This window comes from Dipodomys merriami, unplaced genomic scaffold, assembly GCF_024711535.1.
Source record: "Dipodomys merriami isolate MVZ:Mamm:240054 unplaced genomic scaffold, mDipMer1.0.p SCAF_1, whole genome shotgun sequence".
NCBI lineage: Eukaryota > Metazoa > Chordata > Mammalia > Rodentia > Heteromyidae > Dipodomys > Dipodomys merriami.
The window spans coordinates 20,333,524-20,477,702 of NW_027202270.1; the positions used below are offsets into that span (position 1 = coordinate 20,333,524).

At 37.3% G+C, this 144,179-nt stretch overlaps 1 protein-coding gene and 1 non-coding gene across 2 annotated transcripts; both read left to right on the plus strand.

The window, feature by feature from the left end:
• The first annotated feature begins 14,038 nt into the window (after positions 1 to 14,038).
• On the plus strand, positions 14,039 to 88,036 carry Bard1 (BRCA1 associated RING domain 1). Its single transcript, XM_070017767.1, has 11 exons — positions 14,039 to 14,283; positions 24,984 to 25,040; positions 28,504 to 28,652; positions 36,475 to 37,421; positions 45,654 to 45,734; positions 46,920 to 47,092; positions 60,096 to 60,204; positions 65,001 to 65,133; positions 65,723 to 65,815; positions 83,964 to 84,061; positions 85,541 to 88,036. The coding sequence occupies exons 1-11, from the start codon at positions 14,138 to 14,140 to the stop codon at positions 85,871 to 85,873; spliced, it is 2,319 nt and encodes a 772-aa protein (XP_069873868.1). The 5' UTR covers positions 14,039 to 14,137; the 3' UTR covers positions 85,874 to 88,036.
• A 12,108-nt stretch (positions 88,037 to 100,144) lies between these two features.
• LOC138834931 (U6 spliceosomal RNA) lies at positions 100,145 to 100,251 on the plus strand. The gene has a single exon (XR_011374300.1). It is a non-coding gene; the product is annotated as a U6 spliceosomal RNA (small nuclear RNA).
• The last annotated feature ends 43,928 nt before the right edge of the window (positions 100,252 to 144,179 follow it).

The window sequence follows — 144,179 nt, forward strand, 5'->3', positions numbered from 1 at the left end:
GAGAAACAAGACCTATTGGTCCATTTCTTTACAGTACATTCTAATGAACTATATGAAGTTAGTATTTGATATCACTCCTCATTTGAGTATAAGAAAAATAAGTATTGAGCATAAATTTTAGGTAAAGTTCTAGTTTCTTTTTATGTGTCAGTCCTGGTGCTTGCTCAGGGCCTGGGTGCTATTCCTGAGCTTATTTTGTTCAAGGCCAGTACTGTTTCACTTGTGCCACAGATCTACTTCCAGATTTTTCATTGTTTATTGGAGACAAGGGTCTCATATACTTTCCTGCCTGGGCTGGCTTCTAACTGAGATCCTCAGATCTCAGCCTCCTGAGTAGCTAGGATTACAAGCATGAGCTACCCACACCCTGCTAGAGTTTCATCTTAAAGGCAATCTATATTTGCAAATCATATTCTTCCAATAGTACAATTGATCTCAATAGACTATTTTCAAATAAGTCTTTCTAATAATAAGGCTTCAAACATAAAATATGAAATGATTGTTCTTTACACAAATATGCTTCAAAGACTTGTTTATATTTCAATGAAATAATTATTAGGTAAATTATAGCTCATCATTTGTGATTATGATCATCTTGACAAATTGTTCATGATACTGTTAATATCACTAAGGTAGAACATGAGTAATATATTGTAGACAAAAATTGTTTTCCCTTGCAAAGTCCTGTTGAAATTAATTTTTAAAGTTTAGTGTTATTTTTAAAACAATTTCATTTCTATGAGTTAAAATGTTGCTTTTCATTAATATTTTTAACTTTTACTATATTAAAAATGTACCAACCTTTAAGAAATACTGAACATGATATTTTTATTCAAAATTTCTTCTAGGTATCTTAGTAAATATAGGTGAACGAAGAACAAAATATAGAAGGACAAAATAACGTATTCAAAGTACAACTTACTTGGAACAAGATAGCATTTCCCTTATTTTCCAAAAAGTATGGCTACACTCTTCATCTTCAGATTTTCCTAGGAAGAACCACTGCTCTCTTAGTAAGGTGAGGGGTTTTGCTGCCTTGATGGAATATGGAAGTCTTAATTCGTTTTTACATAGAACTAAGCTTTCAAAGTATATCATACTAGTACTGAAACTATTTTACTGGCTTTCTGTCATGTTACAAATTGACTTTAAAATATGTTTGCCTTATAAAGATAAATTGTGCATTACCTGTAGTTAAACAGTTCATAAACCACACTTAGTGTTCTGGTTTTCCTTCATGCTAGAAATGGATCACAGTGTTTGTATTTCAGAATGCCCAATTGTTTTTTAGTAATTTACTGTGGAAAAACAAAACAAAACACTCCTGGATTTATAGTATATTTAACTTTTTATATATAACTTTTTATGTTTATAGTATATTTAACTCTTTATGAACTTAAGAATAATGAGTCACCCAGTGGCCAATGGCTTACACCTATAGTCCTAGGTACTCAGAAGACTGAGATTTGATGATTGTGGTTCTAAACTAGCCTGACAGGAAAAATCTATTAGACTGTTATCTCCAATTCAGCACCAAAAACATGTAAGCAGAGCTGTTGCTTAAATATTTAATTGCTTTCTAGCCTTGAGCAAAAACTAGGGGCAGCATCCAGACCCTGAGCTCAAGCCTTCCCCCCACCCCCCTACACAGAATAATGAATCCATCCATCTCAAAATACATTTGGATTTGGATGTTGGTACTATTATATATACATTTATTTTTTATTTTGTTGAACTCAGGGCCTCATACTTGCTAGGCAGGTGTTCTATTACTTGAGCCATGATTCCAGCTATTACCACTTCTGAAAAATCAAAAGCCTAGGAGTTTTTAAATTTTAATTTTCTATTCTCTCATTCAGCAATAAATGCAGAAGACTTCTGTGTTTTCCAATTGCCAAGAAGTGTATAAGAATTTCTCTTTACCAGGAACCAAGCAGTCAGTCCTGCAGTGGACGCCAGCCAGTGTGCCCCAAATCAATTCAATTTGATCTGAACACCTTCTACCTGGCACCTGATCCTGCCACATTAAGAACTCAGTTCCACAAGACTGCTTGCCCTTACTTCAGTTATCAACTGCACAATCCCTCCATGGGTTTGATTGATTGCCTAGCGTGGATCATAGAACTCAGAGAAATATGTACCCATCCATATTTACTGTTTTATTATAATGGATATTACAGAAGATACAGAAGAAGAGATGGCAAGTGGGGTTCAGGGTTGCCATGTCTTCTCTAGGCTCTACACACTCCAGGACTCCTCATCGAGTCAAACCTTCCATTATCTGGAAGCTCTTAGATCCCTACCACTCTGGGTTCTTCTAGAGGTTTCATTCTGTGAGTATGGTTGATCAAATCATTGTCTATTAGTGATCAACTTAAACTTCAGCCTTCCTCTCCCTTCCTCAGTAGTTGTAGGTGCTTCTTGGTTGGTTTAGCTGGCATGCTCCCCACATCTTATGACTATCTTAGGACTTATCTTAACTTATTAACGTAAACTCAGCTGTAGGTGCAAACATCCAGTACATATCACAAGGCTGTCTTTCTCACCTTTTGGGCTGTTCCGGAGACGTTTCAGAAACTGAGGACAAAAGACAAATTTAACAAGAGGTACTTAATGCTCTATTCATTTAAAAATTTACCAGGGCTATAAAGGAGCTATGAGCCAAGAGCTAACATCAACAAACACACATCACATCATACTACTATGTCTAACTTGATATGCTTACCAACAAATAATCATTTATATAAAATACATTCTTATTTTAAGTAATGCTTAATAAATTTTGAATAATTTTAGAACATTTAGCAGAGCTAAGCTTATCAAGACTGCCTGATCTGTAAGCCTGTAAGTACTCTATTTTTATTGAAAGAGAAATGGTATATAAATAAGAATAGAGGTAGATGTAGGATTAATTCTGTTTGATTCAAAATTACATTTATTTTCTGAGTGAGCAGATTAAATGACTATTTTAATTCAATATTAAAAATATTGTTAGGTATGGATTTTTCACTCTTTTGTACCAAAGATGCATAATAAAAAATTACTGAATGTCTGAGAATATCACTATTTAAATTACAAGTTTTTTTTCTCCCCTTGTCTGCAGTTCACCTAGCAGGACAGAAATAGCTAGATACTGTGATGCTTGTTCAATGCTTCAACTATTTATTCTGGCACCCTATAATTCAAGAAAGGAAATTTAATTCCTACTTGGAAATGAAATGTAGAAGAAAAATTTCAAAGCAAGCCACATCAGCTATTGATCACAATGGAAGGTGCATAAACCTTCATAGGTTTTTAAGGTTTTTTTTTCTAAAGGCAATTGTGCTCTGACAATAGAAGATAATAACTTTGTTTTTAATTTTAACAAATGTGGGGTTGTCTGAGTATTTCTTATATCAAGTCTGAACAAAAGGAGGTATAATGATAATCTTTCACATGTATGGTTTACAAACTGCTTTTACATGAGCTATTCTCATTTGATCTTCTTCACAGCCACATTACAAAAAGGCAATTATTATTTTCCTTCTCTTAGAATTAATAAAAGGTATACACAGGTCGTAAACTCTTCGAAGACACCATTGGGTCCTTCATTCACCCTTGTAGTTCCAGCACCTAATTTTGTGATTGGCATATGAAAAACTCTCCAAACCTATTTGATGCATAAGAATAATTGGAAAGATGAACAATCACTATGTGGATTAACAAGGCTAAAAAATAGCCTATAGAGATTGAGGAGATGAACACATTGTCATGCATATCCAAGAGTGCAGCCCTAGGGTTTTCCTTTCCTATTTCACTGGTAGTTATCTCTTCCCTTCTCTTTCCGATTCCTTTATCCACCAACCTCATCGACACTGATGAATTCTCTTATTATATATTTGAAAATGCATTTTCCCCTTTAGTTTGAAATACTCTTTATCATCAAAAAAGAGCTGGAAAACAAAGAAAGGAACTTTTCCTTTTTATAATCTTTCTTGGGTTGATCATTATTGCTATCACAACATCCACATTCACCTAAAGCAATACACCAGAAAGATGTGAAAATCTTTGACATGAAGTCACTGGGTGTGAAAATAGAACTCTATTGAGTAGAGAACATGATCAGAAAAAAAAATACCTCCCTTAATTTACTTCACCCACAAGGACTGTCGTTTCTTCCCTCTGGCAAGACGAGCTTACATTTTAAGAGTTGGTGGAAGAGATTCTTAAGAGTGGGAAAATAGAAATTTGAAATAACTAGCTCAAGAGCCTTTGCCTGTCTTTCCCTGCAAGGTGGTTCCCATTGGGAGGTAGGAAATATTGTTTTCATATTTAAAACACAGAGAAAGAAGACGAAAGGAAGAAGGAGGAAGAGGGGTAGAGGCAGAAAGTAGCCTTTCTTACACAGCTCTTCTGTGTAAGATTGGATTTTAAACCAGTCTCTCCTCCTCTTGCCATCCCTTTTCTTTGCTTCTATTCTCCCCTTCCTCCCACTCTCCCTCCTTTGCTCACATTGTAATGGTTTATAGTCTGTTAAGTTACTTTTGCTTGCATGAAAGGACTTACTGGGACCTGAAATTTGTTCTTCCTTATACTCAGGTACATAGTTTACATAGTATTTTCTAGGGAGGTGGGTTCCGTATTATCCACAGATTTTATATTTGTTTCCATAGTGATCTTATATACTGTTAAAGCATATATGATATAATAGGATATGATAAATATATGTCATAGCATATATTGCTTTTATATACACTTTTAGCTTTTGAATATTTATCTTGATAAATGTTGGTGTATCTGATGATTGTTTGTGCTTGTATTGGACTTTTTTTTCCCTAGAGCTGGGGACTGAACCCAGGGCTTTATGTATGTCAGGCAAGCAGTCTACTGAGCTATATTCCTACCTGTAATCACATACTTTAAAGTCTTATCCATATTATTGATATTTCCTCCATCAATGTCTAGAATAAACAACCACCAAAACTATGTATTAATCCCTAATTGTAGCATTGGCTCACATCCATGGTGTAAATGCTTTTATCATAGCTGGTTCAAGATACCATAGTGATGTCACTGCACAAAGGGTGAGAGATGGGTCAGAATGTCCTTTCAGATACTACAGTATTTCTGCCACAAAGATTAAAAAAAAGAATATATATAAGTATATAAATATATATATATATACATATAATATATAACATCAAGAGCCTAGGTAATTAAGAAAATATAGTAAAATATTTTGGAAGTACTGAATTTTAAATATTTATTGCCTCTGCATTTAAAATCATTGATTTAATTCTGTTTACATGTGATTTAAGTTATTATTATTTTTAACATAGAATGCATAAAATTTTTCAGGACTTAGTAAACCATTCTGGTGAACCTATACCATGTCAGGCACCATGCAGGTGAGCCATATATACTTGAATAGTTATTAATCATGTGGTAATATTTATTCCCTAGTTCAAGTTGCCCAGAAAAAAGCAACTATAAAAACATATCTTAGCTCTTTAATTTTATTTACTTTGATTGAGCCAGAGATATCTCTCTGAATATGTGAGCATGATATTTACAAATCCCTCTTGGTATGATATGAAGATAGTTGTTCAGCCATTGTTCCTTTATTCCTGTTAGCCTTTCTCTCTAAATGTGACTTTTTACTGACTTCTCCCCAAATTTAGCAGTTCTTCCCTGCATTCAGATCATTATAATCACTGATATTTAGTGATTGGGTGATTATGATTAGGATGTTATATAGCATATTAGGTTGAGCCAAAGGAAATTGCCACTTTCTGACAATTTTTATCCTACCAAAAGAGCAATTTCAGTCAGACGTGGTGGTTTGAGCTTTTAATCCTAGCAACTTTGGAGGCAAAGATCAGGGGAATCATGATTTGAAGCCAGCCCAGGAATAAATTTTCATGAGTCCCCATCTCAACCAATGGCTGAGTATGGGGGTACATGCCTTGGATCATAGCCCAGGCCTTTCTGGGCATAAAGCAAGACTTGACTTCAAAAATAATCAACACAAAAAAAGTGGCACGGCTTACATGGTATGAAACCTGCCCAGCAAAGCACAAAACCATGAGATCAGTTTCAGGGCTTTTTCATTATTAAAAATAAATTTAAAAGGGGGAATTTCACATGCTTCTAGCTAACATCATTGCTCTCTAATTAAGTTGGAGCTAATATGTTTCTGTCATTTGTGTGAGGTGTTTTCTAGGATGTTGTCTATCTGAAATAATCCTCCTCCCTTCTCCTACTTCAAACCTCTCTCTTTCCTCCCACTTCCACTCTTTCCACAAAGCTATCTATCACCACTTTTATCTTCATTAAGCAATTTAAGCATTCTTTTGCTTGACCTTTTGTGATACTTATAAGTCTACCACATAATGGGGACACAATTATAATCTGTCTTACAATGTTTGCATAGTTTTTGGGTCTAGTCTTGTTAGTCACTAGGCAGTAAATGCTCTGAAAGAAGGGACTATGACTTAAAACTTCTATCCTAACTTACAATGCACCAATATACTAAAAAGCAGGGTGCACTTTGGCATTTCAATCAACTTTGTTAAACAATGTCCTTTGAAGCTGAACTTAATTAAAACTAGGTATGTAGGTACTGAAAGTCTGGGCTTTGAAGTCAGCCAGACCTGGATCTATTTCCTTGCTCTGCTCTTTGTAAGTTGTATCCTCCAGGAACTCACTTAACAACTCAGAAACGCTTTTCTTTTTCAATCACTGGGTCATTGGTAGGATTGTACTGTATCACACAGACCCTTTTCTAGAAATTAAAACCAATGGAATATGTATGTGTGAAAGACTATTAAGGGTTACTAATAAATACTAATAAAACAAGTCTAGTGCAAACCAGGCATAACTTCAGAAATACTATATATGGGTGGTCAAAAAATGAAGGTAAAATACAGTTTGTAGCTAATCAAAACTTTTATAGATAATGATACATAATCATTCATTTCCTTATTCTCGTGTTTATTGAACATAATGTGTACAACATGTACCTAAAACTATTGGTTACTTCTCATACATCTTTTGAAAAAATTTAAATTATTGCATGAGTTTGATTAAACTGATTACAAAATTTTGAAGCACAATGGTGCCCAAACTCGGTCCAGTGATCATTTCCTAAACGAACATTTTATGTGTAAACAAACAGCTGCTGGAATCCAACAGAATTTAAAACAAGCTGTTTGTAAATTTTACTGACAGCTGTTTTTGGTGATTTTTTTGTCAACAGAATTTTCCTGCTTTGCATCGCCACATTCTTTTATTACAGTGTCCCCTCAAAGAATAACTTGCTTGCTTTAATCACGTTTACAGAGATTTATGACTTGATGCTTATTCAGTGATGCAGCTTCTCAACACAAAATGTCAGCGAGCCCGTTATAAATTGCTTCTGGCATTCCTACTCTATCTTTTATTTGGCTGGGAGTATTTCCACCTGAAAGTGATAAATTCCTGCTATAACTGTTTTATGTGCTTCAGTAATTACACTGTACAGAAAAAGGGGGTATCTACTGAGGTGTCTCCTTAAAAATAGCAAGCAATAAAAGGCACTGGAATGGGTTGAACGCTGAAGTCTATTGAACAAAAAACAATGACCAGTGAAATATCTGTGCTGGACCAAATTTGATAAATTATCACAGTAGTACAAAAGACACCAGGAAAGAAAAAATAAAACTTTGAAACTGTTAAGAGGGGACATATTAATGTTAACTATATCTTTAGACTAGTTTCTGCTGATCCTGTGACAGAAATTTGGCACATACACACAAGAATCTAGCTAACATCTTTCTCCCAGAACACCTAGTAGAGATGTCTGTAAAGCCTTGGATAACCTTTTACTGATTGCTCAGGTCTATGTGACATTGAGACTGAATCTCTATGTGCACATCAGTAAAAGGGTGGAAAGTGAGAACAGTCCATTACAGCCAATCTCATGGACCATACATACAGGCATAACTGAACGAATCAGGATTATTTTGACCCTACTCTGTATGTGTTTCACAAAATCTGTCTATAATACAGGAGACTAAATAACTCTGTGTGTGTGTGTGTGTGTGTGTGTGTGTGTGTGTGTGTGTGTGTGTGTGTGTGTGTGTGTGTGTGCACATGCACGGTAATTAAAGTAACTTTTCAATTGCTGAAGCTTTTTCCTTTTCCTCTTTTAGAGTTATAAAATGATGTAAATAAAGATCATAAAGTTGGGCTGGGAAGGTGGTTCAGTGGTAGAGCGCTTGACTTGCATGCATGAGGCCCTGGGTTCGATTCCTCAGCACCACGTAAGCAAAAAGAAAAAAGCCAGAAGTGGCGCTGTGGCTCAAGTGGTAGAGTGCTAGCCTTGAGCTGAAGAGCTGAGGGACAGCGCCTAGGCCCAGAGTTCAGGCCCCATGACTGGACCCCCCCCAAAAATCATCAAGTTATGCAAAAATGTTATAAAGATTTTCATTGTCCTAATGCCAGGTATTAGGAATCCAGTTGATGCTTTGCTTAAGATGATGCTGAAAGAGACCTTGATCATTAAATAGGATTTAAACTTCCTTTCAGGGTTATTGTATCATTTTGTAAAGGAATCAGCAGCAAGCATCTCCATCCTAATAGCTACAGAATGAGAAATTACTAGTTGCGTGGAATACACATTCTTTCACAAGAGAATTTTAGAGCCCATATAACCGGTTTAGTTCAAGTCAATAATGACAATACCAGTCCTAAAGTGGGAAAAATATATTGAGGACTTAATGGGAGCTAAGCTTTAATATATGGGCTAAGGTACAAAATAGTATATTGTGAAGCATTTCCATGGGCTATTTACTGCACTACTTCATTCAAGACAATTTCATAATCCCCAATACCGTTCTCACAACTACCTTAGTAGTATGATATTGAGAGACATTTTCCCTTTCTTCCGTTTTTTTCCTTCCTTCCTTGCTTCTTTCCTTGCTTCCTTCCTTCCTTCCTTTTCTCTTCTTTCTTCTTCTCTCCCTCCCTTCCTTACTCCCTCACTTTCTCTCTTCCTTTCTCCATCCCTCTTTTCTTTTCCTTCCCCTGTTCCTCCATTTTCTTCTTCCTCTCGCTTTTTCCCTTTCTTTTGCTTTCTTCTTTTGGTACTAGGTACAGAACCTAGGAAGGGTTATATATTTGCAAAGCATGCACTCTACCAATGAGGTGCAATGACAGTCCTAAGATTGGTTATATATTAAACTAAATTTATGTATGTTGTGGGGCTTGAACTCTGTGCCTGGGCACTGTCCCTGAGCTCATCAGCTCAAGGTGAGTTCTATACCACTTGAGCCATAGCACCACTTCCCATTTTTTGGTGTTTAATTGGAAATAAGAGTCTTAGGAACTTTCCTGCCTAGGCTGGTTTTGAACCGTGATGCTCTGATCTCAGACTCCTGAATAGCTAGGATTACAAGCATGAGCCACCAGCACCTGGCTGTTAACATTAACTTTACAGACAATGAGACTAAGTTCTACATTTCTTTGAACAATGGGCTTAAGAACATAATCCTAGAAAATAGCAGTAGTTGGCTTATAACCCAGTTTTTTGTCTCTAAACTGTGCATTTAATCATCATGCCACATTGGATTTCCTCACACACATCAAAATATAATAAAACATATTGCTTTGTGTGTGTGGTTGGGGCAGTCCTGGGGCTTGACGTTGGAGCCTGCACACTGTACCTGAGCCTGTTTTGCTCAAGGCTAAGTCTTTACTACTTGAGCTCCACTCTCTACCACACACAGCTCCACTTCTGGCTTTTTCATGTTTGATTGGAGAGAAGAGTTCACAGACCTTCTTGGCTAGGCTGGCTTTGAACCACAATCCCCAGATCTCAGGCTCCATAATAGCTAGGATTACAGGTATAAGTCATTAGCTCCTGGCTTCAGTGTATCACTTTTACATAAGGTAATAGTGTTCCAATAGGAAGGTCAGTCCTAGATATTGTGGTAGTTTGTTCCATTCTATTAATTAATGTATTTGATAGTATTGTAATGTGAATTATCCCAGAAGCCACATTTTAAAATATAGAATATTGGAGTCTTTATTGTAGAGTTAACAGGCTGCAGGCCGCCAATTGTTAGAAAGGCCTGCAGCATGCAAATACACATAACACAGCTAGGAAACATGCTAAAGAGGAAAGAAATAAAAACAATACCAACAAGTCAATTCAGCTCCAATGGAGCTGAAGATGACTGGAGATAAGCCAGGAGACAGGACACAAGACACAGTCACAGAGACACACGTGGCACGGTGTCCTGGCGGCTGGGCTGGTCCAGGCCTCAATAGGGTTGGCACAAGGGGGTAGATCCACAGGAAATTCCCAGTCCTAGGCACTGGACTGACAGATTCAGTAACCTATCAGCCAAGTGCCCACCCCTGTTTCCAGGGATTGGGCACCTGAGAGGCAGGTGATGGGCAGGGGCATTTCCTTCCCCCAGCATGAAGACAAGATGCTAGACCCTACCACCTACCATGTGGCCAATATGGCACCGGCCAGACCTGACCTCCTTACTTCAATAGCTCTTAGTCAATTGCCTTGAACTGAATTCTGGGGAAGTGGAGGAAAATCAGTTCGTAAAAGTCTTTACAGGCAAATTTGTATCTGACAAAGAAAACGCAATTGAGAGGGTCAAAACAGTAGCACCTACCACATAGTTCCACAGTAAATAACCAGAAAGGAATTAAAGAATGGGATTTGTAAAGTATCTTCATACTCCATGGGAAGAGAGTCTGGGTATGATGGATATTCTGTTTTTCATGCTATATAGGCTTATCCAAGTGACTATGAGAAAGATTTGTTACTTGTAAAAACCTTTATAATGGGAAAACCCCGACAACATTATGCTGAAAAGGTTTTCCATAAACTTCTTACTGAACATGAGTATTAGGGAACATAAAACACCTAGGCTGAGATTCCTTGGTACATAAGGAGAGCTACAGAAGTAACTGAAGCACTGGAGTGACACATAATGGAGAGTATGGAAAGAAGACAGGGAGGTAGCCTAATACAAATTCATCTTTATGACTCAGAATTCTCCATGACCAGACTGTTATTCTGGAGGAGGATGAATAATTTTGAAGGCCTAAGATGCTTGTGTTGTGCCAGGCCACAGACCCCCAAAGACCACCAAGGAGCCTAATCCGATGCAAGTACATAAGCGCCATTTATTGCAAGCTGGAGCCTGGACTCAGAATCGTCACCAACTCAGTGGGTCAGAGTTGAGAGTCCCAGCCACAAGTTCAGCAGGGTTTTTATAGGGTTTCCAGCAAGAGGAGGGGGTTTCCATCCTAGCAGTTACATGATTGGCTTAAGGTTTGCGGGCTTCTACATAATTGGTCAGCATTTCATGGGCAAGTTTCAGGGTAGGCTCATTGGTTAGGGGCATAATCATTTCCAGTAAGGGTAGGGGCTTTCCAAGTTAGTGATTACAGGATTGGTTAAATCATACATAGCAAGCAGATCACTGGTTGGGATACATAAGACTAACCATAGGAATGCAGGCGACAATATATTTTTTAACTGTTTATGACCCTAAAGCTGCTTTTTCTAGGAATTTGACCACCCTGTCTATTTTCCAGCAACTGGGGTACTGTTTCTCAACCCGTTGTCTAACTGGCAGTTGCTAGGGGTATAATCGCAGCTCGATTGTGCATTTTCTGAGAACTTTTCCAAAAACTGTTTTTTTCCGACTGTTTGTCTTGTGTTCTTCCTCAACACTTGGGAATACTGCTCAGAATACTGTAGAGTAGATGAGAAAGAAAAGGAGCAATGTGTTGAAACCTTCAGGACAAAGGTGGTCCTAGTAGAGAAACTCTATAGGGGAACGAAGATTCTTCTTAGACCTTTGTAAAGTGAGAAAAGGTTATTGTTAGTGCTGTAGGGCAAGGCTTTACTAAGACGTTGTTCTTGGGCTGGATTTCCTTGAAGAATTTCACTTTTTTATTTTTATTTTTTAACTTGCTGGGGATTAAATCCTTGTGCATGTGCTCTACTCCTGAGCTGCCTCCCAGCCCAAGAATTCCAGAATTTTAAATATCATTGGTGTCCATCACCCTAGAATGGATGCCCATTTCTCTCCCCCCTTCCCCCCCCGCCCCCCCCCCTCTCTCTCACACACACGCACACACATACACACACACACAGACATGGGAGAAAGAACAGACACATTCTTCCCTTTCTAAAGATACCAACTGGGCTGGGAAGGTGGCTCAGTGTTAGAGCGCTTGCCTTGTATGCATGAGGCCCTGGGTTCGATTCCTCAGCACCACGTAAACAGAAAAAAAAAACCGGAAGTGGCGCTGTGGCTCAAGTGGTATAGTGCTAGCCTTGAGCTGAAGAGCTGAGGGACAGTGCCCAGGCCCAGAGTTCAGGCCCTATGACCGGACCCCCTCCCCCCAAAAAATATACCAACCCCATTAGGGTGGCTTTACTCTCAACACAGCATCTGAACCTAATTATTTCCCAAAGGCATCAACTTCAAATACCATTACACTGGTAGTTAGGGGCTCAACACATGAACCCAAATATCCAGTCTTATTTCACAGTGTTCCCAAGAGGCTTAAAGCAGGCAATATGGGGCATGACTTACACTAGTCAAATGACTCAAATCTTGAGCATCTACTTAGAGCCACATAGTACATATGTCACATGCTGACATTTTAATAGGGAACAAACCAGATAGGCTCTGGTCTGAGTGGTAAACACACATGCTCACACATGTGTAGCTGTAGTAGAATGAAACATCTATGAACATATAGATGGGAGGACCTGGAGAACCTTTCAAGGCCTGGCACTGGAGCTGAGAGCTGCAGATGGAGTCCAGGTCAATCTGAGGAAGAGGACAATTCTAGGTTCCATAGTGAATCTTCGTATAGAATTCCTGAGTCAGTTAGGCATAGGGGCTTTCCAGGGCTGAAGTCAGGTACTGTGGGAAGGGGGACAGTGACTTGGGCATGTTTTCATAAGGCTAGAATAGGTTACATTAATCATACCAGCAAAATACCTTTGGTGTGTAGTTAAGGTGGTGGCTAGATGACTTCTGTGTTTGGAAATGCTATAGATGACAGTAGTATTTTCTCAAAGTAGTATTCTCTCAAAAGGACCTGGGTGTAAAGTTATAGTGCAAGCCATGTGCCAATGCCAGGTGAGGACAGAGGCAGGTTGGGGACAAGTGGATACAGAGAAAGGAGGAGCCAAACACAAAGGTTTGGTAATGGGCTTGGACTGGGGTGGGGAGCAGCAGAGAGGTGCTCCTTAGTGCTATCTATGAAACACTGAGATCCTTCAGTGGAGGGTGGACACATTAACAATACTGTTTTCTGAGAGTTTATTCATCACATTAAAAAAAAAGTAAACCAGAATTTATTTTTGGTAAGGGTAGCTGGGGCTTGAACTCAGGGTCTGGGCACTATAGCTGCATTCCCGGCTTTTTAACATTGGAGATTAGGGAGTCCGGTGCTTTCTGGAAAACCCGGTTGGCAAGGGCTTCAGTGAAACTCAGATCTCAGCTTCCTGTGGAGCTAGGATTACAGGGGTAGATCAGAACTTTTTAAACAGGCGTCGGAACAGATACTGGCAGCCAGGTAAAATTAGATCTAACTGTTATATCCCATATTGGCGGGGGGGGGGGGGGAGGGGAGAGGAGGGAACAAAAGACAAAATTACTTCTATGTGAAAGAGTACCTTCGGTGTCCTGGGCAAAGCTTTTCCAAGTTGAAAAGCAGGGACAACAACACTCCGTGTAGATAAAATGCTCCACTAAAAGTTGTGTGTGTGTGTGTTTCCACTCAGCTGCGGAACCTCCAATCAGCTTCCCTGAGGCTGGAAGCCTGGGCTCCCTAAGGTCACAGACCTTTCCCCCAGCCAACTTCGGGCGTCTGGAGGCCGGGCTCCGCCCCGCCAGTCCGAGGCCACGCCCACCAGCCCGGGCGTGCCCACAGGCCCCGCCCCCTGGAAAGCGCGCGCAGCGGCTCTTTTAGCGCGTTCCGGCCGCCCCGCCCCTCTGGAGTCCCGGTGGCCCGGACGCGGGGACGACCCGGCCCGGTGGGGCGGCTTCGTCAGAGTGGGTCTCACGGTGCCTAAGTCCGCCGACCTTCTCGGGTTCCTCTCGGCTTTCTTCGTGACAGCGAGACGATGCCGGGGAGCCGGCAGCCCAGGGTCCGTTCGGGGAACGAACCCGATCCCGCGCCCGCCATGGAGTCGGAGGTTGGCGGCGGGGCCTGGGCCCACAGCCGCGCCGCGCTCGCCCGCCTGGAGAAGCTGCTGCTCTGCTCGCGATGGTGAGGATCGAGCCTGGCGGGCCGGCCGCGGGGCGCGGGCAGGCCGCGGGCCGTGCGGGGTGGGGGGCCGCGGGGCGGCCGGGCCGGGTCCGACAGGCCGCCCCGCTCTTCCACTCGGGTCCCTCCGGGACCTGCCCGGAGGCCGGTGTCCCCCTTCCCGCCGCCGTCCGCGGCTCCCGCTCCGGCCCGTCCCTGCCCGCGGTGGCCGCGAACGGCAGTTCTTAAATTTAGCGCGCTGGAGAACCGCCGGGAGGTGTGGCTAAACCCTGGGCCCCCTGGCTCCGCCCCCCGGGCTGTGAATCCGGGCTTCTGGGCGGGGGGGGGGGGGGGCGCTTTTCACCGGGCCTGGGCCTGGATCTGTGTGGGCCCCAAGTCATCCTCTCCTGGACTGGCCTCTTCCAGGTTGCTCCTATAGCGAGCGGCCTTTGGGGATGGAGTGTACGAGCATCCTTGTTTGGGGGTGGCGTGAAGTCGGCCGTGTGAGGGTGGGCGTAGCCGTTCCATTTCTCATTCCTTTGGTTTGGTCAAAAGATGATGGACGGGATTGATTGCCAGCGCTCTAAGCTAAGCTAGCACCCAATTCCTTTGAAGGGATTGTTTGCAGGAGTGGTTACTTACTAATTGCTGCCTTCCCCCCATACCCTCGCCCCCCCCCCAAAAAAAAAAGCCCAAACAAAAGAACAAGTTCTCTGTAGTATAGAAAGAAACTTTGGAAAACTCAAGAAGTGCAGTTTTTACTTTCATTTATTCACAGAACGAGTATTGAGCATCTCGAGTTCATTTTTAATGCTTATTTTTTTTTTATGTCCGTACTGGGGCTTGAATCCCGTGCCTGGGTGTTGTCCCTTACTTTTTCTTCAAGCCTGGCACTCTGCCACTTGACCCACATCTCTGCTTCTGGCTTGTTAGTGGTTAATAGGAGATGAGTTTCATGGACTTTCTTGCTTGGGCTGGCTTCAAACGGATCCTTAGATTTCAACCATAGAGTCTCTAGAATTGTGGGTTCCTGTTAAGATTCTTTTTGCTGGAATCTTTTCTGCTTGTGTCTGTGACAACCATATTTTCTTTTTCATACTTTGATTTATTTTATTTTGTTTTATTTTTTGGGTGTCACTCTCAACTTGCAGAATCCAGTTAATGCTTTTACTTACCCAACAGCTTTTTCTTTAAACACAAAATAGATAAATGTCATAAAATTTTTGCTTTACAAAGCCTTTATCTGACAAAATCCTATCATTTACACTCCTTAGTTTTGCTGGAAATGAGTACATGAACACAGTTGGAGTGGGTGTGTATAGCATACGGTTTGCCAGAGAATAAGATTTAAAACTGGCACTTTTAGTTGTGATAACAGAAGCCACTATATTTGATGCCTGGAATAGTTCAACAAAAGTAGGACAGAACACAGAATTTTACTCAAACTGTAGAGTCAGACTTCCTGGGTTAGGTCCCAGCTTGGACACTATTGATTGGGCAAAGTTATTCACTCTCTCTGTATCTCAGTCATAATGAGCTCATTTTCCTTCTAGGATTTAATAATAATAAGCTATTTCACACCTATGAAATGCCTATAAACTATTGTGTTGTTGAGAATTCATTAGTTAACAAAGCAGACTTTAATAGACTTTATTTTATGGGAGATGAGAAACTAAATGAAATTATATATAAAATTATTGGTGATTGTCATAGAGTAAATGATTACTAATAGATATTATAAAAATATGAAAAGATGTGGTCTGTGCTTGCTGGATGATTGTAAGCAAATAGGCAGGATATATGAAAACTTTATAGATTGTCTTAAAATCTAATAAAGCTAATTTCATTTTTTTTTTTAGTGTCTCTTTAGTTTTCCAGGTTCTAAACAGATGCTAAAGGACTGAAAGTAGACTATGGTAACAAAGCCCAGACCCATTGTATATCTCATCCAGTTGACCAGAGAGTAGTGGGTTCCAATGATTTTCTTTAAAAATGTTCTATGAATTTCTAACAGGATGACTAAATTTTAATTATTTTTTGTATGTTTTCACATAGGGCTTTGAATTTTTTTTTTCTATGAGTGTCAACTAGTAAATAGGTTTTTCAGGCCATGAGCTTCTATTCTTTTTTTCTCGTCTATCTATCTTTTTGTTTTTTTCCCCCATTACTTAAAAGGTAAAAACCTTTTTGGTCATGAGCTATGGGGCAGTAGCGTAAATGATTTAGCCTGCAGGTAATAGCTTGCCAAACTCAGGGTTTTTTGTTGTTGTTGTTGTTTATGTTTTTTTGTTTTGGCAGTACTGGGGTTTGAACTCAGAACCTTGAGCTTGCTTGGCTGATTTGGCATATACACTAACACCTGAAACACATATCCAGTCTAGCATTTTCCGTAACTAATTTGTCATGGAGTTTTGGGAACTCTTCTCCATAGGTTGACTTTTAATCTTGTTCCTGCACATCTCAGCCTCCTGAATAGTTAGGATTACAGGCATGAGCCACTGGTGCTTGAGTCAAACTCCTCTTTAATAGGAAAAATATCGTAGATTAAAAAGTTCTTTTGATGTACAGTTTCATATCCCAGGGGATTTAATGCTTAGAAATGATTTTGCTTTCCTTTTTTGCTGTGTCTCTGCAAGTTTACCACTTACCTGTTGTGAGCCTGGCCAGTTGCATCTTATTGCAGATAAGTTCCTTCTTCCCTCTCCCATTACCCTGAGAGATGCTGGAAAGGAGCTACTCAGGATGTTCTGCCTCTTGCTTTTCTGCACACCCTTCAAAGCAGTGTCATGTTGTTTTGAAATTGTGTCAATGTGTCCTTTTACAGAGTTTTGGAGTTCCACTCAGTGGACTAGTGATTACCCCCATTACCCTCACATTCAGCTTGCAGCTGTCATCTGTCTGGTATCCCCAGCTGTCACCTGTCTTGTGTAGCACATTGGCTGTGTTTTTCAGCAAGCATTGGTTTCTGGTGAAGTTGGATTGGCTGCATTACAGGGCATCCTTTTCTTGGCCTTTACCATGAGTACAGTTTCAAGGTGAAACTGAGAAATGTGTTCAAAAGGCCAGATGTAACATTTGTGTTAGGGCCAAATCTCACAACCAGCTAGAAACTAAAGATTTGAAAAAAAAACGAAGTAGGAAGACCATATCATTTGAGAGTCTGTCAGGAAATGATAATGGGAGCTGCCTTGTGAAAGGCCCAGCTGTCATGTTATGTTTTATTGTGAAATAATCAGATACTTCTTAGAATAGTTTTAAAGATTGGGCATGTACATCTATGACAATTGTATTTTGACAGTTGTGTTTTAAAGTCACTCACTTGTAGTGAAGAGTAAAGAAGAAACAGTTTTTAGGATAGGTAATCTTTCTTCTTGAATGTTGCCATTTGAAAAGCAATAAAATTAATTTTGTTGAGTGCATGGATTCTGGAGTCACACACCCTAGCTTAATTCCTGGCTCAGTTATTTGGGGATATGCTATTTGATCTTTGTAGCTTTCATTTATCTCCATTTGTAAGATGAGCTAGTCATAGGTTCTACTTTACGAGGTTGTTTTGGGAATTAAAGGGACTTAATATTCACAAGATTGTTAATAGTATTGCCTGTTACTTACTGAGTGCTCTGTGATGTTCTCAAGATAAAGGATAGAGCCAGTATTCACCTTTTTGCCATCTTCTGAAAGTGTTTTGGACGATCAGAGGCACTCTTACAAGCCAGTGATCCTTAATAGCATGATTGCTCTCTCTGAGTTGTTCTGGAGCTGGTTGCTCATTAGAACAAGAAGAAATTACTGTGACACTAAGATAGTAGTGATATGGTGATACATCTTCTACCTTTAAGGCTTCTGCGCTTAATTTTAAGGGATAATATGCACATACTGTTCAGGATACCTTATGATGAGGGCCAAGGGGATGTCGAGAAGTATGTGGGTCGGTCTAGTGAAGGAAAGCATCATGGGCTTTGGATTGGACATTGAGGTACAGACAGATTTTTTTATAAGTGGCCTTACTGATGGATTAGGAGTGATGGGTGACAGTGTTGTCAGACACCTGGTACTCATATACTGTTTTGTAGAATAGGAACTTCTTTGTACAACTACTTAAGGATATAATAAGAAAAAAATGTAAAAAAAACCCAACCCAAATGGCCTTACTACTGATAATAGTATGGGAAGGTATATAAACAGATGGCAATACCTTAAAAAGGATGAAGATAAACAGGGAGTGGGTCAGGTCAACAGGGACTTAAGATCAACCAGAGTAGTCTTAACAACCAGATGTTTAATTGGTTCACACATTTAGCTTCCTGTGAAGAACTGTTCATGTAGCTTTCCTGGGATTCTGGTGTTCTTATCTCTAAAATGAGAAAAGTGGGTTAGTTGAGTTTTAAAGTTGCCTCCCAATGTACAGATTTCATAATTATTAGTGTGCATTAGATATAATATATTGTATAAAAATTTCTAGCAAAGTTCAACATTCATGCAGAAAGGAGCACAGATTATTAGTATTCAGCTTGCATCATAGCCTCCAAATTAGAATTCATTTATTTGTGGAATTTATTTATTTCTCTAACATTCTGGCTATTTGATGTCTGTATAACTTCCTACACATTTCTCATAAAGACAGAGCCACAGAGTTCACTGCAGTGCTAGACATATAGTTTCTTAGTGTTTGTTAAATGAATGTATGAGATAGAATTTAGGTCAAATGGATCCCAGTTCATGGGATCCTAGGGTACATTCACTTGAATAGCAGGAATCCTTTCTAGGTCTCTGGGATTAACTACTTAAAGTGACTGCAGTGGAAATCTTACAGATACCTGATTATCGATGATAGTTGAACCCTATTTCTGGAGGTGGGGAGGGAAGAGAGTGAGGTGTGAGTCTTGATAGTAATTCTGCATTTGGATTTCAGATGAAAGGTGACCCTTTAAAGGTCAGGAAGTCCCAAACTTACTTTCTGATTTACTTTGGAGGAAATGAAATAGATGATGAATAACCATCATGATTTGAGTCAGATGTACATGGTTTTCTCTGGGGTTTTTATTACAGATTCTCCTGTACTGGGTTCCATTATAATTAGTCATTAATAGAATTCTGTTTGACTTTTGGGATATTTGACTCACTCATTCAACATTTACTGACACTAAACAATTAGGTATGAATTTAAATTTTTTCATGTGTTTTTTTCTTGAGTCTGGTTTACAAAATAGCCACATGGAACAGGATGCTTTCGTGGCATTATCCATTTACCCCAGTAAAGACTATCTTTAATAAGTAGAGTAATATAGCATATGGTTTAATTGGGTTGGAGAGCTTGTGCATTTTCATATTAAATACATATGTCTGCAACTTAAAAATACCTGAAGATTCCCTAAAATATAAGAGCCCTGTGGTCATTGTCCTCACTAATACTAATAGCAGTTGATAGTTCATGGGTGCTTAAGGGAGCTATTTGGTTAAGAAATACTTATGGGGCTGGGAATTTTGCTTAGTGGTAGAGTGCTTGCCTAGCATGCATGAAGCCCTGGGTTCGATTCCTCAGTACCATGTATTTCTCACTACCATATACAGAAAAAGCCAGAAATGGGGCTTGGCTCAAGTGGTAGAGTGCTGGCCTTGAGCAAAGAACCAGGGATAGTGCCCAGGCCCTGAGTTCAAGCCCCAGGACTGACAAAAAGAGAAAAGAGGAATACTTATATTTCAGGACTACAGTTAAAACTGTTTTCTTTTTCCTTTTATGAGGAAATGTACATATACATATGTACATATATATATGTACACATATGTATACATACATATATACTTTTTTTTTCTTTTCTACTATTGGAGTTTGAATTTGGTTTCCTGCATGGTAAGTAGATACTCTTTACTTAAGTTATGACTCCAGTCTTTTTTTTTTTTTTTTTTTTTTTGGTTTAGTTATTTTTAAATTAAGCTTCCCATTTACATCTAAGCTGGTCTGTACTGGCCTGGACCCTGATCCTCCTATTTACACTTATTGCTGTGGCTGGGATGATGATAGGTGCATACCACTATATCCAGCTTTTTTGGTTCATACGCCGTCTTTCAACTTTTTGTTTTGCCTAAGGTAGCTTAGAACTATGATCATCCTAGCTTCCTTCATAGCTGAGATGAAGGCACATGCCACTGTACCCAGCTATCTATGTATTTTTAATTTCACTAGTCTTTTCCTAAGTTAAAATCCACACTTTGCTGGTCTTTTCAAACCAACTACCTATAAAGTTGGAGACCAGTGGCTGCAGTTGGGGAACAAGCAGTGGAGCTGAATTTAGAACATCAGAAATTGTGTTACCATGCAAATGTGTTACTCATCTGGATTTTTTTTCTTCCTAATATACCAAACAAAATAGAATAATGATAAAATGGAATTGTTAGCACAAGTGCATTTTTGTATGTACTCTTCCATTAGGTTTATTCACGAAAGATGTATTGAAATCTTGCTCTCATCTAGCAATATGTTGGGCAGGTAATTGAATGAGGAGCTCAGAAAAAATGAAAGTGAAGATCTCTTGTCTGAAAGGCTACAGTCTATTTGGAGATAAGGAAAACAGAGAATTGGGTAGTGAAAATAAAATGTAAAAAACAACAACAAAAAGACCAATTTAGCTTTCAACATTAAATTCCAGAGCCTCAATTAGATGTCATCTTTCTTCTTTAGAACTTCAGAATATTTTATACTTCTTTGAAGTCCATACATGAATCTGGTATTTTATAATTACTCAACTAGATTGCTTGCCTCTTAGGAAAGAATGGCTTTTTTTGTGCTGTGGATTTTTTTGCTCAGATGGTGCCCTGGAGACTAAATCTGTAAATTCCTGTGTTGGTTTACTGTCATTTTTATTATACCATTTTTATTTTATTAGAGTACTTGTGTAGTGTGTTGGATTTAAATAGTTGATGGAGAAAAGGAATAATATTCTGGGCTTGGAGAATAGCCAAGCAAAGTTGGGGGTTGGAATTGGATATACAATATTTGAAAGTTGTTGCAGATATTTTCCTGACCAGAGTAGAGTTTTTGTTGAGAAGCAAAGAGAGGAAAGGTAAGTTCTTTCCATCCCTCCCTCCCTCCACTCAGATGCTCAGGCTTCCTAGTCATAAGTGAGGCCTCCTACTTGATTTTTGGCTTTTTAAGTTTTTAGATAGGTCCTTGTGCTTTTTGTCTTGCCTCGTTTTGGACTGCAGTTCTCCTGTTTCCACCTCTCAAGTAGCTGAGATTCTTGATATGTTCCACCGTACTTGCTCCTTTTGGATAAGCTCTTTATAACATTTTTGAGGGAGGAGACTGGGCTGACTTCAAATTGCCATCCTTCTATCTCTGCCTCCCAAGTAGCTGGGATTACAGGCCACTTGATGTTTTCTGTTTTAGATACTATGTATTTACTTCCTTACTTCCTGCTGCCAAAGATGAGTTTTCTTCCTAGCTATATGATACAGTATTCATACAGTGATTTTTTTTTTGTTTTTGTTTCTGTTTTGTCAGTTGTGGGGGCTGAACTCTGGGCTTGGGCACTGTCCCTCAGCTCTTCAGCTCAAGGCTAGCATCCTATCACTTGAGCCACATCACCACTTCTGGCTTTTTCTGCATGTGTATGATACAGTATTCAAGATAAAAGCAACTTGCTATTATTGGAGGCCTCATAACACTGTTCTGTCTCATCTCTTGCTACTCTTCAGTAGTACTGCTTTCTGTTTTAAGTAGTATATATAGCACTTTGAATTATTTCTTACTCTCTGGAAGCTTTTAGAATTGATCTGCATAGCTTTGGTGCTTGGTAATTTCATTATTTTAAAGTACTTATACCTGAAGGATAAATTTCTGTTAGAAGAATAGTTGCGTTAAAGTCTGATGCATATAAACTCTTAGTCAGTTTCTTCTAGTTGTAAGAAAATTCTTTTAGTCTGGAGTTTCTCCTAAACTATATTGTAGCCATTCTCTTCAGTCCATTATTGGCACAGACTAGTGTCACCTCTGTTCAATGTCTGCCTCAGAGCTTTTCTAGGAGTATCTTTTGAAGTTGGCACCATCTCTTCACTTGGATGTCACACTCCTCTATGCACATGCACATACACACATGCAAATTTCTCATTCATGTTGCCCATGCCTTCCTTCATCTATTAACACCCTCAAAAACATAGTCTGGCTCACTAATTAGGATAATTAGTTCTACTGATCAATTATTCATAGATATTTTGTCACTGCTAATTATGTGATAACATCTTACTGCTAGACTGAAGGGTAAGAATTCAGATAAAGGTTTCAGAGTCTTTGGAAGGAAATTCAGAAGTTAGAACGAGACTGAAGGCATTGAGTAAGTAAAACCAGACCAGGCCAGGAGGCTGTGTACCGCCTCCAGGGGGTGTGCCAACATCAGTGGTAGGAAAGAACAATTGAGGCAATGCTGAAATGGGCAGATAAAGGTGCCATGAGAACATTAAAGCTTATTGGAAGGAAAGAAGATTATAAGATGATTGTAACTTCACAGGGATGAAGGAGACTTGGGTGCTCTGGAGAATAGTTTCAGAAGGTCCAGAGTGAGACAGAGATTACAAAGAGATGGAGTTTGAGTGGATGTAGAGAACAATTAATTCCGAGCTTTTATTTGAGACCGGGTAGCTGGGTGTGAAGGTAGAATGTGAGGCTGGATCAAAAGGAGGTATGAGTTTTTGGGGGGTGAAGGACTGCCTGAGCATGTTTAGATGTGAATGATTGAACGAAGGTGACTAATGATGAGAATCAAGCACTGCAGAAAATGGGAAGATTTGGAGGGAGAGAGGATAAAAAGGAAGGCTAGAGAATGGAGGGGAAAGAGGAGACAAGAAAGAGACAAGAGAGAAAAATTCCCTCAAAAGGAAAGGAGCCCTTCCTCTGAAAACTGAGTGAGGTTACGATGAACAGCTAGCCATGGATATAGTTTTCCTCTTCCTGTTCCTCCTCTTTCTTATCCCATCCTCTCCCCCACCCCCACCCCCCATGCCAGCCACTAGAATATCTACAGGATCCTTGTTATGTAGCTGAGGCTGGCCTCAAACCCCCTATGTAACCCCAGACTGGGCCTCAGAACTGTCCATCTTCCTGAACCATGGTTGGCCATCTTGCTGTTTTTATTGTGGTATTACTAGTTTGGAAGGTAAGGAGAAAGTGTGCCCTAAGTAGTAGTATAGACTGATACTCAACTGTCTATGTGGTCAGCAGAATTAGGGTAGTGGCATGATTCTCTCAGTAGGTAAGCCTGTGACCTGGGCTGAATAGGCAATCCAGGTCACTACAAGGTGAAAGCAGCATTTTCTCTAGGTAGAAAGTGATCAGGTTTTGTCAGGAAGATGGGACAAATGATACAGGAAGGATATTGTGATAGAAGGAAGTCTGATAACACCACTTTGGGGAAGTTATGGGTAGAGCTTTCAATGAAGTAGAATTCAGTCCACTTGATTGGGAAGGAAGAGCTTTTATTTGGTAATGAGCAAAAATTATAGGAGCAGTGTGAACATTATAAAAGAGATCATCATAACTGTCAGAATCACAGAAGTCCTGTTTTTACCAGGATGTTCTGTGTAGTCTTGAAATCAGATATTGTAAGTTTGTAAAAAGTAATGGGTTTTATAATGTCAGTGAGCAACATTTTCAGAAGGTTGCAGAATCACATGGTTGTGTACTCTGTTCTTCGTGCCTTTTTCTGGGAGCGCAATTTTGCTTTAATGGTTCTATCTATTAAAATGTGCAGTGTGATACTTTTGATCTTTCAAGAAATGCAGAAAACTGTTTATTGATACGTAGTTTGTGTGCAGATGTAATTGGATAGCAATGGTGTAAATACCTAAAGGTCTAGGGGTTAGTGTAATAAACCAAGCAAGAAAATGTTTATCTTTTAAAGGCTTTTCTTCTCTGATGTGCTCTTGTGTCTGCTGAGGGGAATGACTTCAAGTATGTTTAATAGTGCCAGTACCTTCCTAGGACTATCTGAGGTAGCAGGGATTTTGATGGGCAGTATGGGGAATATTTTCTTTTCTCTTTTGGTGCAGTGAATCTTGTACGTCTGCTACAGTCTGCTACCTTGATGATTTCCATTTGCAGTTGCTTAAAGAACAACACAATCAACTTGCCATGAGCTAAAAGAATGATTATCCTTTTACAGGACAGCTGTGAAAAATAGATGGCTACTTTATAGCAAGAAATACACCTTTTCTTATTGGAAGCCAGCCTATATTTTTATGGCTAAGATGACCCAATATCCTATTTTCTTATGGCAATCCTGATTGTAACAATTGTTCCAACATCTTGTCAGTTAAGACCTTCACTCTCAGAAATGTTCTCATTTGGACAGTATATTATGAGGTCATTCTTAATTGCAGGTCATATTTTGAGACTCATGGTCTTTACTTTGAGTCATTTGTACCTTAGCAATTGAAAGAAGAAAGTGGTTTTGTTTTTTTTTTTCCCCCGCAATTAGAGGTACTTGAACAAAATTGTCCCTTTCTATAACTTCCCAGTAAGTAATTAAAATGTCTTATAACTTGGCATTGAGTTTGGTAGGCACCACTGTGTTAATGAGAGTATGTCATCAGGAGTATAGCAATTTTTTGTTAGTATTTCCTGTGTTGAGAAATAAATATAGTAGTGTTGGGTCTTGGATTTATGAAATATTGGTGATAAACTTTATCTAATAGTGACTGAAGCCTTGACTATTTTCCTTATTTTCAAACAGCACTAATATTCTGACAGACCCTGTGTGCCTAGGAGGCTGTGAACACATCTTCTGTAGGTAAGTAATTATGGCTGATGGATGTACTGTAACTCTCTTTTTTTTTAGATGGCAGTCATGTAATCATATTGACTATTATTATCTCATTTTGATCCTTACAGATCTCATTATTTTCAAGTAAGAACATAAAGCTCAGAGAAAGCTATTTACTAAACTCTTTAACTAGGATGAGTTATTCAAATACTTTTTATCTTTCAGTTTTTTATTAGTACTTTCAAAATTATGAGAGTATAGCTCCTACAGCTATTATATTAGTTTCCTGGAGCTTCTGTAACAAATTCCAAGAACCAGGTTGTTCAGAACACTAGACCTTTGTGTGTTGTGTGTGTTTATGTATGCTGGACCCTCAGTCTGGGTAATGCCCCTTAGCTTTTGTATTCAAGGATAGCATGCTGTCACTTGAATCAAAGTTCTATTTCCAGCTTTTTGGTGGTTAATTGGAGATAAGAGTCGCAGACTTTCCTGTCCCAGGCTGGCTTCAAACTTTGATCCTCAGATCTTGGCTAGGCTTATCCGCATAAACTGCTGGTGCCTGGCTGGCTTTAGAACGATAGGAATTTATTGTCTAATAGTTCTGGGGCCACAAAGTTAAGTTGGAGGAGCCAGCAAATTTTATTCCTTCTCAAGGCTATGAGAGAGAGTTTGTTCATACCTCTCCTAGCCTGTAGGTTGCTATTGAGGTGCTGTGACAAAATACCTGACATAAACAACTGAAGGGGTGAAACTATGTTAGCTATGGTTTCAGTTTAAAGCCCTTGGCTCTGTTGATTATAGGCCTGTGGTGAGACAGAACATCATTAACAGTGTCAGTGTGAAGGACAAGGCTGTTCACCTCATGATGGACAGGAAGTAGAGAGGAAGGAACCAAAGACCAGGTATACCCTACAAAGGTTACACTTCCTCTAGCTAGGCCTCTCCTAGTTTCTACTTCCACAATCTTTTACGTAGCATTATTTTATGATATATACAGTCGTCCCTTGCAATATCGTGGTTCACTTATTGTGGCTTCACTGTATCCCAGATTTTAAAAAAATAGATAAATAGCGATCTCACACCTATCACAGGAGTTACATGCCAGAGGTTTCCATGATAGGTGAAAATCTGCAAAGTAGCAATTAGTGAGCTGCGATATAGCAAGAGACAACTGTATAATGTTGCTATTTTGTGGATTTTCACCTAGTGCCGGAGTCTCTGGAATGTAACTCCCATGATAGGTGAGGGATCACTGTAATGACTTAAAAAAATACTAGCTCACTGAGTTATATAGGTCTACCTAATGATATAATTTCCAGAATGCAAGATTAATGTCTATATAGTAATTTAGGTATAATTTAAAAAAGAAATTCAAGTTGAACATCCTGCCTGAGGTTAAAACTCTGAAGCCAAAACTATCCAAAAAGTTCAGGTTTTCGGATTGATGATGCTCAACAGATAAAAGTGTATGTAAATACTCCCAAATCTCCAAAAATCTGAAATAATTTGGATAAAGGAAACTCAACCTGTATATAAAATAGACAGATGTAGGTATTAGTGGAATATTGAGTAAATGACTTAACTAATGATCATTTTCTTCAGCTGAAAATGAATGGTGGTCCTGGAGGAGTGGATTTCAAATTGTATTTTACTGGTATTGTTCAAATAATTAAGTATTGCATGAAAATTTATTTAAGTTGCTTGATTGATGTGTGTGTGTGTGTGTGTGTGTGTGTGTGTGTTTGTGTGAGTCTAAGTTAGTGTTCTTTTCCTTGTGTGTGTGTGAGTGTGTGTATTCTGCTTTGAGACAGGGTCTTGCTATATTGCCCAAATTGATCTTGAGCTGCTGGGATGAAGTGATCTACCTCATTTCCTGGCTCAAGTTAGAACTCTTAACTACAAGGGAACAGATTCACAAAAGTTTCTTTTTTTTTGCCAGTACTGGTGCTTGAACTCAGGGCCTGGGCACTGTCCTTGAGCTGCTTCTGCTCAAGGCTAGCACGCTACCACTTGAGTCACAGTGCCACTCCTCGCTTTTTCTGTTTATGTGGTACTGAGGAAATGAACCCAGGGCTTCACGAATGCTAGGCAAGCACTCTACCACTAAGCCATATTCCCAGCCCCAAAATCTTCCTCTTTTTTTTTGGTCATGGGGCCTGAACTCTCTGGGTCTGGGCACCGTCTCTCAGCAATTCAACTCAAGGCTAGTGCTCTATCATTGAGCCCACAGCACCACTTCTGGCTTTTTCTGCTTATGTAGTGTTGAGGACAAACTCACAAAAGTTTCTTTGCTACAGAGTGTGGGTATTTATTGAACTAGATACTCATATCTCCTGGCTGCAGTGTGGATTACAAATTTATTTTCAACTTTCTGAGTAGTTTTATTTTAGCAATCATGCTAAATGGCAAGAATACAAAATTAGAAAAACCACAGGGTTAGTCAGGATAGTTCATATTATACAAATTTTGTACCTACAAATGAGTGGGTTAAGTCTTGTTTGGGGGAGATGTGTTTTTTTAGTATGTTTAGTAAGACTATGGAAGGAGTCGATATATTGGCCCTCCAGAATTCACAGGTGGGCTTCAGGGGATATTGTGAACTATCTCCCCCACGTTTAAAGAATAGTAGTATGTATATATTTTCGTTAAATTGATGATGCGTTTCTAACTTCTAACTGAGACTGTAACAGTAGAACATTTAAACCGATAACCTGAGATAATGGAGTCTGTGGTTATAAAACGATGTGAAAAAGCCAGATATCTTTTCAGAAAACCACTTTAAAGCCTTTAGACACTTGGCCAAACACAAACATAGTTCCAGTCTATTTGTACTAACTGCATTATTTCCATGAAGTAGAGTGGTAAGTAGTGTGAAGTTTTACACTAAGAGATGTTGAGATGTATAGATTAGGTAGATACTGATTTATGTTTCTATCTGTACCCTCACCCTTTAGAAACTAGCTTTATTTTTTAAAAAATTTTATTTTTATATTTTTGGTAAGTCATGGGGCTTGAACTCTGGGCTTGGGCGCTATCCCTCAGCTCTTCAGCTCAAGGTGAGTGCTCTACTGCGTGAGCCACAATGCCACTTCCCGTTTTCTAGTGGTTTATTGGAGATCAGAGTCTCACAGAGTTTCCTGCCCGGGCTGGCTTTGAACTTCCATCCTCAGATCTCAACCTCCTGAGTAGCTAGGATTACAGCCGTGAGCTACCAGCGCTTGGCGTAACTAGCTTTATTTAAAGGAGAAGTTACATAGACTGATGCCAGGTTAAGTAAAGTTTCATCACAGCATATTATATGGCAACTTTAGGTTTCTATTTTGTGTCTATGTCATACTCTACAATGAACTATTTTAATCTTGTTAAAACTGTAATTCACAATTGACCATTAATGTGTTAAAACAACTGCTTCATTTACTTCTCATACTCTGGCTAATATTTATTTCTTGAAGTTCAGATTTTGCTCAATTGTTTTTTAATTCTTTTGAAGTGATTGTGTAAGTGACTGCATTGGAACAGGATGTCCCGTGTGTTGCACTCCAGCCTGGGTACTAGATGTCAAGATAAACAGACAGTTGGACAGCATGATCCACCTTTGTAGTAAGCTTCGAAATCTCCTCCATGACAATGAGCTTTCAGGTGAGAAATGCCCCGTCTCTCTATTAGTTAAGTAGCTGATGATTTGTATCAGTCACACATAAAGTAAAAGATCGATCTGGAATTCTGAATGACATATTCGATATTACGATCTATAGTGTTTATTTTAAAATCATTTTCAGATATGATAGAAAACATATTTAGATCTAACTCCCTTATTTTATAAATGAGATGCAAGGTCCAGAAAGGTTAAGTGGTCTTGACTGCAGTCACATTTTATCAAAAGTAAGCAGGGAAAGCAAGCCAGTTTCTTTTCTATTTGTCCTTTTTTTTTTGAGAGGTGGCAACACGTGTATGTATACTGGAGCTTAGACTTGGATCCTTGCTTTGAATTCTTGTCTGGCTTTTTTGCTTAAGGCTGGTGCTCTCCCATTTGAGCCACAGCTTCACTTGTAGCTTTTTTGCTGGTTAATTGGAGATAAGAATCTCATGGGCTTTTCTGCCCCAGCTGACTTCAAACTGTGATCATCAGATCTTAGCCTCTTGAATATGGATGATTCCAGGTATAAGCCTGCCACTGGCACCCAGCTCCATTTCTTACTTGTCAGTCCAGAGCCCTTTTCACTGTTTTACACTGGCTGGTCTTTTCAGTTATGATAATGATGTTTAACTCACTTAAATATACTTTTGCAAGATAGACTGCAGCATTTTTCCATGGATCACTTTTCTAGACTGTATTAATTCAATAAGCATGTTGTGAAAGAGCAAAAATCTAATACTCAATTACTTAAATGGGGGTTAATGCTTTTCAAATTGTTCTTAGTCTCTGTGTCTTAACTATATATCTTCCCATTGTGCTTTCTGCTGAGAACTAATTAGCTGTGAAAAGAAAGTAAAAGTGTTTTGAATCTTCATAATTGGATATTGGAGCTGTCTTTTATTGACCAGATTATATCATTTTAGTATGTGTTTATAGGAGAACCTATTCTTGCCTGATAAGATACTATGAATGCTTGATCATACTAATATAAAATTGTGGGACTTCTGTTCTTAAATATTTTGTATTTTGAGCATAACATAGTACTATTATTTTCAGCTACCAAGGATAAAAGAAGAAAACAAGGCAAATACTTTGTCTTATTGACCAGAGTTTCATTTTCTTAGAAGTGGTTTAATTCATAACCTGTCTGTGAAAAGTTTCCATTTGGAAAATTGTACTAGACTGTGTGTGTGTGTGTGTGTGTGCGCGTGTGCCAATATTGTTGCCTGAATTTAGGGCTGGGCACAGTCCATTAGCTTTTTTGCTCAAGGCTAGTGCTCTACTATTTGAGCCACAGCTCTACTTTTTGCTGGTTAATTGGAGAAAAAACTCTCATAGACTTTTCTCATTGGACTGGCTTCCAACTCCAGTATTATAACCTCAGCCTTTATAGCTAGGATTATAGGAGTGGGCCCTGGCTTCCAGGTGTAGACTCCATTTTTAATGATACAATATGCTGTGGCAGTTGTTTTACTATTTGCAGATATATACATTTTTAAAAGTTCCCACTTTAAAAAGATAGTAAGAACATAGTGAAATAGTGAGACTTTTTTTTATTAATCATTAGTTCAGTTCAACTTGTCTTAAAGATAATGTTTCTTGATTTTCTAGTTAAAAAGTATGGTGTATGATCTGGCTCCATCATCTCTCATAGACTTCTTGGATTGGATTAATGCAAGGATCTTTGGCAGTGCTCTGAGTTGTCAGTGTAGAAGGACCAGGACTTCCTGGGTTAATTGTACATTTTGAACATGAACACAGAAGTGTTTTTTGCTGTATTCTAATGGTATATAATTCATTAGGATTAGTAACCATACATTGAAATTTGGATGCCACCTGGAAACCATCATGATATTTTGACTCTTCTCCATTTACTAGAGATGTTGTAATAAATTAGCTAAGTGACTTAAATAAGAGAAATTTATTGTCTCCAGCTTTGGAGCTAGAAGTCTAAGATCAAGCTGAATACAGGGTTAGTTCTCTTTGAGGTCTGTCTTGGGCCTCTCTTCTTGGCTTATATCTAAGTGACTATCTTATTTTTATCTTATTTTTTTTTACAAGAGTGTTTATAATCAAATTTTTCTTTTTTATAAGGATTCCAGTCCTTTTATTTCCTTTCAATAAAGCTTATTTGAACTAATTACATCTAATGACCCATTTTTTCTAACGAGTTTAGTGCTTCAAAGTCAACTGAAGAGACAGAAGGAAAAACAAAGTTTAATCCATTGAAGAAACTTGTTATTTTTACTTATGTTAAAAAGGGGGGATAGTGGCGCTGTAGCTTAAGTGGTAGAGCGCTCGTCTTGAGCTGAAGAGCTGAGGGACAGTGCCCAGACCCAGAGTTCATGCCCCAAGACCGACAAAAAAATAAATAAATAAAAAAATAGGGGGAGTTTTAAAATAACTTTTGTAGATTAACTGTCATCCATTATTACATACTATGGTACTAGCTTTATTGGTGGACAAAGAGGAATAAAACAGATTTCTAGAAATTTCACTGTAGTGGACAACTTTTAAATCATTTGTATAATTTTCTTACTTTATTTACAATGAAATATTAAATGCCTTGATGAATCATCATTGAAGAAACTATTTAGGAAAACCAAGTTTTAAACAAGGTTCTAGGTATGGCTAGGCTTTTTAATATATTTTCTTTCTCATGTAAGTAGAAATAGTCTTGGGGAGAATTATGGTAATTTTTTTCCCTAAACACTGAATTGTGCTATTTTCCACATTATAAGAGTAGAATGAAGATAAGAAGGTGATCTTGCTGTGACATCTGTCACTTTACTGATGAGCAAGACTGATTCAGCTGATCTGGCTGACTAGGTGGGTGCTCCTTTCTTCTTTTGATCCATATGCCCCTCCCAGTTTGCATGGAAGAGGAGCGTCATTCTTCGGTCAAGAATTTAGGAGTACCTACCTGTACGCCTTTCCTAGAACCTTCAAACAAGCTCTCAAGAGTAAAATGAGGACTTTGAGTTTTAACTGTCCTACCACCCACCCATACCCCAAAAAGAGTAATAACTAAGTATTAGTTCTTACTAGATTTTAGCACTATTACCTTTAATGTCCTTACATTAGATGAATGGAAATTTCTTCTTCTAGATAACATGTAATCAGAATTTTAGGAGTTATGAGGTCATCTTTTTTTTTGGTCAGTCGTGGGGCTTGAACTCTGGGCTTGGGTGCTGTCCCTGCACTCTTCAGCTCAAGGCGAGTGCTCTACCGCTTGAGCCACAGCGCTACTTCCGGTTTTCTAGTGGTTTATTGGAGATAAGAGTCTCACAGATTTTCCTGCCTGGGCTGGCTTTGAACCTCGATCCTCAGATCTGAGCCTCCTGAGTAGCTAGGATTACAGGTGTGAGCCACCTGCGCCCGGCTTATGAGACCATCTTTGTTCCTGGTTCTGTAGAGAAGATTAAGGGCCAAGGTTGCTCAGAACCATCATGTTTGACATTTCCTGCTTATTAGTTTTCCGTTTAGAATAGCTGGTTTTTTGGGTTTTGGGTTTTGGGTTTTTTTTGGTTGGAAGTAAAGATTATGTGTGTTGAGTTGTATAAAAATTATATTTTAGAGACTAAACTCAATTAATTTTTAAAAAAGTTTTCTGATTTCGGGTTACATAATTCCCTTTATAATGGTGACATGCTCCTCTGTTTTACCTTGATAGAAAGTGACAATAAACTAAAGTATAAACATACTGAAACATATCCACCGAGGCACATTACTTTCCATGGAGCAGAACTTTTCCTACTTCAGTGTAAATTTTATTGTCACCAACTTTTCCCTTCACAGCACTCCATATTAAACCAGTTTGTGAGGGTATTTGGGATTGTTTATCTGGAACATTTTCCTTTGCTTCTTTATAGTTATATATAATTTTTGTACATTTAATGTAGTCCCTTTCTTTGGAAAGTAATTACTAGATAAACTAACGTGGCATAAAGTAAATTATATAGTAAATAGAAGAAACCAATAATTGGAAACAATTATAGTTGGTCTTCATAATGAGATTGGAAAATGATCTCATTATAAGATAAAGATATTAGATTAAGTGATACCTAAAGTCTGGCTTCTATATTATATAACCCTATTATGTGATCACATGTTGAAGATGATGAATTAAGTGGAATAGGTGGACATCTCTCACATTTTCTCTTTTTAAAAAACTCTGTAGTTCATTCTTCAAATGAACCTTGTTACTTGCATTTACTATAATCTATAATTACTATAATTAAGGTAGGCAATTATAACTTGTCAAATCATGGATAGTATATGTTATACTGGAGATAAAGAAGCCTGATTTATAGTATGTGTACTAAAATGAGTTTGTAAGTACTTCAACAGATTTTTTTTCCTAAGGGAAGAGATTGTTAATTTTTTTCTGATGGCCATTTATGAATAATTTTATCTTACTCTTTATAACATAGTCTACTTTCTACTAATAAGAATTATTTAAAAGTTTTCATTTTTCTCTTTAACTTAACTATTAAATTAGACCTTGCAAGGTGCTGGTTAAGTTCTGTAGTACATGCCAGTATTGGTGACATTTAAAAACCTACTTTGATTATGCTTTCATTGGGTCACAATTTTTTTTTATGCTTTCTGGTTTAGATAGAAATGCTACCTTTCTGAAGTGACTACATACACAGTGTTTCATATATGCTGTGCTGTGTCTTTTTATCATAGTGAACATGAGTGTTTGAATTGTGGTGTTTTTTTAAAGGAGACAAATATTCTTTACTCACAAAATAATTATTCTTCAATAAAAGCATTAATGTTACACAGATGGTAAGCAAAATACTTTTCTTTGATTTTTTAAAATAAGAGACTAGTTAATCAAAGAGATTTCTCTATGTTATGAAACTTATAATAGAGAATAATTTGAAAGGCACACAATGTACATCATTATGATCCTTTGATGTAGATTAATGATGGTGAACTCATTTTCTAATTGCTTCTCTTTTATAGTTTATTATTAAATATTAAGAAAAAACTTGGCTCAGTAGCTCCTTAGTAACACATGTATCTCTGGTCCTCAATACTTCGTAGGAATCTTTTAAATGTCATTATTAAGAAATTTACTATCCACGGGAAAAAATACTAACCTTTTTTTTCATAACATGAATATGATAATTTATCAGTTTAGAAGCATTCACCCATAAAAATGGTTGTTGCTGTTAATAATTTGATTTATGTGCAGGCAGTTTTGTATTTTACCTTCTTAAATTTTTTTTTTACAGTTTTATCTTACATTTGCTGTATAAAATTTGGAATACAGAGACATATTTGTGGTTCTTGCTTAGTTATACCAAGTGAAATAATTAAAATCTTCTTAAGCAAAGTTATTATTACATAATAGCCAGTAAAATGGTGTATATTTACAAAATACATAAGTATGTACTCTGAAATCATCACTTACTCCTCTATAAGTTAAGAAACATATACACCTGAGTATGTAATTTGTTCTTTTTAGACTTAGGAGTTGTAGTCACTTAAATATGGTTAACACTGCTTAGAAACTATAGCATTTTGTAAGAATTACAAACATTGGGAACCTCCAGATCTGACCTGTTTTTAATTGAAAATGTCATCATCTCTGCTTAAAATATCAAACAGGACTACCTGAGGATTAACCTTTAAGTCTTTGTAATCCTGAGTCTTTCTTAAAAGATAATCCTGGCAGCATTTCATTTTGACCTTTCCTCTAGTTTTGAGATTATATCAGAAATGGTTTAGTTTTGAAATCTACTTATCACTGAAAAGAAAGTCTTTGTTGAATTGAGATGTAAAGTCTCTGTGTGAATGGATATGTCATTCTGATTGTCTTGATTCTCAAGATGCTATCTCAGTAACACTTTATGGAGCAGCAGATGTACAGTTACCAATGTGAAAAAGTTGTGTGGGAGTCTGTCTCTACTCAAATACACATTGCTGCTTCCAGCTGGGTTTGTCTGCTTAATGGGCTCACTGGAGCATTCTACTTTCACAAGGTGGAAGTGATGGCTCCTTTGGAATGTAGTTGAATAGTTTTTGTTATTGTTAGCTAAGGATCACATCTGAGATTTTTTTTTTAAATTTTATTTATTTTATTTGTGAACATACTGTACTGAGGGGTTACAATTACATGGGCAGGATAATGCGTACATTTCTTACCAAGCATTGCAGCCTCCTCCTTTGTTTTGTTGCAACAGGTCCACCTGTATCCTTAAATGACTTGTTTTTCCCCATCTCCTCCACAAGTTATACTGACATCAAATATAGTGAAAGCAGGGCTTATACTGTGGGGGAGGGACATACAAAGCAACAAAGAGATAATCTTATAAATGCGTTAGAAACACATGCATGAAAGAAAAAAAACATTAAAATACATATCTAAGGGTTCATTTTCCTAACATCACATTATCTGACCTTTTATGCTTGACTCATACATATACTAGATATTGCAAATAAGGGAAACCATGGGGCCTATGTTTCTTTGGGCCTGGCTTACTTCACTTAATATAATTTTTTCCAAGTCTTTCCATTTCCTAACAAATGGGGCAATGTCATTCTTTCTGATGGAGGCATAGAATTCCATTGTGTATATATACCACATTGATCCATTCATCTACTGAGGGGCATCTGGGTTGGTTCCATATCTTAGCTATGGTAAATAATGCTGCAATAAACATAGTTGTGCTGGTAGCTTTAGTGTGGTCTTGTTTGTAAACATTTGGGTAAATGCCCAAAAGTGGGATTGCTGGGTCATAGGGGAGCTCTATGTGGAGTCTTTTGAGGAACCTCCATACTACTTTCCAAGATTTTTTTGTTAAAAAATGTACAAGTCATGTATACTTCAAAACAGGAATTGATCCTGAGAATTAAAATTTGACTGATTTTAAATTGTCAAATGATAAATTTTTTGTGAAAAAATGACTAGAAGAAGTAGAAAATAATTGGTAACTTAACTAGTATTTTGTTACATTTCACTTTTTTCCATTCAAAATTATTTTTGTGTGTGTGTGTATGAGCACGCGAGTGTGCATGCATGGGCACACACAAGTGTACGTGCTGATACTGGAGCTTGAACTCCAGGCCTGGACACTATCCCTGAGCTTATTTTTCCTAAAGGCTAGTCCCATTTGAGTCCCAGCTCTACTTCTAGTTTTCTGGTGGTTAATTGGAGATGAGTATCTCATGGACTTTCCTGCCCAGGCTGGCTTTGAACTGCAATCCTCAGATCTCAAACTCTTGAGTAGTGAGGATTATAGGCATGAGCTACCAGCACCTTGCTAATTTCCCCCTTCCCCCTTCTGCCCCCCCCAGTCCTCTCCCCCATCTATAGAACAAATTTACATGGTTTCCCTTTTTTTGTTGGCTAGTGAATTATGTTGAATGATTTACAAGTTATCTTTAAAAAATAAAGCATTAGTTATAGTTACTAGATTATACTTATTAAATCCCACATCTGTCCTTTTTCTTTGTTTTATGAATATATTCTTATTCTTAGTTTTATATATATATATATATATATATATATGTTTGTTTTATTTGTGTTTTACTATTTGCCATACTATATTCTTACTTTTCTATCTACCTTCAGTAGAATGTAAATTGCTTTGTCTTCAGTGTTTGTAACATTGTTTGGCACACATAGAAGTCAGGAAATATTTGTTGAGTGAGGTACTATCCACCTCCTCTCAAGTCATCTATAGTTTAGGAGTAGAGAAAAGGGCACCCAGATCAATTGCCACACACTTAGGATGGTTATAAACAAAATTCTTTGGTTGCTCAAGGAGGAGATGAATCCTTCTAACAGATTTCTCTTTTTTCTTTCAGATGTGAAAGAAGATAAATCTAGGACAAGGATATTTAATGATGCGGAAAACAAGAAAAACTCAATAAAAATGTGGTTTAGTCCTCGAAGTAAGAGGGTTAGATATGTTGTGAATAAAGTTTCAGTGCAAACCCAGCCTAAAAAGACAACAGATGATAAAGCTCTGCCAACTTCAATGTATGAATTCATATCTACAACTCCTCCCACAGTTGTTTCTAAGAGAGATAGAAAGGCATCTACAGCACCTGCAAAAAAACGAACAAATAGAACTTTAGCTGAAATCAACCAAGAATGGAACATAGAGTCAGAACAAGAAGGCAGTGACTTCATGTCTAAAGATGAATCTAAGGAAAGAATAGTGTCCTTCTGTAGCCAGCCATCTGTTTTATCTACTCCAGAGGAAAGTGATGGAATAGACTTAATTGAAAGTTGTTCCGTATCAGAATCTGAATGTGGAAATGTGACTGAAGTCTCTTTGCCATTGGCTGAACATACAGTGTCTCCAGACACTGAGAGTAAGAATGAAGTGACTTCTGAAAAGGTCTATAAGAACGATCATACTTCTAATACATCTTTGACATTAGGTTGTAATGGGAAACATAGATCTAGTAACAGACTTTCTCAGCCTGTACCTAAAAGGAGTAGAAGCAGGGTTCCCAGCACTCCTACAGGTTCTGTTAAACCTACAGTGTACTCAGCAAACTTAAGATTGGTTGATTGTTCATCTTCAAGCAAACTTCCAGTGGATGACACACTCAGGAGGAGAAACAGTAACACGTCAGATGACTCCATTAGCCTCTCACCACCAACACTGCCTTCTTCACTGAATAGTTCAACATATAGACGAATGATGTCCAGCCCCTCGACAACGAAGCTCTCGCCCAGTAGCCTTGTGGTTGGGAAAAGAAATCATAGAGGAGAGACTTTGCTTCATATTGCTTCTATAAAGGTAGGATACTTACTCTGGAATGAACTCTGGGAATGAGGCTATGGTGCTTTCTGTTACTGTAACAAATACCTTAGATAATCAATTTACAAGAAGAAAAGGTTTATTTTGGCTCATAGTTTGGGAGTTTCAGCCCATGACTGATAGGACTCTTGTTGTGAACTTGTGTCTTGGCAGGGCAACTAGGTTGAGCAAAGCTGTTCACCTCAGGATTACAAAGCACAAATGATAGGAAGAGGAAGAGGCTGACTTCCACTGTCTCCTTTAAGGGCATAAGCCTTCATGACTTGAATACCTTCTCTTAGGTCCTACGTCTTAAAGTTTCCCTTGGTTTTCAGTACCATCATACTGGGGACCGATTGTCCACCCCATTGGAGACCATGGAAGATCCAAACAGTAGAGACCAAACATAAAGCAGTTTCTAGGGAGTTTTGAAAATTGTCAAAAGACTACTAAGGTATTTAATTTATTACAAATGGCAGTTTTTTTCTTTGGTTAGAAAAGCAAAATTAATTAATTTACCTTAGTTAAGCAGTGGGAAACATTATTGATAGGAGAAAACTTTTTGCTTGGTTTGGCCTTGAACCACCCTCCTCCAGTTCTCAGTCTCCTTAGTTGCTGGGATTATGGTATGAACCATTGTTTTTTGCCAAGTGCTTTTTCTGCTGTCGCGTTTTTCAACTTTTCATAATTATTTACCTTTTTTTTTTTTTTTTTTTTTTTTTGAGATAGAGAGTCTCATGGAGTTTCCTTCCCTGGGTTGGCTTTGGACTACAATCCTCAGATCTCAGCCTCCTGAGTAGCTAGGATTATAGGCATGAGCCACCAGCACCTGGAACTGATTCTTTTCACGCTTTATGAATATATACCATTGCGAAGTTTCTGCTAGTAGCACATTTTTATCTAGCTAAAAAGCTAGAGACAGTGTGACACAAATAGAAGTGTTCTTGACAGCTCTAGAGGTCATTGCTAGTATCTGGGAGATTGAAGATATGATCTGAATATTTGGCTACCAGAAATAGCCCTGTAACAGCACCCTAAGGTGCTGCTCTGTCCCATAGTCAGACATTTCTTTTACTGCCCTATTAATTGAAATTAATTCCTCTTAATTATTGACCTCAGCACCTGTGATTCATTATTGTTATTTTTTTGAACCTGGTTCATTTTCTGAGCATGAGATACTCTTATACTAGCTCAGACTTATAATTGCCCATGTTTTTCATCTTAAACTTAATTGCCAATTACTATTATTATCAAATACTACTATTAGCATCACTTGGCAAATTATAATACAGTCCATTTAGAAAAATTCATTGATTTCTATTGTTTTTCAATCAGTGTTCTTTAATTTTTTTTCTATTATGATGCTAGGTATGGTTATCCATCCTTACAATCCTAACATGAGGTCAGAGGATCATGAGATGAAGGTCAGCCAAGGCTACAAAGCAAGACCCTGCCTTACCCTCACAAAAAATGATTACATGCTGAATATACACTGCCACCTAACTTTGATCTCTCATTGCTGGAGAGCAACCTCAGCACCTTAGTGTACTAAGCAAATGTTCTACAAGGTAGCTCCATTCACAGCTTCCAAGTTTGATCTTAATAAACAAATGTGTAGGAGTGGAGGGAAAGTGGATTTGTTATTATAGTTATATTTTTAGAAATAGTTTTTGTTTAATTCTTTTTTTTTTTTTTTTTGGTCGGTTGTGGGGCTTGAACTCTGGGCCTGGGAGCTGTCCCTCAGCTCTTCAGCTCAAGGCCAGCTCTCTACCACTTGAGCTACAGGGCCACATTTTTGTTTTATTCTTATTCTAATTTTCTCACTTGTAGCCAAGAGTAAATAATCTGGGTGCACTAGAAAACCAAATAGTTCATTTCAGTGTCTCGTGTGTATTGTGCCCACTTACTTTGGAAAAGGATTTGAAGGGGCTTTAGTGTTAAAGCTACTATAAAATGGAAGAAGGAGCAGGGATGGAGGAAGGAGTTACTTCTGCATAATGGATTTGGATCTGGTAACCTTTAAGGCAGCCAAAGCAAATAAGTTGAAGTACCAGATTTTGTGCTGTCAGAAGATAAGACCCCCCCCTCACGCCCCCCCATGGTGGTTGTAGCTTTTTTTCTCTAAAAAGCACATTGGCAGACCTGCAGTTTCCATAGTTGCATTTGTTCCTCTCTGGCTTTGGGAACACTCACTTGTCTGTGCAATGAGAGCAGATAGCACAGCAGTAGTTTTGCTTTTCTTTTGGGCTGGTTAGCTACCACTGTGGCAAATTAGGTTTTTCCAGGCCTCTCTAAACTTGGGAACACTATCACCTACACTGTTCACATCTTGCCCTGAACCTCTAGTTATCATCATTGATCATATATAACTTCTGTAGTTACCACACTAGCAGATGATTTTTGTTGCTTCAGTATCAGATCATCTCAAGGTTTTTCATATACTTTTTTAGATCAAAAGTTTGATGAGCCTATCAGCCAGGTTACTTTCTGCAGGCTCAATTGGAAGATCTGTTTCCCTGCTCAGTTGCATGGTTGGTAGGAATACCCTAGTTCTTGTGGCAGGATGGAGATCCCATTGTACTGGCTCCAGTCAGCTTCTTGGCTAACACAACAGCTAAGAGCAATGCCCAGGTTTTAGAGATTCACATTCCTTAGATGGTGCCTGTCTTCCTCCATCTTTCAAATCCAGCAACAGCAGGCTGAGTGTTTCTGATAAACCGAAGAAAGGACTTTTGTGATTGGATTTCAGGAAGCTGGGAATGCAAAGTTATCTCCCCATCTCAAGGTCCCAGTCTCAGAACACATGGCAGAGTTTTTTTGCACAATAAGCCACTATGTTCCAAGGTACTGGAGATTGGGCTATAGTTACTTTGAGGGCTGAAGTGATGTCCCTCTATCCTTCTTTCATCCCCCTGTTGGTATGACAGCCAGAGCAATTAGACCAAATAAAAACTTGATATTTTCCCCCCTTACATGTACCCTGTTCTGATTTGAATCTTTTTTTAAAATCCATGTTCCTATCTAATTATGTATCTAACCTGTGGTTAGAATGCTAGTGAGAATATTGTGTTAGAATTCTATGAGAAAGCATTATTCCTCAGTAGAAATGTAATATAATCATGCATAACTTTTCTTCTCATTAATAAAGAAACAAAGTACTAAGGACATACAGAAATTTTTCTAATTTTTGTTAAGCCACCATTGCTTGAGCATTTGTAAATACAATAACAAATACCAGAGACTCACCTTCCTACTACTAACTTTTCAGTGAAAGGCATAAATTCTCCATAAATTCTCTCCTGTTTTGTAGGTGGGATGGGAGAGAAAAACTGGGAGAGAAAGAGGGAAGGAATGACATTATCCAAAAAGAAATGTACTTTTTACCTGCTCCTTCACTGCTCTCCACTACGATACACTGAAATCTCTCAAATCATGAGCAAAATAAATCTTTTCTCTCTTATGTTGTTTCTATCAGATTTTAGGTCACATTAGCAAAACACACAAACAAACAAACAAAAAAACCCCCAAGCAACAACAACAACAAAACAGAAGAAAGCAAAGCAAAACAAAAATAAAACCAACCTAAAAAAGCAATGATTACTTGTAATTTATGCCCCAGCTGTGAAGGTGTGGGATACAGTGTCTTAAAGCCAACATACCATGATGTATTTATGATGCAGACATAATAGACAATATTTTGGGTCTGCTGTAAATATAACAAATGTGGTGATGATGTGTTGGGTGCAGAGAAAACCCAATGAGGGGAGTCTTATTCAAGATTTGGCTTTGTAAGCATACTTTAATGTAGCATTATATTTTGTGTACTCATGTTATTGTTACACTCAGGTTGTTTTCATGAGAAAGTAAGTAACTGACAAAAGAAAAACCTGGCTTCCAACCTTGATCCTTAGATCTTAGCCTCCGAGTAGCTAGGATTAAAGGTGTGAACCACCACTGCCTGGCAAGAACTTTTTAAAAAATTTTATTCTTAGCTGGGCACAAGTGGCTCACATCTTTAATCATAGCTACTCAGGAGGCTGAGATCTGAGGATCACAGTTCAAAGCCAGCTTGGACAGGAAAGTCCATGAGATTCTTATCTCCAGTAAACCACTGGAAAACTGGAAGTGGAGCTGTGACTCAAGTGGTAGAGCACTAGCCTCGAGCTGAAGAGCTCAGGGACAGTGTCCAAGCCCAGAGTTCAAGCCCCACAACTGACCAAAAAAATTTTTTTTTACAATTCTTATTGTAAAGGTGATATACAGAGGGGTTAGAGTTACATAAGTCAGGTAGTCAGACAGTGTCACTCCTTCCCTCTTTCTCTCCCAGTTTTTCCCTCCCATCCCACCTACAAAATATGTGAGAAGTTATAGAGAGAATCTTGCCTTTTAAAAGTTAGTAGTCAAAAAATCCAGTGGGACACATTCTCTTATTTTCAGCCTTTAAAGTATTACTTGAGAATACCAAATCCATATGAAATTTGTTAGAATTTCCTCAGATGATTTTTTTTTCTTTTTCTTGTTTTTATTTTGGCTATGGTTTCAAGAAACCTCAATTATATTTTAAAGCTGTGAGTTCTTCTCACTCAAAAAACATCCTGTTAGGGAAGAAAGTAGTTGAAAGCATTGAGAAGCAGAAGTTAATTTATCTCCTGGAAACTTTGGATTGGTTCTGCCTTCTCCAGCTACTGTGGAACCTATCCAATTATCATAATTTTATTTACGTGCATGACATTACATTTACATAAGGTAGAAAGATGAAAATACAACGGACTTTTAAGTAATAGGGTGGGGAAACAGATTGGTTATAAAAAGCAAGTGGTTAGGTAATCAGTTACACATTTAAGATAGTGGAATGTTACTAGAAGACACCCTTGATAACGTGTAGAGGTGATTTGAAAGAAAATAACAATAGTCTACCAACTTAAAATAGATCCTGCTTATTTTCCAACCCATCACTGGGATCCTCTTGGACTTTGATTCTACATTTATGTTTATAGTCAGCCCACCATATTTGTGGGTTTATTAAACAACATTTTAACAGAGCATGGTTTAAAAAAAATTAGAAAAGAAATTGCTGGGTTCTGGTAGCTCACATCTGTAATCCTATCTTCTTGGGAGCTTGAGATCTGAGGATTTTAGTTTGAATTCAGTCAACCAAGGCAGAAAAATTTCTGAAATTCTTATCTCCAGTTAACCAGCAAAAGGCTGGAAGTAGAGGTAGTATAGCTCATGTGACAGCCAAGAACAAAACACCAAGCAAGAGTACAAGTCCCTGAGTTCAAGCTCCAGTACCAAAAAAAGAAAAAAAAGGGTATTGAGTATTAGAGTAAAAAAATGAGAGGTTTCATTTGCGTATTAGAGTAAAAAAATGAGAGGTTTCATTTTTCTTTAAAAAAGCCTTTCACAAAACCAAATTGAATACAGTGTTATATATGCAATTTTTGTCATGTCTGAGTTCCATTTATTCAGTCATTTTCAGAGTAAGCTTTGATAGTTATTTTCACTTGTCTTCATCTTCATGGGCTTAGGTCTTGTCCCTCTCCCCTGTTAATCCTAAATGAACTGATTTAGTTACATTTGTTATGACTGATAATTTCATCTCAAGGAAATTTACTGTGTTCTGCATAATTGCCATTCTTTTTCTTAAAGTCCTGACATAGTCTTAAAAGGGGGCAATATATAGTTTTATTACTAGAGATTTGTTAAGGCTTGTAAGAATTGACCAGTTCACACTAGATGAGGACACTCTTAGGAGAGTAACAGAAAGGCACAATGCCTATGTGCATCTGATCATATAAAACAATATTTATTGAAATGAACTCCAGGAAATGGAAAAAAGAGGTTTTTTTTCTTTTTTGCTCTTTCTGTTTTCTTTTTTTGCCTATAGGTCTTTGGGAGTGTTAAGGGGAAGCACAGAAATAGAGGGGTAGAGGGTAAACATATATCGCAATGGTACTTATTGGACACTATGTTGAAAATGAACTATACAACTTGTAGGTGGGGATGGGAGGGAAAAACTGGGAGAGAGGAAGGGAAAGGGTGACATTGTTCAAAAGGAAATGCACTCTTTGCTTTTCTTATGTAAATAACCCCTCTGTTTTTAGCATTTTCAAATAATAAGAGTTGACCAATACCTAATAATCAAATATAAAAGATAGATATCAGATCTTTCCAAATTAGATTAGAATGAGATGAAAGGTAGCATTAAGTAGTTTGAAGACTGTTTCTCACACACAAATGAGAGCAGAGACTATTACCAGAGTCAGCTTTCCCAGACGTTTTTTTTTTTTACCAGAGTTCACTTCCTTTGGAAGTTGGCAACAGAAGCATAAGTTTCATGTGATAACATTCACTCACCTATATTATAATTTAGCTAAATAAGGATATGTATAACACAGGAAGCCAAAATTGGAAGGGGACTTTAATTTTATTCTCATTATTTTGTTTATTCAAAAAGAAGTTTTTAAAATAAAGTAACAACAATGCTTATTTTCCTCCCTTCTTCACTGCTCCAGTAAGCTGCTGTCATGAAATTATTGAATATATCTCCAGAATGTTGGAATAGGAAAACATAAAAGTTAAAAACCAGGGCTGGGAAGGTGGCTCAGTGGTAGAGTGCTTGCCTTGCATGCATGAGGCCCTGGGTTTGATTCCTTAGCACCACATAAGCAAAAAGAAAAATGCTGGAAGTGGCACTGTGGCTCAAGTGGTAGAGCGCTAGCCTTGAGCTGAAGACCTGAGGGACAGCGCCTGAAAGATTAAAAATTACAGTTACATTTTACAATTGCTAACTGCTGATTTTGCTTTTGTAAACTTGCTTGCGCTAGCACTAACACCCCCCCCCCCCCCTTTCTGGAAATAAGGAATTGAGTAAAAAGTCTCAGAGCCCAGATGCCGGCTCCTGGACAAGGTCTGTGGTCATAGATAAAGAACAAACAAGTAAATTCCCCAAGTGGTCAAATGGGACCCAAGAATGGGACCCAAGATAAGGACCACCTGGCAAGGCCAGCAAACTAGGCCCAATGTTAATCAATCACAAGCCTGTAACTATGTAAACTCCCTTCCAGGGTGACCGCTCTTCCTAGACTTGCCCCGAGCCAACTGTTTTACAAAGAGTGTTATAAACTTCCCCGCATAGTAAAAATGATTGCTGGAGTGTATAGTGACTTTTAAATGGGCCAATCCCGGGGACACCTGGTGTTATATGCTAATCTTGTGGTTTTTGCCTTTAAGAATGCCTGTAACCGGGGTTGGGGCTTTCTGGGGCACCCTCCGGTTGACGAAAGTATCCCAGGAGTCTGGGGTCTTTCAGCGCCCAGGCCCAGAGTTCAGGCCCCATGACCGGACCCCCCCCCAAAAAAAAAAAAAAAAAAAGAAAAGTTAAAAACCATTCAGCTATTTGGAAAGACTTGTAAACAGTACCCCAGATTTGATGGGCATTACATTTCCTATAGTTGTTATTTGATAATGAGTGGTGACTTTAGTCTTGAACCAGGGAATAAAAATAAAATGCTGATTTCATGAGTTGTTTTGAATTTTTTTTAATCAAAGGCAGAGATGGAATTTCATTTTTTTTTATTGTAAAGATATTGTAAGAGGGGTTACAGTTACATGAGTAAGGTATTGAGTACATTTCCTATCGAGCATTGTTACCCCCTCCTTTGTTTTCCCTTACTATCCTGAATTGGTTTTTCTTGATCCTTTTTCAGCCATTTTAAACTTAGTAACTGATTCTGCCACAGAAGTACTTTGAGCAAATTATGTAAATATAAACTCAATGAATGAAGATAGAGTACTTGTTAATAAAGCATGCGGTTATTTTGGCAGTTGTGACATTGGTTTCATTGACTAGCCTTCTAGGCTTTAAATAATTTTGTTTTTAACAATACTTAGAAACTATTTTCATGTATGCCCAAAAGGGTCTTTTTACAAATGGAGTGAAGACTTAAACTTTGTTATAATAAGATTTTTTGACCAACATTCTGTATTTAATATCTTGAAATGAACTTTGAGTATGGATTGCTAATATTTATGAATTATTTTATATTCAAGTATAGATGATATGACTGTGTATCTTCAGCTTCTTCATACATAGTTAATACATTTGAATTCACAAGCAATACATGATAGAGAAAATATTTAAGTTTACTTTATCTTCTAGAAGACAGACTGTCAGTATTTTCCTTTCATTCTTGATGTTTTTAATGTCTTTTTCTTTTTGTTGTTCTTCAGGGAGATGTACCTTCTGTTGAATACCTTTTACAAAATGGAAATGACCCAAATGTGAAAGACCATGCTGGATGGACTCCACTGGTAGTTCTTACTTGTTTATGTTTTTCAATGGTGGGGGTTGTTGGTCTCTTATTTTGCTGTGCTTATTGTTATTGTCTGCATATCATCCCTACCATCTCCATATTCAGTCTGGAGAATTCCTCTCCCCCACCCCCAGCTTTTCAGTTACCAGGAAAATAATTGACTACTGTTTTGCTACTTTTAGATTTAGAAGTCCAGTTGTGCAACATTGCTATATTTGGCTTCTGCATGAAGGAACTGCTGTAGCTGACACTAAGATCCATTGTGCAGCATTGAGTCTGATTTGGATTTCACAAAGAGAAGTCAGAAGAGGAGTAGGGAATGTGACCATCTTGTTTAGCCTCACTTATATTCTGTCTAGTTAAAAAATTGAGGCAATAGAAAGTTTTGATTACATTCAACATTTTTGAGTCTTTATTACTCTTGTACAATGTGAAGAATACTCTGGAAGTAGAACAGCAAAAATACTTGGAAATGGACTAATTTTATTGAGGCAATGAGAATGAGGCTTGATCACAGACAGGCACAGGAATATAAGCAAAGGAAATGGTTGCTTTATCCTGTAAATCAGAAGTTCAGCACAGAAATGAGGGGACTCCTTAGGCCAAATGACAAAAAGTTTAAAGGTATACAAAAAGACTGCTCTGCCAAATTCTTAAGCTATTTGCATGGTTTTGTCTGAGTTTAGTCATTTTTAGTGTTTGAACTTGAGGCTGAGAGAAATGATTAACATTTTTTCCCCTTTTAAAAAATATTTAAATATTAAAAACATTTCTAGTGCTAGAGATCAAACCTAGGGCCCTAATCCATGCTAGGCAAATGTTCTTCACTTAGTTACATTGCCAGCCTGTGAATTTTGTGTAACTAGTTGTTAAATATTATCTTACCTTCTTAATATTTTAAAATTATTGTAGAAGAATTTAGGAAATATAGCTAAGCATTTGATCTAAGGGTTTTATTTGTCCGTGATTTATACAGATCTTGATCACTGTGTATCTTACTATAGATTATTATTAGCCTGTATTTTCTGAACAGTCATGGTCTTTATGAATATTTATGTAAGAATACATTTATGACTGAGGTTTCCATTTATTTAAGGGTAAATGGCAGTGATATTGTAATATCATTTACTCTTAACCACCGTCTCTACCTTTTTTTTAATGTAAATGAAATGCTAAAAATTAGCATGAAGCCTGCAATCATGGACATCTGAAGGTTGTGGAATTGCTGCTGGAGCATAAGGCCTTGGTGAACAGCACTGGCTACCACAATGACTCCCCACTTCATGATGCAGCCCGGAATGGGCATCTTGATATAGTCAAGCTCTTACTGTCCCACGGAGCCTCTAGGAGTGTTGTGTAAGTATTGTCTACACAGTTGTTTGCAAATTGACCTGTATTCGCAAGTTAGGTATGTGTCGAAGCAAAATCTCACTACCTGAGGGTTCTTTTGCCTTCCCTTCTACAGTTGCATTTAGATGTTGCAGTGAGATGTAACCATTAGGGTCTGTATTTAAACTAAACCCTTGTACTATTTCCTTGGTGAGACTTAAGTATTTGGAGATTTGCTGTGTTGAATCCATTTTGGAAGCTTTATTTCATGGACAAATTTACTTAGTGCTTATGTTCTATATGCTGATTCATGTTTGTTAATAAAAGTCATAAATCTAATTATATTTTGTGCTACCTCATGCTTAGAATTATTTCAGAACTTTATAGCAAGAGTTAAAGTATTTGGATATTGGGCTAGTGCAGTTGAGTTATTTCCCAGATTTTTCACATTATTCAAATGAGGCTCTGAGTAAATTGTTTTGCAGTGTCAGGGCACAGAGGCCCATTAGTGAATGCTGGCGGCTGCATTTTAAAATTGCTATTGTCAAGAGTATCACAAGCAAATGCTGTATGTAGATTTTATATCTTTAATCTGTAACTTGGCTCATGTCTCCCTATATGTTATTTTTACTCTCTTTAGTTAATTAGGTAGTTGAAATGAAAATGCAAGAATTACTTCTCTGTGCCCCCATGGCTTCTATAGGTTTCAAAAGAGCACAGAAAATCAAAGTTACAGAGCATATAAGAATTACAAAATAGAACTTCTAGGTTGTGATTTTGTAGGTTAACTATTTAACATAAATGAAAAGCAAATTAGCAACGTAAGAATATACCATACCTTATGCTGTTAGTTTTAGTCAGTGTGTCCCATTTCCTGTGTTTCCTATGCAAGTTGTCAGGTAGTTGAGGAAACTTGGGATACCTACTGATCTGTTTTTTCAAAAAATTGTGTGTGTGTGTGTGTGTGTGTGTGTGTGTGTGTGTGTGTGTGTGTGTGTGTGTGTGTGTGTGTGTGTGTGTGTGTGTGTGTATGTGTGTGTATCTGTCTGTCTGTGTATACGTGTACTTGGACCTAACAGATATTTATGTCTATGAAAAGACCCAGCAGATATGGCCCTCTTTTGGGTATAGCAAACCATTTTATAAAGCAAATGGTTGCTTGGGTCAGGTGAAATGAAATAGTTTCCATTCTTGGGTCCTTAAATCAGCCATGACTACTTTAATGAATGGAGCACCAGTCAGGGTGTTAGGGAATCCAGCTTTTATTTGTGACTCCATTATTGACTTTATAGCCTCAAGCAGGTTAATTTCGGTGCCTTGATGTCCTCACCTATAAAACATGGGTGCTGCCTGCTGTTTTTCTATTTCCTCAGAGCAGAGTAAGGATTAATGAGCCAAAACCCTGGAGCCTGTCTTGTGGTTTGTACACCATGATTCTTCACTGCACTGTGAGAACTTATTAATATACAAGGAGGGGGCATGAAACAGTGATTTTTACCTTCCCACGACTCATAGAGACCAGACACCTGTTTTTTCATAGGCTTACCTGGCCAAATGGCACTCTTTAGCCCAGCACTGTCTTGTAGACCTTTCTGCCAGGTGTAATGTTTATGTCAATGCCAGATGCCAGCCATTCAGTAGTATAATCACCTTAAGCTATTGAATACTTGGATATTGTCTGTCCCTGGGAAACTAAATCTTCATATGTATTCAATGTAAATTAATTTAAATAGACATGTATTAAGTGACTATTGAACCAGTAGTTGTTCAAATAGGACTGTTGGGAAAGAGAATTTTGAAAAGAGGTTGGGGTTGATGTTGGATAAGGACAGGAGTGCAAATGAGTTTTGATCCGTAAGTATACTGGAATAGTTGCTGTTTCTAAACATTATTATTATTATTATTTGCAGACTGTTGGTTATAGTGTCTTATGTTACTGCAGTTTGCTTTATTTTGTAGTGACTATTCACCTGATTGACCTTACCAGCTTCCTGCTGCTCACTTCCTTTTCAGATTGCTTTTCTTTAATTCATTCCTCATACTGTGGACTCAGTACCTTCAATAAGTACAAGTTTGACTAAATCATGTATTTCCTCAATTGTCTTCAGTGGCTTCTTATACTATGTTTAAAATGAATTTCAAATCCAAAAACATAGTTTATGAGGCCCTGGATGGTCTAGTGCTACTGACCTCTAAACTCATCATCTTCCCACAGTTTGTCCTGACCCCTTTCTTAGAGCATTAACTTAATTAATTTATTTGCATTTGCTTAAAATGTGCCTTCTAATGTTTATATATTCTTACACTTTACTTGGAACACTTATTTATGGTAGCAGTTTCTTATTTTTTGAGTTCATCTTGATTTTTTTTTTTTTTGGATTGTCTTTCTTGATTGCTCATGTCTGTATCCATGCCTATAGAAATTAGGTGGTAGTATATTTACTTCTTGTTACCTTCTTATTGTAGTCAAGGGGTATATCAGCCCTTCTGCCACATTTATGTGTACAGAGAATAAGTTTTTCAATGAATGAAGATACTGTTTTTTTTTCCTTTTGTCAGATGAGATGAAAATAAAAATTGCCACCTTCTGGTACCACTTTGCTGTATGACAAGAATGTCTAAAACCAAATTTCCATGAGTTGTACCTCTTCTATGGTGGTAGATCTGGTTCCTTGTATTTGTCAGAATAAATGTCACATGCTTTTTTTAAATCTGCCCCACGGGTATCCATGGTATACTACTTTTTATGGGATTGTGACTACCCATAGTACTTGCTGTAGTCTTGATACTTTTTAAGACCTCTCTTGCCTAGGTGACTGCCAGTGTTCTAAACATTATTGTCCTGAGAGTATACAAAGCTCATTTCTATCCCTTCCTCCATTAGTGTTAAATTAGTGTACATTAATAATATGAGGAAGTTTCACTGTGACAATTTCATATTTACATGCAGGGCAAACTCACCCCTTCTTATATTCCCCTCACTGTTCCCTTCTTTTTCAGTGTTTTGTGGGTTTTATGCTGGAAAGTGTAAGTAACACTTTCTATGCTCTTTACTCTTCAGTGTCTTTTCCTTTTTCTTTTCCTTTTTCTCTTTTCTCTGCTTCCTGATCCCTAGCTCCCCCAGACAGTTTCCCTTTAACATTCATGTGTCATTATCATCATGAGCAGCTATTGCCATTATAATTTAGGTTAGATTCCACAAATGAGAGAAAACATGTGATAATTGGCTTTTTGAGCTTGACTAATCTCACTCAACATGTTCATCTCCAGTTCCATTCATTTTCTTGCAAATTATATAATTTCATTTTTCTTTTGGCTGAGTAAAAGATCAGGAAGTCGTCTAAGTGCCTACTTTCCTGTTAAGTTTTCACATATTCCTTCTATCACTTTTCCCTTCACCTGACTATCTCTGACTATGTGTTTACTCTAGTTAGTAAATGGACACTTTTGTAAAACAGGATGATGCATGGTTTCCTAGCATAGTCCTCAAGATTATATGAAAATCTAGAGTAGAGGTTAGAGTTTCCCTTACAAATATATAGGACTTCGTATTTGGTACTTGTTCTACTTATATTTGGAACGTGTTTGGTACTTGTTACACTTTTCCTTGGAATGGATGTTGAATTCTTAAGTGGATCACTGGAACTTCTTGCTCTAGTTAAAGTTTAAAAAAAAAACAAATCATCTACAAAAATAATTTATGTTTTGTAGCTTTAAAAGAAAGACATGTTTCTCTTTTGAGTGATTGTACATTTTCCTGCTCATAGCAAAGTGGCTTGAAAAATTAAATTTTTGCGTTTGGAATTTTGTAGCTGTTCTTAAAAGATTTCATCCATGGACTATCTTGACATGATAAGTTTATCATTAGTTAAAAATGCTCTGCAAATATTTTGCACACTGGATGATCTACGTGTGTAAGTTTGGATTTACCCACCTCCTCCCCACCTGGTACTAGCCTGTAGTACATTCACAGCTCAGCTTTAGGCAATAAATGAAAGATAGCTTGTCATTCCTATAGAGAAAAGGGGATTGAAGTGTGTTACTGTATTCTGAACTCTGCCCTTGAGGTGAAGTTGAAACATTAGACCTATCAGTTTAACCTTTTGGTAAGTGATTTCTTTTCATCAGACTTAGTGATTAGAAAGGATTCTGGTTGGGGGGCTGGGAAGATGGCTCAGTGGTAGAGTGCTTGCCTTGCATGCCTGAGGCCCTGTGGCTCAAGTGGTACAGTGCTAGCTTTCAGCTGAAGAGCTGAGGGACAGCGCCCAGGCCCAGAGTTCAGGCCCCACAACTGGACCCCCGCCCCCCCCCCAAAAAAAAAAAAAGATTAAGGATTCTGGTTGGGAAAAGGATTTGTACTCATGCAGTTCATACTTCTTTCCTTTTTTATGTTCCTGCCCTCTGGTTTTGAACTCAGGGCCAAGGCACTCTCCCTTAGCTTATTGCTCAAGGCTGGTATTCTATTCTTACTCTCAGCCACACTTCCAATTTTTTGGTGGTTAACTGGAGATAGGAGTCTCATGGACTTTGCTGTCTGGGCTGGCATTGAAGCATACTCCTCTGATCTTAGACTCCTGAGTAGTTAGGATTACAGGCATGAACCATGAGTGCCTGGGTTTGGTCCATACTCTTTATCTTTAGTTTGTACCATATCAGAAATGGAAATTTACCTTAATTACTTTAATGTTAAAAATGTTACTATATTTTTCCTTATTAAACATACTAATTATTGCAAAGTACAATAATAAGCAAACATGGAGCTGATAATGTCTGCTAAGCACTTTTGATGTATTAAATAATTTGGTCCTTGAAATAATCTTAAAATGTAGGTAATTAGCTCTATTTCATAGGTTCAGGAGTAAGTGAAGCACAGAGGTTTAAGTTATTTGTCCGAAGCCACACACATGTTTTAGGGACAGACATGTAATTTAATTCTGTAACCCCAGCTTACCAATTGTCCTCTATTGAGGCCATCTTTCTGCTTTGAGGTTTCTTGCTGCCTTAGAAGGAACTCCCTTTTTAATACCTTCTCTTTGTTCTTTCATAACTGGCCACAGATTTTACCTCTAGAACACAGAAACATTCCTTCCCAGTGCTCACTCATGTGTACATTTGTTCTTGCTTGCTTTCTTGCTCTTTCCTCTCTTTCTGTTTTCTTCACCTCTCTATTTTTGTTGTCATTGTTGTATGTAATTTGCTATACATCTTCACTTAAAGTCCTTTACATACTTTACTCTTTGCTGGGGTATTCTACCCTTTTTCTTCATTCCCTTTTCAGGTCTTGGAAGCATCACCAGATTTTAAAATTCCCACTATATTCTTTGTTTTGTTCATTGAGTTTGTGAAAATTGAAACTTTTTTTTTTTAATTTAATTTAATTTTCTTTGTGAACATACTGTACAGAGAGGTTACAATTACATGGGCAGGACAATGCGTACATTTCTTACCAAGCATTGCAGCCTCCTCCTTTGTTTACCCTTCACATCCCTTCCCAACCTCCCCCCTCCCCCCCAATCCCAATCCTTCTCCTTCCCCCCCCCCCCACACCGACTTTGTAAAGCTCGTTTTGGGCATGACAACTTGTACTTCTCATTGTTGCAACAGGTCCACCTGTATCCTTAAACAACTGGTTTTTCCCCATCTCCTCCACAAGTTATACTGACATCAAATATAGTGAAAGCAGGGGTTATACTGTGGGGGAGGGACATACAAAGCAACAAAGAGATAATCTTATAAATGCGTTAGAAACACATGCATGAAAGAAAAAAACATTAAAATACATATCTAAGGGTTCATTTTCCTGACATCACATTATCTGACCTTTTCCGCTTGACTCATACATATACTAGATATTGCAAATAAGGGAAACCATGGGACCTATGTTTCTTTGGGCCTGGCTTACTTCACTTAATATAATTTTTTCCATTTCCTAACAAATGGGGCAATGTCATTCTTTCTGATGGAGGCATAGAATTCCATTGTGTATATATACCACATTGAAACTAACTTTTATCTCATTTTTTTAAAATGCCTAAAAGAGTTGATGTTACATTAAGTATATAAAAAAAGAGTTAGTGAATGAATAAATATTTTTCAAAGTGATTATAAAGCAATCTTGACTTTTCCCCTATATGTACATACACATGTATTCATTTTGTGTGTAAAATGAGTAAGTCATTATGCTGATTCTAATATATATACATTTTATTCATGCACATACTGCTTTCTTATAGAATATTAGGGTATGTCTGTAGCAGTGATTTTTTTGGTGTTTCATATTAGCTCAAGATACAAGAAGCAGTAACTTAGGAACACTCAATCTTCTATCAGAGTTTTCAAATTTAAAGTCTCGAGTTGTTATCTTTATAGGTTTTATATGAAACGTTTTCAAAACTGATTTAAAATCACAAGGAAAAGAATAAGGCAGAAATACAGTAGAGGAAAGAATACTTAAAATCTTCTCTACTGTGTCATAAAAGAATAGAATAAAAATTATTTTTTGGTCAGTGATAAAATGTTTAAATAACGAGAAAAATAAAATTTGTAAGATTCATCGTGTAAGGTATGTTGTTGGTAAAGAATCATACGGAACTCACTGAATTACAAAAGATTTTTCCTTGATAGGGCACTAAAACTGAAGTGTTAGATGTGATATGTAGAAAAAAATTCTAAAATATTGTCATGACTCATTTATAAATTCACTTAACGTGTTGATATTTTTCTATGTAATAAAAATATCTTTAATTATATTTGTGTTGCATTGTTCCATATAGTTAATAGGTACATGTGCCTTTTAATTTTCATGCCTACAGTCCATTTCTCCTAATGTCCATTGCGTTAGATCTGCTTCATCAGTTTCTCGGATTGTATTTGACTCCTACACATGAGCACACAGTGATTGGATTCTTCAGCTTGATAGAAGACGTTCTTCTACTGCATCCATATATTTCAGCCATCATGCTGCTGCTTCTCTCCCCAGGCTCTCCATGTTCATCTCCCATATGTTAGCTACTAGTCCTGGGCTTAAGAGTACTTCATCTCACAGTGTCTGTTCTTTAACTCATGTGAAATCCCTCTCATATTTTACCTCCTAACTTATTCTTTCATTTTATCAGTTTGATACTCGTTGTTAAGTATGAACTTTTTCTCAGTAGGAGTGTAGACAAAGATAGTGGTTTTTTGTTTTGTTTTGTTTTTTTGGTCGGTCGTGGGGCTTGAACTCTGGGCTTGGGTGCTATCCGTACTCTACAGCTCAAGGCGAGCACTCTACTGCTTGAGCCACAGCACCACTTCCAGTTTTCTAGTGGTTAATTAGAGATAAGAGTCTCATGGACTTTTCTGCCCGGGCTGGCTTTGAACAGTGATCCTTAGATCTCAGCCTCCTCAGTAGCTAGGATTACAGGCATGAACCACCAGCACCCCGCTAAAGGCAATGTTTTCTAAATCCTGCATATTTCCAGACATTTAATTTCAGTGTATGGCATTAGATTTCACACTAGAAGATAGAGAATATATTTATGTTTAGAAAAACATCATTGTTGTGGAGCAGTGGCTCAAGTGGTGGAGTATTAGCCTTGAGCAAAAGAGCTCAGGGACAGTGCCCAGGCTCTGAGTTCAAGGCCCAGGACTGGCACAGAAAAAAAAGAATCATTGTGTATTCTTCCTTCATAACTGATTCTGATTTAAACAAAATAGCAACTTAACTTGTTGGTGCTTGTTTTAAGTCCAGAATGTTTGATAATTTAAAGAAATAATCTTCTTTCTACAGTGAAGAATACTTTATCCTTATTTTCCATTAGCAACCACAATTGGCAGTACCTTAGATATGTGACAACATGTTGCATTTCTTGTATATAACACCACTTTTTACAAAGGGAATACAGCAATACTCATTTTTCACCCTAAGTATCTAATTCCAGTGTGTTAGTGCCTTCAAATATTATGGAAAGAAACCAAAATTCCCTTTGGGCAATAATAAAAGAGACATCTTAGATATGTCCATATCTTCTCTTACTATATGTTTTGTAAGCTTATGCATGTAAATCTGCTTAATTATACATGTCAGTGTCCCATGACAAAGCAGAAACATGGCACACACAATACTTTAGACTCCATTTCCCATGCCTCAGGACCTGGTTCTCATATAACTTTAAGGTCATTATGTGCATATATCATGACTTCCTTAACTGATTGTTTTTCTATCTGTAGCCTTGTAATATGCCATTGTCTAGTGTGTTAGCAGTGCTGGAGGGCTATGTGTTTAATGACCTTTGCGTACACAGAATCCATCTATAATTTGAGTGGAGCGACCATGTGTTTTAAGACCATATGAAATAAGTTTTGTGTAGTAAATATCCTAAATGTAAAATAGAATCTCGCTTGTCATTTTACAAAGCACTGTTTTAAAAGTCAAGTGCATCAGGCTGTTGCTTTATTTTTGGTTTAAAGTCATAACTGATGGGATAGAATTAAGTGTTGTTTGTTGTCTATAAACATTTTTTATGTTGTCATAGTGGACTTGTATTTGTGTAAAATAACTATGTTAATGTCATCTATCACTGCACTAAAGGGTACTTGACTGGGCTCTTCTGTATTTTTTGAAGTATAAAAATTTATCCTTGTTAAGAAGCCCTATAGGTGTAGTGATATTTTTGATAGCATATTGTGTGACTTTTTTTGTTGTTCACTTTTGCACTTGGTAGTTTAAGAGCTAGAATACTGGTTCTTCGTCTCAGATTTCTGTTTTTTGATTGTCATTTATTGCCTGTGTGAGTAGGTACAGTTGGTATCTGAGCATTAAAGAATGAAATTGGGAAGTATCAAGTACCGTGGATGAGATTCCTTTTGAAATACCCTGAGATTGTCTGGCTAAATGTAAACAGTGAGTTGTGTCTCTTTGTTTTAAATCAGGAAGTAGAAGTAGAATCAATTGCATTTTACCTTGGTGGGAGAAAGATTTTCCAGAGGATGGTAAATGGTGTGGACCTGTGTGTAAAGTAGAATCTGAGAATACAAACTGTCAGTGTTTATCCAACACTGTTAGAAGAACAACAATGAACTGGATAGTTACGAATACCAGTCATCATAGAGGCATTTTCTGTGGCCCATTTCTTATCACAATCCATTACCTGTCTCCCATTACCTGTCTCCCATTTTGCCATCAAAATTTCTCTTACAAAGGACATTGATAAAATTGTCTTTAAATTCAAGAGGTTATGCATATAACCTGTTTTATCATAGATCAGTCACACTTCTTCATGCTTAATATTTTACTCTGTTTCCTTCAGGACTCTTTCCTACATATTCAGTATAAAATTGGTATTCACCATGCTGATTTTTCATATACTGTTTAACACATTGCATTTTCACATGAGTTTTTTTTTTTTTTTTTAATTCTAAGTGTTAGGAATGAAACTCATGGTTTTGCACATTCATGGCAAGTATACTACCAACCTGGCTTTCATATGAATTTTAATGATCTTTATGTACATAAGTCATGATCTTAAAAACCATAAAATATTATGAATTGCTCATTTGGAAACTCACTGCCATAGTGAAAGCACATACAAGGAATAAGAATAATAAGCAAACCCCTGTAATTTTGAAGTTATTTAAAATTGGACAATAGTGCCTGTTAGTTGAATTGAGGCAGACTAGATTGATGAGGAGATAGGAAAATTATATTGTCAAGTATTATCAAATATCAAATGGAAGTAAACTAAAAAAGCAGATGACTTCTTAGGCTACTCTCAATCTTAACATAATAAACACTAGGAAACTGGTCCTCAAAAGTTGGGGGATGATGGGGTAGGAATGTGGCTTAGTGGTAGAGTGCTTGCCTTGCATGTATGAAGCCCCGGGTTTGATTCCCCAGTACCACATAAAGCTGGAAGTGGTGCTGTGACTCCAGTGGTAGAGTGCTAGCCTTGAGCAAAAGAAGCTCAGGGACAGCGTCCAGGCCCTGAGTTCAAGTCCCCGGACTGGCACAAAACCCACAAAAAAAAACAAAAAAGTTGGGGGATGAGATCGAGCAGATTTAGATGAAGGGAGGAAGTGGGGAGGTGCATTAATAAAATTCAATCTATATTCTACAAAATTAAGAAAGTTGAGGGAAGGGTTGGGGTTAGAAGGGATGGAGGAGAATGATAACAGATGACATTGATCAAGATTCATTGTATTTATAAACTGCTTTGTTTAATTGAATGTTAACTCCTTTTTATAGCTACTAAAAGATAATAATAATAATAAAGCAGATAAGCTCCCTTCCCACCATACATCTCTTTTAATGACAGGTTGCCAGAGTGTCTTCTTGTAACTTATGAGGAGATATTTATTTGAATCTTCCCTTCTCCTTTGAAATAGTGAAAATATGTGAAGTAAATATATATTAGAGACTGGAAGAATGAAAATCATCTGGGGAAAGGAAGTTCTGAAGATTACCTGAGGTTTGAGTGGTCCTCATCCTCTTTTATTTACCCAAAACCATAGTTGCTAGGCTGACATGATCTATGTATTTTGCCCAGTTCAGCAAGTATAAAAGCTAAACTCAGGAACTATCATTTTGATTTGTTTAACTCCCATTTTCTACATGGGAAGCATTTTTCCCTATTTGAATCCTGTAATACGAAAGTAAATCTGTGTTAAAACTTGTACCTTATGAGACACCCTGAAGAACGTCTCATAAATAGAGTTCAGTGAACTGTAATTAAAAAAAAATTTTGTGGATGTGTGTGAAAACCATGAAAGTGAGGGAACCCTTCGTTTATCCTCCAATGACAAAATGTACAAAAAGAATGTCCCCTTAGTCAAGTGGTTGGATCCCGTTCCTCTCTTATTTTCTTTGTATAAGATAATACTGTTCTTTGGGTATGGCTTACTTTGCTTAATACAGTTTTTTTGTAGTCTTTTCGTTGCCTTACGAATGGTACAATATCATTTTTTCTGATGGAAGCATAGAATCCATTGTACATATATACAACATTTTCCTTTTCTTCGTATTTTTTTTTATTGTAAAGATACTGTACAGAGGGGTTACAGTTATATGAGTACATTTCCTATTGAGCATTGTTATCTCCTTTGTTTTTCCCCTACCATCCCTTCCCTCACAACATTTCCTTTATCCATTCGTCCGCTGAGGGGCAACTGGGTTGATTCCATATCTTGGCTATGGTAAATAATGCTGCAGTAAACATGGTAGTGTGGCCTTGTTTGTGGTCTATTGGATAAATGCTCAGGAATTGGATTGCTGGGTCATAGGGTAGCTCTGTGTTTAGTCTTTTGAGGAACCTCCATACTGATTTCCAGAGTGGTTGAACAAGTTTACATTTCTACCAACAGTATAGTAGTGTTTCCTTTTGGCCACATCCCCACCAGCATCTGTTATTGTTAATTTTCTTGATAATGGCCATGCTAACTGAGGTGAGTTGGGATATCAGTGTTTTGATTTGCGTTTCTTTTATGGCCAGAGATGTTGAACATTTCATCATGTGTCTATTGGCCATTCTTACTTTTTCTTTGGAGAAGCCTCTTTAAGTCTTTAGCCCATTTGTTAATTGGGTTGTTGCATGTGGCTTCCCTCATTTGTTGTAACTAGAATGTGCCTATAAATCTACAAGTAAGTGCACTGGATGATAAAAGACAAAAAAAATTACACTTGCACATGATTCTAGGCATTTACTCATTGAGACTAATAGAGGATATTCTTAGGAGAGAATCACAAAGGCTTAATAGCTATGTGCATATGATCATATAAAATGATGTTTATCTAAATGAATTCCAAGAAATTGAAACAAGATTTTTTTTTTGTTATTTTGCTTTTTATTTTTGTTTTCCCCTTTGTCACTGTTTTTGGTTTTTGTAGCTTTAGTCTTGTATGCAAGTTTATCTTCTATGGGCAGGGTAAAAGAGCACAGAAATGGTGGGACAAAGGATGAAGTGATAATTCACTAGATGTTGAAAATGAACTATACAATTTGGGTGAGGGGTTGGGAAGGAAAACCTGGGAGAAAATGAAGGAAGAGGTGGTGACCACTGTCCAAAAAGAAATGTACTTATTACCTGGCTTAAGTAACTGCAACCCCTCTGTATATCACCTTTACAATAACAATAAAACATAAAATAATATGGTCATACTGTTATCTATAAAGTCTCCTCTATTGTATCAGTCTGATGTAAATCAGTCCTTGCTGAGAAATCTGCATCAAATTGTTCTCAGAACAATACTAATTTGTTGATAAAATTTGAGTACATAGAATATTAAAGTTAAATTTTAAAGTGCACCATTCAATACCTTATTAAATTGTTTATTGTGTGTCATAGTTTTTCTTCTAGTGGATCTAAATTCCTAGTCTGTAAATTACTCTAATTTTATATTTGTTTATAGAATATAGTACCTACACTAGTTATAGTAAATGATTTGTATTGCATTTGAAAGCATCTAGCCCATAGTGGTTAATCATTAAGAACTACAATTTAAAACATGAATTTGAATACAGAAGAATACAAAATTATAGACAAATTGATGTGTAAGTTATAAAATATGCAATTTAAAATGTTCCCTATTATGATCTGATGTTATATTGACATTTTACATCTTTTCTCCATTTACTTTAGAAGCTTTTGCTACTAGGTCCTCATATCTAATTTGAGTTCTGCCTTTTTTTTTTTTTTCAGTTGGTCATAGGGCTTGAACTCTTGGGCACTGTCCCTGTGCTCTTCAGCTCAAGGCAAGCGCTCTACTGCTTGAGCCACAGAGCCACTTCCAGTTTTCTAGTGATATTTTTTGGAGATAAGAGTCTCACGGACTTTCCTGCCTGGGCTGGCTTTGAACCATGATCCTCAGATCGCAGCCTCCTGAGTAGCTGGGATTGCAGGCGTGAGCCACCAGCGCCTGGCTTGACTCATTTATTTTAATTAAAATTCTGTATTATTAAGGACCTTGAAAAAAAAAATGTTCCTTCATGCATCCGTTTTGTTAAGAATCAAGTCACACATTTTATTTACTTAAATCCATCTGTATTTACTTTACCAGTAACATATTTGGTCTGCGGCCTGTGGATTGTACAGACAATGAAAATATGAAATCATTATTGCTGCTACCAGAGAAGAATGACTCATCTTCAACTTGTTATCAATCAGTAGTAAGTATGAGTTTCGCTTTGGGACATGCTTAAGTCTATAAGTAGAGATGTAAGCCTGGAGCTTAGGAAAGGCATAATCTAAAGTGGAAAGAAGGTCTAGTCCATAGGAACTTGGAGCTTAATAGAGAATATCATATAAAAACATTACTATATGTTTAATAGAAGCTATAACATGTGCAGTAGAACCACGGAGAAGGCTGAAGGCAACTTCAGTAGTGTTCAGGAAGAGCTACATAGAGAAGGTAACCAAAACTAAATTATTAAAGATGACAGTTTTAACCTGTTCTCTGATTATGTTGATGGATAGTAACAGAAAACCTTTTTATTTAAGATAGTAAACTACTTAAAGACACATTATCTAAATAAAGAGAATCCTAATTAGGAAATCTCTGCATTTAACTTATTTAGCCATTAGTGATTTGGCAGCTTTGCCCTTACTATGTCCTGCAGTGATTACAATATGATTGCCACAGTCCTGGAAGTGACTGTGACTACCTGAAAAAGAGGTACTAGCCTTTCTTAGGAGTCTGAATGCATTTATTGAGCACAACTCATCAGACAATTGGGATCAATTGACTTATCCTGAGGTTGGAGGCAGGAACAATATTTGAAGGTTAAATACTTGAGCAGAATTGGACTTGAAGTAAAAGAATATATTTTATGTGGACAGCCATCTTTATACACTGTGGTTATACACAGGGGGAAAGGCAGTCCAAATCTAAGGAACCACTGCTCGTAAGGAAAGGAGTCATAAAGCTCTTTAAGAAGTTGAAGAGCTATAGGATTTAATGTAAAAGGGGCATGAAGTGTGCTATTGTATAGAATTGAGGGTAGGCAACCAAGTTAGAAACAGCTTATCAAAGACCTTGGCTTCCTAATAGGGCAATTTCCCTAGTTTGGACTTAATAGGGGCAACTTTGGTATGTTTTAAATAGGACACTGCAGAATAGTTGGGAGTTGGGAACGTCTAAGGCTGACTAGGAGAATGTCCAGTACAGTTGAGGCATGAAGTAGTTGGGGTAGTGGTTTGGGGATAGAGAGGAAGGCATAGAGGGAGTGGTGAAGATACAGATGGAGATGGAAGACTCACTGTATCCTAGCAACTGCTCAGACTGGGGAATGGCATGAGCTGAAGCTAGGAAGGACAGAGCAGTAGTGATTGATGCCCTTGTTTAAGTTTTGGAGGTAGCCTGAGGTAGTTATCATTTGACAAAATCATAGGTGCTATCACAGGCCACTTACCTTTACACCTTAAGACTCCTTTATCTTCTACTTTAGACTTCAGCCTTATAAATTGTTCCAAATTATAGTTTTGGAAATGAACTAGAAAAGGACCTAGAAGTCAGCAGTTTAATTTCTTCCTTTAAAAATGAGAAAACTGAAACCTGGAGAGGTTGTGATTTGCCCAGGGTTATTAACCAGAGATTAAAAAAATAATAATTTTAATGGACCAGTTAGGACTCAAATTTCTTAAGTCTTAGGGTCAGTTCTCATTCAGTTCGGTATACCATATTTATTAACTGTAAATTGGTACTTATTTTATTCATTTGTACTTGAACTCTCCTGGCAGAACATCACATATCTAAATTGTCATTTGCCAATGCTTCTTTTATGTAAAAGCTGGAGGATTATTTTAAGTATGTCAGAATAAAATATATCTTTATGATATTCTTGGAGTCCAAGGATGATAATGCCCTTCACAAAAGAAAGGTTTTATTATGAGATAAAAGAATGCTGTATTTTGGGCATGTCATGTGATATGCATAGCCTGCCAGTATACCTATTCTGTCAGTGGTTGGTAGCAGCTTAGGAAAAGCTAAGGAAAGGTAGCAAGTATTTGTAAGTTGGAAGGTAGCTTATTTTCCATCTTATGATGTAAGCGCTGGAATATGCCACCCCTGACCAGTATCAGACTCCTCTTCACTCACCTTCAGCCATGTGAACTACCTTGTTGTGTCAGTAGTCTCCCTACTAATGCTCCCTTTGCAGTCCTTAGCAATGCGTTCTCTACTAGAAACAGATGTGGGAGACAGATGTTCCCACAGCCTGCTTCATCACACCCTTCAGATCTGACTATACCACTGTCTTTTACATAGTAGCCTCTTAGTGCTGCTCTACCCCTTTCCCTGCTCTGATCATATTGCTGGTCATCTTACATCCAATGTTTTATTTTTCATTACCTTCTAAAATTTAGGTGTTGGGACTAATTCTTATTCACTTAGTGGCCCTGGCATGGAGAATAGTATGGTGAGTAAGTGTGTGTGACTGTGCTAGTGAGTCCAGAGTACCTGGTGGTGTTCATGCTTGCCCCTGAAAAAAGAACCTGTGATTATGGCTCAGTTCAGGACGCTTTCAGTTAATGCATTCCAGGCTGTTCTCAGTAGCTGCTTTAGGGATGTTTGTTTAGAAAGAAGAGAAGGAATGACAGGTAGGTGGGGTTTGAATTTCTCTTCTCATTCACAATTCTTTTTTTATTTGTTTCTCTATTTTTAAATTTTATTTTATTGTAAAGGTGATATACACTGGGTTTACAGTTAAACCAAGTAAAGGATAATAGCTATTGGAGGCATGGCTTGGAATTTTTGAATCTTAAAGGATTAAAAATATGTTTTCTTGAAATGTTTTTGGGGGACTTCCCTGTCCATGATCTCTTTTGAGCAGTGCATTTATCCTCTTTATTCTTTGCGGTTTTTGTTTAACCCTCATTCATAATAAATTTATTAAGAATAATTAAAATTAGCCAGGTGCCATCAGCTCATGTTTGTAATCCTAGCTACTTGGGAGGCTGAGTTCTGAAGGATTAAGGTTCAATGCCAGGCTGTGTAAGTAAGCCAGGCTGGAGATAATGCTTAAGTGGTAGAGTACCAACTAAGCAGGAGGCCTCAGAGTTCAGGTCCCAGTGCCAGTAAAAAAATTAAAATTTCAGAGTACCATATTGAATTACTATTTATATAAGAGGTTACTTAATGACTTAATATCTAAAGGTTTTGAACCTCTTGAGCTTTTCTTCTAAGAGCTCTTCTCAATCAAATTGACTCCCAGTTCCCACACCATCCTACCCAACATTAGACATGTGACTTGGACCTGTTTGCTTTAGGTATTATTATAGCATTCCTTAACTGAGATTTTTGTACAAGTTCCATTTTTGTGTAAATTAAAAATATACATGATTAAAAAATGTTTGGCCCACTTTGGTGCTTTCCTGTTGCTACAAATAGTTTCACATGCTATATTTAGACATATCTTTTCACTCTTTTATTTTGGGCTAAGACCTAAGAGTGAAATTATATAAAATCAGAAATAGCATGTTCTATTCTGAGATATTTTTGTGGTATGTATTTATATAACTGACAAGAATTTAGACATTTTTTCTTCAGTATTAGTTTTGAACTCAGGACCTCACAGTTGTTAGGCAGGTGCCCTACCAGTTGAGCTACTTCCCTAGTCCAGCAGTTGTTTCCTAATATTATAATATAACTGAACTATTCATGAAATTCCCCCTGAGCTATTTTTATGTTATGATGTATTTACACTGTATATGCTAGACATGGTTATATCATCTTATAATTTATAGACATACATAAATAGAAATTGATTATAATTACATGTATGTGGGAATGTGTATCATGGATAGTACAGCTTGCTCTCCAGTCTTAAAGTAGTCAAGAATTCAGATGGCTGAACTTTAAAGTGTTAAATCTTATAGACTGAATATTTTGAGTAAGTGAATTATTGAAATCAGGATTTAGCCAACAATTTAGATGTAATTTATGTAGGTTGTCAGACTACATAACTTATCACTTCTTAAATGTGCAGAGAATATTTTATGTAGCTTTCTCCCATGTAGATGTTGAACTACAATGGTATATATGCCTTTATTTCCTTAGTTCTCTTCAAAGGTTTCAAAGCCTAGATTCCATTGTACATATGCATTCTAATATCACAACCAAGTCTTGTGTTTGAACAGTTGTGTTCTGCATCTTATCCTTTAAAAGAATAGTGCTGGTTTGCCTTCTTTACCAGACCATTACCTCTCTTCCATCAGGTAGCTTTTGGCTACTTTCCATTACAATTCCATTTACTAAATTTCTGTTTACTGCTTTTGTAGCCTTTTCACTACTGTTTCTTTGAATCCTCACGTGCACTCTTTAATTCAAATCCTGTTCAATGGCACTTTCTCTTATTTTTTGTCTCTTTGAAGTTCTATGTCTAGAGGTTAAAGTGAAAATAGTCTTTGGTAGTCAGCAGTGTTTTTCTTCTAATGAGTACCATTCATGAATCTGATATAACTTTTGAATTGTCTTTGAGTCTTTATCTTCACTTTTTCTTTAATGATAAAAAATTGTTTCTTTCTTTGGTAGAAAGTGTCAGTATTCTTTGACTTTCAGACAACCCAAGTTTAAACTAAATAGACCAAGTTTGCGTTTATCTCTATTGGAATAAGTTAGAGGAAGGATATGAAATTGGTCTTATGTAGCTGTTTTAGATAACTTGGGGGAAACGGTTTACTGGCAAAGAGCAAAATTGTAAAACCTTACAGAGTTTCAGTTTAGCATCCAGCAAGATTCCCAGGGAATGGAGAGTTATCCCAATATATGTTTTCTTGGGAAGAAATTAAATTAAAAAACATTTAAATATATTAGCATAAAGGTTCTTGGTGCAGAGTCAATGCAGATTTTAATTGTTATTAACTAGAGTAAAGTGAGTAATGAAATTCAGTCTTTTATTTAAGATCTGTTGAATGTCTCTGGTCTTGAGTGTTTTTCCCCCTGTGGCCTCCCCTTTTGTTCTTCTAGATGAGCAGCTGGTCACGCAGGGATGGACCTCTTGTGCTTATTGGCAGTGGGCTTTCTTCAGAACAACAGAGCTTGCTCAGTGAGCTTGCAGAAATTCTCAAGGCTAAAAAATGTGCCGAATTTGACAGTACAGGTGAGCATTCCGATTTTATTGGTAGGAAAACGTTGCTTTAAAAAAGGAGGAAAGATTTACTAACTTAAAAAAAAATTAAATAGGCAATCCCTTTGGAGAACTACCTTTGATAATTTATATATGTTTCATAAATATTGGGAGAAGGCTGTATACTTTGTATCTCTTAATAAATCTAAACTGGCTTTACACTAATAAACTACTTACAGGCTTAATATAGTTTAGCAATGTAAAGTTAAAACTTTACATTTACGTATAAACTTTTATTTTAGGACTAAACAATATGTCAATAAAACAATTTACAAGTTTTCTAATGACAAATTATAGTGCAATGTATTGGCATAATTTTTCAGTTACAATTTAAAAATAACAGAAAAATTATATTTACTAATGTGACTTTAAATATATCACTTATACTCTGATTTTTCACATTGATGGCCCAGTTAGAAAATGACACTGTGTAAGGAAGTGGTACATAAACTGTAAAAAAAAGTGTTGCTTTTGAAGAAGATTCACATAAAAATAATAAAATAGTTTAGCTGGTTTTAAATAGCAGGTTGAAGAATTATTTTACTGCTTTTTTGTTTCTTAGTAACGCATGTCATTGTTCCTGGTGATCAGGCTCAAAGTACTCTGAAATGCATGCTTGGGATTCTCAATGGATGCTGGATTCTCAAGTTTGACTGTAAGTTTTGGAGTTGAGAGAACTACAAAATTAGTTAGTGCTGCAATTACTTAGGGAACTTATGCTAATTTTTTAACCTCCTGTTCATCACTGTACTTAGAAATAATCCTTATTACTGCTAAATGGCAACCTTAATTTAATATGCTCGTATTTTAAATATACTCCATGACAAGTCTGGGAAATGAAAGTAGTTTATTGCTTTTCCTTTAAGATTTCTAAAATATCATCTGCATAACACCCTTTGCTCTCTCAGCTAATTCAGTATTTTTAGACAGCTGTTGGGAAATTTATACTATCTTACTACCTGATCTGGGGTTACTATAGCAACTGTTAACTCAGGCTCCATTCAGAGCATGTCGCTTTCTCTTTCTGTGGGCAGTCAAACACCACCACCTTCAGAACTGCCTTCTACCATTTCTATTGGCATTTGTGTGCTTTTCTTAACCCTAGTTTCTCTCAGACTTACTGTTACTTTCAATAGATGAAATATCTACTTTTGATATAGTTAACAGAAGGTAAGGGATTGGCTTTTTTTTTTTTTTTTTTTTTTTTGCCAGTCATGGGGCCTGAACTCTGGGCCTGGGTGCTGCCCCTCAGCTCTTCAGCTCAAGGCTAGCGCTCTACCACTTGAGCCGCAGCTCCACTTCTGGCTTTTTCTGCTTATGTGGTGCTGAGGAATCGAACCCAGGGCCTCATGCATGCGGGGCAAACACTCTACCACTGAGCCACCTTCCCAGCCCCTGGCTTTTTTTTTTTAACTGATTTGGAAACAGTTGGAGTTTTATGACAGTACAGTTGAGGATCTTGATTGTAGTGTTGTAGTGGTAGGTCTGATGCTCAAGGCTACACATGAGCTACTGTTTCATAGATCTGCATATACTCATACATATTAATTCATCTGTTGCTCTGGATTCTGACCATGCCAGTTTGTTGTTGTAGTGTTAGTGTTATATCAATTGTTAACACTAGATAATTGGAGCTGATGCATGGGACTCCTATTTACTTTTCTTTGCAATCTGCTAGGACCATAATTATTTCAAACTAAAAAGTTAAAGTAGTAGTGGGTACATTTAATGAAGTTATTTTTAAGAAGCAATGACGGGTTAAATTTTGCTTTAAAAAGTTGAGTTACATGGTTTTGTGCTTTGAAGGTTTTACAGTAGAATGCTTAATTTATCAAGATCATAATTATTAATTTAGTCTGTAGCTTGATCATGATATAGTTTGAATAACAGCTTTCTTTCAGCAGTCTGTATTCATGTTCTTTTTGGGCACAACTTCTGCATCTTTCTTGTGATATTAGTCTTCACTGATATGGATGGATCCAGCTAAGTGGCTGTCACTAGTAATGACATTCTGTCTGTTCTTACCAGCCTGTTACTAGTCAAGACCAGTTTAAGAAACACAATGAGTGATTGAACTGACTGACAATTTACATGCGTAGACAAAAGATTCTCTTTGTCTATATTTTTGCACTTTCTTTTCCTTTTCAAATATGTGATGAATCTTACTGAGCCTTAATATTTGAAAAACTCACTTAAAATAGCTTTATGGTTATAGTTTTTTTTTTTGGTACCAATCTTGTGCCATCAACCTTCCCAGTGGTTAGAAAAAGAAATAAAATTTTTATAATAATGTCTTAGTAATAGATAAATCATGTGGAAATTGAATGTTGCTTAACTGAGTCTGGTTCTAGATAATATGTGAAACTGGCATCTGATTCCATATACAGGTTTAATGTTTCATCACCATACAGTCTTCAGGTCACTTTAATGGCTTGGCCATGTCATTTTCATAGATTCACTGATGGACTTGGACTGACTTAATAGTTTGCTATTTGGTAATTCTCACAGTAGTGAGTAATATTCTTTAATATCAGTGATTCTCTTAGGATGTAGGATGAATGGAATCCCTTACTGAAATCATATCTTTGTATTTTCTAATGTAGACTCCAAACAGAAATAGGTTTAAGGTTTGAACAATTTCTTTAAGTCACTTGGTTTATAAAAAGAAGGCAAGAACTCTCAAGTACCTTCTTTCCTAATATAGATTTCTCACAGTTTGTTCTTAATGTCAAGGATCTCAGTTTGATTTCAAAGTGTTTCAGAGCAATTCAAGACTCTGAAAACCATTTATATTAAAGAAAGATGAAGTGGACCACAGCTTTCAAAATTAATTATAAAGATTTATATGGGGTGCTGATTGCTCAAGCCTGTAACCCAGCTACTCAGGATTCTGAAATCTGGCGGGTCATAGTTTGAGGCTAGGACAGGTTAAAACGTTTGCTAGACTGTTTCTCCAGTATAACTAGCACAGAGCAAGACTGGAGGAATGGCTTGTGTGGTATAGTACCAGCCTCATAAGTATGAGGCCCTGAGATCAAACTGCGGTTTTGAGGTTAGACATTAGTTTGCTGGTGTCCAAACTTTTGCTGGATTAACTATTAAGACACTTTAACTTTTTATATGGTGTGGCATAAACCACATAGGTTAAAGAGGAATTTTAATTGAAATTTTAATTGTAGATTATTGACTTACAGACAACACAAATTAACAAAAATAGTATGGGAAGTTTTTATCCAATGGATCTAAATTTGACTTGTAAGCACACGTGTAATTCTATCACTCCATAAACTGAGGCCAGCCTGCACTACGTAGTGAAACTTGTCTTCCTCTCCCAAAGTGTTTCTGTTTAAGAATTTTTTTGGGGGGGGGGGGTCCGGTTGTGGGGCCTGAACTCTGGGCCTGGGCGCTGTCCCTCAGCTCTTCAGCTCAAGGCTAGCGCTCTACCACTTGAGCCACAGCACCACTTCTGGCTTTTTTCTTTTTGCTTATGTGGTGCTGAGGAATCGAACCCAGAGCCTCAGGCATGCAAGGCAAGCGCTCTACCAGTGAGCCTCCTTCCCAGCCCCCTGTTTAAGAATGTTTTTATTGCCAGGGGCCAGAGGCTCATGCTTGTAATCCTAGTTAGTCAGGAGACTGAGATCTGAGGATCACAGTTCAAAGCCAGCCCAGACAGGAAAGTCCATGAGACTCCAACTAACCACCAGAAAACTGGAAGTAGTGCTGTGGCTCAAGTGATAGAGTGCTCATCTTGAGCTGAAGAGTCCAAGGACAGTGCTCAGGTCCAGAGTTCAAGCCCCACAAACCACAAAAAATAAGTAAATTGATAAAATAATGCTACAATTAATAGATTTTAGGAAATTTGTGAGGATCCGATGATAGACTTCCATAGTAGTGACTGGGTTCAATTCTGGGTAAAAATTAAAAGAGGAAACCAAATTTGTAGCTAAGACTGGTTTTGTTCTACTTTTGTTGTTAATTCCTTAGAGGCAACCAGTAACGACTCCTTATGTGTACAAGGGTAAACTTTGTTAAAATAAAAGAATGGAAGCATGCATTGTTATATATTTCTTGAAATGTGAACACTGTGAAACTTCATCCTCATGATGCTAATTGGCCTTAAAGATGTTTTTATCCAGCCAGGCACCAGTGGCTCATGCTTGTAATCCTACCTACTCAGGAGGCTGAGGTCTGAGGATTGTGGTTCAAAGCCAGCCCTGGGCAAGAAAGTCTGTGACACTCTTATCTCCAATAAACCACTAATAAAACCACAAGTGGCTCTGTGGCTCAAGTGGTAGATTGCTCACCTTCAGCTGAAGAGCTGAGGGACAGCGCCCAGGCCCAGAGTTGAAGCCCCAGAATCGACCAAAAAAAAAAAAAAAAGTTTTTAACTTACTGATTCTTTTAGTATGCTACTTTCAGAATTTCTTTTAACTTAACCTTTTTGTAACAAATGTAAGTCTGCATCTTCTTCTCACTTCTTTGTGAAAGGAAAGCAGATGGCTGTCATCTTTTCTTTAATCTCTTCCTCTTCCCCTCTCTCTTATGTAAGTTTAAATAACATTACAGCTGTAGAATTTTTAGAAGTTTCAGCACCTAAAGCAATTACTGAGGAACCTGCCAGACATATTACACTGGACTTGTGTCTGAACTGAGAATAGGCCATATAGGGCAGGTTTTGTTTTTTGTTGAGGAACAATAGACACCAAAATATAACTACTGCATCAGTGGTTTATATCTCATAATCACTCAAACATATTCATTGTTCTTGGTCAATGTTTGCTGTTTTTAAGTGGATATTAAAAATGCTCTGGTAGAAGTATATAAGCACTAAGCTAAAAAGACCTGCAGAATGGGAGAAGATCAGTTTTTAAGTGGATATTAAAAATGCTCTGGTAGAAGTATATAAGCACTAAGCTAAAAAGACCTGCAGAATGGGAGAAGATCATTGGTAGCTATAAATTTGACAAAGTTCTAATTACTAGAATATACCAGGAGCTCAAAAATTTTAAACCCTAGGAATCAATAGCCAAGTTACTACTACTGAGAAGTAGTACTTATGGCCAATAAATACATGAACAATTGTTCAACATCGTTGGCCATAATGGAAATGCAAATAAAAACAGTATTGAGATTCCATCTCACTTCAGTCAGAATGCCCATCATCAAGAATACTAACAAGTGCTGGAGAAGATCCCTAATTGCCACCGTTGGTGGCAATGTAAGTTAGTGCAGTCCCTATGGAGATTCTTTAGGATGAAAGCAAGACTACCATATGATCTGGCAATGCCATTCTTGAGTATTTGTTCAGAAAATTGCAAGTTAGGATACAATAAAAGTATCTAACACTCATGTAATTTGCAGTACTATTCACAATAGCTAAGTTATAGAAATAGCCCAGATCCCTACAACTGAAGAATAGATCAAGAAAATGTGATATACACATACACACATTCACACTCACTCACACACACACACACACACACACACACAACTTTTATTCATCTGTTAGGAGGAATAATATTGTCATTTGATGGAAAATGTATCTGCAAAAAATTACATTAAGTAAAGTAAGTCAGACTCAGAAAGACAAAGGGCATATGTATATCTTATGTGTAAGCCAAACCTAAAATACAAACACATGAAAACACATTGTACTAAGCCATATGCATATATACATGATCAAACGGACTAAACTATAGTATACTCAGAGGTGTTGAACAATTAACAGTTTAACAAAATGAGTACTAGGAAGCTGAAATATTTGTCAGAGAAGTAGTGGGCTCCCGGAAGGATGCAGATGGATGGAGAGAGCAATAGGGACTAATAACAGTCAGGACATTCAGTATTCATAGGTGAAAATGTTTGGAATTAGAAATGGGAGGACGGAGAATAATAGAAGGGGGTGACACTGATATATTGTACACAAAAATGGACATATTAAATTCAGACCCCTTTATACAACTATTTGAAGATAATGAAGTATGATCTGGAATTTTAAGTACAAATTAATTTTTTTCTGTTCAGTAGACTAATTATCAAAAATAGACATACTGAAAGGTTTCAATAAAGAAAGATTGATTGGGCAACATTATGCTTACAGACCTCCATCAAAGACGTTTTTAAGAATAAAAAAAGTCAGGCTGGGAAGGTGGCTCAGTGGTAGAGTGCTTGCCTTGCATGTATGAGGCCTTGGGTTCTATTTCTCAGCACCATATAAGCAGAAAAAAGCCAGAACTTGCGCTGTGGCTCAAGTGGTAGAGTGCTAGCCTTGAGCTGAAGAGCTGAGGGACAGCGCCCAGGCAGAGTTCAGCCCCCACTACTGTCAAAAAGAAAAAAAAAAAAAGAATGAAAAAAAGTCATCTGACTTAATAGTGTTATGTTTCAAAATTTACCCTTAAGTAATACAGATGGGATTTTTTTTTTCTTTTTGGCAAAACTGGTTGAATTCAGGGCTTGTGCTTGCTATATAGGCTCTCTACATCCAAGCTCTGCCTGTAATCTTTTATTGCCCTAGTATTTTTGTTTTGTTTGTTTTTTCAGTCTTATAATATTGACATTAAGGGTTTCTCATCACAGTGGTGATCTGTGTGAATGTGGTAATAGGGACAGAGAATACCAAAGAATAGAGCTAATTGGGTGAATTTTCATCTTCATAGTGTTTTTTGGATAACCTCGCACGGGTATAATACAGGACATTCCTGAGACACCAGACAACTCTGACAAGCCTGGTATTGATGCACACTACTGGAGCCCCCGTCTCCTGCATGCCGTATTTTTGGCTCTATTTCAGTGCCTCAGGGGCACTCTGAAGTATTCTCAGCTCAGCGCCTTGTAATGGTACAATGTCTCTTCTCACTACCCTTCTCTTTGGGAACTATCTATAGCCAGGCCACAGGGAAGACCTGAGCATACAGAGTGGGGCAAACCCAGTTTGCACAAGACTGAATTAGAACCCCTAAGGGCTCCCACACACTCCCACTTCACACATACTCCCCTCTCACACACTCCACCTAGAAACTCCTAAGCATGGCCATTCTTTACTCCTAGGCTCAGGGAGCCTTTTCTTTTTTTCTTTCTGCTTTAAAATTTTTTAACGGATTTATTTTAATAACAATAGGGTTAAGTAGGGAGGAATTGAAAATGAGAGGAACATTTCCTGTTATCCATGCTGGTATTTTTGAGTTAAGGGCTTGCTTCCTGCCTTTGTGGGCTTGGACCATGATCCGCATATACTAGGCTTCATCACCACACCCAGCTTTCCGTGACTGTTGACTGAGCAGGCCTGGAATCACTATGTTTGTCCTAATTCCCCATTAACTAGAATAACAGGCACACACCACGATACCCAGTTGTCAGTTGTCAAGGCAGTTTTGTGAGTTTTGTTTTTTTTCTCCTTATGTTAGACTTGAACTGTGATACTCTTAGGCCCCAGCCTTCTCAGAAGTTTGGAGTATAAATATGAGTCAGTGGTGCCCAGTATATACTGTTAGGTCAAATAGTAAAAAGTAGGGGAAATAACCTAAATATGAGGAAAATTCTAAAATGCTTAAAAATGTTCTCTTACCAAACCCCATACTTTTATATGAGATTAAAGTACAAAAGTGTTTCAGTTTAAAAATAAAGTATTACATTTGCTTTTAACAACATGTAAATGTTAAGTGAACACAGGGACAAACAAAAGAAAACGAGTAAGTTGGTGGGTTACTGAAGTGACTGGTTTGATTTTTTTCATGGTTTTATAAACAGCTTATTTATGCTTGTTAGACTAAACTCATGTTCAGTAGACACATTCAGAATGTCTAATTCCAGGAAAATACATTTTCTCTTTAATCTTTTCCAAAGATTATATAGCTAGGGACTTTGATCTTAAAAAGACAAATTAGAGCCTACATAGGTATAGGTGTATATATATATGTGTATATATATATATACATATATATACACACACATATATATATATATATATATATAATATATAGATATCTCCTACCTGATACACAAGATGTTTGATACTTGTAATGCAAACATAGAAAATACATTATAGTCATTGTCCTAATCACAATAGAAATTTTACATAAATATTTGAATAGTTGGAAAAGGAATATTGAGCTTAAGTTTTATAATATGGGAATTTTTTAACATTAGATTACGTTTGGTCTTTACATCTGTAAATAGACTTTTGATACAAAATGTAAAAATCAATACCCAAGTTGTACTTAAGAAAATGTTATAGTAGTATATATTTGTGATAGAATTTCATTGCTTCTGTATATGGTCTACGTATAATAATCTAGCATTTATTTTAGTAGGAAATATATTTTATATTAACTTTCAGAAGTAACCAAAAACAAATGTGTTAAATATTATTTTTATGATTTTATAAACTATCACAGTAATTTCTGTTATATCCTACAGTGGATATTTCCAATATTAGGAATGGAATATTTAGTTTTTAACTTTACATTTCAGCCTTCATTTCATAGGAAAATTGTTATTTTTCCATTGTTTTTGTTGTCAGATTCTTGTGTTCTTTAGTGCTACCATAGTCTACTTGTCTAAAAAGTAATATTTAACATTTTGAAACAGACTCTTACAACCTCAGTGTTGATTTTTAACAGAATTAGAAGAGAAAATTATTGATACTTTCTTTGCTGAAATATTCTTATCATTTTCTTGGTACTGGAGATTGGACTTGGGCCTGTTGGAGCCAACACTAGCATTTGTACTACTTCTCCAGACCTTTTGCTTTTGTTTGTCTCAGCTAGAGTCTTGACACTACCTTTGCCCAGATGGCCTCACATGGAGAGCCTCCTCTTCCCTTTCCTGGTTTTCTGGGATTACAGGCATGCCTCTACCATATCTGGAGAGTGTGTGTGTGTGCGCGCGCGCGCGTGTGTGTGTGTGTGTGTGTGTGTGTGTGTGTGTGTGTGTGTGTGTGTGTGTGTGTGTGTGTGTGTGTGTGTGTGTGTGTGTGTGTGTGTGTGTGTGTATTTAACGCTGTTAACTGAGAGTGCTGTTTGAGTTACAGATGCCCAGAAATAATTTCTTTGACATGCTGCCCTAGCTTTTGAAGGGAATAAAGGAATTCTGTGGTCCTCTATACAAGGTTAATCTCCACCTTTGGTCACTTAAAAGATCTTCATTTTGCAGCTTTGTCTTTATTGCATTCACTGACCATTTTGTATGGCTGTGAATTTAGGAGTACCCTTTCCCTTCTTGTTTGTGTAGTTCTTTTTTTTTCTTTTCTAAAACTAGACAAAGTGACTAAGCTTAATAAAAAAAAAAAATCCATGAATATCAGTCAGTTGGCTTGTGCATCTAAAATGAAAATACATATCCACTGATGTATATAAAGGCAAGAGTGTGTTCCAGTGATTTAGAATAAAGGTGTACCTTTTTTTGAATTTTATTTTATTGTAAAGATACTATACAGAGGGGTTACAATTACATGCATAAGGTAATGAGTACATTTCTTGTCCAGCATTGTTACTCCCTCCTTTGTTGTTCTCCCACTATCCTTCCCCTCCCTCATCTACTTCTACTAGTTTCTTTTAAAAAAAAAAATGTTCTAGCTCTGAAATTCACAAGCTGCATTAGTATGCAAAGATTCCTTGTTTTGCTCACATGGCCAGAGCTACCTTAATGAGTTTGAGTTAATGACTTTGAGTTAAATAATGCCCTGGGAATTAGACTGCTCATATATATATATATATATATATATATATATATATATATATATATATATATATATATATATATATATATATATATATATATATACACACATACACACATACACACATACACACACACACAAGTAGGGGGAGGGAAGGGATAATGGTAGAACAACAAAGGAGGGGGTAACAATGCTGGACAAGAAGTGTACTCATTACCTTACTCATGTAACTGTAACCCCTTTATACAGTATCTTTACAATAAAATAAATAAATAAAAAGTCTGAGGACATAAGGAAAGAAATAATAACCTCTGCTTTCACTGTATTTGATGTCAGTATAATTTGTGGAGGGGAAGGGAAAAAAAACAAATCGTTTAAATAGGGATACAGGTGGACCCATTGCAACAATGAGATGTACAAGTCGTTATGTCGAAAACGAACTTTACAACTTTGGTGTGGGGGGGTTGGGGGGAGGGGAAAGGATGGGAAGGGATGGAAAGGGGAAACAAAGGAGGAGGCTGCAATGCTTGATAAGAAATGTACTCATTATCTTGCCATGTAATTGTAACCCCTCTGTACAGTATTTTCACAATAAAAAAATTAAAATAAAAAGAAATAGTAGACATGATCAGGAATATATCTAGGCTAAGAATCTTCTCCTTTTTACTAGATAAGTTGTTCCATACATTAATTCTGCAAAGTGTTAAGCTTTCAGTTGAAATTTTGTAAGAGAACGTGAAAAGTAATAAAGTTGAAATGTCTGGGTACAGTGGTTCATGCCAATAATTCTGGGGACTCAGGAGGTGGGGAACAAAAGGATCCAGGTTCAAGGCCAGTCCAGACAAAAGTTCTTGATAATTCATCTCAGCCAGTAAAAGCTGGCTGTAGTTGTACATGCCTGTCATGTACATAAATACACACCTCTTTCATAAATGCAAGGCCCTATTTAAATTTTAAAAAAAGCAAAAAGGAATGGGGATGTGACTCTAGTAGTAGAGAACTTGCCTGGCAAGCACAAGACTCTTGAGTTGCAACTTCAGTATTGCCAAAAAAGGAAAATAAGAAAAAAAGATAAATCATATATTCTATAAGGTCAGAAGTTAAACACATTTTAAGGCCCATATGACACATAATTTAAAATTACTCTTTCGTATAAGGAAATCTGTGTTTAAACAAGTACATAACTTACAGTCTGAAAATTATCTGAGAATGAAAACTTGATCTTGCATTGCCTCTTTTTTTCTTTAAAAGAAGAAATAAGTATCTTATCTTTCTGCCATACTATTTTGGGGCAAACATTAGAATCAGTATGAACTTTATTAAGCGTTTATTACAAATATAAAATAGATTGGTTAAATTTTAAGTATTTTTAGGTTGGTGGAAAATGGCTTTTTAGGTTGTTTTAAAATCTTGATGTATAAGTAGAGATTAAAGATAATGGTATATTTTATATTTTAGATGAGTTAGTAAATGGGAATGTTGTAAAAGTTCTCATATATTGTCTGAAATGGAAAATGGAATTCTTGCTGCTATTTGCTTTACTTCTATTTAGTAAAATCTTTAAAAAATGTCCATTGCTTAGGCATAAATGGTATTGGGGAGATTCTTCCATTTCATTAATGATATTAATTATCTTTTAAATTGTTAAAAGTTTGTTTTGAAGCATGTTTCTTTTGTTGTTATATATGTTTAATCAGTACAGTTGGTTTATGTCAATGGAGGTTCACTAGGAAGTTGATAGGAGTTTGTAAGTATGGTAAATGTCTACCAGCACTGTGCCTTCATTAGTTTTTCCTTACTTTCTTTGTTTCTCTTTTCTTTTTCTTTTTCTTTTTTGGTTAGTAGTGGGGCTTGAACTCGGCTTGGGCACTGTCCCTGAGCTCTTTAGCTCAAGGCTAGCATCTACCACTTGAGCCACAGCACCACTTCCAGTTTTCTGGCTGTTAACTGGAGATGAGTCTCACGGACTTTGTTGCCCAGGCTGGCTTTGAACTGTGATCCTCAGATCTCAGCCTCCTCGGTAGCTGGGTGTGAGCCACCAGTGCCTGGCTTTCCCTTCTTTCTTTTTAAGAATAAAGACTTATAACACTGCTCCAGGAATAGAAAGATATCTGAGTTTTCATTTCAGTTATACCATTGGGAATGCCCTTTAAACCTCTTAGGATTTATCTATTTGTTCCCCCTAGGCATTTATAGTATAGCCCTTTGTATAGATGGTGCTTATAGCTTTGAAAAATCTTCAGAGTTTATTATGCTATGACAGCAAGTCTTCCAACATTTTGTCACCATTGAAAAATGTCATATGTAGACTTGATGCTCCTCTGTTTTTAGGATAAAGCTATTTTTCCCCTTCCATTCTTCTTTACTTGATATTAGGTAGCATAGGAAGTTGAAAGATTTTTACTTGGAATGAGGATCTATTGAAGAATGTGTTTGTTCAGCTCAATGGTTGTAATTAGAGCACTGGATTTTTCTACCTTTTTAGAAATGTACTAAATTATTGTAGAGCTGAACATGACCTAAATTGAGGCTTAATCTATGAAATTATAGGCATCCTGCCTTGGAATCACCATGCTATCCTCTTGGTTGTTCCCCTGCGTGCCATATTGGCCACACTAGTTATCTGTTCAGGCTTCATTGTGTTGATGAATGACAGAACATAGTTCTGTTGTAATGTGTTACTTGAGAAATGAATGTATAAAACGATTAAGTTGTTAGCACGGGAATAGTCCCCTTACTTCTGTAACTTGACAACATTGGCCCTTGTACTTATTGTTCAGGGGTAGGTCTTGGTTCAGGGGTAGGTCTTGGTTTTATATTCACGGCATCTTCTTTCTCATAGCACTGTTTTACAATAGGCGTTGGATTTATATTCAGGGATTTTCTTTCTCTAAAGATATTAATACAAGTGCTCAGCAAATATTATTAGAAAAGAGTTTAGGTAGGAGCCCCATACTGTGGGTAACAAAGTATGTAAATAACAATTTAATGTAACAGTGATATTGTTAGATTACCAACGCATTTTGGGTTGATCTATTTTTTGTGGTATTGGTGTTTGAACTCAGGGCCTCACATTTGTTCTACCATTTGAGTCACATTTCTTTTTTTTTTTTTTTATGGGTCCGGTCATGGGGCCTGAACTCTGGGCCTGGGCACTGTCCCTTAGCTCTTCAGCTCAAGGCTAGCACTCTACCACTTGAGCCACAGCGTCACTTCCAGCTTTTTTCTTTTTCTTTTTTCTTTTTCTTTTTTTTTTTTTTTTGCTTATGTGGTGCTGAGGAATCAAACCCAGGGCCTCATGCATGCAAGGCAAGCATTCTACCACTGAGCCACCTTCCCAGCCCCTTGAGTCACATTTCTAACCTTGTTTTTTGCTGGTTATTTTTGAGAAAGGACTTACTTCCTGCCTGGACTGAGCTAGAGTCCACCTATTTTGGGCTTCCAATCATTGCCGGGATTATAGGTGTGATCCCAGTGTGCACCAATGTATCCAGCTTACTCTCATCAAGGTGGAGTCTAAAGGATTTTTGTGTCCTTGACGGTCTAGAACTGCAGTTCTCCCTCAGCCTCTGGATTGACAAAGGGGTCTCATAAAACTTCTCTGTCTGGGATGGTCTCCAGCTAACAATCCTTCCAATCTCAGCCTCCCAAGTAGTTAGGATTACAGGCATGAGCTATCAGTGCCCAGCTTGAGTTGGTCTTTAGTATAGAAACTGTAGAAGATAGAATGCCAACACATTGGCAGTATTTCTAGGGTGTTGTTTTGACCTGTTCAAATTTTTTTATTTTCCATATCAATGTTAATAGTTTAATACTGAATTTATTAGATAATTTTTTTCAGCAGCTTAAAATTTGGCTATTTTAAAAATAATTTACTACAGTACGTTCAAATATAGTGATTTATAAGTTAGAGAAATAATAGGATTCAAAATTTAGCTTAGCATCCTTGAGTGATGTTGATTCTGATAATTAAAAACAATGAAGGAAAGAAATTTGAGCACCAAAGCACGGACAAAACCAACAAATTTAAAATTGCAAAATGAGGAATTATGACTATCCTGAACATGCCTTTTGAATCTGAATATACATTGGTAGTCTCAAGTTAAACAGGCATTGTCTTTACAGAACTCTGCTGTGGGGGAAATAGAGTATTCAGTTGTTAAATATTTTCTGAGAATTTAATTAATTTTTTTTTGGTTGGTCGTGGGACTTTAATTCTGGGCCTGGGCTCTGTCCCTGAGCTCTTCAGCTTAAGGCAAGTGCTCTACCACGTGAGCCACAGCACCACTTCCAGTTTTCTGGTTGTTAATTGGAGAAAAGAATCTCATGGACTTTCCTGCGTGGTCTGGCTTTGAACCAAGATCCTCAGAGCTCAGCCTCCTGAGTAGCTAGGATTACAGGTGTGAGCCACTGGTGCCCAGCAAAATTTTTTTATTAAACAACATTCTGAAACACGTAAAGCAGCTTTAAAGCATTTCACATATTCATAAATATGTCTAGAACCCAAGTTTTGTTTTTATGTGTATGCTGGTACTGGGGTTTGAACTTGGGATCTTGTGTGTTTGCTTGGATTTTTCACTCATGGCTGGCTCTCTACCACTTAAGTCATGCCTTTCAGGTCTGGCTTTTTGCTGGCTAATTAGAGATAAGAGTATAATGGGTTTTGTCTTCTCAGGCTGACTTTGAACCACTGTTCTCAGATCTTAGCTTCTTGAGTAAGATTGTAAGCATGAACTCAAGTGCCCTGCCCATATTCTATCTTTGTTTAAAATGAGTAGACTGTAGAAAACTAAATAGACTTGGGTTCAGATTTCAGCTCAATCATTAGATAGCTGAATGGTTTGAAACTAGTTAAAACTTATTTCTACACCAGTTGTCTCTTGAAGTGCAAATTATGTGCTGTAAGTTCTCATGGCTTGTGGGATATGTATTTGTGAATTTGTGAATTTGCCTACTTGCTAAACTGGTAGTCCCCAAATCAGGACTTAGGCTTTTGTAGACAGGCAGAGAACTCAGAATTTGAGTTGCTTGGTAAGCCTGTTCCCAGTTGAAATGAACAAGATGATACTTTACCTCTTTTTTTTTTTGCCTTCCGGTCTTGAGGTTTGAACTCTAGGTCTGGGCTCTGTCCTTGAGCCTCTTTGTGCTCAAGGCTAGCACTTTATTCCTTGAGCCACAGTGCCACTTCTGGCTTTTTCTGAGTAGTTTATTGGAAATAAGAGTTTCATGAGAACTTTTCTGCCAAGGGCACCATGATCCTCAGATCTCAGCCTCCTGAGTAGGTGGGATTACAGTTGTGAGCCACCAGTGTTCTGTCCTTTACCTTCTTGTTTTGTAGCTCTCTTCCTGGAAACAAGTGTCTCTTTCAGTTTTCAAAGCCATATTTCTCTGTTTCCTGCATTGATTGATTGGTTGATTGATTGTTATTTTACTGTTTAAAATGGCCCCCAATTATCAAGCTTCAGTGTTGTCTTTTTTTTTGGCGGGGGGAAGGTCCGGTCATGGGGCCTGAACTCTGGGCCTGGGCACTGTCCCTTAGCTCTTCAGCTCAAGGCTAACGCTCTACCATTTGAGCCACAGCGCCACTTCCAGCTTTTTTTTTTTTTTTCTGCTTATGTGGTGCTGAGGAATCAAACCCAGGGCCTCATGCATGCAAGGCAAGCGCTCTACCACTAAGCCACCTTCCCAGCGCAGTGTTGTCTTATGTTGAAAAGAAGACTGTACCTTCCAGAGAAAATACTTATGGGAGAAGCTTTGACGAGGTCTGATTATAGTGCTGATGTCTCTAAGTTTAATGCTAATGATTCAGCACAACAGAATAGCTAAAGCATTTAAACATTGACATGAAACGAGAAATAGTGATTAGTTGACAAAAATGTTGGAAGCAAAGACCCCAGGAACCTAACCACGTAAGAGCAGTGACTGAGTATCCATAAACTCAGCATTAATTGCATCTTTATATACAACATGACTACTGCAGGTAATGACCTCAGCTGTATCAGTCTTTCTGGGAAAGGTACACATACTTAAAACAGATAGTAGCTGCTGTCATTATCTTCATAATAGTAAATTTCATTTGCTTATATTTTGATTAGTTTTTGAGATATGGTCTAGCCATAATATATAATATTTAGATATATAAAAGTAAATATATCTTAAACTATATATCATATTTCATATATATGTGAAATATATCATATCATATATAGACACACACACACATGCACACACATGTTCTCACAGAGTAACCTAGAACTCACCATGTAGTGCAGTCTGGCCTCAAATTTGTCAGCATCCCACTTGTTTCCAGAATGCTGTGATGATGGGCCTAATAATTTTTATCAGGATTTTTCCTTAGAACAACTAATTATATACTTGGTCATTTAACATTAGAAAAATCATTTTAAAAAGAAGATGGGATGGAGAAAAATTGGCTTTAAGAAACCCACTAGACACTATGTTGGAAATGAACTATACAACTTTGTTGGGAGGGAAAAACTGGGAGAGAATGAGGGAGGGGTTGACACTGTTAGGAAATGTACTCATTACTGTCTCATGTAACTAATCCCTCTGCATGTCACCTTTGCAATAAGTTTTTTTTTTTTTAAGAAATTTTGTTTTGCTTTTATTCCATAACAGTGTTAGTATGTGACTGGAACATTGGTGATCTACTCTTTTGTGTATTTCTTGAAGTTCTTTGAGCAGGCCATATGGTTTTGAGTATTTTATTTTAAATTGTGGAAAATTAAGGTTTTTCAGAGTACTGGACAATGTTTACACATATTATATTGTTCTGTTTTGCTACCAGGAAGGATATTAGACAATATGGTATTCATACATTTTATAAAATGATTTTGGCTATGGTGGCTTTGCACTAATGAAAATTCATGAGAAGGGAGTCTATGTTAAGAGGATTTACAAGTGTAAGAAGGATAAGCATGGAAGCAAATAAATTCTATTCTTACTGTACTCATTTGTGTCCAGGAAGGTAGCAATGAAATAACAGCTTGATTTTCTCTATTTTCTTAATGAAGATATATTTTTCTTTCAACTTTTAATAATTTTGTATTATATTTGTTTAATACAAAAATACAAGGAACCATAGGTCTAGTACACTGTTTCCTACTTTACTAGTAGTTTTCAATCTATTATTGTATGGAAATTATTCATACTTATAGAATATGTGCTTGGCAGTTTAATAGTTAAGGTAAGTTGTCCTACATTTTTTTGGAAATAAATTTGGACAGTTTTATTCAAAAGACAACTAATTTAGTTTTTTTTAAATTATTGTTATAAAGGTTACATATTGAGGGGTTAAGGGATAGTGTTTTCATCCTATCCCTTCCCACAAATTGTATAGTTCATTTTCATCATAGTGTCTACTGAGTATCCCTGCTGCATTTGCTTACCCTTTGTCTCTATTTTGGGCTTGTGCTTACCCCCCAAAACACAGATACAAGAGAAAAAGAAAAAAATAAACAAAAACTGTTATTTCCATTTCTTTGAATTCATTTCAATAAATACTATTTTATGTGATCAGAGGCCCTAATTTGCCTTTGTGCAAGTTTAGCTTTAACATAACTAAATTCAATGTGCCATGGAAATGAATATTTTAAAAATTGTGTTGATTTGTGTGTGTGTATATGTTTCGTTTTTGTCTCTTATTCCATGTTCTGAAGATTGACTTACAAGACAGAGATTAAATTTTTTTATTATGGAAGTTTGGGGTAATGGAAAGCTTAAGTTATAAAGCATAGGTCCAAACTAATATGAACTGTTACTAGCTCTTGAATTTCTTTCTTATCCAGTGTTAGTTTTTACTTTCAAGATAAGTACTATAAAACAAGAGAATTCTTCTTTCTCCTACACAAATGAGTATTTTTATATGAAATGCAGTGTGAGATAGTTCTGTGCTTATACCAGACTGACTGAACCATCTTCTGTCCAGAAAGGAATCCTTTACAACATAGACGGAGTTCGCAGGCCAAGCCATGGTTCTTCTGTACTAGAGTATCTTACTTTTGAATTAAGTAGAGATTAGTCAGACAAAATTTCATCACTGACATTTTCCAGTTTCCCAGTAGAATGTTAAGTCAGTATCATTCCAGCATATATTCTCTATTGCAAGTATATATTTATATATTCACAAATTCTTTCTGGTTAAGTTGTAAATCATTAGCTGTTAGGTGATTAAGGTTGTAACATTTTTAAAATCCCAGGCTATTTTAAGATTGCTAAGCATTTGGACTCTAACTCTGGAGTCTAATAAGTGGTTATGTAATTTAAAAAAATTATTCCTGCCCTCATGAAATTTCCTCAGTGAAATAACTGAGATTATTGAACAAAATAATCTCAAAGACAGCAAGTTGTGTGAAAGCTTTGTTCTGACAGTAAGGTAGTTTATTATATGCTATAGACTTTAGAACATTTCTTTCCATAGAAGCCTGTGAAATAGGTGGTAGCGTGAATTTTTGTTTCCATAGACAAGGAAGCTAAGGCTGAAATGAAGCATTTAGTTTAATTATCCCAAAGCAAATAATTGAGATAACTAAGTCATTTGACTTTAGATCTTTAATGTGGTTACCTGCCAGAAAATGCAGGAGAGAGAGAGAGAGAGAGAGAGAGAGAGAGAGAGAGAGAGAGAGAGAGACAGAGAGAGACAGAGAGAGACAGAGAGAGACAGAGAGAGAGACAGAGAGAGAGTGTGTGTGTGTGTGTGTGTGTGTGTGTGTGTGTGTGTGTGTGTGTGTGTGTGTGTGTGTGTGTGTGTGTGTGTGTGTGTGTGTGTGTGTGTGTGTGTGTGTGTGTGTGTGTGTGTGTGTGTGTGTGTGTGTGTGTGTGTGTGTGTGTGTGTGTGTGTGTGTAAGATCTTGCTTGCTTTTTGCCCAGGGTGTCCTCAAACTGTAATCTTCCATTCTCTACCTGCAAAGTAACTTGGATTAAAGTTGCAAGCCACCATGCCTTGACTCGTTTTATTATATTTTCTGTTGGCATATTGTTTTAGAACAGCCATGAAAGGGCAAAAAATAACAAGAAAACATTTAGACTTAGGCAAATTTCTTAATTTTATTGAAACATTTTTTGCCTGATTGATAATTTATTTTGGTTTGTCTTTGTTTTTTGTTAGGGGTGAAAGCTTGTTTACAAACAAAAGTATATGAAGAGGAAGAAATGTATGAAATTCCTGAAGGTCCACAGAGAAGCAGAATCAACAAAGAACTGCTGGTACTTTTTTTTCCATACAACTTTCTGTGGTCTTGTTATGACTTCATTCTGTGAACACCATCAGGGAAAACTTTGTCTGCCCTTTTTGCAAGTATAGGTGACTGATTAAAATTTTAATTATGCTTATTTCAAGCACTTGATTCTGAAAAATGATCACAATGTGCAGTAAAATCCAGAAGGCAATAATTTCCTACTGTTAATGGATTTTTGGCATCTTGAACATTCCCATAAACCTTTCAGAATCTGAGGTAAATCGCAGATGCAGGAAGGAGCTTGAAAGAAGACTTACAGCTGCTGCTCGGATTTAGTTACCATATGTCTTTATTGCCACATATTGCATTTTTAATGGATAATATTCCATTATTCTGTTGATGCATATGAGTATATTAGAAATGACAAAAGAAAATTTTTCATGGGAGGAAATTCTGAAATTTTATATTTCCATGAAACATGCAGTAGCATTTTATGGCTAATTGGATCCCTAGCCATGACTTCATAAAGGATATGCCCCAGTAATGCATCTCTGGAACCCATAGGCCCTGCTCCCACTGTAGCTGTCCAGGGACCTTAGCTTGATAGTGTGTACTTGAGTGTGGGTGTTGTATGGAAATGATGCTACTCTTGTAGCCTGGTCTTACTGACACATATATTTTATATTCTAGGAATCTTTGGGGCTTTCAGTTCCACCTAGTATGCATGCCTATCCTATTAAATGATGTTTGATGCAGTTCTTTGTTTTTCTTCTTAATACAAAGTATATTTAAATTTTTAGGAGAATAAAACGGAATAGAGATAGTGAATGAATCTAAGGAGGATACAAATATATGTAGACCTCATACTTTTATACACTTATTTTTTTGAGGGAAGCAGTACTGGTCTTTGAACTTAGGGCCTTACTTGCTCACTTTGCTTGTTCAGGTGGTGTTCTACCCACTTGAGCCACACATTCGCCTGTATTTTTGCTGGTAATTTTGGAAAGAAAGTCTCAAGCCAAGATCCTTTAGATCAGCCTCTTAAGTAGTAGAGAGAATTACAAGCATGGCCACTACCATTCTTTTTATTTATTTATTTATTTATTTTTGTCGGTTGTGGGGCTTAAACTCTGGGCTTGGCCACTGTCCCTGTGCTCTTCAGCTCACGGTGAGCATTGTACTGCTTGAGCCATAGCATCACTTCTGTTTTTTTAGTGGTTTATTGGAAATAAGGGTCTCACAGACTTTCCTACCTGGGCTAGCTTTGAACCATGATCCTCAGATCTCAGCCTCCTGAATAGCTAGGATTACAGGCATGAGCCACCAACGCCGGCTTGTTTTTTTTTTTTTTTTAAATCCAATTAGTTTGATTGAATTTGTACCAGCACCAGAAATAGCTTCTTAATTACCCAAGACTATTATGTTTATGTTCTTCATTCATTTAAAATCTTCTTTCAATTAAAAAAAATTTTTGATCTGCACTTAACAAATACTTTTCTTATTTCAGTTGCCAAAGTTGTTTGATGGATGCTACTTCTATTTTTGGGGAACCTTCAAACATCATCCAAAAGACAACCTTACTAAGCTTGTCGCTGCCGGAGGGGGCCAAATCCTCAGTAGAAAACCCAAACCAGACAGTGATGTGACTCAGACTATCAATACAGTCTCATACCACGCCAAACCCGATTCTGATCAGCGCTTCTGCACACAGTACATCGTCTATGAAGATTTGTCTGATTACTGCCCAGAAAGGGTTCGGCAGGGCAAAGTCTGGATGGCTCCTTCAAGTTGGCTTATAAGCTGTGTGATTTCCTTTGAGTTGCTTCCTCTTGACAGCTAGCTGAAACTTTCACCAGATACATTTCACACTGAATTCGCACAATTTGTGACAACCCAGTCACCGCACTATTCTTGATCATTTATACTTTATAGATAAGTAGATTAATGAACATTGTTCTTTGAATTAAAAAAAATCTTATGTCAGATTAGGAATTTTTTTACTGTATCTATGCGTGTTTTTAAGAACGTTGTGGTTGCTATAGGTCGATTTCCTGAAGTATTGCCCTTGCTTAGAAAGTGCAAGGTCCTGGGTTCAATCCCAACACCCTTTGTTTTTTCTTTTTAAAACTGCCCTTTTTTAAAAAAATTTTTCATTTAGCTTTCTACTTCATTTATTAGTTATCAAAGATGAATGCAAATGTATTAGAATTATTAAATCTATAAGGTATCTCATTACTGTGCTTCAATCTTTTAATGTTCTTCTATGATAAACCATCTTTGCTTGTCACTAGCAAAAATACTTGCCACTCTTTAGTAAACAGAGAATTTATGAAGTGATTTATTTTGACTTTATTGTGATGAAAAGAGAGTATCTAATCTAACCGTGACACTATAGGTGTTAAATTCTATCTGCAGTTGTCTTTTTTTTCATTGCGTATACTATTTTATTTAGCTTTTTAAATTTTTTTTTTTAAAATTTTCTTGGATGTTTCTTCATTTTTGTCCTTTTTAAAAAAAATCTTGCATATTCTTAGAAAATCATGGTTCAAAGCATAATACCATTGTTTTGTGGTAAAAAAGAAGACAATATTAGGCTCATGGCACGTATTTCTATTGTATATATTTGCTTACTGTTAGCTATTGATTTATGACTTTATCTACTGTATAATGTGTATATCCTTAGAATATTTTAATACCAACATTTTTTACAAGGTTTTACCAGTATAGAACATTCTCTATCAAATTTCAATACATTAGATTGGAAACAGTCTTTTTCTGTAGATTTTGCTAGGTTTTAGTAAAACAATTTTTGGAAAAATCTTAGTTTCTTGCTTTTCTTTTTTCTTTTTCTTTTTTTTTTCTGCAGTACTGGGGATAAAATATAGAGACTTGCTTGTTTAAATAAGTGTTATACCACTGAGCTACACATAACCGTCTTTCAGTCTTCATTTAAGTTTTTAGGGTAGTATGTAAGCAGATGTTGATTACTTAATTTAGAACAGATTTTTCCCAGGTTCTCCAAAAGCATTAAATGTAAAGTAAGAATAAGAAGCATTTCTTGTACATATCCAAACACCTACAGGTCAAGTGGTAGACAGGGCACCACTGAGTAGCCTGACTTGGGAGCTGACTTAGTCATAGTCAGGTCCAAGTGTTCTCACTGTGAATTGACAAGATGGATTCTATAATTTTAAAATATTTTTAAGAAGCAAAATTCTTTCTTAAATCTTTCCTAGAAATTAAACATATTTATAATCTTACAGAGTAGGAAAGGAGACACTAAAAATACCTGCCAGTTTCATTCCTCAGCCAGTGAGGACAGTTTAATAACTTCAGAATAGAGACAGTATCCCTAATTTTAAAAAACGGAGTCTGCAGTTAATTAATATTTTTAAGATCCACTTACTTTTGACATTCCATGAGTCTGCTGTTGGAGGTTCTGCTGATCTTTTGAAAATGCATTTTACATCAGTGCCTTTTTGGACATAATACTATTTCATCTCAATATCTGAACAAAATAGTTTTCTGACCTTGCCCTTCTAGTGTGAATTTACTCTGAAACTCTACCATTATTAAGGTACCTGTTGCACATTTTATCCTCATGGAAATGATGAATGCCACTGTACCAAACAAATCTGAGGGGTAAGATAATGTCTGGATTAAATCATTGAAGACTGGAATTTTGGTTGTAATTTATTTATAACTGACTCCAGTAGCTTACTGCTGTCTCATAGGCCACATTCCTAGACAGATTTGTGCTTTGTTCTTCACTGTGACTCCTCAGAAAAACACAGTTGGAGTTTCTGTGCATAGTCTACGTTCACTTTCTTATCCCCCTTCCTCTCTGTGATTTTTATTTTCTTTCCCTACTATTAAATGACAATATTTCTGATTTATTTAAATATTTATTTTAAAACAGCATGTGATTTATGTTAAGCTCTTGAAATGTGGTTATACTTTTTCTGTATGGAGATCTTTATAATGATTTTTGTTTTCAATCAAATTCTGGCTCCCTTTATATAATCATTAAAGTTAACTTGTGTTTCCATGTTTCTGTGTCTTTTATAAAAGTGCCTTTTTCTGTGCATCAAAGAAAGCAATTCAGCATGATTTGTGAGGAAATCCTTCAGTTCTCTTTTTGAACACTGAACAATTAACGTTCAATTTTGAGTAGAAATACTTTAAAGTATATTAGATACTTTATTATATTAAATAAATTACTCTAACTGTACTGTAACTGATAGCTTGGCATTATCAGGGAGAGCATCTATTACAGCGATCCTTTCTTGGTTCTATTGGAGTCCAAGGGTTGGCTGTTCCACTTTATTTCAGGTCTTGGTTCCTATTATGTACAAGCTTGTAGCTTTTTCTATGCCCCCCACCCACCCCCCATCCCCTGGCCTGACTGCTGCTATGTTAGGATTTTTCTATTTCTACTAATACTTTATTATGTCTAATTTATTTTTTTTCTCTTGGCATTTCTTAAATATGGAAACCCGATAGGAAGTATGGAAGGATTATGAGTGGAAAAAAAATAGTAAATGAGCAATATGGGAGGGTTTCAATCATGCACTTGAGTTTGATATTCAAATTTTAGTGAGCATAATTTTCTGTACTCCTGCTTGGCGAATATGATAGTTAAGTGACTGCATAGATGAAGATTATGTTTCAGAGTGCTTGATATTTCCTGTGGGGATAAGAAGATTCAAGACTGGGATCTTCACATGAGGTTATTGTCTTTGTTATGGACTGGTATAAAAAAATAAGAATTATGTTTTAAAGGTTCATAGACTTTATCTGCTTGTCAAGCCAGAATAAACTAAAATGACAGGGAAAATCATTTATTTTTATAACAATCGCTATTTGAAATTGGATTCAACTACAAATTGATAGGAGAGTTTATCCATCAACCCTATTCAAAGATACCTACTTCAAACTACCAAGTAAAAACAAAGCAGTTACTTAGTCGAGAGATCTAATTTTCTCCAGTTAACTAGTGTATGTTAGCAGATCATGATGGTACACAGCTATAATCCCAGAACTGTGAAGGATGTGACAGGAGAATTAGAATTTGGAGGGGCCAATTTTGGCTGGATAATGAGATCTAGGCTAGCCTTGGGATAGGTCCTTTTATGAAAACAGAACAAATCCTCAACTGTCTTGTCTTATTAAGCTTGTAAATTAGGGTTTTTTTTGATTAAGTTATAGTTTCTTAAGGTGTAAATTACCTTTTCAGGTACTTTTCAATACCTGGAGGTTTCTGTTAGAGGTGATATAAGAGAAGAGGTGAAATCACTGGATTATTTGGATGTTGACCTGGCTTAAAGGGATACTATCTTAATACTCAGCCTGTGAGGAGAGTCCTGCAGAGGTCTTGAGGTCCTTTAGATTAGTTTACTTATCATCCATCCTCTGAATCTTCAGTTACAAAATATGTGATATATGGTTCTTTTATGAATGTCGTGTACTGAGCACATGATAGATACATACAGGTTCACCCTCCAGGACTATTGCAAGTGAGCGGGCTCAGAGGTGTCTCTACAAGCAACTCTTCTCAGTTTGCAGGAATCCAGGCTGTTGTCACCCTCCTAGCTCTACTGCTGGCATTTAACAAGGACCTGGCATGTCTAATGAGTTTCTTGTCTGATCTGTTTTCATCCTCTCTGCATTGGTCATCTGTGTAGCCTCTCCTACATTCTGTTAATGTTTTGTTTAGTTTTCATCCCTGAATACATAAACTGTGGGTATCAAGACTGTTTGGGCAATGAAGTGATGTTCCTTAGGAAACCCTGGCCAAACCTTTGGTGTCACACCCCTTCTGGCCATCTTGATGAACCTTCCAGACCATGCTCTTGGGGTCACTGCAGTACACACCTCTGTAACAAAAATATGTGTTGGTATTGTTTACTTTTGATTCAAATTTGTCAGGCTGTTATGTTTTTGTTACTAATTTTATAAATTTGTCAAAACACTCCCTGTTTGTCTACTAGCTAAAATAATATGAGTTAAATGCTTTGTCATAAATTCTTGTCTTTTGAAATTCACTGATGGATATGGCTTTATTTGAATTTTTAAGTACCTCTGTATATGAAAATATTGTGTAGTTAGCTGTAGAAACATTGCCAACTACAAAAACCTCCTCCCCTAAAATAGTTCCAAAGACTGTTGACTAACAAACTTGTGTGTGGCTTTTATACTGTTACAGTTACTGAATGCCATTCAAAGGGCAAATATACCCGCAATCCCAACCACTCTCCTTTGCTCCTGTTCATTAGGTCTAAGAAACATTGGGTTCACCCACAACTCACAACTCAGGAATAAAACTGTTATTTAAGCATGCATACAATTCACCCTTAGGGCCGTGGGGGATTTATTCCCTTAGTTACTAATATCTGCATATTCTCCAGTACCTTATAAAAATGTAATAGCATTTGTACATAATTTGTGCACATCCTACCATATACATATCTAAGATTACACAGTACCATTACAAATGCTATATAAATTGTAGTTGTACTGTAGTTCAGGAATAATGACAAGAGAAAGAAATGTTGAGTACAGATGGAATTTTTTTCTGAATATTTTGGAGATTTGCTGAATTGTGGATGGAGAAACTGAATATGGAGGATTGACTAGCTTTTGGAACTGAAGGGTTAATTTCCCATGTAGTTTACTTCCCCATGTTTTCCCATATATCGATACATAGTTTCAAATATTGTATAGTATTGCCTATCAACAGTATGTCATTGTTGGGGCTGGGAAGGTGGCTCAGTGGTAGAGTGCTTGCCTTGCATGCCTGAGCCCCTGGGTTCAATTCCTCAGCACCACATAAGCAAAAAGAAAAAAAAGCCAGAAGTGATGCTGTGGCTCAAGTGGTAGAGCGCTAGCCTTGAGCTGAAGAGCTGAGGGACAGTGCCCAGGCCCAGAGTTCAGGCCCCACAACCAGACCCAAAAAACAGTATGTCATTGTTTAACCAAATATCTGCTATTGGATATTTGAATTGTTTCATTATAAGTAAAAAATGTATAAATAATATTTGGTGGGGGAAGCAAAGATTCTTAAAAATATCAAGCTAAGTCAGATTCAGACTATAATAGTGTAGAATGTACATGTTACACCTTTAAATTAAGATTTGTAGTTCCACTTAAAATATTAAAATTAGAAAATGACCTTACTTGATTGCTGTGATTTTTATGAGATAATGAGATTCAGAACACTCTAGTCCTCCCAGGATACAAACTCGCCAGGGGTGTGGCTGAGTGGATGGGAAGAATTCAGCCTTTGGTCATAACCTGAGATGCTTCTATGAGGAGTTCCTGGGTTAGGATGAGGAAGAAGCCCATGGAGTTCCAGACGATCTGGAGCCCAACATCCTGCATCTCACTAATAGCAGGGCTTACACCAAATGCATGTGTTCTTTTCCTTGTGTCATGCCACCTCCCAGGGTACCTTGCACCTGCTTTCGTCCATCAGTGCATTTGCTATTCATGGGACTGATCTGATCTGATGCATACTTATATGATCTTACTGGACTGGTCTGGGACAGTGAGGAAGGAAGAGGGTATTCCACATTTATGCCTCAATTGCCATCTCAATAGACAATACCTATTACTATGCTTTGATTTTTGAGAACAAAATGGACCTTAAACTATTTCTCATCTTGTGTCAGATAACCACAACTAACTCATCAAGTTGGTTTGCCAGCTGAAACTTACCATCACTAAGCTAAATAAGCCATATTTAAAACAGAACCAAATTGATAGGATATCCAATAATCAGTCCTGTGGCTCAGCACAAAGTGACTCTCTGTTGGGGGCCATTGTTCCATAATTGAATGTAGGAGGGGTAACAGACACCCTCAAAGGCTGAGAGAAGGAACATGGGAATAAAGGATATGATTTGGAGACATCACTAGGTCTACTTCCCACAGTTACAGGTCATTGCTTTAGCATTATTTATTACCAGAACTACCTCTGTGTCATGATCATACCATTTAGGAACTATAATTTTGATGGGAGCAACTGATGTGTGTGTGTGTGTGTGTGTGTGTGTGTGTGTGTGTGTGTGTGTGTGTGTGTGTGTGTGTGTGTGTGTGTGTGTATGTGTGTGTGTGTTTCACTGAATGGAACTGTGTGTATCTGGCTCCATGTTTTTTTTACTAATGGAACCATATGTATGTATCTGATTCCCCAAGACACAGGATTCTAAGCTAATGTATATGAAATTTGCAATAGACTATGATGATTTGCTTTAAGGTCATTGCTATTCTCATTCCAATAATCATTTCCTTTATTGTATGAATGCAGAAGCTCTGACACTTGGTGGTAAATTCAAATTACTTTCCTGCTTGTGGAGTAATGATTAACCCAGTTGATGTTTAATTTATATTAAAAGAGAATTAAAATTCTGGAAAGTGAATGAAGTCTAGAGATTTCTCTCTATTGACCTTTCTTTGGCAGATATGTGACAGAAGGCATAAAGAGCAGGCAATTGACTTTTTCACTAAGCACCTTCGTACATAGTGCTAGGCAGAGATTCACATGCAGTTATACATATGCATTTTATTCTTTACCATTAAGAAAAAAGTTTAGTTGTCAGTGTCTAAAAGAAACTGTGCAAGAGTCTGACACTCTCTGAGTAATCGGTACATTGATTCATTGAATATTTATTGAGAAGGTAGTGGATATCAGACTTTGAATAAGACCTGACCGTGGTCCACAAGTGGCTCAGTGCATTTCAATAGGCCAGTCGGAAGAATCAGTGTAACCGCATAGGTATTGTTTTTGGCCAAGCAGGGCTCAGTTATCCTGTCCAGGAGGAATGTTTCTTTGGAGCCCTGTGTACCAATGGGCCTGGCAAAGTCAAGATGACCAGTCTTTCTACCCATGACTCCTTTGGTAAAAGAACCAGTGTTGCTCTGGACAAAAGTATTTGGGGGAAAAGCATCTAAGACTTACCTTAGACACAGATAAATTAATAATCACCATGATAGATACTAAACATTTTTTAATTCCCCTTGAGTAATATTTCTAGTCTTTTTGCAGAAGGGAATGACATTCTGTCAATATTTTACCAGAGGTTTTTTTTTTTATTTTAATTAGGAATTAAAGTCAGAAATGGGAAAAGCAGCTTGCTAAAACCGTGAATTCAAAATGAGATTTGGGGGGGGGGGGCTATCCATGTTTAATTTGCTCAGTTAGCAAATTTAACCTGAAGATAATTTAAGCAATATTAAAATCTAGCCAGGCTTATTTTATCTACCTTTTAAAAAATGTATCTTTTTAGAATTCCTTGAATTTAGTCATTGGAATGGAAAGTTGATTTTAGTTCCATTTTTCTAAAGTGGATTGTTGGCATTAAAATTATTTTGCAACAAAATAATCTGTATGTGGTTTTAGAAGCCTAATAGTGCTAACAAATTTAGACAATAAAGTATCTCCATTTCATCTCAACCTTTGTCCAGAAGTCAGTCTTGTACTCTTCAGTAGTTTGTTTTGGTCTCTACCTTCTACATAGTGAGTGTATTACATTCTCTTCATTCATCCATTTAGCATTCTGCTGATTTCCTCTAGGAAAAGATAATGACTTTCGCTCTGAGTTTCCTTCTTACTCCTTACCATTCATTCCAGTAAGTCATTCAACTTCTTTCCAAGAGTTTTCATCATGACCGTGGAAATATTCTTGTTCTTTCAGGCTATTTATATAATTACATTTCTTTCTTTCTTTGTAAGCTTTTATATTTCTTCTTGAATATTTGTTATTATTTAAAATTATATCTAAACTTTTGAATCTATATCTAAATCCATTACTCATTGACATCTCTAGTCTCACAACATGTTTATTCACTGAGAGAACTCTGTTGAGATGATAGACCATTCCATTTTTCTTGGAAGGATTGAATCTGAGCTTCCCCATCTTCTTGCTCCTATTCACACTGGCTGCAGTTTGTTTTCTTCCTGATACTCTGCTTTTCACATCCTGCCAACCCCACAGTTTCTCTTCTGTTCTGAGTTCTCTGTTGTCTGCTTTACATTTATATTTTGCTGGAGTTTATTCTCCAATAGCTTCATGAAAAAATAATCAGTGAATATCTTTTCTGAAAAAAAAGATTTACATTCTGTTGCCATAACTGTTTGATTCCAAATAATTCAAAGTGCTTTCTTTAGTGAGATTTGTGGAGGTAAATCAACTTTCTGGTCTATGTCCTCTGTACTGGCACTTAGGGTGGATCTTAATTTCAACTGAGTCACCTTACCCGCCATACGTTATGTCAAGGATCCTGTCTGGTTGTCTATTGTATTATTATGGTAGGACTTCCAATCAGAAAAAGTGAAATTAAATGCAACAATGCCTTTAGCATACCCATTCTTCTAAAACCATTTATTTATTTGTTTGTTTGTTTGTTTGTTTTTGCCAGTCCTGGGGCAAACTCAGGGCATTATCCCTGAGCTTCTTTTGCTCAAGGCTGTAGCACTCTATCACTTGTCACAGCACTATTTCTGCCTTTTTCTGTTTATGTGGTACTGAGAAATTGAACCCAGGGCTTCATGCATGCTAGGCAAACACTCTACCACTAAGCCACATTCCCAGCCCTCAGAATTTCTTATCTTTCATATGTGTTTAATGGTGCTTTAGATGGAGTTAATTGGCATAATATTATTCAAAATGATGTCATCTGGTCTTTTGAAAGTAATATTTGACAAAATAAGGCTATTGCATGAGCCTTGGTACAACTTTTTAATAAAACAGCGTTTTCCCCCAAATAAATGAGAATTGGGCATGGGAATAATGCTAAGTGTCTTAGCCATCTTTTTCCCAAATTACTTAGTATATCCATAGTGCATGTGGTGTATGTGTATATGTGTATTGATAGTGAACTAATGTTCTTCCTGCTTTAGTCTCCTGAGTGCTAGAATCATAGACATGTACCAACACATTCAACCTGTTAATTTTTTTTAGTAGTAACAAGCTTTTCTTTTTTTTTAAATAAGTTTTTTATTATGAAAATACTATGCAGAGGGGTTACAATTACATGAACAAGATAATGAGTACATTTCTTATCAAGCATTGTTGCCTCCTCCTTTGTTTTTCCCCTACCATCCCTTCCCTCCCATCTCCACAACTACATCCCCCCGCCTAAATTGTAAAGTTTGTTTTTCAACATAGTGTCTTATACATCTATCCCTATTTAAACGATTTGTTATTTCCCTTCCGTTCCCCAAATTATACCAACATCAAATACAGTGAAAACAGGTATACCGTGTGGGAGGGACATACAAAGCAACAAAAAATCATGTGGTACAATATAAATACATTAGAAACAATAGCAAGAAAGAAAAAAAACTTTTGTCCTTATCTTGGGGTTCATTTCACTTAACATCATTTTATCTGACCTTTTCTGCTTGTCTCATACATATTAGTTATTGCAAATAAGGGAAACCATGGGTCCTATGTTTCTTTGGGCCGGCCTTACTTCATTTAATATAATTTTTTTCCCAAGTCTTTCCATTTCCTAACAAATGGGGCAATGTCATTCTTTCTGATGGAGGCATAGAATTCCAGTGTGTATATATACCACATTTTCTTGATCCATTCATCTACTGAGGGGCATCTGGATTCCATATCTTAGGTATGGTAAATAATGGTGCAATAAACATAGTTGTGCTGGTAGCTTTAGTGTAGTCTTGTTTGTAAACATTTGGGTAAATGCCCAAAAGTGGGATTGCTGGGTCATAGGGGAGCTCTATGTGGAGTCTTTTGAGGAACTTCCATACTACTTTCCAAAGTGGTTGAACAAGTTTACACTCCCACCAACAATGCAGTAAGGTTCCCTTCTGTCCACATCCCCTCCAGTGTCTGTTGTTATTAGAGTTCTTGATTATAGCCATTCAAACTGGAGTGAGGTGGTATCTCAATGTTGTTTTGATTTGCATTTCTTTTATGGCTAGAGAAGTTGAATATTTCTTTGTGTGTCTATTAGCCATTCTTATTTCTTCAGAGAAGTTTCTCTTTAAATCTTTAGTCCACTTATTTATTGGGCAGTTGTTTCTTTGAGGATTTGTTGTTGGGGGATTTAATTTTTAAGTTCCAGGTATATTTTAGATATGAGACCCTTGTCCGTTGTATGGCTAGTGAAGATCTCCCAATCCGTGGGCTTTCTTTTGATCTTAGCAAGCTTTTCTAATGTTTCCTAGCTGATACTTGCTTTTAGGTAATGCTAGTATATAGAGATGTAGAGATTTTCTAATTACAATTCAAAAGTAAAAGTAGTGTTCATAGGAGATCTGCTAGAATGGGAATGTAAGTCATATAAGTGTAAGGGAGGGGATAAGGATTTTTAAAAGGCCTAAGAAGAGCAAGTTATCAGTTAATAATGTCAGAAAAAGATAAAGCTATCAGTTGATGACCCACTGGTCATTTTAGGGACTGGAATATCACGCAGAAAGCAGGCTAATGCTGTACAAAGGAGAAAGAAGGAAAAAGAACAAGGAATATATGATTGCTTTTAGTGTCTTAACATTATTCTATAATTTCTTAAGAATTGGCAGGTGAGCTGATGTTCACTAGGAGGCAACCGTCTGCTTTCCCTCTGAAAGAAATTTTAGCCATTCAGATTTCATTATATCTGTGTGTTGTGCGAGTCGAGTCCTGGTTTGACTAGTAATAGAAATATTACATTCAGACAGTTGCCTGTAGGGAATATTATATAATAATTTTTTATAGAAAAGAATCCATAGATCAAGAAAGAAGAATTTAAGAGTTGACACTTCCTTGCTGACATCATACCTACTAAAATTGTCAATCTGCTTAGTATCAGGAAATAGTGAATTAAAATCTTAATAGTGAGCCATTTCCTTCTCTTATGTTGAATCTTTTCCAAAATGTTGTTCCTTTGTAATCATTTTCCTTTGTAAGTGAGCAGCACGATCACTAAAAAGAGCATATTGCTTCATTTATCACTTACTTAAAGTGTTAGGCCACATGCATGATAAAATGTGACAGAATGGAGCTCATAGCTTTATTTCCTTTTTTTTTTTTGTCATTGTGGGGCTTGAACTCTTGGCCTGGGTGCTGTCCCTCAGCTCTTCAGCTCAAGGCAAGTGCTCTATCACTAAACCATAGCGCCACTTCCAGTTTTCTGGTGGTTTACTGGAGATAAGAGGTTCACAAACTTTCCTGCCCAGGCTGGCTTTGAACCACGATCCTTAGATCTCAGCCTCCTGAGTAACTAGGATTACGGGCATGAGCCACCAATTATTTTTTCCCAATTTGTATTTGGATGTTTTCTTCCTGCTAATCTAATCATTAGGTATTTTTAAGAGGGTTTTACCCAATAGAAAAGCTTCTGCCTCTATCCCTGACTTTTATATTGAATAAAAGGCTGATTGCATTGTCTTTGATTTGCTAGTTATTTTTTTATTCTGGTTGCCACTCTCCTTTGCTCTTTAAAAAAAAATCTTCGTTTTTTGTTCAGTGGCATCTAGGCTTAGAACTCAACTTATATCCTCTCTAGTTATTTTCTAGCTTCTTCATCTCAGACAAAGCCCATGTTGTGCTCTCTCTCTCTCCCCCCCCATCTCTCTCTCTCACACACACACAGGACTGCACAGGATTCTTGGAATTGCCTATTTTTACAAAGATATCAGAAGTTCAACTACTTCAGTGAGTGGAACACTATGTGATTTTTTTTCTTCTTTTTCAATTATTATTTTTCTTTCTACTTCGCTGTCTGGTAAATTTGTCTTCAACATTCATGAAGTGTTATTGTCAAACAGTTAATAAAATTTTTATTTCCAAGAACTAATAATACTCATTGGTTCTTTGGTTCTTACTAGTAAAACAACTGTGATCTAGTGGTGTAAGCGCCTCAAGACAAGGTCTGTGGATGGATTCTGTAATGTATGTCTACGAGGATCACATGCCATTTCATTGTTTTCTATGTAATTCTCATGATAGTTTCCATTTTCTTAGTACTCCCTATTTCAGAGAAAAGAAAGCAGATGCTGAGAGTTTGACCAAGCTCATGCAGCTAAAGTAGCTTTAGTCTTTATTTTGAGTTGAACTCAGATCTACTCAGTCAAGATCCCAAACTATTAATCACCTCTTTCACCATCCACATTTCTGAACTTATGGCTACTAAAGAGTCTTTGAGACAAAAAATCAACTCATGAACTTAATAAAGCAACATCTGAAAAGCTGTTAAATAAAAAAAGTGGCAACATCAATACTATAGTGGTCAGTAATTGATTGATTATGGCAGGTAACCACATCTAGCACTCAGTTTCCTCATCTGAACCAGTAGGATAATAATACCCTAAATGTCCATAAAAATTAAATGGGAACCTGTAAAGTGCTTGTCAAAAAGAGGACAGTGACTTTGTAGATTATGTATGGAGAAAATCAGTCATATGGATTTGATGGCAGCCTTAACTAGTACAGGATTGGTTTCCTCTTATATAACCTGAAGTCTGGAGGCAAGTATAGTCCTTGGCTGAGATAGTAGTTTCTCCACCTTGCATCCTTGGTACAAGGTGTCCACTAAAACTCTGAACATTATATATCTGCATCTTAGATGGAAAGAAGAGAACAAAGAACCCATCTACTCTGGCAGCCACACTCTCATATCTTTCCTATGTCTTACTAGCCAGAAAGTCAAGTGTCACTCCATCTGCAAAGTGTTGGCTAACAACAAAAGTTGAACTATTAGCAAGAAAGCAAAGGGTCGGTGTGTATGTGTGTGTGCGTGGAAGCTTGATGATTACATGTATGTATTATATGCCAGAAGGAGCAGTAAAAAGAACATACACAAAATTGGGAAAGAAGAGAATGGTCCGCCATCAGTAGCAATTCTACGCCATAGTAGAAGTAGGTTGAAGAGAGAAGATGTTACTGCTATGTACAATGAAGTATGATTAAGATATGAAGGTACTTGGGCATTTCAAAATAATGACACATTTTTTTAAAGGTCATATACATGTCCTCAATTGGTTAGAGAGTGATAATAAAGCCTCTGGGTTGGGCAGAGATTCCACAGGGACTCATTACCTCTTATCCTTTGTAAGTGTAGTCCAGATAAAATGCTGACTTATTTTTCTTCTCAACTTACTCCCTTTCTTAGGGAAAAAGTGAACCAAAACCACAGAAAACCCCCTTAATAGAAAATGACTAATAACATCATTTTGGCTGTAAAATAGAAGACATAGGCATGTAGTTGGCTTCGGGTGCAGGAGGCACTGTAAGAAGCCTGTTGTCATCAGCCAGCACACTGGGTCCTTCCCCAGAGAAAGCTCTTCATGTTGGAGGTCTCCTTAACCTCCAGATGATCTAGTGATTTGCTAATGGTTGATTTCATTAGACTGACTGATCTTTAATGGAAAATACACTTTCAATGCCCAGGCTCCATTGTTCAAACCAAGTAATCAAAGGTTAATTTAACCTTGAATATATGATCAGATTACATTTAGATTATATTTGGTCTCATTTTGTTTGACAAAGCTGACTTTATCTGAGGACAAATTCAAATAGAGCTACTCCAAGTACATTTTTTTTAAGGTTGAAATAAAAGGAGAAAAAAGTAATTCTATAGAATGGTAATTTTAATGATATTGAGTTTCATTAAAAAAAAATCTAGTTGGCAATATTAAGAGCCAAGATTATAAACAACAGGTGAAAGATTTTTAAAAGCCATATTATTAATGGATTAAGTAAAATTTATGCATCCCTATAGAAGATGGCTGGAATATAAGAAAATATAGCTCATAATGGATACTATCCAAGTTTACTACTTAAAGTATCTTATAATGCAAGGAAATGGATGGAAATGATGACTGATTTTTTTCATCCATCTTCCAAAAATATGGTTATAATGTGAATTTTTAATTAAGTTCTTTATTGTGAAAATACTGTACAAAGGGGTTACAGTTACATGAGCAAGGTAATGAGTACATTTCTTATCCAGCATTGTTGCCTCCTCCTTTGTTTTTCCCCTACCATCCCTTCCCTCCCATCTCTACAACTACATCCCCCCGCCTAAATTGTAAAGTTTGTTTTTCGACATAGCATCTTGTACATCTCATAGAGTGTGAATTTAACATGACTGATCTTAAGAAAGGACTCTCTTGGGCAGCACATATACTAACATTGGAACAATAGAGAGAAGGTAAGCATGGCCCTGCGCAAGGATGGACATGCACATTTGTGCAGCCTTCCTTATTTGTACATTTATCTGAATTGGGGAAGGGAAGGGGAACAACAAAATAGTGAGACAAAGGACAATGGGTGAACCAATACAACATACTCATAAGACAGTATGTTGGAAATGAAGTGTACAACTTGTGGGTGGAGGCTGGTGGGAGGGAAAGTGGGAAAAAATAAGGGAGGGTATAACAAATTTGATAAGAAATGTACTCACTATCTTACATATGTAACTCTTCTGCACATCACCTTGACAATAAAATTAAACTTTAAAAAAGGACAGTGGCGTGTGTGTGTGTGTGTGTATGTGTGTGTGTGTGTGTGTGTGTGTGTGTGTGTGTGTGTGTGTGTGTGTGTGTGTGTGTGTGTGTGTGTGTGTGTGTGTGTGTGTGCATGTGGTGTTTCTAAGACTGAATTCAGGGCAAGGTGAATGCTAAGTACAAACTCTACTACTGTGTTATACTCCCATTCCTAGCTGTATAAATATGTTTTGACTGTAGTCATATAATTTATATTTTAAAAATAGGCCATTCCAGAGAGGTTTCTTGACTATTAGGTTAAAAGTACTAGTCACAAAAGAATTCGGAAAAGTAAAAAAAGATTGCTTCACCTAGTGAAAAAGGAACATTTGAAATATGAAGAAAAATGCACATGCTTTTTACCAAGAGTCCAGAAGTGAGCCTTGCAGGTTACAGGCTAGTTAGTCATTGGCCTTGGAGGAAGACAGGCATACTTATGTTCTATGGTTAAGAGTTGAGCCCTTTGCATTATGCTGGTGATTGACTTTGCTTGCTTCAGCTACTGGGGTTTTGCCATTATAAAGATAAGAGCTCATGCAATCATCCAGAGGCCCTGATATTTATGTAGATGGACTCTCCATGGCCTGAAAAGTTCAGTGTTAGCTAATTTCAAATCACCACTAGGCACGATTGGACCAGTACAATGTTTCTCAATTTCTCGGAGCTTTGCTACATATTTCTGCCACATAAAAGTCAAGGATTTATTAAATTAAATCTCTGTCTCCTGATAATAAGATCTGTGACTGCCCTCTTATATCAGAGTATATTCCCAGTGTCCAACATGAGATGTCAAGTATTTCTGTCTCTTCCAGAATAAATTCAAGCATCTCTGAAATAGTCCAGATATGCCAGTTTTTTCTAAAGTTTATTTTGTGTATTAAGAACACAATGTTGAAAACATTGTTTTGTTTTTTCTCTTGCCTTGTGTATTATTGCCAGCGGTGGGGACTCTGAAGTCAGAGTTTAGTCAGCAATATTTTTGATTCATGAGGCAGAATAGCAGGCATTTTGCTCTTCTATAGCAATATTGGTTCTGCAGGGGAGGTGCTTGTAAAATATTTATTTTACTGAGTAAACTAAGCCGACATGAGTCAGAAGACACATGGGAAAGAAATATGTGTCCTTCTGAAGACGGTGTTTTTGCAAAGGCTTTCTCTGACAATAACCATACTTTATATTTCTATCCTTTACATTATTCTGTAATTTCTATTACAAGCATAAAATAAATTTACACTTTCCTTTTTTAAAGACAGCAGTTATAGGTTCTGCTATCAATCCTTCAAGTTCAAGTATATTTTTATGGTCTGAAGCAGAGTGATGTAGCAGCAAGCACATTAGACCAAATGGCAGAAGTTCTAGATTGAGTCCCCACTGGGTCATTTACTATATGCTCAGTGAAGCCTTGGAGTGTTTTGTTCTCTTGATTTACATGTATTTCACAAGTAAGGATCTTTAACTATCACACAGTGCTGATTTAAACAAGTAAGATAATTCATGTAAAAACCATTTGATTTTCCATAAATACATGGGATAATGAAGACACTATCCTGTCCACGATAAATTCAAGACTGATGCCATCTAAAGTATAAACAGAAGTGGGGAGGAGGAACTAATAATAGATCTTTGCGATTGAGGCAGTAAAGTTATTGGTTGTGATGAGAATGGGAATTTTTTCTTTTTTGGAGGTCATGGGGCTTGAACCTGAGGCCTGAGCACTGTTTCTGAGCTCTTTTGCTGAAGGCTAACACTCTACCACTTTGAGCCACAGCACCACTTCTGAAGTTTTCTGGTGGTTAATTGGAGATAAGAGTCTAACAGACCTTCCTGCTGGGCTGGCTTCGAACTGTGATCCTCAGAGCACCTGAGTTATTAGAATCATAGGCATGAACCACTAGCCCCCAGTAGAAAAAGTTTTTGACATAAAATAGGTCTGAGATCTGATATTTTAGGGCAGATAGCATTTCTAGAAACACATTAGGTCAACTGATTCTTGTGATATTATCAGAACATTATAACCTATCTAAGTTTGAAATGCTTTTATAAATATTATATAATCAAATCAATAATATCCTTAATAAATGCTTTTAACTTTTAAAATATTGAAATGTTTTTGATACACGAAGTTATATAGTTTGAATTGTTTATTCTCACATATGAGTTTGTGTAAGTAATTTTTTTTACTATTTTTATTGTAAAAATACTGTACAGAGGGGTTACAGTTACATGAGTAAGGTAATGAGTACATTTCCTATCAAGCATTGTTGCCTCCTCCTTTGTTTTTCCCGTCAGTCATTTTTTGAATGACTGTCTATGTTTTTAAATAAGGAAATGTTCTCAGATGAAAACTGATGCTTTTATTCCTATACTTCATAATTTATATAGACAATGTGTGGTTTTTTTGGAATAGGTCTTCTTAAATATATACTCTTGGTGTTATAGGAAAATCCTATATTGCAATCAAAATTAATTGTTCAGTAGATTTTTTAGTCATGCATACATTCCCAATAAACCTTACAACTTAGAAAGAGGAGCTTTAATTGGCCCTATTAAATCCACAGAGTAAGAACTGAGAGGTATCTCAAAACCAGTCCAAGGTTTTGTTTTCTACAATGCAGTAAAAATATGTGAAATACAAATATGACTGTGAACTTTTAAACTTTCAAAACGTTAAAGTACAGTACAGGAAATATGTTTTGAAAAGTAGTCAGAAATCAAAGGTCAGTTCAATATGACTAACAAAATGAGAAATTACCAAAAGTGGTTTTCTTTCTTCTTTTTTTTTTTATTGAAGGAAAACATTCTGTCTGTAAATGTCATTCTCCTTAAAATGCTCAAAGTAATTTCCAAAAGAATAAATCTTTTATTGAGATTTTTGCACTGCTTATCCAAAAGTCTTCATTCTGTATACCTTACTTTTGACATTATAAATGTATATCATTTATAAAGTATAATTTCTTCAATAAATACATAATGATTACCTTTGCTTCTAGTGAAAGCAATGGAAATTCAGAGACGAGATAGCATAGTTTTGATTCAGGAGGAGAAACAGACATTTCCTGGTGATTGAACAAGGCTAAGACTGATTTTTTTTTTAAAGACAATGAGTATTTTAAAAGTTAAAAGCAAAAGAAGAGAACAAATTATATTTTATCATAATCTACCATGATAATGTGTGAAATTTATAGCATAACTAAATGTAGTGGCTTAACAGTGCGTATTTCACGAGTAAACCTTGACAGGTTCAGCAGTGTGGTTCTCCTCCATATGGCATCAACTGAGGCTGCAGAGATCTATAGAGGTGACCGCTGGGTCATCAAGGGTAGCTCAGACTTACCTGATTGGCAGTTGGTATTGGCTGCATGGTCCTCGTGTATCTTGGACTCTACATGGACTCTCAATTTGGCTTAGACTTCTAAGAATATGGCAGCTGGGTTTCAAAGGGACTCTTTCAGGAAGTGAAGGAAGAAACTGAGTTCCTTGAAGCTTAGGCTCAGAGGTTCTGTAGCTTCAGTCCTTGTCCTGCATATCAGACATATTTAAAATTGTTTTAACTACTTTTACGGCTTGTATTCCCTTATGAATTTTAAGTAACTTTGTATAAAATGGCAAATGGTACACCTGGGTTTTGAATCCAGTTCTGTGCAGCATATACCATAATGTACCTACTGCATCTGCTTTCCAAGAGGCAAAGCAGATAACCCAGTACAACTACATTTTGGGAGTTTTATAGTAAGTATTTTGGAAGATACTAATCATGCCTCACTATGTAGTATTCCTTTCCTTCCTTTACAACTTTGGCCAAGGGTGGGGGCGGGGGGCGGGGTAGGGGGCTGGGGGTCGGTGGGAGATGGAAGGGATGGGAAGGGGAAACAAAGGAGGAGGCAACAATGCTTGATAAGAAATGTTCTCATTATCTTGCCCATGTAATTGTAACCCTTCTATAGGGTATTTTCACAATAAAACAAAACAAAACAAAGCCATTACCTGTTTATTTTTCCATTAATTTTCACCTCAATGTTCTCCAATGGGTAGACACTTTACACTACATTTCAAATTCTTTGGTGTTCCTTTGCATATAGTAGTTTCACTTTGTATTTGATTCATTGCTATATTATGCACATTCTAGACTCTGTGCCATCATCTTGGAGGTACTATTGATAGTATCTAAAATATTGCCATAAAGTTCTATATAATGTCATGTTGCATTCCAGTGTATTCCTCTCATATTATCCTGTTATTTTTCTTTTATTTCTTCCCCCGCCACCTTGTCATATTGTTATGCTACATTCCATATTTTCTTGATGAACTTAAAGCTTATAAGTTTAGTGAAGTGGATTTGAAGCTACAGATTCAAATTCTCTGCCACTGACACCAACTATCACAACTTTGGGACAACTTCGCCTATTAAAACTGACCTCACAGTGTTAGTTTGAACATAAAAAAATAAATATGTAAAATATTAAGCTGGAGCCCAGCACAGTATTCAATAACATTAATGATTTTTGTTATTGTTATTTTTCATAACTGTGGAATATATTCAGAGCCTCAACTTGCTAGGCAATCAATCTACCACTTGATCCATGCCTCTAGCTTTTTCCCCCCATTGATTATTTTTTGTTTGTATTTTTATTATCCTTAAGTAATTATACAAAGGTGTTACCATTTAACAAATTAGCATATAAGGACAATGTATCTTGACCTATGTCTCCCCAATTCCTCACAACCCAGCCCAGTGATTGTTTTTGAGATAAGGTATAACATTATTCTCATGCTGGGCTAGACTGTGATTTTCCTACTTGTGCTTACTCATGTTGTTGGAGATGACAGACTAGCACCACTGTGATCAGCCATTGTGCTTGCCCTATAGCTGGGATAACAAACTTCTACTGCCATGACCAGTTCTTGGAATGAACTTTCACCCCTGGGCTCATCTTGAGTCATGATCCCCAGATCTCTACCTTCCAAGCAGCTAGAATTACAAAGCAAGCGTGTTTACTACTCCTGACAAATTATTTTTCTTTTGTTATTTATATTATTTCGTAAGTCGGCTTCAATTGGTCCACATTTATTATTTATACCTATAAAAAGTTTTCAATAAGAATATAGGTTGAAATCTAGCATTTAAAAATATATATATATATTAATCTACATATTTAGCCATTAGCTTCCCGTAATCTTCTCATGTTTTAATTACCATATTCACAGCTTATCTTGAAGAGCTTTTTTACATTGATTTTTTTTTTTCTTTCTTGGAATGCATTAGTGTGAGAAGTTAGATTTGTGTCACGGGAAGAGTTTTATAAAAGGATAGAACCTGTTTCCTTCTTTATTCTATTCAGTACAGGGCACCTGAAGATTCTTCTGAAAGTTTCAGTTATATTTAGTGGATGCATTCTTTACTTTTTTTTTGGTCTGAGACTGGGACTTGAACTCTGTGCCTGGTGCTTCACTAATTGACTAATATTCTATCAACTGAGTTAAGTGTCCACCTTCTAATGGGTGCATTCTTTGGTAATTCCAGGAAGACCAATTTCTCCTCCTTTCACTGGTCAACCTCTACAATATTTGGATATTTTTGGAATATTTTGGGGGACTCTACATTTTAAAAATTTAGTCCTGAAACCGTGTGCTTTTACAGGAGATCTTTGTCAGAAAAAAACAAACACGGTGGGACATTGGATTATTCTGACTTGAGGCAAAACATAAGTTTTTTTCTATTAATAAGTTTTTTTTATTATGAAAATACCATACAGATACAGCTTTCATTTGATTGCAGACACTGGATGAGGGAGAGATCTGATGAAAATATTTTGAGACAAGTAATCATTTTTTTTCTGATTTATCTGTTTCCTTTTCTTTTCTACACTCTCTTTAACCAAATCTTCCAAGTAGCAAAAGATTTCTTTAACAACTACAGTAGAATCAAAAGCATATGAGAGCCATTTATAAAATTACAGTGAGCAGAGTTTGACCTTGATTTCTTAAATCAAAAATCTATTGAGTTTAAATATTTTTAATAATTCCATCCAGTTTATACATGTTCTCTGTTATTTTGTTGCTATTCTTCTGGTCTTGATCATAAATATTTAAACTATTTTAACTATTGATCATAAATATTTAAACTGTTAAACTATTTTCATAAGGTTTTCATGTTTGTCTTTTAGTCTACTTCTTAACTTTCTGTTGGAAAGTTTATTTTATAAATACTTTAATTTCTGTGCATGTTTGTTTACTCCATGTTATTTTTTTTCTTGTTTGATTCATGAAACATTCTCTAATATCACTCAAGAAAAAATAGATTAAGTTCTATCTAACATAATTTTAATTTTTTGCTTAATATTTTATATTTTTCACAGCTTTTGATGGTTTGTGTGTTTAGGGTTAGTTGCATATTGCTATTTCCAGCGTATAAAGAGAATTTTTTTTTTTACAATGAAGTCTAGCAATGCTAGATTGTCTAACAATAATTTAGGTTTTCCCTTGGAGGGAAATACCAGCTATCTGTATTCTGTATATGAGGTTGAAAAGTGTGGAATCAACTTCACTGTGGAGCACACTAGTCTCTAAGCAACTGCTGAATATTCTGCCTCTCATCACTCCTGTTCTTTCTGGAAAAGAAAGATACAACTGGTAATATGTCTAATAAGTGGATGTGGGGAACTTAATCTTCTGAAGGGACTTTTGACTTCTTTTAGTGCTCTTCCTTACTATGCAAAACTTGTGCTGCTGGCTGAGTCCCAGAGTGTGCACTATTCTAGAGTCAGCAATACTCTGGGGTACAGGTAGCCATTGTTTATCCCATATATCTTTCTGGCTTACATGCTGGCTGATGGATTGTGCTTATGTTGAGCTGAAATGTATAGCCCAGGTGCAAATACTGATTGGTGCTGGCTTCGCCTTAAAGTTACAAAATGAAGGTATTTATTTTCTCTGTAGTGATTCTTCATTAACGTATTTGTGCCACATCTTCTCTTTTCTGGTTTAAACACTCTTGGTTCCCTCAGCAGTTTCTTTAAACATCTTTAAATTTGTCATTAAATACACATAGCATAAACTTGACTATCTTAGCTATTTCTAAGTACACAGTTCAGTGGTATTAAGTATATTACATTGTTGTACAAGCACTCTTCAGAACTCTTTTCATTCTGCACGATGAAACTCCACACCTATTGCACTGCTTCCTCTCCCTATTTCCCCTCAGCCCCTGGCATGCACCATTCTACTTTCTGTAAGTACTTCATGTAAGTGAAATCATGCAGAATGTGTCTTCTTTGTGACTGGCTTATTTAACTTCACATAATGTCTTCAAGTGGTGTCTTTTATGATAGGATTTCTATTTCTCTCCACATCTTAGTCATTTCGTCTTTGAGTCATGTTTGTTCATATCGCACTGAAGAAAGTGAGGTCCAGAACAGCACATATTAATCCAACTATATTCTGAGAAACAGAAAGGAATTCGTCATGACATTACATTTCTAATAGAGTATGTGAGGTCTTTTTTGACTGCCTCCTGGCACTGTTGACTCAAACTGAACTTCACTAGCAAATCAATACTTAAGCTCTCAAAAGCACTTCCTTCCCATCACCTGTCTCCTCCTCCAGTCCATGTCCTCTAGGTATCACCAGGCAGGAGAAATGATAGAATTACATATTAAGGTCATAATGAGATTGGGAAAATATGTATGCAATCTGCATGATAAATGAATTCCCTTTATGCCATTTCTTCTGTAATAACATTTCACATTTTCATTAAACTCCAGTCCATGGTTAGAATCAATGCAATGACTTTGCAAGACAGAAAATAATAAAAAATATTAATATATTGACCCCACTCTCCAAATTGATATTCTCTAATGACTCGGAATTATTATACTGAACAGTTTTTTTCCTCTCAAGATAGACACAATTATATAAAAGTGCATCGTTTTTCTTTTTCAGATACACACTGGTATGCATTTAATAGCAGTTTTTAAAAATAACATCAGGTCACACTTATGTATGGGTGATAATATGGGTTGTAAACCTCCTAAACAAGTCATTGTCTTATCAAGAATAACAGAGTTTAAAAGCAGTTATTTTTTATTCAAGTTATCCTAAGGATATTACTCTCATTTGCTTTCTAGCATGAGAGAAAAAAATCTGAATTGTGATTAATTATCTTGGTAGAAGTTTTATGTAATTCAGAACCTTCTCCTTGGGAGGCAATTGTTATTAATATTCTGATACTTATTAGTCATTTAGATTCCTATGTGTTGCAATTTTAAGTATTTTTTTCTTTTTAAAAATTTTACCAAATGGGTAAATTTATAATAAAGAAGAAATTAAGTATAAGAAATGATGCTGGGCGCTGGTGGCTCATGTCTGTAATACTAGCTACTCAGGAGTCTGAGATCTGAGGATTGTGGTTCAAGGCCAGCCCGAGCAGGAACGTTCATGAGACTCTTATCCACAATTAACCACCAGAAAACAGGAAGTGGTGCTGTGGCTCAAGTGGTAGAGTGTTAGCCTTGAGCTGAAGAGCTCAGGGACAGCGCCCAGGCCCAGAGTTCAAGCCCCATGACTGACAAAAAGAAAAAAGTAAGAAATGTGTAAGTAGGAAACTGAATCTTACTTCTACATTATATCCATGGGTCTATTTTAATATGCTTTAGGGATCAGCTATTTCCTTGTTTCAGCAAAATCTGTACAACTGTGGCAATGTGAATAGGATTCATACCATGATTTAAAACCCTAAGAAATGTGTATTGAGAATCACTAACAAAAAGCAATTGGGATAATACATACTTGGAAATAAGTATGTGAGATTTTTATGTCATTATAAAAACTTTATACATTTTTGGAAGATTATCTTTCATGAGATCTTTAAAGCTTTGGTATTTAGGCAAGTAACCAACCACCTCATGCTAGTCAAATTCCCTAAGAAGGTACTTCACGGATCCCAACTAGAACAGCATTTTGGTAAAGTAGCCATTAAACTAGAGTACATTTTAGCCCGTGGAATGGACATCCTACATAGTATTAAGTTTATGTCTGGTGTAGGAAAATTGGTTGGTGTCATAATTTGCTAATAGTTTCTTCCCTAAATATATAAGGCATCTTAATGCTATATTGAACTTTCAAATATTATCAGCACCTTCAGAAAGTACAAATCACTCATAAAATACATAAGAACACCAATTAATCTATGCATTTTGCTGAGAATTTTAGGTAAAAAATATGGTCAAAGGGACTCACATTCTCTTCCTAATAGACTTCTGGTTAGCTTCAGTTGATTAAGAATTTTACAAATTACCCTAGGCACCAAATAAACCCACATTTTGCCATGAGTAGTTAGAAGAGTAGTAAGGTTTCAGTGTGCATGGGTTAATCCTGATCATCACCTTATTTGAATGAGAAATACCTAGGACATTTGCAGAACATAAATTTGTGCGTGTTACTGAGGAAGTTTCCAGTGATCATTAATTCATGAGGGCTTGGACTTAATAAGTGGTCCTGAAGACGGTGAAGTTGCCCCTTTCTTGCTGCTGTTGTGGGCATCCTCCTGGCCTTCGTTAGCTGTGCCGCCATTATTATTGCCTCAGGTCACTGTCAGCTCTCCATTGCTCCCTCAGAAGTTCACTGTACTCATCCTTTCTCTTTCTTCTCACTTTCCAGGATAGTCTTTCCCTTAATCTGACTTTGCAAAAATATCTGTGCATTTCTTTCTTTCCTGATAATGACAGTCATCCTGGTTCCCCTTTTCGCAGTGTTCTTCCTTTCTATTTTTAAAAATTTAATCTTGCTGTTCCCAGGGCCAGGGCTCTGGCCTTGAGCTTGTTTTGCGCTACACTAGCATTGTACTACTTGAGCCACAGATCTACTTCCAGCTTGTTTCGTAACTTATTGGAGATAAGTCTGATGGAATTTCCTGCCCACGCTGGTTTTAAACCACGATCCTCAAATCTCAGCCTTCTGAGTAATTATGGCTGCAGATGTGAGCCACTGGCCCCTAGCTAGTGTTCTACCTTTTACTAACAGGCAACTAACAACATTGGGTCATTACATTTTTGACCATGCCATGTTTTATTCAAGCTTGTGCCGGCATAGGCACAGGTGGTTGCAGCAACTTCTGATCAGACATCATATAGTGAACTTTAGTGCCCGGAAAGTGTTTTCTCCCTTTATAAGCAACTAGAAAATTCCCTCATAAGTTTTCCCAGCTGATTTGCCTTCATATTTCAATTGCCAAAATTCTGTTGGTGCACCAGTCCTTGGGAGTAAAGGGAGTGAAGTTGGCTGGACTGGCTTATGCTATACAACACTTTTTCCTAGAGTTGGGGAGAGGCTCATTTTCCCCCTTGGGCTAGGTCATAGTCTCATTGGCTACAGATATTAAAGGCTTTGATCCTCCATGTGAGAATGATCAGACTTGGGGAAACACATTCTATCCAAAAGGCCTTCTGTCAAGCCAAACTATCAAAATGTCCATTTCATTCCTACTAGTGTAACACTTATTGCCACAGCACATCTGACCTTTTGGAGTCAATTATCTCCTCTTGCCCATGCTCTGTTTCCCCAACTAGATGACAGGTGAATATTTTGGCAGGTGGAAATCAGTGAATAGGCTGTTCAGAGACTAGATATATATAGTCCTGCTTTTTATCTCGGCCTCATGTCCACATGCAGAGCAGACACTGGCTCAGAGCATTTGCATAAAGTTGCCGATTGGTCCACCTTCTCCTAAGCCAGAGGCAGCAAATTGCCAGCTGTGGGCTCTCATGCCACAGACGCGCTGTTGTACCATGCTGTTGTACAAAGTTTTATTTTTTTAATTAAACAGTGATTAGGATTTACAATTCAGAAGAGATATAAAATCATGATTTCTCAAATTCTACAGGGTAGCGATAGGCTTGGACTGTCCAGTGCTGGCCTGTTCAGAACGCAGCCTGTGCTCTGCTGTCCTCCACAATGCTGTCAGAACTGGCTTTTTCTTAGACCAAAAATAAGGCATTCATGTGCCTCTGTATTATTATATTTGAGACTTATTGAGAATCATTTTGTATATTGTTACCATTATTATTTATGTAAAACAACACTTCCCACACTGTTGGTTGCTTTTACTTGTCTTTAAATAATTTCTTCAGCCACTGTAGGAGAGATTCCTTATGTCCATTGCATCTACCCTTCACCTTGTCATCCCTCAACTGCACGCTACCTGCTTTTATGACTTCAACCCCAGCATAGCATTTGGTCTGTGGGAAGCTGTGTAATGTGCATACTGCCCTCCAAAGGTGTCCATGTGTTAATCCCTAGAATCAGCAATGAATGAATATGGTGAAGGAGATTTTGCAGGTCTTAGTTAAGGCTTTTAGGGTGGGGACTTTATTTTGCACGATTCAGGTAGGCCTGATGTAATGAATCACAAGTCTCTCCTTATGACAGGAGATACATTGGGAGAAAATGATGTGAAGGCGGTCTGGCAAGTTAAGAAATGACAAATCAGCCTTTCAAAATGGTAGGAGGTGGGGACTGGCCTCCAGATGGAAATAACCTTGCTGAATTTTTCATGTTAGATCTCTAAGATTAGATCTCTACATTTCTGGCCTCCAGAATTGTGTGATACTAAATGTGTATATTTTTAGACGACTATGTATTTTGTTATTTGGTACAACTGCAATAAGGAAATTACCACAACTTTCTCCTGAAGTAGGTCTGGATCATTAAAACCGTCGTTAGCTTCTCATTGATTCTGTTGTATATGTGTGTCTTGTTTCCCTTCCTTGGCTGTAAGCTCAGCAAGGACAGGCACTTTTTGATTCAATGTTATGGTTTTCTTAGGATTTATCAAGTGTTTGGTCACCGTTAACAGTTACAAAATATATGTTGAGCAAGAAGAATAAGGAATAGACGAAGACTAGGAATATCAGTCACTAAAATGTCCATGAGGAGCAAGTATAGGTAAGTCTAATAAGCTGCTTAAATAAGGAACACACACACACACACACACACACACACACACACACACACACACACACACACACACACACACACACCTATCTACTCATCCATCCATACTGGATTCTTGGCATTTTAGTGCATCTATTTTTCTTGCATTGACCTGACAATTTGGAGAGAGGAGAGAGACAAGAGGAGGGAAGAACTAGACTAATTTGATAACAGTAGGTTGTGTCTGTTTCCTCTTCATTTTGGGTGTTGTGGATCATGGAAACCCTACACAGCTTCTTAAAGAATTCAGAATAGAGATTTGACTCATTGAATTTTAATCTCCCTAGTGAAGCCTCCTCCTAAGTGATATGGATTATAGAATTGTATGGGTAGTTTTTTCCTTGTAAAACCTCTGGTTGAGACTGCTAGTCCACTCTAGAAATTGTAGATTCCCGTTAGCAAATGAGGTCAAGATGATTTTTCTTTGTTTTTGTGACACACATTAGAGTAGGTTACAGATGTCTACATGGACAATGTGCTCTTTCACTGCAACTCAGACAGTGGCATCCAGGCAGAATGTCTCCAGGGAAGGTTACACATTTGCATAATGTCACTGAAAGTTTATATTCCTGTATTAACTGACAGAGATGGGCAATGACAGGATGCCAAGCAGCTGTGTTGATGACAGAGCCTCTGAAAATAGAGAGTGCATGATCTTTCTAAATGACATCAGCCTTCAATTATGGGAAGATGGGAAGACATCCATAGGAAAGAGAATGAGGAAAGGTAGAAAAAAGCCATCAAGGAGTTAGGGGGGTAGAAGGCACCAACTGATCACTGGGGAGAGGAAAGGAAATGTTTTCATTATGTGAGCTTTTTAAAAATAGTACATGAAAGGACATAAATGGTGTAAGAATTTTATTTCACTGAAGCATTAATAGAAGCAGAAAAGAAATAGTCTAGAGATAGACAATATTGTGACTGCTATTTTCCTATTCTGCCTTGGTGATCATAAGTTAAAATCTTGTTTTCACTTGTGAAGGCGGAATCACTTGTATGTTCTGTCCTAGTACTGATTATAAGGGCAAGCTCTCTCTGCGTCCCCTGAAGAACTTTGCACTGGTCCAAGTCTTCAAGATCATAATATAAGCCTTACTTAGTAGTTCACAGAGAATGTGATTACTATAGGTGAGGGATGTGGGAAGGCAATGATTATATCACCTAAGTCACAGTAATTATTATCGTCTCAGTAACTACTATGAAATTTTGATTTTCAAACTCTGAAACAAAGGCTTGTTTGACTGGTAAGACCCACCCATATCAGAAATAAGACAGTGATTGTCTTTCGCTACTTATGCATTCCTTTTGGCAACCCAGACTCAACCACTACTAGTTCATGGGAACCATTGTCTTGGGTGGAGTTCCTCAAAGGCAAATGTTGAATGAGGAGTCCCTGACTGGCAATGAGAAAGGGGCTCCCAGGAGAAACTGGAAAAGGAGTGAGGGAAGGAAAGAAGCTGAGCAAAGGTGCAGCTTCAGGTGAGATCCTGGACTTGAGTACAAGTATACTTCATAGTTTGTAGTTTGAGGAAAGAGAACTGGTTTTCCAAGCTCTATTCATTAGCTAGGTGCCCTCATATACTGCAGATCTTCTATATGAACAGATACAGGCCTCCAGAGAAAACGGAGGCTAATTAGGGGGAAAACATCAACAGAACATCCCACTGATGATTCAACATGCTACTCTGGGCTATGCATGTCATTACTCTTTCTCCTTTAACGCTATCCTTCAGCACCGTCTCCTGGGCAACTGGCTTTTGAATTGGATAACATTTAGGAAAATTAAACACAAATAGGTGTTTGTGCTCTGTGAGGTCAGTCGTAAGTTGCCTTCTTTAGTGAGGCCTTCTGGTGAATGAAAAAATCATTCTTCAATCCCTATGTGTAGAGCTGTTCTTTTTTACTGCCACCTGACTTTTTTTTTTTGAATTGATGGTTTTTGTCCTCATTAGAGGCTCTTACCATATCAAAAAGGTGTTTTAAAAATCACTCAGAGAATCTAAAGAGCAAACCCAGGCACATTTTGATGTATTCTTAATGAGGTTAGCTACTTCAGCTAATAAATAGGCTGCAGCATTCTGAGCGGAAGTGTCCCCCACATGGGCCACACAAATGAGCCTTGTGGTATCAAAGGCCCCTGGAACTGGGCATTCCTTAGATCACAACATTTATGATGCTGCACTAAATGCAGATATGGTCCATGCTGGGACCAATCTAGACTGTCTTGATTTTCTTCTAAAGGTCTAGATTCAATCCATGTTAGCTTATTTTAGTTTTCTTTGCAATAATCTAAATTGAGATTTATTTTATCTGTCTGTCTATGTAGGAACTTTATTTACTACTGTCTTATACTGATCTGATTATCTATGATCTATGATCTATGCCTAACTTGGAGGTACTGTTGGAGCAGTGTTGTTTTTTTTTTTTAAACTTTCATAATTTTGTGGGTTGGGGCTTCATCAAGGTGAAGCTTGACATGACATGGTCACTTGACAGTCTTCTGTTAACGTTTAAACTTTGGAATAAAAATTAAGTGAATGAGTGGCGTTCAACCAAAGTAACAGAGAGCTGAAAATTATTGTAAAACTGTGAAAGCAGCAGAAAGTGATTAGAAATGGAAAGAATGAAAGAAAAATGAAGGGCAGAGGTAGAAACATCAATATCCCTTTGATATTTCCCCAAAAAGGAAAACAATATATTAAAGGATAGGAAAAAACCTCAATGAATAAAGATGAATATATGATCCACATACAAAAAAAAACCCCAATATCATTCTTCCCTGAAAGAGACAGATTAAGTAGAGAAATCTTAAGAAAATAAGTGAAGCATGGTTATGCACATCTCCAATCTCAGTGCATTATGTCTTTCTCCAAACAAAGTTTAACTCTTTTAAAGAAAATAATAGAATGTGTGTGTGTGTGTGTGTGTGTGTGTGTGTGTGTGTGTGTGTGTGTATGTGTGTAGTGTTTGTACATTTAGTGTGTGTATGTGATACCAACCCTTGGGATTTATTACAAAGAAAGAAAACAATATGTTGCTGATGCAGGAGAAGAGAAATGACTAAAAGGATAGTAAGAAGGGTCCCCAAATTAACCGACATACATGGGACATGTTTATGCTATCATACACATGTATTATCCATATTATCATCATATGTTCTAAGTCAGGAGATGTAGAATGAGATATTAATAAAAGTTTTTTCTCTTCATGAGGACAAAGGAAATATAATTGGATTACTAAACATCAAGTGGACTTCAAATTAAAGACAAGTGCTAAAGATAAAATTGAAATGCCCATGGTTTCCTTTATTTGCAATAACGAGTATATATCTGAGACAAGCAGAAAAGGTCAGATAAGTTGATGGTAAGCAAAATGAACCCCAAGATAAGGACACAAGTGGTTTGTTTCTTTCTTGCTATTGTTTCTAATGTATTTATAAGGTACCACATGATTTTTTTTTGTTGCTTTGTATGTCTTTTCCCCACTGTATAACCCCTGTTTTCACTGTATTTGATGTTGGTATAATTTGGAGAGGGGAAGGCAAAAACAAATCGTTTAAATAGGGATACAGGTGGACCCATTGCAAGAATGAGATGTACAAGATGCTATGTTGAAAAACGAACTTTACAATTTAGGTATGGGAGGGGAGGGGGGAGTGTAGCTGAGGAGGTGGGAGGGAAGGGATGGTAGGGGAAAAACAAAGGAGGAGGTAACAATGCTTGATAAGAAAGGTACTCATTACCTTACTCATGTAACTGTAATCCCTCTGTACAGTATTTTCACAATAAAAAACTTATCTAAAAATAAAAAAATTGAAATGCTAAGTAAATTAAGATATGAAAATTAAAATTTATGATCTTGGATTGTATTTTAAAATATTTTAAAAAACTTATTTCCCAAAGTAGAAACCAACAACTGAAATCCTTCACACATTAGACTTATACTACAAATTAACTTTTTCTCCTTAACACAGGTTAAATCTTGTGAGTTAGTTAAACAAGTTAAGATGTAGTGGTAGAATGGGGGTGAGGGGTGGGAGATATTTGCAATGTCTAAAATATAAGAAGGAATTAAATACAGAGGAAATATCCAAATTAACAAGAAATAAAAAGGAAAGCAAATAGAAAATTGCTTAATAGGTATTCAATGAGGAAGAAAGCCAATGTCTAATAAGCAGATAAAGAAATCATCAAGCCGGGCGCTGGTGGCTCACGCCTGTAATCCTAGCTACTCAGGAGGCTGAGATCTGAGGATCGCGGTTCAAAGCCAGCCCGGGCAGGAGAGACCGTGAGACTCCTATCTCCAATAAACCACCAGAAAACTGGAAGTGGCGCTGTAGCTCAAGTGGTAGAGCGCTCGCCTTGAGCTGAAGAGCTGAGGGACAGCGCCCAGGCCCAGAGTTCAAGCCCCACGACCGACAAAAAAAAAAAAAAAAAGAAATCATCAAATATGCAAACCAAAAAAATTTAAATATCACTAAGTTTGCCAAATGAAGCAGAATGGAAAATCATGTGGAGGCTGGAGAAACTGTGGGGAAAGACTCCTCATATACGGTCATTTAGGGACATCTTGATGGTGTTTAGTGACATTAAATAGGGACATTCCTTTGGTCTCCACTTGCCTGAGAATTTGGGCATCATCTCATAGATGGTAGGTTGGAAGAAGCTCATGCCTACATTTTCATTGGGGAAGATTTGGTTTGTAATAAATGACTATCCTTAGGGGCTCCAGCATTTAAATTGTAGTGTAACTATTTGACATATTTCTTTATATTTCTCAGGATTAACCAAGTGCATTGAGCAACAATGTCAGTAGAACTAGGGTACATAGTAATGTGTGTATATAATATGTGAGATTTAGAATCAATATTATATGTGAAAATTTGGACTTAAAACATCTTTCAAGATCATGTATTTATCTACGTACATGTAGGGATGGATGGTATATAAGAGGGCATGTCAAAGTGGGCAACTAGAGGCAGAGAAAGGGGATTGGGAGTTTGAGTCAGAGAGAAAAGTGACTAAAGTAAAACGGAGTTATAAATTAATGACGACGGTGTGCAAAGAGCAGAGAATCATTAAATTTTTGCGCATGTGAGATAAGAGAAGTGAAAACAGACAAGGAAAAGAGCGTCAGGTGAGGGTGAAGCTGAGAGGGAGTCATCATCTAGACTATACTGACTTATAGAGAAAGTTTCCACTTTTCAATTTCTTGATTTCACTGTAGTTCTTTACTCACCATTCACTCAAACCAAAGAAAGTTTCGTTTTAAAATTTTATAATCAGGAACAGTAGAAGAAACACCAAGAACCAAGAAAAAAAACCCCAATACCCTTTTAATTAAAGCCTCCAAAAAGTTATATAATTCTGTTGACTTCATGCCAACTCCTGTCATGAAAAAACATTTTTGTATATGTGTGTACTAATGCTGGGACTTGAACTCTGGGCAAGTTTAATGTCCTTTAGCTTTTTTGCTCAAGACTAGTGTTCTACCACTCGAGCCACACCTTCACTTCCTGCTTTTGGGTTGGTTAATTGGAGACTTTCCTGCCCAGGCTGGCTTTGAACTACAATCCTAAAATCCCAGCCTTTTGAGTAGCTAGGATTACAAGCAAAAATCACTGGCACCCAGCAAGAGAGGACATTTTAACCATATTTATTTAGTTATTAGTGACACTAAAGATAAAGCCCAGGGTCTTGTATATACCACATAGCTGCATTCCCAGCCCAAGAGAAAATTATTTTTTTATTTAATCTTATTTTTTATTATCAAGGTGATATACAGAGGGGTTACAGTTACGTAAGTAAGGTAATAAGTACATTTCTTATCAATCTTTTTACCCCTTCTCTCATTTTTCTCCTACTTTCCCTCTCCCCTTCTCCCCTCCGCCAAGTTGTACAGATAATTTCCAACATGTTGTCTTGTGTATATCGCTGTTGCATTGGCTCTCCCTTGTCTTTTAACAAGAGAAAACTATTTTTGAATTATATTTTTCCCTTACAATTATAAGCAGAGCAATCTATATACAAACGTTGTTTTAATATGAAGGTTACTTTAAGCTCATGTACTAAATGAACAGGTTTGTATTCTCTCTCTGGAACAGCTTCATTTTTCACTGACTTGTAGGCACTTGTCAGACAAGGACTCCAGGGCGAAGTCACACCTAGACAGTATTTTCTACTTGTGACTCTATCGCTCTGCATTTGGAAGCAGGGTGTTGATTGATACAGGTGCCCAGACTTCTGATGAAAGGCCATTGGCAACAGTTTTGGGAGATGGAAGGTGGTAGATTTGTTCTCCAATAGGAAATAGACACCACAGGAAATCAGCTATGTTTGAAATTTCAAAAATGTTGAAATTCTGATGATTTTTATGGCAATTGTTTGGCATCTGATTCTAGACTCTTAAGGAAATCATACCAAAATAGGAGACAGAATTCTAAGTCCTATACACTGATTTCAGGGAATGAAAACTAAGAAAAGTTAGTATTAGAGCTGAAACATTCCTACTAGGGCTTGTTCTTTCTAAAGAGGGAGGTTTGGGGATTGAGAGAAGACCTGAAAACATTTAATGTGTCTTTTGCTTTCAGGCTGTATAACTATCTGCTATCTGCTCTCACATTTGCCTTGATGAGGTTTTGAGAAAATGTTCAGATCTGTAGTTTTCATATTGTGTTAAATAATGGAGAACTGAATTCCAAAAGGAAGGCAAAAATAATACAGTAATACAGTCATTCTACTTTTAAGAAGTCTCTCATTTTCCTTGGGTCTTCATGTCTTTTGAGTATGAAGGAATTGTGAAAATTTATTTTGAGGTGCTCTCAAAGTCCAGTTATAGAAAATAAGCATCCAGTTATTTTTTATTTTTATTATTTTTTATTTATTTTATTTATTTATTTATTATTTTATTTTATTTTATTTGTGAACATACTGTACAGAGGAGTTACAATTACATGGGCAGGATAATGGGTACATTTCTTACCAAGCATTGCAGCCTCCTCCTTTGTTTACCCTTCACATCCCTTCCCAGCCTCCCCCCTCCCCCCCAATCCCAATCCTTCTTCTTCCCCCCTTCCCCCTCCCCCCCCCACACCGACATTGTAAAGCTCGTTTTGGACATGACAACTTGTACTTCTCATTGTTGCAACAGGTCCACCTGTATCCTTAAACAACTGGTTTTTCCCCATCTCCTCCACAAGTTATACTGACATCAAATATAGTGAAAGCAGGGGTTATACTGTGGGGGAGGGACATACAAAGCAACAAAGAGATAATCTTATAAATGCATTAGAAACACATGCATGAAAGAAAAAAACATTAAAATACACACCTAAGGGTTCATTTTCCTGACATCACATTATCTGACCTTTTCCGCTTGACTCCTACATATACTAGATATTACAAATAAGGGAAACCATGGGACCTATGTTTCTTTGGGCCTGGCTTACTTCACTTAATATAATTTTTTCCAAGTTTTTCCATTTCCTAACAAATGGGGCCATGTCATTCTTTCTGATGGAGGCATAGAATTCCATTGTGTATATATACCACATTTTCTTGATCCATTCATCTACTGAGGGGCATCTGGGTTGGTTCCATATCTTAGCTATGGTAAATAATGCTGCAATAAACATAGTTGTGCTGGTAGCTTTAGTGTGGTCTTGTTTGTAAACATTTGGGTAAAGCAGTTATTTTTTTAAAACCCAGCAACGGATTTTGAATTTTGTAAAATTAACTTACACATACACACACATAAATACAAACATGCAAAAATAGTTTGTAACCACGTATATGTATATGAGTATGTAAAGACATATACATACATAATAGCTGATATGCATGCACATATGTATATATGTATATGCATATATATTTAAATATGTATATATACATATGTATATATGTTCTAAACATGAGTACACATGTACATGAATATACATTCTATTCACAAATATGCATCTATATTGGTAATACATGCACATACAAATTGCAAATAACACAAACCAGTTGGACTGTCAAAGTTTTTTCTAGAGCTCACTGTGGTGTCTGGTAGTTACAGGGAGGTGAAGGAGTGATTGCTTCCTTTTATCTGGAACAGAATTTCTGTGTACCTATTATTCTCACCAGGTAGTATTTTACATTGAAAACAGGTATTGCACCCAATTTTCTCGTATAAAAAATTGCATTAGCAAGAAGGCATGAAAACAGTCCTGTAGGCTACTGCGGAAGCTTGATTGAAGGCCAACTCTTCCTTCTTCACAGGGCCTCTGGCAGCACTTTGTCTAAAGGTTTCTGTGCAGCCTGAAGCTTAAATTATTCTGAGAACTCTCTTGAAGAAAAAAGTCATGTAAGATCCAAATCCAAATCTACAGCTAAAAATGAATATTCATATAGAAAGACAAAAGGAACCACAGTTCATGGAGCTGACAGATAACACACATGACTCAGATAATAATTTAACATTCCTACCCATTGTTTTAAGAGTTTCTGATTTTTTTGTTTAATACACTTCCGTCATTTCTTCATATAATGATTAATTATAATTATTAGTTATGGTTTTGTTTGTCAAAATATTCAATGTGTTGATCTATTTCTTTAAAAAAAATTTAGCCCTTCTATTTATAACACAGAAACTACCTTGCAATATCACACAACTTCATATGTAAAAGCAAAGGCTCTAGAAGAGTGGATATTTTTGTCTCCTATGCATTTTGCTATTCTCACCATCATATTTCTTCATATGTTATAATTTCCCATATAATTATTAGAATCAAATGCTATATTATTATTATTATTGTTATTATTATTTTAATTTCGTGCTGGTCCTAGGACTTGAACTTACAGCCTGGGCACCGTCTGTGAGCTTGTTTTGCTCTAGGCTGGCACATTAACAGATGAGCCACAGCTCCACTTCAAGTTTTTTTTTTTATGATTAATTGGAGTCTTGTGGACTTTTCTGCCCAGACTAGCTTTGAACCACCATTCTCAGATCTCAGCCTCCTGAGTAACTAGGATTGCAAACCAGAGCCACCAGTGCCCAACCATTCAATTATTTTTTAATGAATTAAAATATTAGAAAATACCAGTAATATATTTTTCACATAGCATCTCTGCCTAGCTCTCTTTATTGTTCAAGGTATGTAGGTTTTCATGGAGAGTACTTTTAACTTGAGTCAGGAAAAGTTTAACATTTAAATGTGTGCGGATCTGCTTAGCAAAACACTTCTTTCTCTTTTTGTTTGTATTGGGTTTGAACTCAGTTCTTTGTACTTATTAGGCTGGTGCTCTTCTGCTTGGACTATGTCCTCAGAACCTTTCACTGTGGTTATTTTTGAGATAGGGTCACACTTGTTTCTTCAGTTAACCTGGACTGTGATTTTCCTATTTATATTTCCCACTATAGCTGGATTGAGACACACTCTGATGAGATAGGGTCTTGTGTATTTTATTGTGCTTAGAATCACATGATCTACTAAGACTAGCTATTGGTTGAGATGCCATCTCTTGAACTCTTTGTTCAGTCTGTTCTAGACCCACAATTCTTCTGATACATGCCTTTCTAGTAGCTAGAATTGCAGGTGTAAGCCACCATGCCTGGCTTCTCTTTAATATTCTATCTGCAAATTTCAGCTGTCTATATAAACTCACATCTTTGTTTCTTACAGTCAGCAAGAACACCAGGGGTTAGTTAGATTTTCCCAATTTCTATGCTATTATCTGGAAATTATCTTGATGAAGAGAGCCGGGATTAATTAAAAGGTTTATCATATTTGTTTACCTTCTTTATCAACTTTTTATTCACTCTTCTGCACACTTGATTTTGAGTGCTTATAAATGCTTACACTATATTTAGTTTTCTAATAGTTCATATTAGGAAGGAGCAAGTCTACTGCTAATCTTATCAATAAAAAACTTCAAAAATTATATTAGATCAGAGAAGAGCAAGAGTTGTTTTTTCATTTACTGACATAGGCCAAGTGCTAAAATAACTGTAATCATGTAGCTGCTCAGTAAATTGTTAAGTACATGGATCAATGAATAAAATCTATTTTGTAGAGCTAATTTGTCCTCTCGTATTGACTAGCACGACTGATAATGTGATTATATCAGCCTCTCTCTGGATGTAGACTACTGACAAACACAAAAAATTTCTAAAATGAAAGTCTCATTATGTTGTTCAGATTGATTTCAAGCTGGTGGGCCTAATGCAATCCTTCTACCTCCGCTCCAATATTTCTAGGAGTATAGGTGCGTACCACAGAACCCAACTGGCTGACACTTCAAACGGTGGCTTTTATTAATAGTTATTTATCTGTAGATTGGTGATTAGGATGCTTTTACTACACTTTGGGGGCTCAAGAGTAAGGTTACAATATTAGCCATGCAAGCCAAGAGCCGGTGGCTCAAGCCTGTAATCTTGGCTACTCAGGAGGCTGAGATCTGAGGATCATGGCTCAAAGCCAGCCCGGTCAGGGACATCCATGAGACTCTTATCTCCAATTAACCACCAGAAAAGTAGAAGTGGCACTGTGGCTCAAGTGGCAGAGTTCTAGCCTTGAGCTGAAGAGCTTAGGGATAGTGCCCAGGCCCCGAGTCAAGCCCCACAATCAACAACAACAACAAAAAATCAATATTGCCCATGTAATTGTAACCCTTCTATACGGTATTTTCACAATAAAAAAATCAATATTACCCAATTATGTGTTGAAGTATAATTTTTAAAAAATAGGTGATGCAACATGATGCAAAGAGTTATTAATTTTTTCAGTTTTCTCTCTTTTCTTTTTTTTGTCAGTTGTGGGGCTTTAACTGGGCCTGGGCGCTGTCCCTAAGCTCTTCAGATCAAGATGAGCGCTCTACCACTTAAGCCACAGCACCACTTCTGGTTTTCTAGTAGTTAATTGGAGATAGGAGTCTCACAGACTTTCCTGCCAGGGCTGGCTTTGAACCGTGATCCTCAGATCTCAGCCTCCTGAGTACCTAGGATTACAGGCGTGAGCCACTGGCACTGGGCTCAGTTCTCTGTTTTACAATTATTGTTATTGTTAGTTGACCTACACATATACAAGTGTTAGTCAGACAGATGGACATAGACATGTCTTGTATCCTCATTTTGTTCTACAAATAATTACATATTGTATACAAGACATTCTAATTTCAGATATTTATATTATGTGAAGGAAAGATTCCAGAATCTCTTTGTTTTAAAAGTTGCCTAGTATTTTATTGGGTAGACAAGTCATACATTATTTAAAATATTTCCTGTGGATGGATGTTAGTTTACCTGCAGTGATTAGCAGTTATAAATACTGCGTTGGACAGATTTCAGATTTGTATGTATCCTGTTTTTACATGCCATAAATTTCATCATACAATTTGTGCAAACTAGCAATAGAAACATCCCCCAAACTAGGTAATGAACAAGTAATACTTCAGCAGAATAGTTCTTTATTGCTGCAGAATAATTGTATCTTCTCAATTCAAATTATTGTAATAAGAAACTTCAGGCACACAAAATTACCCCAAGACATTAACACTACTTTGTAATACACCTCTGTCTCATCTCAACTAGCTCTGTGTAATAATATGTGGTATCACTGTGGTAAAAGCCCTTTTTATTAAGAAAAGAAATTAGATCTTTGTCCTTCTTTGATCTCTGGATTAGAAAAACTTGAAACTTTGAAGCTTTGTGTGTGTGCGCACAAAATGAAAAGTGCTTCCTTATACAAAAAGGCAGATTCTTGTTTGCTTTTCCTCATTTCTTTAATCTACTGTGTAATTCATTAAATTATCTGTTTGCATTAACAAGAGAATTGCATTTCTCTTGCGTTTGTTTTCTTATTAAGTTGTTCTGGGACACTATGTCTGGTGGGCAGGATTCTTGATCAAATTTCTAAAATGCTTGATAGCCTCATGCTGATAGAATTATGGCTACAAGAAGTTACCCCCTGAGAAGACAAGTCACAAATAATCTCTCATATATTAAAAAAAAAGCCTGACTTTCCCAAGGAATAATTATGGTCATGTAGTCCTTCAAATACTTTACTTGCTCTCCAATTAACATCTTTGCGTATTGAAGAAATTCCCAGTGGATGCCCAAAGACATTATTAAAACTCAAGCAGAAGCTTGGGTTTTGTAATGTTAAGATCTTTGATCGACACATGAGAGCTTAGATGTGGAGTAATTCTTAACTCTTCACAATCAAAGGTCATTGTGTACGACACTGAGAATGTAATTTTCTTAAGGCTTTGAATTTTAATTGTTTTTCCTTATCATCACCTGGAGAGTTCCCCCAACCTTGCTTACATTACATCAGTCTTTTAATAGCATTCAGAGCTGGTCATCTTAGCAATGTATTGTAACAGGGGAAAGAAGCCAGAGGACTATGTCCCTGGAGACAATCTACAAGGTTGGTGGTTTGGGTCGGAGCACATATTGGCAGTGGGGAGGAGAATAGGATGCCTACAAGGTTGGTGAGGAGAGACAGAGTCCCGGGAATCTTGAAAGCTAAGGGAGATATGTAGCCATGGCAGTTCAAGGACTGTATCTGTTGACACTGTGCTTGTACCATCATTACCCTAGAGTCTCTGGTATATTTGGCCTTGACCAGTTACGATGATATACAAATAACTGGAAATTGTGGAGTGGGACTTCTGTCCTGAAGTCCAGCTCTAGAGTCAAGACAGCTGTAATGAGACAACTGACAGCAAGCCATTGTTAGGGTTTTGCATTTATGGAACGTCAGCAGCATGCTCAGTGCCATGAAAATGAGGAAGGAGTGGAACGCTGGGAGAACTTGATGAGTTTATGTTGTCAAGTTTACAGCGACAGCTAGAGCATCCGGCCATTAGGATAGCCTAATGAAAGGGACGGGACACATGTGCTGAACTCAGGGTGTCTCTCTCTATCCCTCCTCCCACTTTCTGCATTTATCTGGGATGTCTCAGCCAAAGCCCAGCCATTCTCCAAGTTGGCTTCACGATGGGCTCACCCAGAGAGCTTTAATAAATACTGCTGTTGACTTCTTACCTTGGAGATATTACGGCCATCAACTAAGATTGTGCTGTGGGCATCAGGATTTTTGGAAACTCCCTGTGTCCAGGAGTTGTGAATCACTGTATTGGTCTTGCTGTTGTTTTTGGTTTTTGATCAACAGTGCTGATTCCAATCATTACATTGGAAACAATCTTGGTCTGAATTCTCATACTTTTATTTCTCTTTCTCTCTCTTTAACTTTTGCACTCATGGCTAGTGGACTACCACTTGAACCACTTCTAGCTTAAAATTTTTTCTTTTTAGTGATTAATTGGAGATTAGAATCTCATGGATTTTCCTGCCAGGCTAGCTTTGAACCATAATCGTCAGATTTCCACCTCCTGAGTAGCTAGGATTGCAGACATGAGCCACTGGTACCTGCCTTATTTCTTTTTTTTCTCATTTTTCATTGATACACAAAAGGAAAATCAATTTTACTAACTCAACTCTTCTTCTAGCATAGGCATTAATAAAAGAGCTATTTTGCTTTTCTTTAAAGTGTTATGTGTAGTTTAATAAGGGTCTTCTGGACACACTGCTTTAACATTTTCTTAATATCCTATGAATCTAAAAGTAGAGATTTTAAACAAATTTCTTGGCACCAAGTGTGTCCTTGTGAATCACACTTCAGCCCTTAGTGTGTTTTCTTGGGACAGGTACCTAAGAAATGAGATCTGTTAAGGTTTTTATTTCATATTTCCCAGACAGCTTTAGGTACTTGTTCTGGGTCAGAAAGACATTCTCTTTGCCCAGTCCCTTTATCCAGGGATCCCTTTATAGAGGGATTGAGTCTCTGTTCCAGCGACTACCTCACTCCCATGTCTTTGGGAAGCCCTCAGGTTGGTATGAGCTCTTCCTCAGAAGTGTTAATTCCTAAATGAATGAGGTGCTTTATAGGGATGATAGTGACATGACAGCAGGCTTATCCCAGAGAGAACATCAGAGAGAAACAGAGAGAAAGAGACAGAGACAGAGGGAGGAAGAGAGACATAGGGATAGGAAAAGACAAGACAAGAAGAAAAGAATCTTTATAGCTAATCTTGGAAATAATATACTACTGTTTTTTGCTACATTTCATTGGTCACACAGATCAACTGGTACAGTATGGCATGGGATTTCATACTGTCAATATGAGGAGGTGAGATTAATAGGGGGTACCACTACCTCTGGTCAACTAAAAGGGACAGCTGAGTCAATATTTTCACAGTAGAGAATTTGTTGGAGGTGGCTTGCTAGGAGCTAGAAAACCCATCCCCTCTGATGAGCATATACAAAATGGTTAGTTTGAAGAGCAGATTTTTTTCCTCTTTGATTAATGAACGATATTAAATGTTTATCATCTGTTCAGCTTTGATTTGTTTAAAATATAAATATATTGTGCCTTAAGACTAATTTTCACCCACATCTTAGATTCTGAAACTTTCTAATCATCCTACCATATTGTTTTCAATTTGAATCTGCCATCTGGAGTGGAATTAGATCATACCTTGCCAAAGATAATGATAGGAAAGGAAACTGGATGGTTCTCTAAGGGATTGTGTAGATACCATAAAGGTAGATTGAGTTCCCAGTGATACCTTCAGTAAGAGAACATGGATGAGACTCTGACTTATACCACACAGACCCTTATTCTGTTACTGTTGATATTATCTGCAACTGGAATGTCCCTTAAAGGCTATGTGTTAAAGACTTGGTTACCCATCTGACACTTGGAAGCCGGCAGAAACTTGTAAGATGTGGGGCTTACTGGTGGCTTTATATCACCAAAGATTCCCTCTGGAAAGGGATTGTGACCACAGGCTCTTCTTTTTAACCTTTCCCTTGATAGTCACAAGTCTTGTTCTGCCACATGCTTCCACCATGGCATGCTTACTGTTCACCACAAGCCTAAGACAAACAGGACTACCTAGTCATCACAAAATAGGATCCAAAAAGAATCCTTTGCTTCTTATTAGTTGCTTCTGTCTCTGTCCCTGTCTCTGTCTCTTGTCTGTCTGTCTGTCTGTCTGTCTGTCTGTCTGTCTGTCTGTCTGTCTGTCTGTCTCTCTCTCTCTCTCTCTCTCTCTCTCTCTCTCTCTATCTCTCTCTCTCTCTCTCTCTCTCTCTCTCTCTCTCTCACACACACACACACACACACACACACATTTACAGTAATGGAAAGCCAATAGAGTTACTTTGGTGGTGGTGGTGGTGGTGCTGGTCATCTTGGGGCTTAAACTCAGGCCCTGGACACTGTCCCTGAGTATTTTTTTGCACAAGGCTAGTGCTCGACCACTTTGAGACACATTTCCACTTCTGGTTTTCTGGTGGTTAATTGAGGGTAGGAGTCTCATAGACTTTCCTGCGCAGGCTGGCTTTGAATGATGATCCTTAGATCTCAGCCTCCTGAGTAGCTAGGATTACAAGTGTGAACCACCAAGTGCCTGACTCATTTTTATTTTTTTCATTCTTTCCAAAACAGCTTTATAAAGGCATGATGGATAAGTAGTGAGTTGCACATGGCTAAATGTACAAATTGATTCATTTTACATAAGTGTGTGTCCATGCAATGATCATTACAATTGAGATGATGAATATATCCTTTTCTCTTGCAAGTTTCCTGGTGGTCTTCTATAACCCTTCTCTTTCATGTCTCCTATGTAACCACTGATATCCTTTTCTGTCACTATGGATAGTTGGTATTTTCACAATCTCGGCACTATTGACATTCTGTTCCAGCTGATTCTTTGTCATAGAGGATGGTCATGTGCACTGCACAGGGCTTTGCAGAATCTCTGGTCTCTACTCAGCAGATGAAGGTATCAACCGTGACCTGGTTGTAGCAACTCAAAACTTTTCCAGACCTTACAGATGTTCCCTGGAGGGGAGGAGGGGGACAACACTGGCCCTCTTGTGCCAGTTTCTGGAGGCTTTTGTCTTGTTGTTTTTTATTTAGGGTTTTGCTTTGCAACCAGTCTGGCCTTGAACTTGGGATCTTTCAGCCTTAGTTCTATGCTGGGATTATAACCATGAGCCACCATATCCAGCCTGTACTAGAGTTTTATATGAATGGGGTTGTAGGGTGTCTGTACTTTGCATTCATGGTTTCATTCACTTGTCTACTTACTGGGAATTTATCACACAGGAAATCTTTTTTGAAGGCTACTTGATCCAACATATTTTCTCTCAGTAAATGTTTTGTTGTCAAAGTAGGTGGAATATAAAATATTGGGCAATGCAGGTGGAATATAGATTATTGGTCAAGATAAGTCTTGGGTTCTGACTCTAACATTTCTACTTACTTCTTGCTGTATGTTAATGATATGAACATATCTGTCTTGCTCACTTTGTAGGATTACTCCAGGGATCGAGTCTGTGCTATACAAAATTCGAGCATTCACATTAATTTTGCAGAGTCTGTGAATGTATAAAGTATTTGTTTATCAAATCACCTAAACTATGCCATATAAATTAAATTTTAAAACAGAGTGCTTATTTTTCTAGTCTAGTAAACAAAAATTTATTTTCTCAAAGCCCACAAGACATGGTGGCTACCTGAAACAAAAGAAACATAGCGATAGTAATGAGATGCTGAGGTGACACAGAAACAAGGCAGTATGGGTACTTAGACATTCTGGAATGGGTAAGATATGGGTAGATCCTGAAGGAAAGGTATTTTAGTGGACTGCCATCAGAGAATTAAATCCCACTGTCATGACAATCATGGTTACATTGGTGAACTAAACATATCTTAGTATTTTGATAGCATGAAATAACAGAAAATGAACAATACATAGAAACTCATCACAAAGAATAAATTTCGTATTACTAATCCGTTCAGGTTTTAGTTTACAAATAGTGGGAAACTTAGGATAGTGTTTTTAAAGCAAGAAATACCAACTGGTTAATGTTTTGGAAAGATTGCTTTGATGCCAGAGCATAGAATTGATTTAAATGCCTGTTCTGATTACTGAAGTCTAGGGATTTTTATTTCATCAATATTTTATTGTTTCATTGTCATAAATTAACATCGATTCATGCAATTATGTTTCATTACTTCATGGCAAGAAGTGACTTCTTACGAGACAGAAGTAATTTCTAAACATAATTTCAGCGAGATGGACAGGTAACTGTAGGTGTTTGCTGTCTTTTTTATTTTTAGTTTTAATGGGTCTTTAATTCAGTAATAACAGTTTGGACTGACTCTTTTCATTTGGAAACACAGGCAGTCCCTTGCGGCTGAAGGACTTTGTGGGAGGGGTGACCACGATGAACAAAATAGCTCCGCATAGAGCGAGCCTGGGGAGCTGTCTCCTCCAGAGAGAGGTGAGAGGCAAGTTGAGCCTCAGCCTATTCTGTTCTGAAGAAGGTAGCAGGCATCGCAAGCCACAAGACCTCATGCCATGTTTTTAAAAAGATAAGGATCTCAAGGAACAGAGATCCTTAGTATTTCCCCCTCCAGGACAAGCCATTGAGAATACATTAATACCTTCTGATTCTAGACAAATATTGCCACTCTTCACAGATACTAGGTCTCTTCCCAGGCAATCCTGAGTCTTCTTGTAAGTGTATGTGCCCAGTGCCCTTCACATACTTTTGTGTAGTTCTCATGTGGTTTGCTGACTTTTGAGTATACAATTACCCTTTCTTCCCCTGTTGAAGGTCATGAGATTTCATTTTCATTACACAGCTCTTTTGTTGTTGTTGTTGTTGGTCATGGGGCCTGAACTCTGGGCCTGGGTGCTGTCCCTCAGCTCTTCAGCTCAAGGCTAGCACTCTACCACTTGAGCCATAGCACCATTTCCACCTTTTTCTGCTTATGTGGTGCTGAGGAATTGAACCTAGGGCCTCATGCATGCAAGGCAAGCTCTCTACCGCTGAGCCACCTTCCCAGCCCCTCATTACACACCTCTGATTGTCATTTCCCACCCTGTTGACTGAAAGGCAAGTCTTGAAGGGTTTCATTTATACTCATGTGTGAGCTCCAGCTTCTCTGATGGTAAGAAGCAGGAGTGTTGTGATTTCTTCTTTTCCTGCTCCTTCCTACTTACAAGGTAGTTATGATAAATAGCAGGCTTGCTTTTATATTTTGAACTTAAATTGATTCTTCTAGAAGCATACTGATGTAGCCTATAGTGTGTGTGTGTGTGTGTGTGTGTGTGTGTGTGTGTGTGTGTGTGTGTGTATGTGTGTGTTCCTTTACTCTCCCATGAAATGGAGAAGTGGGTACTGGAAAACTCAAATAAGACCAAGGGAGGAATGTTAAGACAGCATAAAAATTTGGGGAAAGTCTGGGGATGTAGCAATGATGCTTACTCTGGCTGGAATTCTAAGCTTGCTGGGAGATGTTCCTGGAAAGTTAGTTTTTACTCTAGTTGTCTTTAGAAGAAATACTTAGAGCCAGGTTACAGCATTTCTTTAACCTGATGAGCATAGTACCAAAAACTCTGGAATGAGTAGATACAACAGAGGCCATGAGGATAAAATTTTGAAAAAATTGGCAAACTCATGTTGACTGGTAGAATCCTCTCTGGGGAGAAGGATGGACAGTATTCACATACTCTATACTCCCATGCCAACTTGAAGCCAGAGGCCACCTACTGGAGTAGCAGTTTTATATCTATGAATTTCCAAATGTATGCTATTAAAGGACTCTTCAAGCCTCTAGCCATGACTAATTTTATCAGTAATTATGTCACTATTTTATTGAAATACATGTACAGGTCATGAAATTAATAGAAGTAAGTGGTAGTCTACAAAAAATGGTACTCCCAAAATGGGAACCAGAAGGTATGATGAACTGGCAAGTGTAGACTGTTTTATGTGGTTATTAGGGATAAACGCACACTAGAAAGAGGACAGCACTCAAGATAGGTGAGACATATACTATGAACAATTTAAGCTGGTTCTTCACAGATTTTTACCTTTGGGCCTGTTTGAATGGGGCCTGTTTGATCCTATGGAAGGTTAGATTCCTTTGAGATATGATATTTTAGAATTCAAGAAGTATGGTAACCTTGATGTTAACATTGTGAACTATGCTCTTCATATAACATTTGTTTTCTTTGATTAGTGATAACCGAGGACATTTCCAGTTTTTTTTTTTTTTTGTTCTTTATTCTGAGATGTTTTTTTTTCTCTCCTGTGACAATTATCCCCTTCTTTTTGAGGGGAAGATCTAGACACTAATTTATGTTTTCTGGTGTTTGTTGGTGCATTCCATTATTTATCCAGACAATATTGTTGAGTTTTCCATTTACAAAAGACGCTGTGCTAAATACCAAAAGATGGAAATGAAACACTTATTTTCCTTGTCTTTGTGAAAATGACATGCTTCTGTTTTGTTGAAACATTCTTTGTTCTTAAAATTGTTCATCCCTTGTCTGTATAATTTGTGGAGGGGAAGAGAAAAAAACAAATGGTTTAAGTAGGGATACAGGTGGACCCATTGCAACAATGAGATGTACAAGTCCTTATGTCGAAAATGAACTTTACAACTTTGGTGGGGGGGGGGGGAGGATTAAGTGGGAGGATGGGCGGGGAGGATGGGAAGGGATTGGAAGGGGAAACAAAGGAAGAGGCTACAATGCTTGATAAGAAATGTACTCATTCCCACCAACAATGAAGTAAGGTTCCTTTCTGTCCACATCCCCTCCAGCATCTGTTGTTATTAGAGTTCTTGATTTTTGCTGTTCTAACTGGAGTGAGGTGATATCTCAATGTTGTTTTGATTTGCATTTCTTTTATGGCTAGGGATGTTGAACATTTCTTCATGTGTCTATTGGCCATCCTTCTTTCTTCTTCAGAGAAGGTTCTCTTTAAGTCTTTCGCCCACTTATTTATTGGGCAGTTGTTTCTTTGAGGATTTGTTGTTGGGTGGTTTAATTTTTTGAGTTCCAAGTATATTTTAGATATGAGACCCTTGTCGGTTGTATGGCTAGTAAAGATCTTCTCCCAATCGGTGGGCTTTCTATTGATCTTGCTAGCTATGTCATTTGCCCTGCAGAAGCTCTGCAACCTTGTTCAACCACTTTGGAAAGCAGTATGGAGGTTCCTCAAAAGACTTCACATAGATCTCCCCTATGATCCAGCAATCCCACTTTTGGGCATTTACCCAAATGTTTACAAACAAGACCACACTAAAGCTACCAGCACAACTATGTTTATTGCAGCATTATTTACCATAGCTAAGATATGGAACCAATCCAGATGCCCCTCAGTAGATGAATGGATCAAGAAAATGTGGTATATATACACAATGGAATTCTATGCCTCCATCAGAAAGAACGACATTTCCCCATTTGTTAGGAAATGGAAAGGTTTGGAAAAAATTATATTAAGTGAAGTAAGCCAGGCCCAAAGAAGCATAGGTCCCATGGTTTCCCTTATTTGCAATATCTAGTATAGGTATGAGTCAAGCGGAAAAGGCCAGATAATGTGATGTTAGGAAAATGAACCCTTAAATATGTATTTTAATGTTTTCGTTTCTTTTATGCATGTGTTTCTAATGCATTTATAAGATTATTTCTTTGTTGCTTTGTATGTCCCTCCCCCACAGTGTAACCCCCGCTTTCACTATATTTGATGTCAGTATAACATGTGGAGGAGATGGGGACAAACAAGTCGTTTAAGGATTCAGGTGGACCTGTTGCAACAATGAGAAGTACAAAATGTCATGTCAAAACCAGCTTTACAATTTCGGTGTGGGGGGGGAGGGGGGTATAATTGGGTGGGGGGAGGGAGGTAAAATTGGGTGGGGGGAGGGGGGAGGCGGGGAAGGGAAGTGAAGGGTAAACAAAGGAGGAGGCTGCAATGCTTGGTAAGAAATGTATGCATTATCCTGCCCATGTAATTGTAGCCCCTCTGTACAGTATGTTCTCAAATAAAATAAAATACAATTAAAAAAAAAAAATAAAAAAAAAAAAAGAAATGTACTCATTATCTTGCTCATGTAATTGTAACCTCTCCGTACAGTATTTTCACAATAAAAAAAAATTGTTCATCCTTATGTTTCTGATGTAGGATAAACTTAAAAAAAAAAGTGTCCTAAGACTTGATAAGAAGACCTTTGAGAGATATCACCTAGTCTTAATTTTAAACACTTCTTGACCTTGGCTGATTTGCTATCTTATCTATGACGAAGGCTTGTGGGCCTTTCTTTTCTTATTATCTGTAATTAAGTTCTCTGTGCCTTTGATGTTCTATAGCTAGGAAAAGTAGCTGAACCTACTTATAACATTTTTTACATATAATAGAAATGTTATAAATTGCTTGACACAGGGCTTGACAAGCAATACTTTCTCAGAAATAACAAAGTAGTACTGTGATGTCTTTGATGAAACTTCTCTGTGATTATTTCTAGTTGAACACTTATTGCAGTAAGCTTTAGTAACTATAATTATTTTCTTGCAAGTCTGTCTCCTTTATGGAACTATGAGGCCTGACCATCTCCTAATCTTTACTCTGTCAATCTCATAGTTCTAATGTTGTTCATGTCAAGGAAAATGTTGAAAATCTTAGTGTGTAAGTGACATGACAAGGGAACAAAAAAGACTGGTCTGGCAGGAGGTGACCAACCTGTGGGCTCTATTGACTGCAAATATTGTCCAGCTTCCCTGAGGGCCAAGAATATTAATCTCCCTCAACACCAGGAACAGCAGTGCATGCTTCAGAAGCTCTGGCTTTCACCCAGTACCTGGCAAGCCAGGAGAAGGAGGCAGTAGTTCAGTAACTGTTGTGTTGATTTTGTTTTTAAAAGAAGGCGTTGAAGATATTTCCAATTCTCAGCTCCCTTTAAATTCCTTTTCTATTGAAAGACCCTAGTCCCCTAGGATTCTTTGGTCAACGGGAGGGTGCCCCAGTAACTCAGACTCCAGGCAGGGAGATGCAACAAGCAAGAGGAGTTTATTTGGCATTTGTGCAAACGGACTCTCCACCTGGGGAAGGGAGAGAGCCCAGAGCAGAGCAGCGGTTACAAGCCTTTTTAAAGGCCAAAACCACAAGATTAACGCATACACAAAGAGTCCCGTGATTGGTCCATTTAAAGGTCACCATATACACCAACAATCACTTTGCCACGCGGGAAATTTTGTAACACTCTTTGTAAAATGACTGGCGCGGGGGGGGGGGGGGGGGGGGGGGCTCAAGGGGGGGTGGTTACTTTGGACAATAAGGGATAGGGGAGTTCACATAGTTACAGACTTGTGATTGGTTGACATTTGGCCTAGTTTGCTGGTCCTGCCAGGTGGTCGTTATCTCAAGGTCCTGTCTGGGGAATTTCTAAATGGGAACTGAGGAACACATACTGTCTGTTCTTTATCTACGACCATTGACCTTGTCCTGGGGCCGACATCTGGGCTCTGAGACTTTACCCAATTCCTTATTTCCAGGGAGGGGGTTGGTGTTAGTGCAAGCAAGCAAGTTTACAAAAGCAAAACCAGCAGTTAGCAATGGTAAAATATAACTCTAATTTTTAATCTTTCACTGTCTTCCTGATTTTTGAGTGTAAATCCTGTATCTTGAAATCTTTGAGATTTTTTTTTTAATCCCCAAGAATCTATTTCAGTTTCTAAGAGGGATCTGTGGGTCCGTTTTAAAGCTGAGCTTAAGCTTCATCTGTTAACTGCTTCAGATGCTTTGGTGTTTACAAGGTGGTTAAAGCCTCAATTTGCTATGTAATTAATAACTATTTGAATGAACATACCAATTTTATAATGGAGCACCAGGAGCAAAAATAAGAACAATGTAAATTTTAACTACTTTATCTTAAATTTTATAAGAATAGAGGATACATGCTTATTTCCTCACTTCTCTGTGATACATATCCCAGAAATGTTTGCTTCTACCATTAATTTTTGTCATGGAGCTGGAATGAGTTTATTGGCTGGGATAAAAGGCATTGACTTTCTATTGGGTGGAGCCAATATAGTGAAAATTCTTATGCATAGAGAATCCTGTCTCTTCCTGTGAAGGATGACAGGCATGGATCCTCAGAAAGTGTGTATGCATTTAGACCCAATCTTTCCCTTTGGTTGACTGTTCCAACAATGGGGGAGAATAGAAGTAGAGTACTATAACCATTCCATTTGCCTCTTAAAGTAAGCCACTTCCTCTTATTTGGCTTTATCAGAAATCAATATGACATTATGGCTTCTATCTCTCAGATCCTGTATCTGATCTCAGTTGATTCTAAATTCAGCTAGAAAAAAAAATGTGTTGCCATTCATCAAATCCTTTAAAATGCCAACAGCTGTCAATTGCTATTTGTTAGGATTCATCTTGGTTTTAAAAACTTTTGAAGTAGAATGGATAAATATGATGGGCTGGGAATGTGGCTTAGTGGTAGAGCTCTTGCCTAGCATGCATGAAACCCTGGGTTGGATTCCTCAATGCCATATAACCAGAAAAGGCCAGAAGTGGCAGTGTGACTCAAGTGGTAGCCTTGAACACAGAGAGGCTCAGGGGCAGTGCCCAAACCCCAAATCTAAACCCCAGGACTGACAAAAAAAAAAAAAGGAATGGATAAATATGAGTTGGGCAACAGTGGCTCATGCCTGTAATCCTAACTATGTTGGAGGGTGAGATAAAGAGGATCATGGTTGAAGGCGAAGCTGGACATATACATGAAACACTTTCTCCACCAATAGCTAGGCACAGTTACAAGCACTTGTCATCCTAATTACAAGAGGATCATGGTTCTAGGCCATTCTGAGTAAAAGAAAAAAAATCCATGAGAGACTCTATCTCAATAAAGATGGGCTGAGGGCATATGTCTTATTCTTCTAGCTATTTGGGAAGCAAAAAATAGAATATGGTCCAGGTATGCCAGGAAGTAGGACCTTATCTCAAAAATAGCCAGAGTGACAAAGAGCTACAAAGATAGCAGCAGAGTGCCCACCTAACAAGCAGGAAACCCTGAGTTCAAGACACCAGTACCACTGAATTCCACCCAGATATAGTCAAGAGATTTAAAACCATATGTTTACATAAAAACTTGTACATAGAAGTTTATATAGTATTATTCACAACTACTTAAATGGTGGAAATAATCAAAATGTCCATAGGCAAGATGATTTATCTAGGGACTTAGGATATCATTGAATCATAAGAAGGAATGATGTAATGAAATAAGGAAAACTGATTCTACTGTTATGGGGAAAAGACTCCACCACTCAGAGACAGCCTCATGTAAAAAGATGACCTTATTGGGGAAGTGGATAGTTGATAGGCCAGGTATGCAGCACAGACTCGGAGCTGAAACTGTGACCCCGAACGGCCCATAAGCTAGGGTTTTTAAAGGCTAAATTCATGTGGTCAAACCTGGCCACACGCAGGTAGCCAACAGGATTGTAACACACACATAAAGATTGCATATTTATGTCAGTGGCCAATGGAGTTACAGTCCATCTCACAGTATCTGTTTGAACTAACCTATCATTCTGGTTTGAACTGGTGTGTGAATTTGGGGTTCTTACACAAAGCAGGCGGATATTCTTACTCTTGGGGGCAGGGATAAGGCTGCTCCTTCCTGGAAGGGCAAAGGTGGCTGGGCTGTTTTACTATTGTTTATCAAACAGGGCTGCAGATCCTGTCTGGGCTATTGATAACCAAACAGGGCTGCAGATCCCACAACCTTATCACAGAAATCAGCAGGCCTTTCCACATTTCCTGGGGTCTCAACAAACAGCGTATTTCCTGACGTTGGGGGCTTGTGAGAAACCAATATTTTGATTCTCAGGGGTGGGGGGGGGAACTCCTGGTATATTAAAAATGGAGCTAGTTTTGGGTCCCCTTAACACTAGGAGACCCTTCCCCCAAACTACTTAACATGCCTAGTCCTCACAGCCATCCTGGTGCCTTGCTAGGTGGTAGCGGCTTTTCACCCAGCTCCAAAAAGGCTAGATGTGAGATAGGCCATTCTTTGAATTGCAGATGTCATGCTGTTTAGCTCCTGGAAAGCTTGCTCTTGATTCTTTTCCTAGTTGGTTTGATTTGCTCAACCCTGACTGTTTCCCTATATTGAAAGTTTAGCTGGCCCTTAAGTATTTCCTTAAATGGAAAGCTTTGTTAACCCCTTTGGATTCCCCTATGTGGTTTGCTTCTGTTAGGCTTGGGTCTCCGGGTCTCCACCCCAAACATGTGGTTTTTGTCTTTTTTTTGGGGGGGGGGGCGGGGTCTGGTCATGGGCCTGAACTCTGGGCCTGGGCGCTGTCTCTGAGCTCTTCAGCTCAAGGAGAGTGCTCTACCACTTGAGCCACAGCGCCACTTCCGGCTTTTTTTTTCTGCTTATGTGGTGCTGAGGAATTGAACCCAGGGCCTCATGCATGCAAGACAAGCACTCTACCACTGAGCCACCTTCCCAGCCCTGGTTTTTGTCTTTAAAAGCTTTATGCTAACAGCATTCTAGGTGCAGATCTTTGAGACAGGAATCTACTGTAGTCACTGACTTTCTCATAAGGACTCCCAATTTGACCTCATAATGTGGCTTCTTGTGAACCTTGAAGACATACTAAGTTAAACTAGTCACAGTGCAGGGAATGTGGCTCAAGTGGTAGAGCACCTGGCTATTTAGCAAGTACAAGGCTCTAAGGTCAAACCCCAGTGTTCCCCAAAAGGGAGAAACTGGTCTCCAAAGAACACATATTGTGTAATTTCATCAGTATCAAGTGCTAAGAATAGACCAGTGTGTTGAAACAGGAAGTTGAGTGGTTACTGGGGCTGGTATGAAGAAGGAAAGCTAAGACGTATAGGTTTTTGTTTGGGGATACTGAAAATATTCTATAATGACATCATGGTGATGAATGAATTGAAGGGAATATGGAGGTGAACAGAAAAGGAATAGGCCGCATCATCAACGGGCGAGAACTGTTTTTTGAGGAACAAGGAGGGGCACAGACCTTCCCTTGGGTTTGGAGGTTGTACGAGTTGCAGCAGGAGCTGGGTTTTTATGTGAGGTCTGAGCAAGGAGGCAGGGGTTAATGAAAAAGCCATTAGGTCAAGGGTGCTGAGGGGGCTTTTCAGTTGGGCCCACAATGGGATGTTTACAGCTGGGCTTAGGTGGATTGCCCTGCCTGCACTTCAAACGAGTTTGCACAGACCTGGGTTTGCCTGGAGTCTGTATGCACTTGGGACAATAGGGTGGGTGTCCTTCATGAATAATTTCTAAAATGTATTTTAAAATAACAGTATTATGTATTTTAGATGTATCACAGAATTTCCTGTGATTGCAAAGGGCCTGGTTCTTGGCTTCTCCATATCCTACAAAGGACTGTAATCAGGGGATGGAGGAGTATCTGGAGCAGATCCATCAGAACACGAGGGAAAGGGGTGTACTGGGCTGTTTTCCTTGGTGAAATTGGAATACTGGCATGGAGGTAGAACAGCTGCAGCTCAGACAGTGGCTCTAAGCTTCTCTCCTCATCTGACCCCATGGTTTTAAAATATTAAAATGGGACAGAGAAGCCTGTCCAAGATATGATGAACGTTTTCCAGAGTTAACTCAATGGACCTCAGTAGCTGATGATTTTGCTTTGTGATTAGGTCTGCTTTGCATTTCTTTGTGGAAGTCAATAGGCCTTTTAACATTTTATACCTGTAAGAGTTTTGCCTTCTTTCCTAGCTGAGACTTTTGGGATTATTTTTATTCACTGCCAAGCTCTTGAAAAGTGGTAACTATTCTTCCTTTTATGAATATTTAGAAATTGGTTTGGCTGTTGGTTTCGATAAGTTCTTTTTAAAAAATCAGGCTAATGATATTTCTTCTATTTCTTGATGAATAAATTTTCCTTACAAATCAGAAATGGCTGTGGAGTTTAACCTAATTTGTGGGATCATCCATCATAATGGCTATTGATGTATTTATTTATATTTCTCTTTTATTCTATTCATGTAGTGAATAGTATTAATGCATTCCTAGTCTGTTTTTAATCATTCATTTGGCAATTACTTTGTACATATTTATTTAGTGTCTTACGTGGCAGATGCTGTTCTGAGCACTAGTGATACAGTAATAAGCAAAACAGACATTTTTCTTTAAAATACTTAAATGCAAATTGCTAACACTTAATTTCATTGCATTTAAACAATGTATCTCAAGAAATATTTAATTGTATGCACAAAGAAATATAATAGAGAGTAATTATTACAACACTGGTTATGAATGTTGTCTGTTGATGAGGAAATGATGAAATATGTTGCTTTTTTTTTCTTTGCTTTTCAGAGGTGCTGGGGTTTGAACTATAACCTTTTTGCTTGCTAGACAGAGACTCTACAACTTCAGCTATGCCTCCAACCAGCCCTCCCCCATTTTGCTGTGGTTATTTTTTGAGATAGGGCCTTCTTTTTGCTCAAGCAGGTTTGGACCACAATTTCTCTATAATTCTCCTCACTGTAGGTGGGATGAAGGTGCATACTACCATGCCCAACTTCTTTTCTGTTGAGGTGGAGTCTCACAAATTTTTTTGCTCAGCTTGGCTTAGAATGATAATCCTTGTGATCTCAACCTCCTGAGTACTGGGATGACAGCTGTGAGCCACCAGTACTTGGTTAAAGTATGTTTAATTACTCCACAGTATGGACTAATACTTAGTAATTAGAACCAGATTGCCTGTGTGTATGAATATGAAAAGACATATAGAGTATCAAATTGCAGGATTTATGTATATATAGTACTATTGCATTTATGAGAAAAGAAATCTTTATGTGTTTGAACTTTCTAGGAGCATAATTAAAAAAAATCCTAGGAGGCTATGAATAACAGACCATTAACAGGGCATTCCTCTGAGATAAAGGATTTTTGCTTTTAAACATATAGCATTAATATTTTTATTTTTACTTATTTACAGCAGGCAGGTATTAAATTATTGGTAAAACTTGAGGATTAGAAAAGGGGCATACAAAAATACTTTGGACATGACTCCATGGCTTAGTAGTCAATTGCAAACAGCACAAAGGTCACTTGAAGAGAAACGCATTTGAAGCAGAATGGGGCTACGTAGTATAAGCCATCTATTAGATGGTTTACAGTATGACTGGAAAAGTCAGAGAGGCAGGCTTTTAAAAGTAGGTCTTGTGCTGCTATAACAAAACACCTGAGACCAAATGATTTATAATAAACAGAAATGCATTGGCTTGTGGTTCTGGAGACTACAAAGGGCCTTCTTGCTGGGCTATTCCATAGATGACAGAAGACAGGGCAAGGGAGCACGTGCTAGAGAGAAAGAAGGAGCCTGAACTTGATTTCTTGTTTCTTTCTTTTTTAAAATTATATTATTATTATTATTTTATTGTGGAAATACTGTACAGAGGGGTTACAATTACATGAGCAAGGTAATGAGTACATTTCTTATCAAGCATTGTTGCCTCCTCCTTTGTTTCCCCTTCCCTTCCCATCTTCCCACCCCTCCCCTCTCCCTCCCCCCTCCCCGCGCCAACATTGTTAAGTTAGTTTTCCGACATAAGGACTTGTACATCTCATTGTTGCAATGGGTCGACCTGTATCCTTATTTAAACAATTTGTTTTTTCCCTTCCCCTCCACAAATTATACCAACATCAAATACAGTGAAAACAGGGGTTATACCATGGGGGAAGGACAAAGCAACAAAGAAATCATCTTATAAATATGTTAGAAACAATAGAAAGAAAGAAAAACCATTTGAGTTCTTATCTTGGGGCTCATTTTGCCTAACATCAACTTATCTGACCATTTTTGCTTGTCTCAGACATATACTAGTTATTGCAAATAAGGGAAACCATGGGACCTATGTTTCTTTGGGCCTGGCTTACTTCACTTAATATAATTTTTTCCAAACTTGATTTCTTAACAGTTTCCTTTCTGGCTAATGAACGTGTGAGTCCACAAATCCATGAATCCATTCTTGAGGGCAGATCATCCATGATGTCATTAGCTCTCCACACAATTAAAGTTTTTACATGAGAACTTTGGGAGACACAGTAGAAGCACAGTAAGGGGTGGGAGGGGTTGGAGGATATGACTTCCAAGCATAACTCCTAGCCTCGGGATCCTGCTACCTGTGCTGTGTTTGGGTAATGCCTGGGGCCAGGCATTGTGGTTTTTCAGGATGCCAAGAACTGCAGAGCCATACCATTTCTGCTGTGATCTGTGAGGTCCCCGCCCCGCAGCCTGCCACTCTCCCCACGCAACTTACTTCCAAATTCAGCTTTGCTTGAGGGTGTATAATTGGCAAAACCTCGGTTTCATCTGGAACCGAGGTGCAAAGCTCACTAATAATGTAATTCTCAACTTTCCAAGCACTGCAGTACAGGGAGATGCAGTATAAGGATGAATATTAAATCCGGGAACCACACACAGTATCCACCTCAACGAGCAGAGAGCACAGTGCTTTGAATACTATGATTGTTTTCCCAAAGACTGAGAGATTCATTGATTTACTATCAAAACCTTCTTTTTATATATAAAATAAATTAAATTTATTATAGAAAAACGGCAAAAGAAGCAATATAGAAAGTAAATGGTAATAAAATAATCAGACATATTCCCTTCTAATGGCAATATTTTAATTGTTAATATTATTAATATATTGATTTTTTCAGACACTTGTCCCAATCTGCCCACCCTCTTGAAAAAAATATGCTCAGTAATTCACACCAACAGAAAGTATTTTTCACTGTAACAAAGCTAGGTGCAGTGTTTAAAAAAGTAAGGTTAATTAAAAATTATAAAACATGTATTAACTTAATAACTTAATTTAGAAAGTCATTGAAATAACAGATCCTGAGGTTTTTTAAAAAATGTAATGTTCTTTTAAATCACTTTCATCAAATCAAAAATAATTAGGCTATCTTTTCTTCATTAATAATAAACTCTAATTTTGATTTAATAAGGGTTTGTTTTTAATTAACCTTTTTTGTTTAATTTAAAAAAGTATATCCTCAGTGCTCCTTCTACTCCCCTTGTTCAGATTTTGAAGACTGTGTAGTGGTAAGACAATGGAATACCAGTTACTAGTTTTCCACGGGGGCGGGGGTAGGGGGTGGGGGGCCCTCACTGAGGTCATGACCTCCCCCTTAGTCTCCATGTTTGTAAAGACTAGAGGTTGAGGTGGGGCATCTGACTTGTCTCTGGCAGACGGGAATGCTCTGCAAAGTAACTCCATCCTTAGCAAAAGTTTCAGGCTGCAAAATCCTGGTTTTGATTTCCAGACCTGCTTTTCCATGTACCAGGTAACCTTGAGCGCCTTCGGAACTGCTGGACGCCTCCATTTATGAAACTGAGCGCTGAGATTAAAGTAGCTCCTATTTACTTCCTGGAGTTTGATGAGGCTGCCAGCTCCCTCACAGCGAATGCCCTATATACATATTATAACTAATTAAAGTAAGGACAATAATGTGGTCCAAGAGATAGCTAAACAGAGTTCTTTAATTTCAGTGTAGATTTTAATGATTTTAATCTTGCAATGACTCGGCAAGATATAAAAACCACACTTCTAGATTTTAAATAATGGGAAAGGAAGAGAATTTATTTTGTTTGACCACTTTGAATGCAAAGTCTACACATACTTCCCCATCTACCGTATTACCCTAGAAATCTATCAGTCTACACTCTATATAGCTATTAATCTATATCATGCTATATAGACATCAATCTTCTTACCTATACTTATGCATATATGGAAAAAGTTATACAATTAAGTGTACTGATCTCTGGGGATAGATTACACATAAATTCATAATTTTCCATTATACACTATTTCATTTTAGTAAGTTATATTATTTCATTTTAGTAAAGCCATAATAATAATACACTATCTAGAAAAATATTATCCATTGTTTTTCTGTTGGTGGCTCATACCTATAATCCAAATTACTTGGTTAGGTGAAGATCAGTCAGATCCAAGTTAGAGACCAGCCTAGGCAAAGAGTTAGTGAGACCATACCTTGACACATAACCCAGATGGTGGTGGCACACGTCTGTCATCCCAGGTATGGGGGAAGCATGTTTAGGAGAATCATGGTTTGAGGCTACCTGAAGCCAGCAATGTGAGACCATATTTGATATGTAACTAAAGAAAAGAAGACATGGGGTATGGCGCAAGTGGTAGAGTGCCTGCCTAGCAAGGGTGAGACTCTGAGTTCAAATCCTACTATTGCAAAACAAAAAATTCTTTTAATTATTTTAAAACCAAAGTTGTACGATATTCTCAGGCTGGGACAGCTAAGTGGAATAAGAGGGCAAAAAAGGATTCTACCTGGTTAATTATATTCTCTGTTGAATGACAAGGGTTGGGGGAGAGGGAGAGGGAGAGGGAGAGGGAGAGGGAGAGGGAGAGGGAGAGGGAGAGGGAGAGGGAGAGAGGGAGAGGGATTTAAAGACTGCTCAGTCTTCTACTACCCTAGTGTCTCACATTTTAGTTTTAGATTTACTGGTAGACTCCATGTTGTCCTTTCTCAATCTTTTAACCATCTTGTTTAGCACTTGCAGTGGGGGTGCTAGGGTCACTAAAGGAAAAGGAGGACTGTGGGCTAAATCTCACCATGACTATTTCAATAGACTCTTTGTTTGTCATTATCTCCTCTCCCTCATCCCCTTTAGTGCCTATTTCCCATCTGTTTTCTGAAGCTCAACTCTGGCACTTGCTTTCTCTTACACCAAGTGCCTCTAGAGTATGGAAAA

Bases quoted from the DNA above. Each gene is read 5' to 3' on its own strand.
- Bard1 (XM_070017767.1), top strand. From the start codon at position 14,138: ATGCCGGGGAGCCGGCAGCCCAGGGTCCGTTCGGGGAACGAACCCGAT. The intron at 28,653-36,474 runs GTGAGAAATGCC...TTTTTCTTTCAG, and splicing joins CCATGACAATGAGCTTTCAG to ATGTGAAAGAAGATAAATCT. The intron at 65,134-65,722 runs GTGAGCATTCCG...TTTGTTTCTTAG, and splicing joins TGCCGAATTTGACAGTACAG to TAACGCATGTCATTGTTCCT.